Below are 144,179 nucleotides of genomic sequence, written 5' to 3' on the forward strand. Positions count from 1 at the left end.
ATGATGAACAGCATATGTTGAAGAACATGTCCTGCAGCTGCTGCCTCATATATTTGAGACTGACGCCTCGTCAGACCATGAAAATAGAGCGGATGAGAATGATGATGAGGAGACGAGAATGTGCTGCTGCTCACCGCTGCGGACTCAACATTATACCAGGAAGTTGAATGGACCGGTGTGTGGTATAGTTTTCTGAATGGTCATCGTTTTCTGTGTTCTGTTTTCCGTTTACTATCCTGTCTGTTTACTCTTACAATTTAAACACGTATACAATATTGTTAAAATGCTAACTAAATAAACAATGTAACTTATTCAGCACTGCCTCATCAATGACCTTACCTGTGCGCCTTTTAATCTTTTCTACATGGTCCTGGGCCCATTAATGCCCAGGTGGCGTTGTTGGTTAATTTAACTTTTATCACTGTAGTACCACCCGAATGCCACATTTGGAAAACAGTTATGCCAATGTCATGAGCTTGTAACAGTGGATTATATGGACACAATTGTAATTGTTCTTTATTTGTTCTTGCCTATCTCTGACGTTGGTTGAATGGCACAGGAATGGAAACAATAAAAATGTATTCAACCATCAGTTCTGACCTTCTCAAGTCAACTGGACGCTTCACTCCCCTTTGTGAATCTGACCTTTGAACTTGCTCTGCTGCTGACCATCATCATGTGACCATATAAAGCATGTGCAAAGAGAATGGAATCCTTTCCGCTTTGACTCTATCGGCTCTGAACACAAAGAAACACAATAAAGTCGAAAGAATAAAGTCGAAAGTCTAAAATGTACAAGTACAGTAGGTGGCGGTGATGTAAAACTTGGATACCGACCGATACCGAGAAGAAGAAGGAGAAGGAGAAGAAGAAGAAGGAGAAGAAGAAGGAGAAGAAGAAGAAGAAGAAGAAGTCCGCGTGTGACGGCCGTGGACCGCAGGAAAACGCCAATTCTGCGCAGTTAAGGGGGTGTGGAGCTGTGCAGACGGGACAGCGCCCTCCAGCGGCCGTGTGCGGAGCTGTGCAGACGGAACAGCGCCCTCCAGCGGCGGCGTGCGGAGCTGTGCAGACGCGTGCGGAGCTGTGCAGACGGGACAGCGCCCTCCAGCGGCCGCGTGCGGAGCTGCCGCCTCCCGCCCGCCCCGCGCCGTGTCTGCTTCCCGTCTCCGTCACTCCTCCAGCGGGGCACACGGGAGCACACACACCGTCTGCAGCTTTAGCTCGTTAGCTTCTCCCCGGCTGAAGACAGGACTGAGACTCTAACATGCCCGCGGTGTCTAAAGGGGACGGGATGCGGGGCCTGGCGGTCTTCATCTCCGACATCAGGAACTGTAAGTTTGTTTATATTACTCTTCTTCTTCTCTTACTTCTCACATCGTCTGTCTTAAGTCACGTCTTTACGACATATTATTGTGCCTCGTGTCCTGAGAGTCCCGTAAACAGACGCGGCGCGAATAACAACAGCTCCAGTCACATTTGAGGGATTACATTTGAATATGTGTTTGGCAGCCGCACAGCTGGTTAGCATAAGCGAGCTAATTAGGCTAATACCTGCTAGCCGTCTGATGCTAACGTCATGTGGAAGGGCGTGGACCCCCGTTCACTGAAGATAACACTCAACTGTCACGTCCAAAGTGGGAATAGTTTGTGTTTGAGTGATCGGTGCTTTTGTGGAAATGTATTCTGTAAAACACCGGGACGTTTGGGTGTTTATTGCTTCATTCATGAGCAAATAGACTCAGAGTAAACAACAAGTGTAGCACCTCTAGCACCTCTGCCAGGACAGCTGCAACACATTATGACAATCCCTCAAGTCTCATGCATAAACTGGGGGAAAATGACACTAAAAAAGATATTTAATCAACAATATAAATGCACACAATTAGATATATTTTTGCTCTATCATAATGGCAATATTTAGAACAATATGCATCATTAATGTGCAAAAAAGGCTTGTAAATGACTTGGTTGAGGTTCAAGTGTTGCAGAAAATGTGAAAAAATGCTCAGAAAAGTGCAGGAATTTAATTTAATATATATTATACGTGTTCTTCATTGGTGGATTACGCTAGACATTTCTGTTCAAATCATTCTGACTCATTTAAACTGTTTGAAATATAAGATACTCAATAGTTTAATGGTGCAATACTCTCAATTTGTCACAACATCACCCACTTTCATCCACACTTTATTATAAATCCTCAAACCCTCTAATGCATAAAGCACACAGTGTTGTTTGGGTTCATCTGCCGTTTTGAGAATATAAGGATAAGATAAAAGCGTAAAACCACTTTGTTCACACTGATTCCTTTGTACTCTCTGATCGTCTCGGCTCCTTCAGGCTTTTTCAAATGTTTATTCTATGTTTACACACCAGACGTTGATAATATCGTAACTAATCTCCTCTAATGACGGCTTGTGGCTAAAACCATAAACATGTTAGACAAAGAGCACTCCGTTTCCCACATCAAACTGGAACTTAATCATATCGTTCACGTGTGAGAAGAGCTCTGCAACGTACCATCTTGTCGTCTTTTACTTGTTTGTGATGTCAATATAACATTTTCGTCACATTATTATGTCATGTTGTTGTCAAAAGCATGAACTAAACCTGTATTTTTTCAGTTTTGTCCGTCTCACGATCAATCCTCATCGTTCTTTTCTCGTCCCTGTGTTGTGTTTGTGATCGTTTTTAACAGGTAAAAGTAAAGAAGCCGAGATCAAGAGGATAAACAAAGAACTCGCCAACATCCGTTCAAAGTTTAAAGGTGAGTCAGGCCGTTCTAGGTTCTGTTTACGCGGCTTTGATGCGGCGTGTTGTCTTTAAAAGTTTAAATGCATCACGCCGTCGCCTCCGCCACCTGTCGCTCTAAAATTAGTCCGCGGGCCGTCGCACCGGGCACGCCGAGCTCCCTCACGTCTCCCCTTTATTACATCTAGACCGCAATTTCCTCCTCCTCCGCGGCTCGTCCCGGTTTGCACTGTGTCCCTCGTAACGCTCAATACTCGTCCCTGCCTCTGTGGAGAGTGCAGTGGATTTATACGTCTGTGTTTGACAAAGTGCATGTGGCGTCGCTGCTGCTGAGTCAGTTCCAGGCTTCAGTTCAAGGACAACAAACGGAAACACGCTCCTCTTCCTGACCTGTGTGGAGAGAAGAGGAGTGTGTGGAGAGAAGAGGAGTGTGTGGAGAGAAGAGTAGTGTGTGGAGAGAAGAGGAGTGTGTGGAGAGAAGAGTAGTGTGTGGAGAGAAGAGGAGTGTGTGGAGAGAAGAGGAGTGTGTGGAGAGAAGAGGAGTGTGTGGAGAGAAGAGGAGTGTGTGGAGAGAAGAGGAGTGTGTGGAGAGAAGAGGAGTGTGTGGAGAGAAGAGGAGTGTGTGGAGAGAAGAGGAGTGTGTGTGGAGAGAAGAGGAGTGTGTGTGGAGAGAAGAGGAGTGTGTGGAGAGAAGAGGAGTGTGTGGAGAGAAGAGGAGTGTGTGGAGAGAAGAGGAGTGTGTGTGGAGAGAAGAGGAGTGTGTGTGGAGAGAAGAGGAGTGTGTGGAGAGAAGAGGAGTGTGTGGAGAGAAGAGGAGTGTGTGGAGAGAAGAGGAGTGTGTGGAGAGAAGAGGAGTGTGTGGAGAGAAGAGGAGTGTGTGGAGAGAAGAGGAGTGTGTGGAGAGAAGAGGAGTGTGTGGAGAGAAGAGGAGTGTGTGGAGAGAAGAGGAGTGTGTGGAGAGAAGAGGAGTGTGTGGAGAGAAGAGGAGTGTGTGTGGAGAGAAGAGGAGTGTGTGTGGAGAGAAGAGGAGTGTGTGTGGAGAGAAGAGGAGTGTGTGTGGAGAGAAGAGGAGTGTGTGTGGAGAGAAGAGGAGTGTGTGTGGAGAGAAGAGGAGTGTGTGTGGAGAGAAGAGGAGTGTGTGTGGAGAGAAGAGGAGTGTGTGTGGAGAGAAGAGGAGTGTGTGGAGAGAGGAAGAGGAAGAGCATTTGATCCGCAGTTGTCCCATTTGTGTCAAACCAGGATACAGTTCAGCATAGTGACTCTCCTGTAGTCTGTGTTTTCTTATCACCGTATTTTCCGGACTATTAAGTCGCACCTTTTTTCATAGTTTTGGCCGGAGTGCGACTTATACTTATATTTATACTTATATACTTATACTTCGGATACTTCGGTGTTTTTTTTTCTTCTCTCTTATGCATTTTTTGGCTGGTGCGACTTATACTCCGGAAAATACGGTACAAACACTGGTAAAAACAGACTTTCCTTTTAAACCCAGTGGTTTGTTTTGTCTAGTTTAGGGAAAGTTGGTTGTATATTTAAACCTTTTGTATCACACTTGAATGAGATTGTCAAACTAACACAAACTGAATGAGTTTAAAGAACTGGAACATGAATATTTAGGCAACTCTTCTTTTACTTTTGCGATTGGTTGCGTAACAGAGCTGCATATTTCACCCCTCTGACTAAAGCACATTTCCCCTGTTCTGCCCGTTTTGAATGTTTTAACCTTTATCAACCTTTTGCAAGTCAGTTCTCAGTAAACATTTAACTTGCTGACACTGAATAGCAGCCCTAACTTGTAAAAACAGTGTTCAGCTTAAAGAGAAAATGACTCTCAGTATTCTAATTTACATTTCCTGAAATATTTAACACAAAAAAGTCGTCAAATGTCTTTCTTTTAAGTCTGAACTCGGCTAAAAAAACAGACCAAAAGATGATAATTAACAATTAGAAATGACTGAAACTAAAATTCAATAAATTGCACAGCCCCATTTCTGTTTATGTAGTACACGGTTACACATTATTGCAGTAGAGATCAATGTAAATGTCATATAGCTTTGTTTTTCCATTATTTGTATTTGTGTTCACTATGAATACAAGTCGTACATTAAATACAAGTACCATTCCATTTGTTTTATTGATTTGTCTACTTCTAAAACAGGAGACAAGGCCCTGGACGGCTACAGCAAGAAGAAGTATGTGTGCAAACTGCTCTTCATCTTCCTCCTGGGCCACGACATCGACTTCGGACACATGGAGGCGGTCAACCTGCTCAGCTCCAACAAATACACGGAGAAACAAATAGTAAGCGCAAAGAAGAAGACGAAGAAAAAAAAAACCCGCGAGTGTGTTGTGTACAAACTGTGTACAATGGCGTTGTTTTCCATTGGCAGGGTTATCTCTTCATCTCGGTGCTGGTGAACTCCAACAGCGACCTCATCCGGCTCATCAACAACGCCATCAAGAACGACCTGGGCAGCCGCAACCCGACCTTCATGAACCTGGCGCTGCACTGCATCGCCAACGTGGGCAGCAGGGAAATGGCCGAGGCCTTCGCGTCGGACATTCCACGGATTTTAGTGGCGGGGTGTGTGCGCGAGAACAGCACTTATTAATCCACCGCATTTTTGCTCCTCAATAATAAGCTGTACCGTATTGTCCGCATTATAAGGCGCACTTCAAAGCCTTTAATCTTCTCAAAAATGTACAGTGCCATTGTATGGACCATAATGGACCATTATTTGACAGTGCGCCTTTATAAGAGTTTTATTTTTTTCCATTAAGAGTGTTATCTGTTCCTTTCTTCTGTATCTACTTGCTTTGCAGCACCGAAATGTCCCCATGTGTGGACAAATAAAGGCTTATCTTATCTTATTTTATAATCCAGTGCGCTTTATAATCCAATGCGACTTTATAATCCAATGCAACTTTATATATGGATTCATTCTGGTTGTATTTACTGACCTCAAAGTGATTTTGTGTGGTACATGTTTTGTTTTGCGTCTTATGTATGAAAAATTATCCAAAATAGACCATTTATTGACAGTGCGCCTTATAATCCAGTGCGCCTTATAGTGTGGAACATACGGTACAATGATATGGTTTAAGATAAGATGAGATAAGATAAAATAATCCTTTATTGTCCACACATGGGGAAATTTCATTGTTGCAACGCAGGTAGATACAGAGGTAGATACAGAGGAAAAGAACAGATCACTTATAAGGAAGTTTGAAAAACACTCAGTAGAAGATCTCCTATAAACAAAAACTCCCATAGACAAAACCTCCCATTTCCCAACATGGGATGGAGGGGAAAAATAGTAAAGATAAAATAAATAATTAAATACCATTGCATGTTTCCAGTACAGCGTGCAGATGACTGTCTAAGCTAAATACTTATGTTTTTCATCAGGGACACGATGGACAGTGTGAAGCAGAGTGCAGCGTTGTGCCTCCTCAGGCTGAACAGGACGTCCCCTGACCTCGTGCCCATGGGGGAGTGGACCGCACGCGTGGTCCACTTATTAAATGATCAACATTTGGTAAGTATATTATTATTTATATAAAAAAAAAATATTATTTTAAAAATATTATTTTTATTATGTATTTTTCTTTTTATTATTTTGTATTATTTTTTTTTTAATTTATTATGATTATTATTCTTTATTCTTTATTATTAATCTTTTATTATTTTTATTCATGTATTATGTTTTATTATGTATTTTTCTTTTTATTATTTTGTATTCATTCTTTTTATGTATTATTATGATTATTATTCTTTTATTAATCTTTATATCATTTTTACCCATTTTATTATTATTTTTATTCATGTATTATGTTTTATTTATTATTTATTTATTATTATTATTTATTTATTTTATATATTTTTCTTTTTATTATTTTGTAGTATTCATTATTTTTATTAAGATTATTATTCTTTATTCTTAATATTATTATTTTTTCATTATTTTTATTCATGTATTATGTTTTATTTATTATTATTAAAGTATGAGCACATTTTAGATGCAGATACAGTGGATTCCATCACAACTGCTTTTTATGACTTTTGAAAATCCTTTGATCAAATTAACTTGCCTAATAATTGAATTTACTCTGTGTTAAAGGACGGGTCAAATGCAGAGGACAGATTTCCCTACGCGGACAATAAAGCCATCATCAGCTTTATTGTCCCTGTAGGGAAATATGTCTTCTGCATTTGACCCGTCCTTTACCCGGTGCCAGCGGTCGCCTCACTTATACTCTACATGGCATTATACATGATTATTTAAGAAGTATGTGGAGATGTGTTCAGATGAAGTATTCACTCAGAGCTCAGGACACTTTTATTATTCTAAAGTCTGTACCATGTTGCTCCTGTCAGTGGAACAAAACAACTATTTGAAGTAAGTCAGTTTATAATGATTATAAAGCACTGGTTAAAGACTATGCACAGAGCCTTATTTTACATGCTTTTATCTCATAATGTATGTGTAAGTGTGTTTTAATGTATTTGTTCATTTCATTGACTGTTTTACTGGACATTTTAGTGGCTTTTTATTTGGATTTCCTGTTTTTTTCCTGTATTTATTTCATCTGTATGTTGTTTTTAACAGGCTCTGTGGGTTTTCCCCGTATAGATAAACGATAAATAAAAGTGAAATATAGTGGTGTAAATAGGCGTGCTCACTTTGAGTTTTACTGCGACTTTGTGAGAGGATTAACCGCAGCAAAGTGGACTTTCTGAAGCATTTGTCTTATTCTGTAGAAGACGACCAGTGTCAGTGTAACTTTTAACTCTTTTATCACCATGACACCATTATTACAGCGCTCTAAGGAAGAACCTGCAGCAGTAATGGAACTTCCACTTCCACAATCGCCTCATCGACTGACATTATTCTAGTCCAGCCGAGTCACGACGAGGAACTAGATTTGCTGCAGCACAAAGCAGATGTATTTACGAGGACCAGTTTATTGATCGCAGTCACCAAATCAAGAAGAAAGCACTCATTTATGTTGCATAGTTTCCCGGGAAACAACAAAATATCCTGTCTCACTAAAGTATAGAAGCTGCTAAACCTTTATTTTATTCTAAGTCAGGTCAGGGTGATATGGCCCAACAATATTTATCATGATGTAGAAGAAATTGCGATAATGATATAATTGACGCCGGTTAAAATACTTATACGTTGGCATCTGTGATATTTGTATTGACTTGTTTAAGCACATTAAAGTTGTAGTTTTATAAGTTAAGCTGCCACGCCTCACAGTATTTCCCAGTCATTGGAGTCCTACACCTCCAGCCGTCCTCCCTTCACTACTGCGAGCACGACCAGCTGCAGTGCACCAGGAACTTGATACCAAAACTCAGAATTTCATCATTTCATTTTTCCCTGGAAGTGAAAGATGATCAATCATGAAGGATACGACACAGTCCTTTCACAAATGAGCTCAACATCTTGTCTTAACTTCTCGTGGATCTCACGTCTCATCACTGCACACAAGAATATACTGTGAAAATGCATAAAAGAGAAGAAAAAACATATAGAAGTCACATTTTTGGGGGAAAATTTAACACTAAATCACTAAATCCATTGAATTCTTCTTCCTCTGTGTCACTTCTAAACAACTCCACAAACTCCAGAGGAAGAGGAAGTGCAGATTCTTCTTCTGCATCGCTTAGAGCCTAGAGCGCCCTCTTGTGGTTGCCAGTGTGAAAATAACATGTAATATCAAGTATAAGTCGCTCTGGAGTATTAAGTCGCACCCCGGGCAAAACTATGAAAAAAAAAAGTGCGACTTATAGTCCAGAATATACAGGTACATGCAGTACATTCTGGGCAATATCATGTTTATAATGCCTGTGTTAATGTATTGTTTTGACTAGCGTCTGTGTGATTTCAGGGCGTGGTAACCGCGGCGACCAGCCTCATCACCACGCTGGCGCAGAAGAGCCCCGACGACTTCAAGACCTCCATCTCGTTGGCCGTGGCTCGCCTCAGCAGAGTACGTTTGACCTTTGACCCGGTCTCTCTCCGTTACGACGCGTCCACAACACGTTTGTTTTCTGGTGCAGATCGTGACCTCGGCGTGCATTGACCTGCAGGACTACACCTACTACTTCGTCGCCGCCCCCTGGCTGTCCGTCAAGCTGCTGCGCCTCCTGCAGTGCTATCCCCCGCCGGGTACGATAAAGCACGGGCCACCGTTACCCGTGGTTACCCGTGGCTTGTGCTGATTGTGCCCGTCTTGTGTCTCTTCAGAGGACGCGGCGCTGAGGAGCCGCCTCGCCGAGTGCCTGGAGACTGTCCTGAACAAAGCCCAGGAGCCGCCCAAGTCTAAGAAAGTGCAGCACTCCAACGCTAAGAACGCCGTGCTGTTCGAAGCCATCGCGCTCATCATCCACCACGACAGGTCAGGACCGAGAGTCAGGACCGAGAGTCAGGGCCGAGAGTCAGGGGGCCGAGTCGGGGTGCCGCGAGTCGGGGTGCCGCGAGTCGGGGTGCCGCGAGTCGGGGTGCCGCGAGTCGGGGGGCCGCGAGTCGGGGGGGGCGCGAGTCGGGACCGCCCAGATGCCCAGTTTAATGCGCTATAGTTTAATGACGCTGGTTTTAAATGTTCGTTAAGTAAATAACAGCCGCACGTCAAACGGCCCCGAAATGATCCTCAATTTGGACCGAACTGTGAAAGTTATGACAAAATGGAAACATAATTTAAGGTGCAACACACTTTGTTAACTTTTCTCATTACTTGTATTGTTGCTACTTTCTTTTGCTCTCAGGTTGTGTCCCGGTTGTGTTTTGTGTGTCTGTAAAATGAAAAATTAAAAAATTTAAAGAAATTATATTTTTACACCAAAAAAAAAAAAGATTTACACACAAAGAAAGTATATAATTTTAAACAAGACATTTTTCTATAGTTTTACAACCAAAAAAATCAAAAATTATAGTTTTACACCAAAAGAAAAACAGAATACACAGGGCCGCGAGGCATATTGCAATGAATAGTCATATCTGGCACATTGCTTGGACTGTAAATTGTTTAGCGAACATAATTTCCTTTGCAAACAACAAAGTATCTCATGTTATGTAAACAAAAACCCTGAGGTTTATACCTCTATAAACACGTCACTGACATACATGGGAGACTGGGTTCTAACAACTGAATTGATTTAACTGCAGCTCATCTATTATTGAAATAATCGTTCATAATTATAATTTAATCATCGTTATCCAGGCTATACATAGTCCAGACCATGAGAGAACAGGTTTAATGACTCAAACGAAGCAGCAACTACATTAAAAGGTGAAGAAAAAGTATAAAATAGTCAATCTTACGTCAAACGGCGAATATGGAAGAACATCGCATTTGTGCAAAATGGCTCAGTCCCTTCTTTCTTGACATCGCAATAGCAATAATTCTCATTTGTTTGCGTCCCCCGCAGTGAGCCCACTTTGCTGGTCCGCGCCTGTAACCAGCTGGGTCAGTTCCTGCAGCACAGAGAGACCAACCTGCGGTACCTGGCCCTGGAGAGCATGTGCACCCTGGCCAGCTCCGAGTTCTCCCACGAGGCGGTCAAGACCCACATGGAGACGGTCATCAACGCCCTGAAGGTGAGCTCGGGCGCGGGGCAAAGCTTTTACCAACGCGGGCGGTATCGGTCACCTTCAAACGCTCCAGGAATGTGGCGTTTACTGCCGATGTGCTGCCCTCTTGTGGTGGTGATTAGGCAGAGCGAGCTGCTACTTCAGACTGCTACTGCTATAATACTATATTACACTTGTCTTTTGAGATGATGATGAGGCATTAACAACCAAGTCATAGATAAATTATGTTTTTAATGCATCATTTACACTTTTAAAGGCGATGAGGATGGTTTGAAACATTTATAATATTGCAATTGTTGTAGTTTAGGTCATTTTAATCATAGTCTATTCTCTAATTCTACATCTCGTGTCGTCTCCCAAACGGGTATAAAGTGACTGTCCTTTTCTGGTTTTAATGTTTAATACTTGAACCTCGACCAAGACACATACAGCAGCATTTTAGCTCATTCCAGAGGAGTATTAAAATATTGCTATCAACCGGTAGATGTTAATTTAAGATAACCTTTATTTGTCCCACAATGGGGAAATTCGAGTGTTGCAACACAGATTAGGCTCAGAAGTAAATCATAAAAAACAACTTATAAAAACACTCTTGTAGAAAAACTCTTAATTAAAAAAACCTCTTATACTCTTAATACAAATAATAATAAGTCTTATTTACAGCTGTTATATGGACAGAGAGTATTGCACCAGGATGATTCATTATGTCACATCCACATGATTATGAAAAGTAACTCTTATGAATTGTTAATTGTCTTGTTGTTGAGGTGCCACACGCAACGCTAAATACACTTTCAAAATGTCAAAATGCCGCTGAGCGCTCGCGTTGCATTCTGTAAAGTCCGCTTTCCGTTGCAGACGGAGCGCGACGTGAGCGTTCGCCAGCGCGCCGTGGACCTGCTCTACGCCATGTGCGACCGCAGCAACTCCAAGCAGATCGTGGCCGAGATGCTGAGCTACCTGGAGACGGCGGACTACTCCATCCGCGAGGAGATCGTGAGGCACTCGCCGTAAACGTGGTCGCGAGCGGGTAACGAGCGCCGGGCGTGACTTGAGTGTGCTGCTCTCCTAGGTGCTCAAGGTGGCCATCCTGGCGGAGAAGTACGCCGTGGACTACACCTGGTACGTGGACACCATGCTCAACCTCATCCGCATCGCCGGGGACCACGTGAGCGAGGAGGTGTGGTACCGCGTCATCCAGATCGTCATCAACCGGGACGAGGTGCAGGGCTACGCCGCCAAGACCGTGTTCGAGGTGAGCGCGGCGCCACCAAACCGACACGTTGCCCGGGGCGACCGCAGATTGGACCGTGGGCTTATCTGAAACCGTCTGTGGTCACGTCTGGGCAGCGGGTTCAGCTCATGTTACAGCTACAGAGGCGTAATGCATCGTGGGAAGTGGAGATGATTTAATACGTCGCTCTCTATGTTTAGCCATCGAGCTAAATCATGCACCTATGATCAAATAAAGACCTCTGCCTGTTTTAGTCCGGCCCCTTTCACGATTTATTTTCTATTTTTTAACCGTCTCTGCTGTGTATGTGTCTGCACTCGTGTCCTCTCTAAAGACTGCATGAAACGGAGGAAATAACATATTTAATTGACTATATGTTGCAGAAAAGTGCTAAAACCATAAGAATTTGTTACACCAATTATCGTGGTCCAGCCCTTCGCTGCTCGCCTCCAGGAAAAATGACTGCCCCCTGTTCTCATCACATAATTAAGAGGGAGATTACAGTATTCATCAGATAATAGTCGTCATCAATCATTAGCAGTATCTGATCGCTCGTAATGGAAACAAAATTGGCGCCATCAGCCGTCTCTTTACTGCCATTTTGATCTAAATATTATGAGTTATGTGCAGAAAAAAGACCCCAAATCCTATATTTTAGACTCATTAAAATTGGGGAGCGTCTTGAACCTGTCCAAATGCTAACTCAAGTGTAAATTTACTGAACATCACATAATTGGGAGACTCTTGGAAGTGACGTCCTGGTGTATAGATCAAACCTGATTATAGGAGCCATCAATCATCAGCAGTATCTGATAGAAAACCCTTGGTATAAGGCGTGAGTGACTTCTGATACTTATCTTTCTTTTACTTTTACTACATGACTTCTCGTTGTAAAAGCCCTGATGAAGACTTGCCAGTAATCGAAACACATTGGCGTGATCAGAAGTGAATTGATTATTGCCATTTTGATTTAAATATGGAGTACTGTACAGAAAAAAGTCCCCAAATCCTATATTTTTAGCGCATTAAATCTGGGGAGAGTCCTGAACCCAAACTGTTCAAATGTTCATGACTAAATCAAGTGTAAATTGACAGAATGAAGTACTTTTTAACACGTGAAATACATGTCACAGGCGCTTCAGGCCCCTGCGTGCCACGAGAACCTGGTCAAAGTCGGGGGCTACATCCTGGGAGAGTTCGGTAACCTGATCGCCGGCGACTCCCGCTCCAGGTACAAAATGGCTCCATGTTTTTCGTTCCTCTTTTGCGAAACCATTTCAATGACACGTTCCGCTCCCCCTCAGCCCTTTGGTGCAGTTCAACCTCCTCCACTCCAAGTTCCACCTGTGCTCCGTGCCCACCCGGGCCCTGCTGCTCTCCGCGTACATCAAGTTCATCAACCTGTTCCCCGAGGTGAAGAGCACCATCCAGGACGTGCTGCGCTCCGACAGCCAGCTCCGCAACGCCGACGTGGAGCTCCAGCAGAGGGCGGTGGAGTACCTGAGGCTCAGCAGCATCGCCAGCACCGACATACTGGTCAGTGCGGGACGGGGTGTGTTTGAGGGGCATTTGGAGGCTTTAGTCACGCTCGTAGGGAAGGTTTGTCCTCCGTTTTGAGCCGTCGGGAGGAGCAAACGGCGCATAATGAGGCTGTTGTGGGCGAATATCTGGATCAGAAACACTTTGTAGGGATAAAAGCCTGGCCCTGGCTAATCTTTGGCAAACCAATTTCCACTAAATCGACCACTCCTGTACCGGCTTTTAGATGGAAACCCGTCTTCCCGTATTTTAAAATATGTGCGGCCATTTTAATAATAAATCTTAGAAAAAAAGGGAATATTATCATTAAATCGGGCCGGGAAGCATTTGACGATAGTCCGCCATTACTGTTTACTGTTTACAAGTGAAAATGTGCATGCTGCGCGCTGATTGGTCGACGAAATGTGTGTGCTTGGCTCTGATTGGCTGCTGAGCTGTGGTTCGGAGAATGCCAAAGCTACTAGTTTTTTCGCCTAGTCGGCCCCGTAGTGTTTTCAAATCCAATCCAAAGCCTGCTCCTGTATTTAATATCCTCCGTTTGTACCTGTGATGTTCTTGTCGTGAGCCTGTATAACCTTCAACGCTTTTATCGCGCTGAATGTCTCGATACTTGGCTCTACGTCGACGCGCGTGTTGCTCAGATAAAGATGTGTTTTGTGTGTTTTCGTGCTCAGGCCACGGTGCTGGAAGAGATGCCTCCGTTCCCAGAGAGAGAGTCGTCCATCCTGGCCAAGCTGAAGAAGAAGAAGGGCTCCATGAACGTGCCCGACATCGACGACTCAAAGAAGAACATGAACGGCAACGGAAACGTGGAGCACAACAACGAGGCCGATGAAGTCACGGTAAAGGTACGTGTGGGGAGTACGTGTGGGGAGTACGTGTGGGGAGTACGTGTGGGGAGTACGTGTGGGGAGTACGTGTGTGGGGAGTACGTGTGTGGGGAGTACGTGTGTGGGGAGTACGTGTGTGGGGAGTACGTGTGTGGGGAGTACGTGTGTGGGGAGTACGTGTGTGGGGAGTACGTGTGTGGGGAGTACGTGTGTGGGGAGTACGTGTGTGTAGTACATGTCAGTAGTACATGTGGTTATAGTACGTGTGTGTAGTACATGTGGTTATAGTACGTGTGGTTATAGTACGTGTGTGCAGTACATGTCAGTACTACATGTGGTTATAGTACGTGTGTGTAGTACATGTCAGTAGTACATGTGGTTATAGTACGTGTGTGCAGTACATGTCAGTACTACATGTGGTTATAGTACGTGTGTGTAGTACATGTGTGTAGTACATGTCAGTAGTACATGTGGTTATAGTACGTGTGTGCAGTACATGTCAGTACTACATGTGGTTATAGTACGTGTGTGTAGTACATGTCAGTAGTACATGTGGTTATAGTACGTGTGTGCAGTACATGTCAGTACTACATGTGGTTATAGTACGTGTGTGTAGTACATGTGTGTAGTACATGTCAGTAGTACATGTGGTTATAGTACGTGTGTGCAGTACATGTCAGTACTACATGTGGTTATAGTACGTGTGTGTAGTACATGTCAGTAGTACATGTGGTTAGTACATGTGGGTGTGGCCTCTCTCCAGCTGCCGTCTACTTTCCCGTTTCCATTTACTCTTCCTCTTTCACGCTGCTTCCTCTTCTTCTTTCACTCTGTCCTTCTCAGTCTCCTGCCTCAGTGGTCGCTGCCCTTATTCCTACCAACAGACCACGCCCTACATCTGCTAGTCCCATCATGCTCTCTGCTGGGATTATGGTACATGTACTGCATTATGTACTTTGTGCACTAGCTTCAGCCTTTGACACAGATGTTTATGTCATTGTTCTCTTCATGAGTTGAATACAAATACACAGTAGATGACCTCCTTGTACTGCATTGATGACCCTCATGTTCTGTCCTCAGACGGCTGCCACGCCCTTCACTGACCTGTTAAATCTGAACTCTCCGCCTCCGGCTGCTGCAGCAGGAAGTCTGCTGGTCGACGTCTTTTCTGACTTCTCTAGTCCAGCTCCTGCAGATGTGGCAGAGGAACACTTTTCCAGGTGAAAACACATTTGCACGTTCTCTATCCTCCTCCTTTTTTAAGAGTTCAGTAAAAGAATGATGTGCTTTTCCTCCCGAAGGTTTGTGTGTAAGAACAACGGTGTTCTCTATGAGAACCAGCTGCTGCAGATCGGACTCAAGTCTGAGTACAGACAGAATCTGGGTGAGTTCTGCACCACAGACTGAGCCTAAAGCTGAGCACTCACCCACATTTAAAGATGTTCACAACTTCACACTTTGACTGAATCCCACTCAAGGAGTGAGCGGCGTGGCGTGCACACTGGACAGATACAATGACTTGCTCCCTCTGCGGGGACATGAGGGGCACGTTTGTCTTCCTCTATCTCATAAAGCACGTTTAAACCCCCCAAAACATCATGGGCACTGAACTCTGGCCCCTCGGAGCTGTGTTTACTGTTTACTGTTCCCTGCAGCTGTAATGGACTGTGCATCGCTTCAGCAGCGCTCACAACACCAAACACAAACTCAACCGTGCGTGTCGTGTCTTTCAGGTCGAATTTACGTGTTCTTTGGCAACAAAACGTCTGCTCAGTTCACCGGTTTTGCCTCGTCCGTGAGCAGCTCCGACTCGCTCAAAGCTCATATCCTTTCAATCACAAATGTTTGAACCTTGAACCGTGGCCGCCGCCTCTGACCTCGCCGGTGGTCGAGGTGACGCGTTGCCCTTCAGTTGACCTTGTGTAGTCCTTAACCCGCGTGCCACAGCTGACCGTCCACGCCAAGGCGACGGAGCCCGTGATCGAGGGCGGAGCTCAGATGCAGCAGATCTTCAACATGGAGTGCGTCTCTGATTTCACCGAGGCTCCTGTGCTCGACATCCAGTTCAGGTCAGTGCCATTGTCCTTTTATTCATCATTGAAGCTGTCAAAGCCACGCCCTCACTCGACCGTACGGTGAACAGATACGGCGGAGAGCTGCAGAACATCGCCGTCAAACTCCCTGTGACGCTCAACAAGTTCTTCCAGCCCACGGAGATGACGTCGCAGGACTTCTTCCAGCGCTGGAAGCAGCTGGGAGCGTGAGTCGTGGTTTGAGATTGAATCACTCGTCTTTTCTCTGACACGTTTCTGTCCTCAGGCCTCAGCAGGAAGTCCAGAAAATATTCAAGTCGCTGCAGCCGATGGACACGGAAGTGACGAAAGCCAAGGTCAGTATTATTCCATTATGACATGTTTAGTTTGACACGATCTGTAGCAGTGTCTCCCGTGGTTTGAGTGCCGTATTTTCCGGAGTTTATGTCGCACCGGCCAAAAAAATGCTTAATAGAGAAGAAAATAACACATATAAGTCGCACTGGAGTATAAGTCGCATTTATGGGGAAAATTTATTTGATAATAATAATAATAATAATAATAATAATAACTTTTATTTATATAGCGCTTTTCAGTGACCCAAAGACGCTGAACATAATAAAAAAAGGGGGGGTATTTACAGACGGGGGGACAAATCCAAGGATAAAATTCAAGACCAAGAACAGACATTTCATCTTGAAATGCAGTTTAAAATAATAACAGATGAGAGAACATGGTGAATAGGTGTACGTATGCTAATGCTAACACCTTCAGCTACATGACGTATGCTAATGCTAACACCTTCAGCTACATGACGTATGCTAATGCTAACACCTTCAGCTACATGACGTATGCTAACGCTAACACCTTCAGCTACATGAGGCACAGACAGAACTGTGGTAAGTGTCTGGTATGTTAACATATTAAGTTACCGTATTTTGCGCACGAAAAAGCGCACCGGATTATTAAGCGCACCATCAGCTATCTGTGTACCATGTGTACTGGTCCATACATAAAGCGCACCGGACAATAAAGCACACGGACGGCTTTTGAGGACGTTAAAGACTTTTACGTGCGCTTTATAGCGCGGAAAATACGGTATTCAGATAACTATAGCATAAAGAACATGTTAACAAGTTTACCAAAGCATCAGTTTTACCCCAAATCACTAAATCCACTGAATTCTTCTTCCTCTGTGTCACTTCTAAACAACTCCACAAACTCCAGAGGAAGAGCAGATTCTTCTTCTGCGTCGCTTAGAGCCTAGAGCGCCCTCTTGTGGTTGTCGGTGTGAAAATAACCAATAATATCATATATAAGTCGCTCTGGAGTATAAGTCGCACCCGGGCAAAACTATGAAAAAAGGTGCAACTTAAAGTCCGGAAAATACGGTATTTGTTTTATTTAGTTTTTCCTTTGAATTAATCATGATTCAGAACCATTTTGTCCGTGGTTCTGTTCATCCTCGCTGACCACAGCACCGTCCTCTGACCTGACTCTCATTTGGACCATATTTAGGCCTGACCTGGATTTAGATCTGGTGGTACTTGAGTTTAGATCTGGTGGTTCTTGGGTTTAGATCTGGTGGTACTTGAGTTTAGATCTGGTGGTTCTTGGGTTTAGATCTGGTGGTACTTGGGTTTAGATCTGGTGGTTCTTGGGTTTAGATCTGGTGGTACTTGAGTTTAGATCTGGTGGTTCTTGGGTTTAGATCTGGTGGTACTTGGGTTTAGATCTGGTGGTTCTTGGGTTTAGATCTGGTGGTTCTTGGGTTTAGATCTGGTGGTACTTGAGTTTAGATCTGGTGGTTCTTGGGTTTAGATCTGGTGGTACTTGAGTTTAGATCTGGTGGTTCTTGGGTTTAGATCTGGTGGTTCTTGGGTTTAGATCTGGTGGTTCTTGGGTTTAGATCTGGTGGTACTTGCGTTTAGCTCTGGTGGTTCTTGGGTTTAGATCTGGTGGTTCTTGGGTTTAGATCTGGTGGTTCTTGGGTTTAGATCTGGTGGTTCTTGGGTTTAGATCTGGTGGTTCTTGGGTTTAGATCTGGTGGTTCTTGGGTTTAGATCTGGTGGTTCTTGGGTTTAGATCTGGTGGTTCTTGGGTTTAGATCTGGTGGTTCTTGGGTTTAGATCTGGTGGTTCTTGGGTTTAGATCTGGTGGTTCTTGGGTTTAGATCTGGTGGTTCTTGGGTTTAGATCTGGTGGTTCTTGGGTTTAGATCTGGTGGTTCTTGAGTTTAGATCTGGTGGTTCTTGGGTTTAGATCTGGTGGTTCTTGGGTTTAGATCTGGTGGTTCTTGGGTTTAGATCTGGTGGTTCTTGGGTTTAGATCTGGTGGTTCTTGGGTTTAGATCTGGTGGTTCTTGGGTTTAGATCTGGTGGTTCTTGGGTTTAGATCTGATGGCCCTTGGGTTGTTCTCGGTGTGAAAGCTTTGAGAGGAACAGCTCCTGACGCTGTGGCTTCACGTTCTTCTGCAGATCATCGGTTTCGGCGTGGCTCTGTTGAACGGGGTGGATCCAAACCCTGTGAACTTTGTGGGGGCCGGAGTGATCCACACAAAGACCACTCAGGTGGGCTGCCTGCTGCGACTGGAGCCCAACATACAAGCACAGGTGAGTGTCGCTCACAGTGAGGGTTGTGGCTGGTGTGAGAGCGTTTGCATTGAGTAATGCTGCTCCTGTGGTTCTTGTGTTGCAGATGTACCGCTTGACCCTCCGGACCAGTCGAGAGTCTGTCTCTCAGAGGCTCTGTGACCTCCTCTCAGAACAGTTCTAGACGGCCAGTGTTTCAATGCCTTTACTCCCCTTCTATCACTTTAGAGCAAATCACGTGTTGTACAGTGTAAAGTCTTTTTTTTAAGTTCATTTTAGGTTAAGTGTGTGAAATTATTTGAAAAGAATTTTTTGTCCCAGCTTTACTAATATGCAACTGCTTTAAAACTGCCTTTGTACTCACACTGTGAGCACTTTAGCCGACGCCCGGTGACGTGCGCGGAGCTCTGAGGCTCCAGTCAGTTTATGCTGCTTCAACTCTTTATTATGCGGCACATGAGGAGTGCTTTATACAGACTGAACAAAGCTTTTGCAGGTCTTTGAAACCCTTTTGCCTTCTAGTATCAAACGTTGCACACACAGGGACACGTCCCTTCCACAGGGACACGTCCCTTCACTGAATTTGCACTTCACACCAATAGATCACGTTCATAGAGTAGAGTACGATTCTTGTGACATGGCCTTTTTATGCCACTCTTTTCTGTCCATCTCAGGAGCAGAGTCAGACTGTCACTGGTCAGTCTGTGTCACTGGTCAGTCTGTGTCACTGGTCAGTCTGTGTCACTGGTCAGTCTGTGTTACTGCCGCCTTCAGAACATGTAGCAGCTGGTGATCCAGATGCTGGGCCTGTCAGTCACACACAGGTGCCTTTGTGGATCAGGGTCTGTACTGTAACTGCCACAGAGAGCACTGCCAAACTGGTCAACTTTATATATTTCTATGTTTTATAAATGGTATTCTTGTCTTATCTGAGCGTCGTCTTTTTTTTGCACACAAACATCACAAAACAGTGTTTGTTACTGCACCCAGAGTTCAGGAACATGTTGAACGTGTATATACTTTTATGTGTGACAATCTTTGCAAGTGGAACACACACAAATTCACTCAGAACTACGTTTATTATCCAAGCAGCCAGTGAAGTTCAAAAATACTACAAATGCATATGTTTTATTTCAAACCCTGACACTTCTGTAAAAACAATATGTTACAAAGTGATTGTATTGTCATGTTACTTGGTTTGTATTTCACTGTACAAAAATAACTTTTCAAAAGGCACATGATTTAAGCTTTAAAATAAGTGCGTGTTCAGTCCTTGTAGCACACTTCTGCCTTCAGTTCTTTGGTCACATAGTTGAGCAGCGCTGCTGTGACCTGCTGCTGCAGAGAGGCGTTCCCCATCACCAGGGCGATGAGCTGAGCTGCGTCTGTCCAGTCCAGATTGCTCAGGACGGCGGCGACGTCCTGGTACAGCCTCTCCTTCTGTGCAGGGGGCAGCTCCATCAGGATCTGAGGCAGGGGCCGGAACTGCCCACTGGTCAGCCAGGTGCCCAACAGACCCCCCATGGCCCCACCTGGACACAACATGTATATTTAGTCCTGACCCCCCATCGCCCCACCTGGACACAACATGTGTATTTAGTCCTGACCCCACCTGGACACAACATGTGTATTTAGTCCTGACCCCACCTGGACACTACATGTGTATTTAGTCCTGACCCCCCATCGCCCCACCTGGACACATGTGTAGTTAGTCCTGACCCCACCTGGACACAACGTGTGTTAGTCCTGACCCCACCTGGACACAACATGTTAGTCCTGACCCCCCCATCACCCCACCTGGACATGTGTATTTAGTCCTGACCCCCCCATTGCCCCACCTGGACACAGCATGTGTATTTAGTCCTGACCCCCCATGGCCCCACCTGGACACATGTATTTAGTCCTGACCCCACCTGGACACAATGTGTTTAGTCCTGACCCCCCCATCGCCGCACCTGGACACATGTTTGTCCTGACCCCACCTGGACACAACGTGTGTTAGTCCTGACCCCCCCCCATGACCCCACCTGGACACAACGTGTTAGTCCTGACCCCACCTGGACACAACATGTGTTAGTCCTGACCCCCCTGGACACAACGTGTGTTAGTCCTGACCCCACCTGGACACATGTGTTAGTCCTGACCCCCCCCATGACCCCACCTGGACACAACGTGTGTTAGTCCTGACCCCCCCATGACCCCACCTGGACACATGTGTTAGTCCTGACCCCACCTGGACACAACATGTGTGTTAGTCCTGACCCCACCTGGACACAACATGTGTGTTAGTCCTGACCCCACCTGGACACAACGTGTGTTAGTCCTGACCTCACCTGGACACAACGTGTGTTAGTCCTGACCCCACCTGGACACAACGTGTGTTAGTCCTGACCCCACCTGGACACAACGTGTGTGTTAGTCCTGACCCCACCTGGACACAACGTGTGTTAGTCCTGACCCCACCTGGACACAACATGTGTGTTAGTCCTGACCCCACCTGGACACAACATGTGTGTTAGTCCTGACCCCCCTGGACACAACGTGTGTTAGTCCTGACCCCACCTGGACACAACATGTGTTAGTCCTGACCCCCCCCATGACCCCACCTGGACACAACGTGTGTTAGTCCTGACCCCCCCCATGACCCCACCTGGACACATGTGTTAGTCCTGACCCCACCTGGACACAACATGTGTGTTAGTCCTGACCCCACCTGGACACAACATGTGTGTTAGTCCTGACCCCACCTGGACACAACGTGTGTTAGTCCTGACCCCACCTGGACACAACGTGTGTGTTAGTCCTGACCCCACCTGGACACAACGTGTGTGTTAGTCCTGACCCCACCTGGACACAACGTGTGTGTTAGTCCTGACCCCACCTGGACACATGTGTGTTAGTCCTGACCCCACCTGGACACAACGTGTGTTAGTCCTGACCCCACCTGGACACAACATGTGTGTTAGTCCTGACTGCACTCACGTCACACACTTCTTTAGCCGGAGCTAAATCTCAATGTCTGACCCTATTTTACATAAACAATGTAAAACAAAGGACAATAGATGTGATGAATTCAAAGATTAGAAGAAGCGTGCATTTAATAATGATTTAAAGACAGACACTGCAGACTGTGGAAAATGTGTGATGAAGTTATAAATCTTACCAACAGCGAGTCCTGGTGGTCCGGCCAACATCCCCCCGACAAATGCACTGCCTCCGGCCAACAGCGCTCCTGTGGTGCAGTTCTTCACCGCCACTTTTATCTGTTCATGAGCCGAGAGTTCACAGCACAGTCGCATGACATCATCGATCCGAGGGGCCATATCTGTGAAGACAAGACATAAAGATGATGCAAACGATGTGACAACCAGGCCTGCAAATGATCTCAGGAATAGTCAGCGATATTAGTCAACTGATCTAAATACCTACATATTACCCAAATAAAAGGCACTGGATGTTTGTTTTTTACATTTTGATGTAATAATGCACCATCTTAATTATAAAATGTATTGTCCAAAGATAAAACTGAGTGCTCCTGAGGAAATAAGAAAATAATCTCATTTTGTTCCCACAAAATGGAATTTGTACCTATGATTTAGCCAATTTATTGCCACAAAATAAACGTAGGCACAGTAGACTATTATAATCTCTATCCGCCATTTGTCTCCTGCACGTTTCATGTTGATGTGGCAAACATCAGTTTAAGAAGTCTTTATTTTAATTTAAATGAGTTATTTCAGTAATATTTGTAAGTGAATTCATGTGTTTTTTAAATTGCCCCCAAACCTGAAGTCGTGACCTCAGACCTACGAGATAGATCCTTTCAGGAAACATTTCCTCCTCTTCCCCCTTCTCTTCTTCTTCCTCCTCCTCCTTCTCTTCTTCCTTCTTTCCTTCTCCCTTCTCCTCCTTCCTTCTCCCTTCTCCTCCTCTTCTTCTTCCTCCTTCCTCCTCTTCTTCCTTCCAATTTGAGCAAACACGTTTTACAGGATAAAGAAACCACAAGTCTTGGTTTCATTTTCAGTCTTTCCATGTCAAATATATAAACTGTGTAACGCTCTAATCACATGTTAGACCTTTGAACTCTAGGCTTTAGTTCTTTTTTCACTTTGTCCAACTTCCTTTCTCTAGAATTGAGAGTTCTAGAAGGGAGAGTAATAATACCCTGATCCACACAGAAAATCCACACATTTTAAACCAAACTGGATCAGTATTTGGAGGTCCACACATTTGCCACGTTAAATTTCTTGTCTTTTCATCTGACACTTTTTAAATTCTGGAAATTCTGGAAAACCAATTCTGGAAAACTAATTACAATGATATCAGCCATAAACTAGATCATGTGTCTTTTTCTGACCTATTCTACTATAGACTTCTGTTGTTGTTGTTGTTGTTGTTGTTGTTGTTGTTGTGTTGCGCTTAATGGCGATTAGAGGAGTAAAATAACTTTAAGCACAGTTTGATTGACTTTAAATACAGTGAGTGATTTAAGCTGCTGTGGCGACGACACTTGAGACAAAAACACATAATATACACATAATATACACATAATATACACATAATATACACATACTCACCTCGTCACATGAAGAGGTCAAAGTGTATTCTTCTTTTCAGTTTGTTAGTTTCGCATTTGTTTCACTCCCAAAACATATGTAGTTTGCAAAGGATTGTGGGAAAGTCGGCTCCGCTGCTGGCTTCCGTTCAAAGAGCAAACGAGACAAGAGAGTTAAATACCGCAAAGACGAGAGTTATTTACCACAAAGACAAGAGTTCTGTACCGCAAAGACAAGAAAGTTATTTACGGCAAAGACAAGAAAGTTATTTACCGCAAAGACAAGAGAGTAATGTACCACAAAGACGAGTGATTTACATAATACAGCCATGGTTATTTACCTCAAGACCAGAGAGTTAAGCGCGACAAAGAAAAGAGTTAACTGCCGACAAAAAAATAAAAACGACTTTATATATATTACTCTTTTCTTTAGGACTAATTCAACTTAAAAAATAATAATAATTATAAAATCATCTAATAAACAGTATACTGTATATTGTTACCACCGTGGTCTCCTTCCACTTCCTCGGCAGGACCACAAAATTAATTAATTAATTAAATAATAAAAAAAACACCACAAATGCAACAAAAAATAAGTATAATTAGCAGAGAATACAACAAGGATGGGTTTAAGTCAATTGTATTAGATCTATATAAACATTTGTCATTGACAGGCACGTGCTGCGTCAGGAAACCCTTGACGTGCGCGTGACAGACGCGCTGTGGCCCCGCCTTGAGTGGGCGGGGCGTAATGACGTCAGGAGGCAGGGAGGACTCTCTTTGAAAAACAACTTCGCGATCAAAACAATCTGAGGAGGAACAAGTCAACACAAAGCGGATACTTTCTGCCCCGCGACGACGCCCGAAAAACTACACACACGCTTCTGTTTGTTTACGGTGAGTTTTGCAATTAAATGTTTTATTTTTAAAGCCAATTTGTGTACGACGGGTAAGAGCCCCTGTCCTCCTTTGTCCTTTGTCCTCAGACTATAATCCTCTGCAGTGTTCTGTCTGCTGCACAAGCTTTTGTTTTCAATGATTCACATCTTTTCTTATTAAGTTTGAGTCATGAATAAATAATCTATTACACATTTCGGTCTGATGGTTTGCAGTCGGTCAGGAATGTGGATTAGATCGTGGTCATAAAGAACAGGCTCTCTGCAAAACACTGGTGAAAGGTCAGTGTCCCGGGTTAATGAGATGCAGGAGGTGTAGGCCAGGGGCCAGTGTATTGAGATGCAGGAGGTGTAGATGGGGGGCCAGTGTAGGTGAGGGGCCAGTGTGTTGAGATGCAGGAGGTGTAGGTGAGGGCCAGTGTGTTGAGATGCAGGAGGTGTAGGTCAGGGGCCAGTGTGTTGAGATGCAGGAGGTGTAGATGAGGGGCCAGTGTGTTGAGATGCAGGAGGTGTAGATGAGGGGCCAGTGTGTTGAGATGCAGGAGGTGTAGGTGAGGGGCCAGTGTAATGAGATGCAGGAGGTGTAGATGAGGGGCCAGTGTGTTGAGATGCAGGATGTGTAGGTGAGGGGCCAGTGTGTTGAGATGCAGGAGGTGTAGGTGAGGGGCCAGTGTGTTGAGATGCAGGAGGTGTAGGTGAGGGGCCAGTGTGTTGAGATGCAGGAGGTGTAGGTGAGGGGCCAGTGTAATGAGATGCAGGAGGTGTAGATGAGGGGCCAGTGTGTTGAGATGCAGGATGTGTAGGTGAGGGGCCAGTGTGTTGAGATGCAGGAGGTGTAGGTGAGGGGCCAGTGTGTTGAGATGCAGGAGGTGTAGGTGAGGGGCCAGTGTGTTGAGATGCAGGAGGTGTAGGTGAGGGGCCAGTGTAATGAGATGCAGGAGGTGTAGATGAGGGGCCAGTGTGTTGAGATGCAGGATGTGTAGGTGAGGGGCCAGTGTGTTGAGATGCAGGAGGTGTAGATGAGGGGCCAGTGTGTTGAGATGCAGGATGTGTAGGTGAGGGGCCAGTGTGTTGAGATGCAGGAGGTGTAGGTGAGGGGCCAGTGTGTTGAGATGCAGGAGGTGTAGATGAGGGGCCAGTGTGTTGAGATGCAGGAGGTGTAGGTGAGGGGTCAGTGTACATTTGATGAAGTGTTCTTGGGTCTGTGTTTGTCCTGGGAGGGGCCCTGTGTGTTCCAGTCAGCAGACAGGCATCTGGTGTAAACATAGCTCTATTTATGGCTCTATTTGTGTCTCCAAAAACAACACAATATAACTGGCCTTTTTCTATTATTCTTCTATTCTATTCTAGACTAAAAAACAAAAACATATATAAATGTGTCGATGAAAACATTATGAAGTGGAAAAATACAAGGACAAAAGGCTAAATTAGGCGAGTTGTCACAATCTCCCTCTAGCAATAAAATGCTTCCTGTCTGATAAATAATAATCTTACCCAACAGTTCCTGGAGCGCCGTGAACTCTGGTTATTGAGCAACACTTTTGTTCTTTCAAGCATGAAATGTTTTGAACACATTCAGAGTCACTGCGTCACTGTGATGTAACAGAATGTTCCGGTAACTGGACCAGGCCAATGAAAGCGGATGACACAGTGCGCCGGGACGCCACTAGAGGGAGCCAAAAGGACCAGGCCACTAGAGGGAGCCAAAAGCACTTTACACAGGTTACACAGTCAGTTAGTTTAGTCCGGAATACTTTCAAAAGACTGTGTCCATAATATCCCATCCACTCTACAGCACAAAGGATTAAAAAATACAATTAAAAGTCACTTGAATGGCCTGAAAACGATAACGCGCATCGTTTGGTTTTCTGAAACATTAATACATCGTCTTTAACCATATTTGTTTTTGTGTCTATTGCAGAACCAAGAATGTTGGGAAGGATCCTCTCTCACCTCATGGGCAACGCCGTGGATGAGCTGGAGGCGGCGAGGGAAACTGTGGCGGAGATGATGGAGTTTGAGGAAGGAGGATGGGTCATTGTCAATCTGCCAGGTCAGAGAGTCCCGCCGCAGACCTGGTTTAACTCTAGTTTAACTCTAGTTTAACTCTAGTTTAACTCTAGTTTAACTCTAGTTTAAATGTGTTAGAGTCCCGCTGTAGACCTGGTTTAACTCTAGTTTAACTCTAGCTGTAGACCTGGTTTGACTCTAGTTTAACTCTAGCTGTAGACCTGGTTTGACTCTAGTTTAACTCTAGCTGTAGACCTGGTTTGACTCTAGTTTAACTCTAGCTGTAGACCTGGTTTGACTCTAGTTTAACTCTAGCTGTAGACCTGGTTTGACTCTAGTTTAACTCTAGTTTAACTCTAGTTTAACTCTAGTTTAACTCTAGCTGTAGACCTGGTTTGACTCTAGTTTAACTCTAGCTGTAGACCTGGTTTGACTCTAGTTTAACTCTAGTTTAACTCTAGCTGTAGACCTGGTTTAACTCTAGCTGTAGATCTGATTTAACTCTAGTTTAACTCTAGCTGTAGACCTGGTTTAACTCTAGTTTAACTCTAGTTTAACTCTAGTTTAACTCTAGCTGTAGACCTGGTTTAACTCTAGTTTAACTCTAGCTGTAGACCTGGTTTGACTCTAGTTTAACTCTAGTTTAACTCTAGCTGTAGACCTGGTTTGACTCTAGTTTAACTCTAGTTTAACTCTAGCTGTAGACCTGGTTTAACTCTAGTTTAACTCTAGCTGTAGACCTGGTTTAACTCTAGTTTAACTCTAGTTTAACTCTAGTTTAACTCTAGTTTAACTCTAGCTGTAGACCTGGTTTAACTCTAGTTTAACTCTAGTTTAACTCTAGCTGTAGACCTGGTTTAACTCTAGTTTAACTCTAGTTTAACTCTAGCTGTAGACCTGGTTTAACTCTAGCTGTAGACCTGGTTTAACTCTAGTTTAACTCTAGTTTAACTCTAGCTGTAGACCTGGTTTAACTCTAGTTTAACTCTAGTTTAACTCTAGCTGTAGACCTGGTTTGACTCTAGTTTAACTCTAGTTTAACTCTAGCTGTAGACCTGGTTTGACTCTAGTTTAACTCTAGTTTAACTCTAGCTGTAGACCTGGTTTAACTCTAGTTTAACTCTAGCTGTAGACCTGGTTTAACTCTAGTTTAACTCTAGTTTAACTCTAGTTTAACTCTAGTTTAACTCTAGCTGTAGACCTGGTTTAACTCTAGTTTAACTCTAGTTTAACTCTAGCTGTAGACCTGGTTTAACTCTAGTTTAACTCTAGTTTAACTCTAGCTGTAGACCTGGTTTAACTCTAGTTTAACTCCAGGCTTGTGTCTCTCTCACAGAGGGTGGGCTGCTGACCGTGCCTGAGGCTGACCCTCTGGAGAACCTGCTGATCGAGCACCCCAGCATGTCCGTGTACCAGATCAGACACAGGGTCAGTGGTGCAGAGGAGGAAGAGGAGGAAGAGGAGGCCGGCTCTGAGGAGGAGGAGGACGAAGACTTTCCACGGTAAATATAACTCTATAATGGTCACTCCTGTATGAGAGCTGCTTTAAGACTCAGATTAAGCAGTAATTGCCCCTGAAAAACATGTAAAATGTGTTTGTAAAAGCTCATCTTGGTCACGAAAAAACTAAAAAAAAAAAACTATTGCTACCCATTTGCAATTCAAACGACAAATTGATTAATTGTAATAATAATTGCCGATCAACCGATTACCAAAATGATCATTGTACGTTAAATACATTTATTCCGTACCAGTTTACAATAACTCCACCTTAAAGGGCGTGTGACAGGTTTTTACGATTTTCAAATTTAGACTTTATTTGGTCTTTTTATACCTATTGTACGCATAAATTATAGTTTTACACCAGTCGAGCAGGTATTTGTGGAGAAAAGTCAAAAAATCGGTAGAAAAATGGCAGGAAGTGACATGTCACTAGGGAAACTCATTCCAATCAAAGTTTATGCATAATTTACACAAAGAAACAACTTTTTTTACCTTTTAAACATTAATTCAACAAAATAAAGTCGCTCTCATACATTTGTATTTGTCAAATTAAAGAAATAGTGACAGTAGATGAGTTTTAGCCCAGTGTTTGATGGGTAATGTCCTAGTGTGATTAGTGTTATTCTGTTATTATAATTTTTTTTAGCAAAATTCTAAATATATTTAACGAGTGATCCAACCTGTAGGGGGCGCCTTAACGTCCCTCTAATGTAACATGTGTACGACTGTATGTGACGGTCAGTGTTCTGTCGTCCCAGGCCTCCTGTCGCCGTGACGACGCACCTCTCCTGGCGTCTGGCTGCCTGGGGCGTCCCGCTGCCCTGCAACATCCAGCTCCTGCAGGGGGCCAAGGCTCAGGCCGAGCGCAAGAAAGTGAGCCGCGGCGCCCTCCGCAGGCAGAACATGGCCAAGACCAGGTTCTGTGCGTCCGAGCGGCGCTTCGGCCACTTCAAGCAGCCGTCCCAGCGCCTGTACAACTACTGAGCAGGACGCACGCTCGCTCGGCGCTCACGCATCACGCCCCGCCCAGGTTTCCTCTGTGGTATAAAGTCGGGAGAACGCAGTTTACCTCACACAAATACTGTATTCACTCATGTTCTATCAAAGTCCTGTTTCCACTAAAGGTTTAAGGTGAAAATGTGGAATCTCTGACAAGGAAAAGCTGCAAAATGTCCTCCGTTTTTGTGATTGATTTTGTTTTATTTTATATTTTCGACCAAATTTACCTTTCGAGGCGTAACGGACATGCTCCCTGATTAATGTACTCGTGAATACATATATTTGTATATTTCATCCTTTTGGAAACAGGACTTATACCGGGAGTCACATCATATCACATCACATTCTTGTGTAAAAAGCCGAGCTGCACTGAAAACTTATGTGAACACTGAGGTTTGATTTACTGTCATTATACTCCAGGAACAGTTTAGATTATTATTATGATTTAGATTTAGATTAAGTTTGTAGAATTACATGTGTGGAAGAAAAAAAAAGAAAAATGGTAAAAATGTCACTTTTTTTTGCTGATTTTAATGCTTTTAATGACGTGCCTTAGCTTTAGAAACAAAGTGTCTCTGTGCTTTTGCTCATGTTAATTATGTGAAATATTGTTAATTATGTGCAATTCTGACGAGTGAATCCTTCACTTATTTTCAATGTTTTATCAGAGGGAACTCTTTGCTTTCTTGAATTTTATACAACGACACATATTTTATGTTTTGGAAAGTTGATTTTGTGTGTACATAATGTTTGATGCTGTTTTTATATGTGACTATTTATAAAATGTACAAAAAAAAAATATAATAAATATTGTTTTGATATAAAAAAAAAGAAATGGAGTGGACGTTCTTTACCATGTCGCATCTTCATTACGGGCGTAAAAACAATAAAACATGGAAGATCTACACTCTCTACACTTCTCCACAGATCTGACGAGTAAATTGGCTTTAAAACTGTTTATTACAGTGAAATTACAGTGCCACATACACATTTAACAAGACGTGTAAAGGGTTTAAAATATGAAATTAGCACATTTTATTTCATGGCTGCATCAAATCGACCTTTCACTTATTAGATTAAAGACATTTTTATTAAATAATATTATAGTTAAAGTTTTGAGTCACAAAAGTCCACAACTGTCTAAAAACTGATTAAAATAGCTGAATATTTCCACGAAAACATCATTGTCACATGTGATTCCAATTTGTGATTAAAAATATATTGACAATTTCGTGCATTCATTATTTATTTACTTTATTAGGCCCGAGCGCCACAAGCTGGCGAGAGGCCTATTAATCTCGTAAGGCCGTGCGAAGCACGGCTGCGAAAGTGCGCACGTAGTGCGCACGAAATCGAGCGCGAAGCGCTCGCCCACTTCCAAACACTCACTAACGCACTCCTTCACTCATGCACGCCCCGTGCATACTAATTAGTAGTAGGAAAATGGAACATTACCGTTGTAAACGGGCGAAGCCCGTGCAAAAGTTCGCACTAAACGAGCACTTTACATTGGGATGACGACCGCTTCGCGGTCGTCATCCCCATATAAAGCACTCATTTGCGCTAAGTAGCTCACGAATACGTTCCCCATCTCTTGCATGTTCCGTGCATATAAGCATGTAATGCAAAAATTGAACATTATTACTGTATAGAGGGCCAAAAACACAAAGTGGGCGGAGCCCACTCAAAATTAACGAAAGTACCCGTCAGTGACCAGGGACCCACACCATGTATAGTTTATGATATTGAAAAATGGGAAACATTGTTTTCGCATCGGAATATTATTCTTTCTTCTTCTTCTTCTTCTTCTTCTTCTTCTCGGGACCAACCCCCCTATTTTTCACCCAGTGAACATTGACGAAAAGTCACAAAAATGTTCACACCTCTAAAAATCGTGCCTCTCTACATTCTGGCTATTTCCCTTTTCTAAAATAAAAAAATTGGGGGCGCGTCCGCCCAACCAAATGTCGGCCATATTGCTTCAAAAATGGCTAAACATGACTTCGGAGTTTTTCCAAACGTCGTACTTTTACGAACTCCTCCCAGGGCGTTGGCCCTAAAAAGCTGAAATTTGGTGAAAATGCTACTGAGGAGTGGGACATCAAAAGTTATCCAAATTACATTGATACCTCTCACGGTCTCTGAGCGGCGAAGCCGCAAACTGTAGCTAAAATTTCAGAAATCTCCCATATTTAACATTTCTGCCGTTTGCGCAGATAAAGTCCGAATTGCGTCAAATTAGAATCAGTTGTTAAACTCTTTGTCCTAAACCTACTTGAAGTGAAATAAATTCATTTGGCGCCACAGCGCCCCCTACAGATTTTATATGGAGGTTAAATGTTTAGTTTTGCGAAATTATATGAAATTTGACACACAACTCAATTTTGGCCCCATCAAAAAAGTCAATGAGACCCATGTCATAATTGTTATGGCGTTGCCGTAACGATGACCGAAACCTTCCATGTTATTCCAATGGGGAAATCGCCAGAACATGTTTACACTTTAGACTTTCACAAACTCCTCCCAGGGCTTTAGCCCTATTAACCTGAAATTTGGTGAGACTCATCTTCAGGGGTGGACCATCAAAAGTGATCCACATTTTTATTCAAAGAGTCACGGTGTCTGTGCGGCAAAGCCGCACATTTTGCCAAGAATTCAAAATAAAATAGCTTTTTGATGGTAAAACAAAGGGGAGAAGATGTGACAGCGTCACAGATTCAGCAGTAGGCGTAATAAAAGGACAATTGGGGCGCGTTAGCGCCCCCTCCTCTTGCGGCGTGGCGGCGGTGTGGCGGCGGCGTGGCGAGGGCCGATCATTGCCGCTTGCGGCTATATTTATTATTATTATTACTACTTTATTTGTTATAACTTTTTAAAATAATTATTAATTTATTTTCCATTATTATTATTACTTTATTATTATTAATATTACTACTTTATTTATTATTATAACTTTTTTAAATTATTATTAATTTATTTTCTATTATTACTTTTTATTATTATTACTTTTTATTACTGTTATTATTATTGTTATTATTATAAAGCTAAAAGTGAATATTCAGCCACATCATTTCCCCCTTTTTTCCTTGTCACGTTTCCAGTGGAGGTTCTGCCACACGACCGTCTCCATGGAGATGTCATCGTTTCTCCTGCAATGCTCCACAGTTTGGCATTAAACATATCTGCGTTTATTCAATTACACACGTTTTATAACAAAAAAACACATTGGGAAACACGCCTTTCCACAGATCCGACGCCTCATTTAAAACAAACGTGGAATTATTACTGTTTTTGCACCACTTTTTGACTAATTTCATTTCATAGTCGATACGATTGCGACGGGACAATACCACAATTTCGCGATACGTGCGATAATCAATATATCGCGCTTGTGACGTTCTACGATATACTGTATTTTCCGGACTATAAGTCGCACCTTTTTTCATAGTTTTGGCCGGGGTGCGACTTCTACTTATATTTATACTTATACTCCGACTTATATGTGATATTATTTGTTAGTTTCACACTTGCAACTGCATTTCATACTCCAGTGCGACTTATATATGTTTTTTTCTTCTCTATTATGCATTTTTTGGCTGGTGCGACTTATACTCCAGTGCGACTTATACTCCGGAATATACGGTATCGCTATTTTTTTTTGTTACAGATCCCAATGCATTTTGACGAGGTTTGTTCAGTGTTAAACCACGACCCGCACAATACGACCCGCTTGCCGCCGCTTCGCCCGGTCGCCGCCGCTTCGCCCGGTCGCCGCCGCTTCGTCCGGTCGCCGCCGCGGCGTTCTGGCGTGCGTCGTACTACGTGGCGCGTCGCAGTCCGTTCACCTTCGTCATGAACCTCTTCACTCGCTCCGGATCCACGGCGTTGGCCCAGTGTCCGTCCCTCTTGAAATGCGAGCCGACGACCATGGCGTTGGCCTCGATGTAATCCTCCACGTTGTCCCGGGTGACGCCGGAACCAATCAGGACGGGTATCTTCACGCACCGGGAGACCTCTGCAAACAAACGTACAAACAAACACAAATCATTTACACGCTTGACAACACGCCGTGACGATGACGTGTCGCCGTGACGATGACGTGTCGGTCGTGACGATGACGTGTCGGCCGTGACGATGACGTGTCGGTCGTGACGATGACGTGTCGGCGATGACGTGTCAGTAGTGTGGCGGCGGTGTACCGAGGTGTGTGTTTACTGTGGTTTCCGTGACGATGACGTGTCAGTAGTGTGGCGGCGGTGTACCGAGGTGTGTGTTTACTGTGGTTTCCTTGACGATGACGTGTCAGTAGTGTGGCGGCGGTGTACCGAGGTGTGTGTGTGTTTACTGTGGTTCCCGTGACGATGACGTGTCGGTGATGTCGCGGCGGTGTACCGAGGTGTGTGTTTACGGTGGTTTCCGTGACGCAGTGTTTATTTTTGCCGCGTGTGGAATTCTGTGGCGTCTGAGCTGGGGGCGGGACCTAAAAATAGAGGACTGAATGCCGCCGCCGCTGCTGCTGCTGCTAAAGTCGCTAAGGTCGCTAAGGACAGTTCAGAGGGTCGACGCAGGAAAAACAGCAGGTGGCGGTAATGTAACACTTGAAGATCAACCATAAAACACCAAAGAAGAAGAAAAGTACTGAGCGTCTGCTTCAGGGGGAGTATTTATTGTTTATTGTCAATGAGTAAAGAAATAAAAAGTTTACTGACATTTACGTGAAGTACTTTAAGCGCGTCTTTGTTATTTATGTGATTAAAACAACGTCCATGTCGTCCTCATGACGTTGGTACGACTGTTATGAAGAGAAGAAGTCATGTTTGACATCGTTCGCTTCTTAGAATGTTAGTTTTTTAAGACTGTGATAAATAAATGTGAAAAGGATTTAATAGGTGTGGGAAGAGTCCTACATTTTTAAATATTTTTTTATAAACGACAATAAAATATTAAATAAGTCACAAAATAAAATCCTGAACATATTTTTTATAACTTAACGTCAATAAAATATTAAAAAAGTTAAAATACAGTCACAAAATAAACAAAAATAAAAATATAGAGTTCAGAATTTTTAGTTTTATTAACGCCAATAAAATATAATTATTTTTTTTTAAATATAGTCACAAAAACAAACAAAAATAAAAATATGGAGTCCTGAATATTTGTACTTAAGTTACAGGACAGTTACATGAATAAAATGTACTGCCTTTGTACGCAAGAAAACAACTTTTTGTATAATAAGATAAGATATTCCTTTATTGTCCCACATGGGGAAATTTCATTGATGCAACGCAGGTAGATACAGAGGTAGATACAGAAGAAAAGAACAGATCATTTATAGGAAGTTTGAAAAACACTCTCAGTAGAAGATCTCTTATAAACCATGTCAAACTTTGCGTTTTCCTTAGGATGTCCGCCGGGATAACGTGACGATCTCCGGCTAAGACGACGATACTCCGCAGTTTCATGAGTTCTTCCTTTGTGTAAACAAAGGTATAATTTAAGATCTTTTATAGTCTTTAATACAAAACCTAATGAAATAAACAGTTTGAAGCGGGATTTAGTTTGTTTTTATTAAATTACACTCAATATAAATATAAAATATAAATATAAAATTACTCAACAAATCTACTCAATTACAACAACGTGAGTATTTGTAATTGTATTTGTAGATCACTATTCAAGTAAGTCAGTTTCCTTGTGATATGATCGTAGGATTTTGCTTTAAGGAGTCGAGGTTGAGTGACAGCTGCATAGAACAGCCTAAACACTGCACACCGCGTTTATATTAGTGCAACACTGACACCTACTGGTCAAACCATGTCGCGCAACCACAGTTTTAAAGATCATGTGGTTTTTAGCGCCGCGCACGTCGGTTACAAGCGGCGACTCATTTCTGACATGTTTTACGATGGTTTGTAGAGAAGTGTTTGCAGAACCTTTGAGCTGCTGAGGGTCCGCCTGCACTCCAGTGGCACTTCCTGTGATGATGAGACCGTCTGACAGGAAGAACTCGGCGGCTCGAGCGGTTTCTTCAACGCTCACGTCTGAAGTGAGCGCGTGCGAGCTGTAGAAAAGGTTTCGTTCACTCACAAGGAGCAAGAGAAGTAGTTGAACACTGCGATTTGTTCATGGTCGGAGCATTTCCACTGTGAGAGAAGCAATCTAAACACTGATTTATCTTACGTTTTGACAGCTCTTTGGTCTTTCCCATGGTTGTAGTTAAGAGTCAGACTGATTGTGATGTGGACAGGGGTCTTTATGCAGCTAACAAGATCAAACAAGTGCTTCTAATTTAGATGAATAAGTGGAGAGAGGTGTTTGAGAGCCAGAATTCTTGCTGATTGGCAGGTGTTCAAATACAGCAATAACAGACAAATGAACTGTTAAAAACCCTCGATAATCTCTAAGTGGGAGAACTTCACAGGGTGTTCAAATACTTCCTTTCCTCCCTGTGTGTACTTTTAAATAGTCAAAACAATCCGTCTCGATGCATGTACAGTATGTGACGACGCCGATCCTCACGGGACAATATTATTACAGCATTAATCTCACAATACGATCTGCCTGGAAAATAATGTGGCGAGGTCGTTATAGAAACTGTTTCTCTAAAATGGCCCTAACCAGCTTCTGATGTCATCAAAAAAGACAAATGAAAGTACTTTTTCATCACGCTGTGGCAATAAAACAATGAACAATGCGTTCAGATAATGCACTTTCTTTATAGATCCTTTTAAAGTGTGTTAGAAAATACATTTCACATTCCAGAATAGAAGCAAAAGTTAAGTGTAATATCACATTTACAACTGCACTTTACATTATTTGTTTATTCAGATTCTGATGAGATATGTCAATCCACAATAGTTTTATTTCATCTACAGATATATTACATATTTTTTTTATCTTATAGCTTATTTTTTATCTTATAGTCTATCTTTATTTTTATCCTAAAGCAGATTTTAACTGTTTTTCTTTTTGACTTATATATGTTGTTTTATCATTGTTCATTGTTTTATGTTGCACTGAATCACCAAAGTAACTTCCTGTTTGTGAATTCTCTTCAACGACAACGGCAATAAACCTTTTCTGATTCTGATTACGTTACGTCTCTGTGTGTTTAAACTCTAAACCGCTCGTGCTCGTGTTAATCCTCTAAGAACGGGACACGTTTCAGTGCTTTATTGTGCGTCTGCTTCACCGTTGCCGAGTTACCTGTGCTTCTTCTTGACGTCCGTGAAGATGCGCATGTGCTCCGCCCCGATCCGCCTGCGGTACCTGAGCAGATCTCCGGCGCAGGCGTTCAACAGGCCTTCGTCCGCCACGTGGGAGAAGACGAACCCCTCCGCCCTGATGAAGTCGAGGCCTAACGGCACAAACCACAGATCACTGATGAAGTCGAGGCCTAACGACACAAACCACAGATCACTGATGAAGTCGAGGCCTAACGACACAAACCACAGATCACTGATGAAGTCGAGGCCTAACGACACAAACCACAGATCACTGATGAAGTCGAGGCCTAACGACACAAACCACAGATCACTGATGAAGTCGAGGCCTAACGACACAAACCACAGATCACTGATGAAGTCGAGGCCTAACGACACAAACCACAGATCACTGATGAAGTCGAGGCCTAACGACACAAACCACAGATCACTGATGAAGTCGAGGCCTAACGACACAAACCACAGATCACTGATGAAGTCGAGGCCTAACGACACAAACCACAGATCACTGATGAAGTCGAGGCCTAACGACACAAACCACAGATCACTGATGAAGTCGAGGCCTAACGGCACAAACCACAGATCACTGATGAAGTCGAGGCCTAACGACACAAACCACAGATCACTGATGAAGTCGAGGCCTAACGACACAAACCACAGATCACTGATGAAGTCGAGGCCTAACGACACAAACCACAGATCACTGATGAAGTCGAGGCCTAACGACACAAACCACAGATCACTGATGAAGTCGAGGCCTAACGACACAAACCACAGATCACTGATGAAGTCGAGGCCTAACGACACAAACCACAGATCACTGATGAAGTCGAGGCCTAACGGCACAAACCACAGATCACTGATGAAGTCGAGGCCTAACGACACAAACCACAGATCACTGATGAAGTCGAGGCCTAACGACACAAACCACAGATCACTGATGAAGTCGAGGCCTAACGACACAAACCACAGATCACTGATGAAGTCGAGGCCTAACGACACACACCACAGATCACTGATGAAGTCGAGGCCTAACGACACAAACCACAGATCACTGATGAAGTCGAGGCCTAACGACACAAACCACAGATCACTGATGAAGTCGAGGCCTAACGACACAAACCACAGATCACTGATGAAGTCGAGGCCTAACGACACAAACCACAGATCACTGATGAAGTCGAGGCCTAACGACACAAACCACAGATCACTGATGAAGTCGAGGCCTAACGACACAAACCACAGATCACTGATGAAGTCGAGGCCTAACGACACAAACCACAGATCACTGATGAAGTCGAGGCCTAACGACACAAACCACAGATCACTGATGAAGTCGAGGCCTAACGACACAAACCACAGATCACTGATGAAGTCGAGGCCTAACGACACAAACCACAGATCACTGATGAAGTCGAGGCCTAACGACACAAACCACAGATCACTGATGAAGTCGAGGCCTAACGACACAAACCACAGATCACTGATGAAGTCGAGGCCTAACGACACAAACCACAGATCACTGATGAAGTCGAGGCCTAACGACACAAACCACAGATCACTGATGAAGTCGAGGCCTAACGACACACACCACAGATCACTGATGAAGTCGAGGCCTAACGACACAAACCACAGATCACTGATGAAGTCGAGGCCTAACGGCACAAACCACAGATCACTGATGAAGTCGAGGCCTAACGACACAAACCACAGATCACTGATGAAGTCGAGGCCTAACGACACAAACCACAGATCACTGATGAAGTCGAGGCCTAACGACACAAACCACAGATCACTGATGAAGTCGAGGCCTAACGACACAAACCACAGATCACTGATGAAGTCGAGGCCTAACGACACAAACCACAGATCACTGATGAAGTCGAGGCCTAACGACACACACCACAGATCACTGATGAAGTCGAGGCCTAACGACACAAACCACAGATCACTGATGAAGTCGAGGCCTAACGACACAAACCACAGATCACTGATGAAGTCGAGGCCTAACGACACAAACCACAGATCACTGATGAAGTCGAGGCCTAACGACACAAACCACAGATCACTGATGAAGTCGAGGCCTAACGACACAAACCACAGATCACTGATGAAGTCGAGGCCTAACGACACAAACCACAGATCACTGATGAAGTCGAGGCCTAACGGCACAAACCACAGATCACTGATGAAGTCGAGGCCTAACGACACAAACCACAGATCACTGATGAAGTCGAGGCCTAACGACACAAACCACAGATCACTGATGAAGTCGAGGCCTAACGACACAAACCACAGATCACTGATGAAGTCGAGGCCTAACGACACAAACCACAGATCACTGATGAAGTCGAGGCCTAACGGCACAAACCACAGATCACTGATGAAGTCGAGGCCTAACGACACAAACCACAGATCACTGATGAAGTCGAGGCCTAACGACACAAACCACAGATCACTGATGAAGTCGAGGCCTAACGACACAAACCACAGATCACTGATGAAGTCGAGGCCTAACGGCACAAACCACAGATCACTGATGAAGTCGAGGCCTAACGACACAAACCACAGATCACTGATGAAGTCGAGGCCTAACGGCACAAACCACAGATCACTGATGAAGTCGAGGCCTAACGACACAAACCACAGATCACTGATGAAGTCGAGGCCTAACGACACAAACCACAGATCACTGATGAAGTCGAGGCCTAACGACACAAACCACAGATCACTGATGAAGTCGAGGCCTAACGACACAAACCACAGATCACTGATGAAGTCGAGGCCTAACGACACAAACCACAGATCACTGATGAAGTCGAGGCCTAACGGCACAAACCACAGATCACTGATGAAGTCGAGGCCTAACGACACAAACCACAGATCACTGATGAAGTCGAGGCCTAACGACACAAACCACAGATCACTGATGAAGTCGAGGCCTAACGACACAAACCACAGATCACTGATGAAGTCGAGGCCTAACGACACAAACCACAGATCACTGATGAAGTCGAGGCCTAACGGCACAAACCACAGATCACTGATGAAGTCGAGGCCTAACGACACAAACCACAGATCACGCGGCGTTTCGTCTTCCATCGGTCGAGAAAACACTGCGTAACACGTCTCAGCAACCGAAAGCGTCGAAACATGCATATTAGCTCAGAAGCTGACGACCTTTGAACGACCTTTGAACAGAAAACCTGCAGCTACTCGTTCCGTTCAGCCCTTAAAGAACAAATGCAAATTATTGATGATGGTGAAATGTCACATTTAATGGACGTTTAAGCGGGAATTGAGTGTAACATTACTGTAAAATGAAGGGTTAAGCCGAGTTGTGCTGTAATCAAGACGTTTAATACCGTATTGTCCATTAATAATATGACCAAAGTACAAGTTCAAAAGTAGACCTTCTCATCCAAATGAGTAAGTCTGACTGGGTGACTGAGATACATGTAAATCGCTTAAATGTTTGTGATATCGGAGCCTGAATTCAAGTCTTTTACAATTGTATTTTACATGTACATTGTCATTGTTTAGATTATGAAAGGTTTTACTGTTCAAATACATGAAGAAACGTGGTTTGGAGTAGTTAAAATTATAGTTATATCATCTTAGCAGATCCTCACTTCTCATTCCATTCATTCTCTGTCTGAATTAGCTCGAGTCTTGCACAAATAAATCAAAAATTAAACAGATCTGACGACGCAGAGTGAGTTACAGATGGAAAATAATTTTTAATATGTCACCTGTCTCAAAGCTAAAGGCTAACTTACATTAACTTAAATATAACACAGACTTGATCAACGTAAATAGAACGCAAATAAGCACTTTTGTAAACAGGTTAGTTCAGTTTGTGGTGTTAATTTGAAACGATTGATTACATTTATCGTACGTTAGCTTTAGCTTAGCGTTAGTAAAAGCACTGACTTTTATAAACACATAGATGTCTCCAGGTGAAGTATTTACATTAGTATTTACATGAATATTTACGCCCAGGTCTTAACGTGCTGCCTGTGATTATCCACCTGGAACTCGCGCTCTGCTTTGCATTCATTAATTATTGATTTATTTTAGCGAGACTAATCTGCTGATTCCACGTAATGAATGAACGGAGCAGGAAGTGGAACGCCGCAGTTTGAAGGCCACAGGAAGTACCCGCTCGGTTTGGTGAAAAGGGCCAATTGTGTTCTAAATAACGGTGTCTTTAATGGCTTATGCATAATTGTTAATACCATAACTAACGAGGCTCGTGGTCTCTGAGTCGCACCTGAGGCCAGAGCGAGGGCCAGGGCTCGGTGGTCTCGAGTCGTACCTTGGTGGTCTCTGAGTCGTACCTCGGTGGTCTCTGAGTCGTAACTGAGGCCAGAGCGAGGGCCAGGGCTCGGTGGTCTCGAGTCGTACCTCGGTGGTCTCTGAGTCGTACCTCGGTGGTCTCTGAGTCGTACCTCGGTGGTCTCTGAGTCGTACCTCGGTGGTCTCTGAGTCGTACCTCGGTGGTCTCTGAGTCGTACCTGAGGCCAGAGCGACTGCCAGGGCTTGGTGGTTGGCAGAGGACAGGATTTGGACCCCCAGGGGCAGAGCCGGACACTGGCCCCTCACGGCAGAGCAGACGGCGGTCATACACGCGCAGACTTCTGGGCCCACGCTGAACGTGTAGGGGACGTCATGCATGTTCTCGATAATGAGGCCGTCCTGAGGATGAAGTACAAAAGTATAAGTGAGTATAAGTGAGTACACAAGTATAAGTGAGTATGAGTGAGTACACAAGTATAAGTGAGTATGAGTGAGTACACAAGTATAAGTGAGTATAAGTGAGTATAAGTGAGTATAAGTGAGTACACAAGTATAAGTGAGTATGAGTGAGTACACAAGTATAAGTGAGTATAAGTAAGTACACAAGTATAAGTGAGTATAAGTGAGTACACAAGTATAAGTGAGTATAAGTGAGTACACAAGTATAAGTGAGTATAAGTGAGTATAAGTGAGTACACAAGTATAAGTGAGTATGAGTGAGTACACAAGTATAAGTGAGTATAAGTAAGTACACAAGTATAAGTGAGTATGAGTGAGTACACAAGTATAAGTGAGTACACAAGTATAAGTGAGTATAAGTGAGTACGCAAGTATAAGTGAGTACACAGGTATAAGTGAGTACACAAGTATAAGTGAGTATAAGTGAGTACACAAGTATAAGTGAGTACACAAGTATAAGTGAGTACACAAGTATAAGTGAGTATACGTGAGTACACAAGTATGAGTGAGTACACAAGTATAAGTGAGTATAAGTGAGTACACAAGTATAAGTGAGTATAAGTGAGTACACAAGTATAAGTGAGTATAAGTGAGTACACAAGTATAAGTGAGTATAAGTGAGTACACAAGTATAAGTGAGTATGAGTGAGTACACAAGTATAAGTGAGTATGAGTGAGTACACAAGTATAAGTGAGTATGAGTGAGTACACAAGTATAAGTGAGTATGAGTGAGTACACAAGTATAAGTAAGTATGAGTGAGTACAATAGTATAAGTGAGTACACAAGTATAAGTGAGTACAAAAGTATAAGTGAGTATATGTAAGTACACAAGTATAAGTGAGTATAAGTGAGTACACAAGTATAAGTGAGTATAAGTGAGTACACAAGTATAAGTGAGTATATGTAAGTACACAAGTATAAGTGAGTATAAGTGAGTCCACAAGTATAAGTGAGTATAAGTGAGTACACAAGTATAAGTGAGTATAAGTGAGTACACAAGTATAAGTGAGTACACAAGTATAAGTGAGTATAAGTGAGTATAAGTGAGTACACAAGTATAAGTGAGTATAAGTGAGTACACAAGTATAAGTGAGTATAAGTGAGTACACAAGTATAAGTGAGTATGAGTGAGTACACAAGTATAAGTGAGTATAAGTAAGTACACAAGTATAAGTGAGTATGAGTGAGTACACAAGTATAAGTGAGTACACAAGTATAAGTGAGTATAAGTGAGTACGCAAGTATAAGTGAGTACACAGGTATAAGTGAGTACACAAGTATAAGTGAGTATAAGTGAGTACACAAGTATAAGTGAGTACACAAGTATAAGTGAGTATAAGTGAGTACACAAGTATAAGTGAGTATAAGTAAGTATATGTAAGTACACAAGTATAAGTAAGTATAAGTGAATATATGTAAGTACACAGGTATAAGTGAGTACATGTAAGTACATAAGTATAAGTGAGTATAAGTGAGTATATGTAAGTACACAAGTATAAGTGAGTATAAGTAAGTATATGTAAGTACACAAGTATAAGTAAGTATAAGTGAATATATGTAAGTACACAGGTATAAGTGAGTATATGTAAGTACACAAGTATAAGTGAGTATATGTAAGTACACAAGTGTAAGTGAGTACACAAGTATAAGTGAGTATGAGTGAGTACACAAGTACAAGTGAGTATAAGTGAGTACACAAGCATAAGTGAGCATATGTAAGTACACAGGTATAAGTGAGTATATGTAAGTACACAGATATAAGTGAGTATATGTAAGTACGCAAGTATAAGTGAGTACCGGTATATGTAAGTACACAGGTATAAGTGAGTATATGTAAGTACATAAGTATAAGTGAGTACAAGTGAGTATATGTAAGTACACAAGTATAAGTGAGTATACGTAAGTACACAAGTATAAGTGAGTATAAGTAAGTATATGTAAGTACACAAGTATAAGTGAGTATGAGTGAGTATATGTAAGTACACAGGTATAAGTGAGTATATGTAAGTACACAAGTATAAGTGAGTATAAGTGAGTATATGTAAGTACACAAGTATAAGTGAGTATACGTAAGTACACAAGTATAAGTGAGTATATGTGAGTACACAAGTATAAGTGAGTACACAAGTATAAGTGAGTATAAGTGAGTACACAAGTATAAGTGAGTATATGTAAGTACACAAGTATAAGTGAGTATAAGTGAGTACACAAGTATAAGTGAGTATAAGTGAGTACACAAGTATAAGTGAGTACACAAGTATAAGTGAGTATAAGTGAGTACACAAGTATAAGTGAGTATAAGTGAGTACACAAGTATAAGTGAGTACACAGGTATAAGTGAGTACACAAGTATAAGTGAGTATAAGTGAGTACACAAGTATAAGTGAGTATAAAAGTATAAGTGAGTATAAGTGAGTACACAAGTATAAGTGAGTACACAAGTATAAGTGAGTATAAGTGAGTACACAAGTATAAGTGAGTATAAGTGAGTACACAAGTATAAGTGAGTATGAGTGAGTACACAAGTATAAGTGAGTACACAAGTATAAGTGAGTATAAGTGAGTACACAAGTATAAGTGAGTACACAAGTATAAGTGAGTATGAGTGAGTACACAAGTATAAGTGAGTATATGTAAGTACACAGGTATAAGTGAGTATATGTAAGTACACAGATATAAGTGAGTATATGTAAGTACGCAAGTATAAGTGAGTATAAGTGAGTACCGGTATATGTAAGTACACAGGTATAAGTGAGTACATGTAAGTACATAAGTATAAGTGAGTATAAGTGAGTATATGTAAATACACAGGTATAAGTGAGTATATGTAAGTACACAAGTATAAGTGAGTATAAGTGAATATATGTAAGTACACAGGTATAAGTGAGTATATGTAAGTACACAAGTATAAGTGAGTATATGTAAGTACACAAGTGTAAGTGAGTACACAAGTATAAGTGAGTATGAGTGAGTATATGTAAGTACACAAGTATAAGTGAGTATAAGTGAGTACACAGGTATAAGTGAGTATATGTAAGTACACAAGTATAAGTGAGTATAAGTGAGTACACAAGTATAAGTGAGTACACAAGTATAAGTGAGTATAAGTGAGTACACAAGTATAAGTGAGTATACGTGAGTACACAAGTATGAGTGAGTACACAAGTATAAGAGAGTATAAGTGAGTACACAAGTATAAGTGAGTATAAGTGAGTACACAAGTATAAGTGAGTATAAGTGAGTACACAAGTATAAGTGAGTATAAGTGAGTACACAAGTATAAGTGAGTATAAGTGAGTACACAAGTATAAGTGAGTATAAGTGAGTACACAAGTATAAGTGAGTATGAGTGAGTACACAAGTATAAGTGAGTACACAAGTATAAGTGAGTATAAGTGAGTATAAGTGAGTACACAAGTACAAGTGAGTATGAGTGAGTACACAAGTATAAGTGAGTACACAAGTATAAGTGAGTATAAGTAAGTACACAAGTATAAGTGAGTACACAAGTATAAGTGAGTATACAGGTATAATTGAGTACACAAGTATAAGTGAGTATAAGTGAGTACACAAGTATAAGTGAGTACACAGGTATAAGTGAGTACACAAGTATAAGTGAGTATAAGTGAGTACACAAGTATAAGTGAGTATAAGTGAGTACACAAGTATAAGTGAGTATAAGTGAGTACACAAGTATAAGTGAGTACACAAATATAAGTGAGTATAAGTGAGTACACAAGTATAAGTGAGTATAAGTGAGTACACAAGTATAAGTGAGTATGAGTGAGTACACAAGTATAAGTGAGTACACAAGTATAAGTGAGTATAAGTGAGTACACAAGTATAAGTGAGTACACAAGTATAAGTGAGTATAAGTGAGTACACAAGTATAAGTGAGTATAAGTGAGTACACAAGTATAAGTGAGTACAAAAGTATAAGTGAGTATAAGTGAGTACACAAGTATAAGTGAGTATAAGTGAGTACACAAGTATAAGTGAGTATATGTAAGTACACAGGTATAAGTGAGTATATGTAAGTACACAGATATAAGTGAGTATATGTAAGTACGCAAGTATAAGTGAGTATAAGTGAGTATAAAAAGTACCGGTATATGTAAGTACACAGGTATAAGTATAAGTGAGTATAAGTGAGTATATGTAAGTACACAAGTATAAGTGAGTATAAGTAAGTATATGTAAGTACACAAGTATAAGTAAGTATAAGTGAATATATGTAAGTACAGAGGTATAAGTGAGTATATGTAAGTACACAAGTATAAGTGAGTATATGTAAGTACACAAGTGTAAGTGAGTACACAAGTATAAGTGAGTGTGAGTACACAAGTATAAGTGAGTATAAGTGAGTACACAAGTATAAGTGAGCATATGTAAGTACACAGGTATAAGTGAGTATATGTAAGTACACAGATATAAGTGAGTATATGTAAGTACGCAAGTATAAGTGAGTAAGTGAGTACCGGTATATGTAAGTACACAGGTATAAGTGAGTATATGTAAGTACATAAGTATAAGTGAGTACAAGTGAGTATATGTAAGTACACAAGTATAAGTGAGTATAAGTGAGTATATGTAAGTACACAAGTATAAGTGAGTATAAGTGAGTACACAAGTATAAGTGAGTACACAAGTATAAGTGAGTATAAGTGAGTACACAAGTAGAAAGTGAGTATAAGTGAGTACACAAGTATAAGTGAGTATAAGTGAGTACACAAGTATAAGTGAGTACACAAGTATAAGTGAGTACACAAGTATAAGTGAGTATAAGTGAGTACACAAGTATAAGTGAGTATGAGTGAGTACACAAGTATAAGTGAGTACACAAGTATAAGTGAGTATGAGTGAGTACACAAGTATAAGTGAGTATAAGTGAGTACACAAGTATAAGTGAGTATATGTAAGTACACAGGTATAAGTGAGTATATGCAAGTACACAGGTATAAGTGAGTATATGTAAGTACACAGATATAAGTGAGTATATGTAAGTACGCAAGTATAAGTGAGTATAATTGAGTACACAAGTATAAGTGAGTATGAGTGAGTACACAAGTATAAGTGAGTATGAGTGAGTACACAAGTATAAGTGAGTATAAGTGAGTACAAAAGTATAAGTGAGTATATGTAAGTACACAGGTATAAGTGAGTATATGTAAGTACACAGATATAAGTGAGTATATGTAAGTACGCAAGTATAAGTGAGTATAAGTGAGTACCGGTATATGTAAGTACACAGGTATAAGTGAGTACATGTAAGTACATAAGTATAAGTGAGTATAAGTGAGTATATGTAAGTACACAAGTATAAGTGAGTATAAGTGAGTATATGTAAGTACACAAGTATAAGTAAGTATAAGTGAATATATGTAAGTACACAGGTATAAGTGAGTATATGTAAGTACACAAGTATAAGTGAGTATGAGTGAGTACACAAGTATAAGTGAGTATGAGTGAGTACACAAGTATAAGTGAGTATGAGTGAGTACACAAGTATAAGTGAGTATGAGTGAGTACACAAGTATAAGTGAGTACACAAGTATAAGTGAGTACACAAGTATAAGTGAGTATATGTAAGTACATAAGTATAAGTGAGTACAAGTGAGTATATGTAAGTACACAAGTATAAGTGAGTATAAGTGAGTATATGTAAGTACACAAGTATAAGTGAGTATAAGTGAGTACACAAGTATAAGTGAGTACACAAGTATAAGTGAGTATAAGTGAGTACACAAGTAGAAAGTGAGTATAAGTGAGTACACAAGTATAAGTGAGTATAAGTGAGTACACAAGTATAAGTGAGTACACAAGTATAAGTGAGTACACAAGTATAAGTGAGTATAAGTGAGTACACAAGTATAAGTGAGTATGAGTGAGTACACAAGTATAAGTGAGTACACAAGTATAAGTGAGTATGAGTGAGTACACAAGTATAAGTGAGTATAAGTGAGTACACAAGTATAAGTGAGTATATGTAAGTACACAGGTATAAGTGAGTATATGCAAGTACACAGGTATAAGTGAGTATATGTAAGTACACAGATATAAGTGAGTATATGTAAGTACGCAAGTATAAGTGAGTATAATTGAGTACACAAGTATAAGTGAGTATGAGTGAGTACACAAGTATAAGTGAGTATGAGTGAGTACACAAGTATAAGTGAGTATAAGTGAGTACAAAAGTATAAGTGAGTATATGTAAGTACACAGGTATAAGTGAGTATATGTAAGTACACAGATATAAGTGAGTATATGTAAGTACGCAAGTATAAGTGAGTATAAGTGAGTACCGGTATATGTAAGTACACAGGTATAAGTGAGTACATGTAAGTACATAAGTATAAGTGAGTATAAGTGAGTATATGTAAGTACACAAGTATAAGTGAGTATAAGTGAGTATATGTAAGTACACAAGTATAAGTAAGTATAAGTGAATATATGTAAGTACACAGGTATAAGTGAGTATATGTAAGTACACAAGTATAAGTGAGTATGAGTGAGTACACAAGTATAAGTGAGTATGAGTGAGTACACAAGTATAAGTGAGTATGAGTGAGTACACAAGTATAAGTGAGTATGAGTGAGTACACAAGTATAAGTGAGTACACAAGTATAAGTGAGTACACAAGTATAAGTGAGTATATGTAAGTACACAAGTATAAGTGAGTATAAGTGAGTACACAAGTATAAGTGAGTATAAGTGAGTACACAAGTATAAGTGAGTATGAGTGAGTACACAAGTATAAGTGAGTACACAAGTATAAGTGAGTATAAGTGAGTATAAGTGAGTACACAAGTACAAGTGAGTATGAGTGAGTACACAAGTATAAGTGAGTACACAAGTATAAGTGAGTATAAGTAAGTACACAAGTATAAGTGAGTACACAAGTATAAGTGAGTACACAGGTATAATTGAGTACACAAGTATAAGTGAGTATAAATGAGTACACAAGTATAAGTGAGTACACAGGTATAAGTGAGTACACAAGTATAAGTGAGTATAAGTGAGTACACAAGTATAAGTGAGTATAAGTGAGTACACAAGTATAAGTGAGTATAAGTGAGTACACAAGTATAAGTGAGTACACAAGTATAAGTGAGTATAAGTGAGTACACAAGTATAAGTGAGTATAAGTGAGTACACAAGTATAAGTGAGTATAAGTGAGTACACAAGTATAAGTGAGTACACAAGTATAAGTGAGTATAAGTGAGTACACAAGTATAAGTGAGTATAAGTGAGTACCGGTATATGTAAGTACACAGGTATAAGTGAGTACATGTAAGTACATAAGTATAAGTGAGTATAAGTGAGTATATGTAAATACACAGGTATAAGTGAGTATATGTAAGTACACAAGTATAAGTGAGTATAAGTGAATATATGTAAGTACACAGGTATAAGTGAGTATATGTAAGTACACAAGTATAAGTGAGTATATGTAAGTACACAAGTGTAAGTGAGTACACAAGTATAAGTGAGTATGAGTGAGTATATGTAAGTACACAAGTATAAGTGAGTATAAGTGAGTACACAGGTATAAGTGAGTATATGTAAGTACACAAGTATAAGTGAGTATAAGTGAGTACACAAGTATAAGTGAGTACACAAGTATAAGTGAGTATAAGTGAGTACACAAGTATAAGTGAGTATACGTGAGTACACAAGTATGAGTGAGTACACAAGTATAAGAGAGTATAAGTGAGTACACAAGTATAAGTGAGTATAAGTGAGTACACAAGTATAAGTGAGTATAAGTGAGTACACAAGTATAAGTGAGTATAAGTGAGTACACAAGTATAAGTGAGTATAAGTGAGTACACAAGTATAAGTGAGTATAAGTGAGTACACAAGTATAAGTGAGTATGAGTGAGTACACAAGTATAAGTGAGTACACAAGTATAAGTGAGTATAAGTGAGTATAAGTGAGTACACAAGTACAAGTGAGTATGAGTGAGTACACAAGTATAAGTGAGTACACAAGTATAAGTGAGTATAAGTAAGTACACAAGTATAAGTGAGTACACAAGTATAAGTGAGTATACAGGTATAATTGAGTACACAAGTATAAGTGAGTATAAGTGAGTACACAAGTATAAGTGAGTACACAGGTATAAGTGAGTACACAAGTATAAGTGAGTATAAGTGAGTACACAAGTATAAGTGAGTATAAGTGAGTACACAAGTATAAGTGAGTATAAGTGAGTACACAAGTATAAGTGAGTACACAAATATAAGTGAGTATAAGTGAGTACACAAGTATAAGTGAGTATAAGTGAGTACACAAGTATAAGTGAGTATGAGTGAGTACACAAGTATAAGTGAGTACACAAGTATAAGTGAGTATAAGTGAGTACACAAGTATAAGTGAGTACACAAGTATAAGTGAGTATAAGTGAGTACACAAGTATAAGTGAGTATAAGTGAGTACACAAGTATAAGTGAGTACAAAAGTATAAGTGAGTATAAGTGAGTACACAAGTATAAGTGAGTATAAGTGAGTACACAAGTATAAGTGAGTATATGTAAGTACACAGGTATAAGTGAGTATATGTAAGTACACAGATATAAGTGAGTATATGTAAGTACACAAGTATAAGTGAGTATAAGTGAGTATATGTAAGTACACAAGTATAAGTGATTATACGTAAGTACACAAGTATAAGTGAGTATATGTGAGTACACAAGTATACGTGAGTACACAAGTATAAGTGAGTATAAGTGAGTACACAAGTATAAGTGAGTATAAGTGAGTACACAAGTATAAGTGAGTACACAAGTATAAGTGAGTATAAGTGAGTACACAAGTAGAAAGTGAGTATAAGTGAGTACACAAGTATAAGTGAGTATAAGTGAGTACACAAGTATAAGTGAGTACACAAGTATAAGTGAGTACACAAGTATAAGTGAGTATAAGTGAGTACACAAGTATAAGTGAGTATGAGTGAGTACACAAGTATAAGTGAGTACACAAGTATAAGTGAGTATGAGTGAGTACACAAGTATAAGTGAGTATAAGTGAGTACACAAGTATAAGTGAGTATATGTAAGTACACAGGTATAAGTGAGTATATGCAAGTACACAGGTATAAGTGAGTATATGTAAGTACACAGATATAAGTGAGTATATGTAAGTACGCAAGTATAAGTGAGTATAATTGAGTACACAAGTATAAGTGAGTATGAGTGAGTACACAAGTATAAGTGAGTATGAGTGAGTACACAAGTATAAGTGAGTATAAGTGAGTACAAAAGTATAAGTGAGTATATGTAAGTACACAGGTATAAGTGAGTATATGTAAGTACACAGATATAAGTGAGTATATGTAAGTACGCAAGTATAAGTGAGTATAAGTGAGTACCGGTATATGTAAGTACACAGGTATAAGTGAGTACATGTAAGTACATAAGTATAAGTGAGTATAAGTGAGTATATGTAAGTACACAAGTATAAGTGAGTATAAGTGAGTATATGTAAGTACACAAGTATAAGTAAGTATAAGTGAATATATGTAAGTACACAGGTATAAGTGAGTATATGTAAGTACACAAGTATAAGTGAGTATGAGTGAGTACACAAGTATAAGTGAGTATGAGTGAGTACACAAGTATAAGTGAGTATGAGTGAGTACACAAGTATAAGTGAGTATGAGTGAGTACACAAGTATAAGTGAGTACACAAGTATAAGTGAGTACACAAGTATAAGTGAGTATATGTAAGTACACAAGTATAAGTGAGTATAAGTGAGTACACAAGTATAAGTGAGTATAAGTGAGTACACAAGTATAAGTGAGTATGAGTGAGTACACAAGTATAAGTGAGTACACAAGTATAAGTGAGTATAAGTGAGTATAAGTGAGTACACAAGTACAAGTGAGTATGAGTGAGTACACAAGTATAAGTGAGTACACAAGTATAAGTGAGTATAAGTAAGTACACAAGTATAAGTGAGTACACAAGTATAAGTGAGTACACAGGTATAATTGAGTACACAAGTATAAGTGAGTATAAATGAGTACACAAGTATAAGTGAGTACACAGGTATAAGTGAGTACACAAGTATAAGTGAGTATAAGTGAGTACACAAGTATAAGTGAGTATAAGTGAGTACACAAGTATAAGTGAGTATAAGTGAGTACACAAGTATAAGTGAGTACACAAGTATAAGTGAGTATAAGTGAGTATATGTAAGTACACAAGTATAAGTAAGTATAAGTGAATATATGTAAGTACACAGGTATAAGTGAGTATATGTAAGTACACAAGTATAAGTGAGTATGAGTGAGTACACAAGTATAAGTGAGTATGAGTGAGTACACAAGTATAAGTGAGTATGAGTGAGTACACAAGTATAAGTGAGTATGAGTGAGTACACAAGTATAAGTGAGTACACAAGTATAAGTGAGTACACAAGTATAAGTGAGTATATGTAAGTACACAAGTATAAGTGAGTATAAGTGAGTACACAAGTATAAGTGAGTATAAGTGAGTACACAAGTATAAGTGAGTATGAGTGAGTACACAAGTATAAGTGAGTACACAAGTATAAGTGAGTATAAGTGAGTATAAGTGAGTACACAAGTACAAGTGAGTATGAGTGAGTACACAAGTATAAGTGAGTACACAAGTATAAGTGAGTATAAGTAAGTACACAAGTATAAGTGAGTACACAAGTATAAGTGAGTACACAGGTATAATTGAGTACACAAGTATAAGTGAGTATAAATGAGTACACAAGTATAAGTGAGTACACAGGTATAAGTGAGTACACAAGTATAAGTGAGTATAAGTGAGTACACAAGTATAAGTGAGTATAAGTGAGTACACAAGTATAAGTGAGTATAAGTGAGTACACAAGTATAAGTGAGTACACAAGTATAAGTGAGTATAAGTGAGTACACAAGTATAAGTGAGTATAAGTGAGTACACAAGTATAAGTGAGTATAAGTGAGTACACAAGTATAAGTGAGTACACAAGTATAAGTGAGTATAAGTGAGTACACAAGTATAAGTGAGTATAAGTGAGTACCGGTATATGTAAGTACACAGGTATAAGTGAGTACATGTAAGTACATAAGTATAAGTGAGTATAAGTGAGTATATGTAAATACACAGGTATAAGTGAGTATATGTAAGTACACAAGTATAAGTGAGTATAAGTGAATATATGTAAGTACACAGGTATAAGTGAGTATATGTAAGTACACAAGTATAAGTGAGTATATGTAAGTACACAAGTGTAAGTGAGTACACAAGTATAAGTGAGTATGAGTGAGTATATGTAAGTACACAAGTATAAGTGAGTATAAGTGAGTACACAGGTATAAGTGAGTATATGTAAGTACACAAGTATAAGTGAGTATAAGTGAGTACACAAGTATAAGTGAGTACACAAGTATAAGTGAGTATAAGTGAGTACACAAGTATAAGTGAGTATACGTGAGTACACAAGTATGAGTGAGTACACAAGTATAAGAGAGTATAAGTGAGTACACAAGTATAAGTGAGTATAAGTGAGTACACAAGTATAAGTGAGTATAAGTGAGTACACAAGTATAAGTGAGTATAAGTGAGTACACAAGTATAAGTGAGTATAAGTGAGTACACAAGTATAAGTGAGTATAAGTGAGTACACAAGTATAAGTGAGTATGAGTGAGTACACAAGTATAAGTGAGTACACAAGTATAAGTGAGTATAAGTGAGTATAAGTGAGTACACAAGTACAAGTGAGTATGAGTGAGTACACAAGTATAAGTGAGTACACAAGTATAAGTGAGTATAAGTAAGTACACAAGTATAAGTGAGTACACAAGTATAAGTGAGTATACAGGTATAATTGAGTACACAAGTATAAGTGAGTATAAGTGAGTACACAAGTATAAGTGAGTACACAGGTATAAGTGAGTACACAAGTATAAGTGAGTATAAGTGAGTACACAAGTATAAGTGAGTATAAGTGAGTACACAAGTATAAGTGAGTATAAGTGAGTACACAAGTATAAGTGAGTACACAAATATAAGTGAGTATAAGTGAGTACACAAGTATAAGTGAGTATAAGTGAGTACACAAGTATAAGTGAGTATGAGTGAGTACACAAGTATAAGTGAGTACACAAGTATAAGTGAGTATAAGTGAGTACACAAGTATAAGTGAGTACACAAGTATAAGTGAGTATAAGTGAGTACACAAGTATAAGTGAGTATAAGTGAGTACACAAGTATAAGTGAGTACAAAAGTATAAGTGAGTATAAGTGAGTACACAAGTATAAGTGAGTATAAGTGAGTACACAAGTATAAGTGAGTATATGTAAGTACACAGGTATAAGTGAGTATATGTAAGTACACAGATATAAGTGAGTATATGTAAGTACACAAGTATAAGTGAGTATAAGTGAGTATATGTAAGTACACAAGTATAAGTGATTATACGTAAGTACACAAGTATAAGTGAGTATATGTGAGTACACAAGTATACGTGAGTACACAAGTATAAGTGAGTATAAGTGAGTACACAAGTATAAGTGAGTATAAGTGAGTACACAAGTATAAGTGAGTACACAAGTATAAGTGAGTATAAGTGAGTACACAAGTAGAAAGTGAGTATAAGTGAGTACACAAGTATAAGTGAGTATAAGTGAGTACACAAGTATAAGTGAGTACACAAGTATAAGTGAGTACACAAGTATAAGTGAGTATAAGTGAGTACACAAGTATAAGTGAGTATGAGTGAGTACACAAGTATAAGTGAGTACACAAGTATAAGTGAGTATGAGTGAGTACACAAGTATAAGTGAGTATAAGTGAGTACACAAGTATAAGTGAGTATATGTAAGTACACAGGTATAAGTGAGTATATGCAAGTACACAGGTATAAGTGAGTATATGTAAGTACACAGATATAAGTGAGTATATGTAAGTACGCAAGTATAAGTGAGTATAATTGAGTACACAAGTATAAGTGAGTATGAGTGAGTACACAAGTATAAGTGAGTATGAGTGAGTACACAAGTATAAGTGAGTATAAGTGAGTACAAAAGTATAAGTGAGTATATGTAAGTACACAGGTATAAGTGAGTATATGTAAGTACACAGATATAAGTGAGTATATGTAAGTACGCAAGTATAAGTGAGTATAAGTGAGTACCGGTATATGTAAGTACACAGGTATAAGTGAGTACATGTAAGTACATAAGTATAAGTGAGTATAAGTGAGTATATGTAAGTACACAAGTATAAGTGAGTATAAGTGAGTATATGTAAGTACACAAGTATAAGTAAGTATAAGTGAATATATGTAAGTACACAGGTATAAGTGAGTATATGTAAGTACACAAGTATAAGTGAGTATGAGTGAGTACACAAGTATAAGTGAGTATGAGTGAGTACACAAGTATAAGTGAGTATGAGTGAGTACACAAGTATAAGTGAGTATGAGTGAGTACACAAGTATAAGTGAGTACACAAGTATAAGTGAGTACACAAGTATAAGTGAGTATATGTAAGTACACAAGTATAAGTGAGTATAAGTGAGTACACAAGTATAAGTGAGTATAAGTGAGTACACAAGTATAAGTGAGTATGAGTGAGTACACAAGTATAAGTGAGTACACAAGTATAAGTGAGTATAAGTGAGTATAAGTGAGTACACAAGTACAAGTGAGTATGAGTGAGTACACAAGTATAAGTGAGTACACAAGTATAAGTGAGTATAAGTAAGTACACAAGTATAAGTGAGTACACAAGTATAAGTGAGTACACAGGTATAATTGAGTACACAAGTATAAGTGAGTATAAATGAGTACACAAGTATAAGTGAGTACACAGGTATAAGTGAGTACACAAGTATAAGTGAGTATAAGTGAGTACACAAGTATAAGTGAGTATAAGTGAGTACACAAGTATAAGTGAGTATAAGTGAGTACACAAGTATAAGTGAGTACACAAGTATAAGTGAGTATAAGTGAGTATATGTAAGTACACAAGTATAAGTAAGTATAAGTGAATATATGTAAGTACACAGGTATAAGTGAGTATATGTAAGTACACAAGTATAAGTGAGTATGAGTGAGTACACAAGTATAAGTGAGTATGAGTGAGTACACAAGTATAAGTGAGTATGAGTGAGTACACAAGTATAAGTGAGTATGAGTGAGTACACAAGTATAAGTGAGTACACAAGTATAAGTGAGTACACAAGTATAAGTGAGTATATGTAAGTACACAAGTATAAGTGAGTATAAGTGAGTACACAAGTATAAGTGAGTATAAGTGAGTACACAAGTATAAGTGAGTATGAGTGAGTACACAAGTATAAGTGAGTACACAAGTATAAGTGAGTATAAGTGAGTATAAGTGAGTACACAAGTACAAGTGAGTATGAGTGAGTACACAAGTATAAGTGAGTACACAAGTATAAGTGAGTATAAGTAAGTACACAAGTATAAGTGAGTACACAAGTATAAGTGAGTACACAGGTATAATTGAGTACACAAGTATAAGTGAGTATAAATGAGTACACAAGTATAAGTGAGTACACAGGTATAAGTGAGTACACAAGTATAAGTGAGTATAAGTGAGTACACAAGTATAAGTGAGTATAAGTGAGTACACAAGTATAAGTGAGTATAAGTGAGTACACAAGTATAAGTGAGTACACAAGTATAAGTGAGTATAAGTGAGTACACAAGTATAAGTGAGTATAAGTGAGTACACAAGTATAAGTGAGTATAAGTGAGTACACAAGTATAAGTGAGTACACAAGTATAAGTGAGTATAAGTGAGTACACAAGTATAAGTGAGTATAAGTGAGTACCGGTATATGTAAGTACACAGGTATAAGTGAGTACATGTAAGTACATAAGTATAAGTGAGTATAAGTGAGTATATGTAAATACACAGGTATAAGTGAGTATATGTAAGTACACAAGTATAAGTGAGTATAAGTGAATATATGTAAGTACACAGGTATAAGTGAGTATATGTAAGTACACAAGTATAAGTGAGTATATGTAAGTACACAAGTGTAAGTGAGTACACAAGTATAAGTGAGTATGAGTGAGTATATGTAAGTACACAAGTATAAGTGAGTATAAGTGAGTACACAGGTATAAGTGAGTATATGTAAGTACACAAGTATAAGTGAGTATAAGTGAGTACACAAGTATAAGTGAGTACACAAGTATAAGTGAGTATAAGTGAGTACACAAGTATAAGTGAGTATACGTGAGTACACAAGTATGAGTGAGTACACAAGTATAAGAGAGTATAAGTGAGTACACAAGTATAAGTGAGTATAAGTGAGTACACAAGTATAAGTGAGTATAAGTGAGTACACAAGTATAAGTGAGTATAAGTGAGTACACAAGTATAAGTGAGTATAAGTGAGTACACAAGTATAAGTGAGTATAAGTGAGTACACAAGTATAAGTGAGTATGAGTGAGTACACAAGTATAAGTGAGTACACAAGTATAAGTGAGTATAAGTGAGTATAAGTGAGTACACAAGTACAAGTGAGTATGAGTGAGTACACAAGTATAAGTGAGTACACAAGTATAAGTGAGTATAAGTAAGTACACAAGTATAAGTGAGTACACAAGTATAAGTGAGTATACAGGTATAATTGAGTACACAAGTATAAGTGAGTATAAGTGAGTACACAAGTATAAGTGAGTACACAGGTATAAGTGAGTACACAAGTATAAGTGAGTATAAGTGAGTACACAAGTATAAGTGAGTATAAGTGAGTACACAAGTATAAGTGAGTATAAGTGAGTACACAAGTATAAGTGAGTACACAAATATAAGTGAGTATAAGTGAGTACACAAGTATAAGTGAGTATAAGTGAGTACACAAGTATAAGTGAGTATGAGTGAGTACACAAGTATAAGTGAGTACACAAGTATAAGTGAGTATAAGTGAGTACACAAGTATAAGTGAGTACACAAGTATAAGTGAGTATAAGTGAGTACACAAGTATAAGTGAGTATAAGTGAGTACACAAGTATAAGTGAGTACAAAAGTATAAGTGAGTATAAGTGAGTACACAAGTATAAGTGAGTATAAGTGAGTACACAAGTATAAGTGAGTATATGTAAGTACACAGGTATAAGTGAGTATATGTAAGTACACAGATATAAGTGAGTATATGTAAGTACACAAGTATAAGTGAGTATAAGTGAGTATATGTAAGTACACAAGTATAAGTGATTATACGTAAGTACACAAGTATAAGTGAGTATATGTGAGTACACAAGTATACGTGAGTACACAAGTATAAGTGAGTATAAGTGAGTACACAAGTATAAGTGAGTATAAGTGAGTACACAAGTATAAGTGAGTACACAAGTATATGTGAGTATAAGTGAGTACACAAGTAGAAAGTGAGTATAAGTGAGTACACAAGTATAAGTGAGTATAAGTGAGTACACAAGTATAAGTGAGTACACAAGTATAAGTGAGTACACAAGTATAAGTGAGTATAAGTGAGTACACAAGTATAAGTGAGTATGAGTGAGTACACAAGTATAAGTGAGTACACAAGTATAAGTGAGTATGAGTGAGTACACAAGTATAAGTGAGTATAAGTGAGTACACAAGTATAAGTGAGTATATGTAAGTACACAGGTATAAGTGAGTATATGCAAGTACACAGGTATAAGTGAGTATATGTAAGTACACAGATATAAGTGAGTATATGTAAGTACGCAAGTATAAGTGAGTATAATTGAGTACACAAGTATAAGTGAGTATGAGTGAGTACACAAGTATAAGTGAGTATGAGTGAGTACACAAGTATAAGTGAGTATAAGTGAGTACAAAAGTATAAGTGAGTATATGTAAGTACACAGGTATAAGTGAGTATATGTAAGTACACAGATATAAGTGAGTATATGTAAGTACGCAAGTATAAGTGAGTATAAGTGAGTACCGGTATATGTAAGTACACAGGTATAAGTGAGTACATGTAAGTACATAAGTATAAGTGAGTATAAGTGAGTATATGTAAGTACACAAGTATAAGTGAGTATAAGTGAGTATATGTAAGTACACAAGTATAAGTAAGTATAAGTGAATATATGTAAGTACACAGGTATAAGTGAGTATATGTAAGTACACAAGTATAAGTGAGTATGAGTGAGTACACAAGTATAAGTGAGTATGAGTGAGTACACAAGTATAAGTGAGTATGAGTGAGTACACAAGTATAAGTGAGTATGAGTGAGTACACAAGTATAAGTGAGTACACAAGTATAAGTGAGTACACAAGTATAAGTGAGTATATGTAAGTACACAAGTATAAGTGAGTATAAGTGAGTACACAAGTATAAGTGAGTATAAGTGAGTACACAAGTATAAGTGAGTATGAGTGAGTACACAAGTATAAGTGAGTACACAAGTATAAGTGAGTATAAGTGAGTATAAGTGAGTACACAAGTACAAGTGAGTATGAGTGAGTACACAAGTATAAGTGAGTACACAAGTATAAGTGAGTATAAGTAAGTACACAAGTATAAGTGAGTACACAAGTATAAGTGAGTACACAGGTATAATTGAGTACACAAGTATAAGTGAGTATAAATGAGTACACAAGTATAAGTGAGTACACAGGTATAAGTGAGTACACAAGTATAAGTGAGTATATGTAAGTACACAAGTATAAGTGAGTATAAGTGAGTACACAAGTATAAGTGAGTATAAGTGAGTACACAAGTATAAGTGAGTATGAGTGAGTACACAAGTATAAGTGAGTACACAAGTATAAGTGAGTATAAGTGAGTATAAGTGAGTACACAAGTACAAGTGAGTATGAGTGAGTACACAAGTATAAGTGAGTACACAAGTATAAGTGAGTATAAGTAAGTACACAAGTATAAGTGAGTACACAAGTATAAGTGAGTACACAGGTATAATTGAGTACACAAGTATAAGTGAGTATAAATGAGTACACAAGTATAAGTGAGTACACAGGTATAAGTGAGTACACAAGTATAAGTGAGTATAAGTGAGTACACAAGTATAAGTGAGTATAAGTGAGTACACAAGTATAAGTGAGTATAAGTGAGTACACAAGTATAAGTGAGTACACAAGTATAAGTGAGTATAAGTGAGTACACAAGTATAAGTGAGTATAAGTGAGTACACAAGTATAAGTGAGTATAAGTGAGTACACAAGTATAAGTGAGTACACAAGTATAAGTGAGTATAAGTGAGTACACAAGTATAAGTGAGTATAAGTGAGTACCGGTATATGTAAGTACACAGGTATAAGTGAGTACATGTAAGTACATAAGTATAAGTGAGTATAAGTGAGTATATGTAAATACACAGGTATAAGTGAGTATATGTAAGTACACAAGTATAAGTGAGTATAAGTGAATATATGTAAGTACACAGGTATAAGTGAGTATATGTAAGTACACAAGTATAAGTGAGTATATGTAAGTACACAAGTGTAAGTGAGTACACAAGTATAAGTGAGTATGAGTGAGTATATGTAAGTACACAAGTATAAGTGAGTATAAGTGAGTACACAGGTATAAGTGAGTATATGTAAGTACACAAGTATAAGTGAGTATAAGTGAGTACACAAGTATAAGTGAGTACACAAGTATAAGTGAGTATAAGTGAGTACACAAGTATAAGTGAGTATACGTGAGTACACAAGTATGAGTGAGTACACAAGTATAAGAGAGTATAAGTGAGTACACAAGTATAAGTGAGTATAAGTGAGTACACAAGTATAAGTGAGTATAAGTGAGTACACAAGTATAAGTGAGTATAAGTGAGTACACAAGTATAAGTGAGTATAAGTGAGTACACAAGTATAAGTGAGTATAAGTGAGTACACAAGTATAAGTGAGTATGAGTGAGTACACAAGTATAAGTGAGTACACAAGTATAAGTGAGTATAAGTGAGTATAAGTGAGTACACAAGTACAAGTGAGTATGAGTGAGTACACAAGTATAAGTGAGTACACAAGTATAAGTGAGTATAAGTAAGTACACAAGTATAAGTGAGTACACAAGTATAAGTGAGTATACAGGTATAATTGAGTACACAAGTATAAGTGAGTATAAGTGAGTACACAAGTATAAGTGAGTACACAGGTATAAGTGAGTACACAAGTATAAGTGAGTATAAGTGAGTACACAAGTATAAGTGAGTATAAGTGAGTACACAAGTATAAGTGAGTATAAGTGAGTACACAAGTATAAGTGAGTACACAAATATAAGTGAGTATAAGTGAGTACACAAGTATAAGTGAGTATAAGTGAGTACACAAGTATAAGTGAGTATGAGTGAGTACACAAGTATAAGTGAGTACACAAGTATAAGTGAGTATAAGTGAGTACACAAGTATAAGTGAGTACACAAGTATAAGTGAGTATAAGTGAGTACACAAGTATAAGTGAGTATAAGTGAGTACACAAGTATAAGTGAGTACAAAAGTATAAGTGAGTATAAGTGAGTACACAAGTATAAGTGAGTATAAGTGAGTACACAAGTATAAGTGAGTATATGTAAGTACACAGGTATAAGTGAGTATATGTAAGTACACAGATATAAGTGAGTATATGTAAGTACACAAGTATAAGTGAGTATAAGTGAGTATATGTAAGTACACAAGTATAAGTGATTATACGTAAGTACACAAGTATAAGTGAGTATATGTGAGTACACAAGTATACGTGAGTACACAAGTATAAGTGAGTATAAGTGAGTACACAAGTATAAGTGAGTATAAGTGAGTACACAAGTATAAGTGAGTACACAAGTATAAGTGAGTATAAGTGAGTACACAAGTAGAAAGTGAGTATAAGTGAGTACACAAGTATAAGTGAGTATAAGTGAGTACACAAGTATAAGTGAGTACACAAGTATAAGTGAGTACACAAGTATAAGTGAGTATAAGTGAGTACACAAGTATAAGTGAGTATGAGTGAGTACACAAGTATAAGTGAGTACACAAGTATAAGTGAGTATGAGTGAGTACACAAGTATAAGTGAGTATAAGTGAGTACACAAGTATAAGTGAGTATATGTAAGTACACAGGTATAAGTGAGTATATGCAAGTACACAGGTATAAGTGAGTATATGTAAGTACACAGATATAAGTGAGTATATGTAAGTACGCAAGTATAAGTGAGTATAATTGAGTACACAAGTATAAGTGAGTATGAGTGAGTACACAAGTATAAGTGAGTATGAGTGAGTACACAAGTATAAGTGAGTATAAGTGAGTACAAAAGTATAAGTGAGTATATGTAAGTACACAGGTATAAGTGAGTATATGTAAGTACACAGATATAAGTGAGTATATGTAAGTACGCAAGTATAAGTGAGTATAAGTGAGTACCGGTATATGTAAGTACACAGGTATAAGTGAGTACATGTAAGTACATAAGTATAAGTGAGTATAAGTGAGTATATGTAAGTACACAAGTATAAGTGAGTATAAGTGAGTATATGTAAGTACACAAGTATAAGTAAGTATAAGTGAATATATGTAAGTACACAGGTATAAGTGAGTATATGTAAGTACACAAGTATAAGTGAGTATGAGTGAGTACACAAGTATAAGTGAGTATGAGTGAGTACACAAGTATAAGTGAGTATGAGTGAGTACACAAGTATAAGTGAGTATGAGTGAGTACACAAGTATAAGTGAGTACACAAGTATAAGTGAGTACACAAGTATAAGTGAGTATATGTAAGTACACAAGTATAAGTGAGTATAAGTGAGTACACAAGTATAAGTGAGTATAAGTGAGTACACAAGTATAAGTGAGTATGAGTGAGTACACAAGTATAAGTGAGTACACAAGTATAAGTGAGTATAAGTGAGTATAAGTGAGTACACAAGTACAAGTGAGTATGAGTGAGTACACAAGTATAAGTGAGTACACAAGTATAAGTGAGTATAAGTAAGTACACAAGTATAAGTGAGTACACAAGTATAAGTGAGTACACAGGTATAATTGAGTACACAAGTATAAGTGAGTATAAATGAGTACACAAGTATAAGTGAGTACACAGGTATAAGTGAGTACACAAGTATAAGTGAGTATAAGTGAGTACACAAGTATAAGTGAGTATAAGTGAGTACACAAGTATAAGTGAGTATAAGTGAGTACACAAGTATAAGTGAGTACACAAGTATAAGTGAGTATAAGTGAGTACACAAGTATAAGTGAGTATAAGTGAGTACACAAGTATAAGTGAGTATAAGTGAGTACACAAGTATAAGTGAGTACACAAGTATAAGTGAGTATAAGTGAGTACACAAGTATAAGTGAGTATAAGTGAGTACACAAGTATAAGTGAGTATAAGTGAGTACACAAGTATAAGTGAGTATGAGTGAGTACACAAGTATAAGTGAGTACACAAGTATAAGTGAGTATAAGTGAGTACACAAGTATAAGTGAGTACACAAGTATAAGTGAGTATAAGTGAGTACACAAGTATAAGTGAGTATAAGTGAGTACACAAGTATAAGTGAGTACACAAGTATAAGTGAGTATAAGTGAGTACACAAGTATAAGTGAGTATAAGTGAGTACACAAGTATAAGTGAGTATAAGTGAGTACACAAGTATAAGTGAGTATATGTAAGTACACAGGTATAAGTGAGTATATGTAAGTACACAGATATAAGTGAGTATATGTAAGTACGCAAGTATAAGTGAGTATAAGTGAGTATAAAAAGTACCGGTATATGTAAGTACACAGGTAAAAGTGAGTACATGTAAGTACACAAGTATAAGTGAGTATATGTAAGTACACAAGTATAAGTGAGTATACGTAAGTACACAAGTATAAGTGAGTATAAGTGAGTATATGTAAGTACACAAGTATAAGTGAGTATGAGTGAGTATATGTAAGTACACAGGTATAAGTGAGTATATGTAAGTACACAAGTATAAGTGAGTATAAGTGAGTATATGTAAGTACACAAGTATAAGTGAGTATACGTAAGTACACAAGTATAAGTGAGTATATGTGAGTACACAAGTATACGTGAGTACACAAGTATAAGTGAGTATAAGTGAGTACACAAGTATAAGTGAGTACACAAGTATAAGTGAGTATAAGTGAGTACACAAGTATAAGTGAGTACACAAGTATAAGTGAGTATAAGTGAGTACACAAGTAGAAAGTGAGTATAAGTGAGTACACAAGTATAAGTGAGTATAAGTGAGTACACAAGTATAAGTGAGTACACAAGTATAAGTGAGTATAAGTGAGTACACAAGTATAAGTGAGTATAAGTGAGTACACAAGTATAAGTGAGTATATGTAAGTACACAGGTATAAGTGAGTATATGTAAGTACACAGGTATAAGTGAGTATATGTAAGTACACAGATATAAGTGAGTATATGTAAGTACGCAAGTATAAGTGAGTATAATTGAGTACACAAGTATAAGTGAGTATGAGTGAGTACACAAGTATAAGTGAGTATGAGTGAGTACACAAGTATAAGTGAGTATAAGTGAGTACACAAGTATAAGTGAGTATATGTAAGTACACAGGTATAAGTGAGTATATGTAAGTACACAGATATAAGTGAGTATATGTAAGTACGCAAGTATAAGTGAGTATAAGTGAGTACCGGTATATATAAGTACACAGGTATAAGTGAGTACATGTAAGTACATAAGTATAAGTGAGTATAAGTGAGTATATGTAAGTACACAAGTATAAGTGAGTATAAGTGAGTATATGTAAGTACACAAGTATAAGTAAGTATACGTGAATATATGTAAGTACACAGGTATAAGTGAGTATATGTAAGTACACAAGTATAAGTGAGTATATGTAAGTACACAAGTATAAGTGAGTACACAAGTATAAGTGAGTATGAGTGAGTACACAAGTATAAGTGAGTATATGTAAGTACACAGGTATAAGTGAGTATATGTAAGTACACAGATATAAGTGAGTATATGTAAGTACGCAAGTATAAGTGAGTATAAGTGAGTACCGGTATATGTAAGTACACAGGTATAAGTGAGTACATGTAAGTACATAAGTATAAGTGAGTATAAGTGAGTATATGTAAGTACACAAGTATAAGTAAGTATAAGTGAATATATGTAAGTACACAGGTATAAGTGAGTATATGTAAGTACACAAGTGTAAGTGAGTACACAAGTATAAGTGAGTATGAGTGAGTATATGTAAGTACACAAGTATAAGTGAGTATAAGTGAGTACACAAGTATAAGTGAGTACACAAGTATAAGTGAGTATAAGTGAGTACACAAGTATAAGTGAGTATACGTGAGTACACAAGTATGAGTGAGTAGACAAGTATAAGAGAGTATAAGTGAGTACACAAGTATAAGTGAGTATAAGTGAGTACACAAGTATAAGTGAGTATAAGTGAGTACACAAGTATAAGTGAATATAAGTGAGTACACAAGTATAAGTGAGTATAAGTGAGTACACAAGTATAAGTGAGTATAAGTGAGTACACAAGTATAAGTGAGTATGAGTGAGTACACAAGTATAAGTGAGTACACAAGTATAAGTGAGTATAAGTGAGTACACAAGTACAAGTGAGTATGAGTGAGTACACAAGTATAAGTGAGTACACAAGTATAAGTGAGTATAAGTAAGTACACAAGTATAAGTGAGTACACAAGTATAAGTGAGTACACAGGTATAATTGAGTACACAAGTATAAGTGAGTATAAGTGAGTACACAAGTATAAGTGAGTACACAGGTATAAGTGAGTACACAAGTATAAGTGAGTATAAGTGAGTACACAAGTATAAGTGAGTACACAAGTATAAGTGAGTATAAGTGAGTACACAAGTATAAGTGAGTATAAGTGAGTACACAAGTATAAGTGAGTATGAGTGAGTACACAAGTATAAGTGAGTACACAAGTATAAGTGAGTATAAGTGAGTACACAAGTATAAGTGAGTACACAAGTATAAGTGAGTATAAGTGAGTACACAAGTATAAGTGAGTATAAGTGAGTACACAAGTATAAGTGAGTACACGAGTATAAGTGAGTACACAAGTATAAGTGAGTATAAGTGAGTACACAAGTATAAGTGAGTATAAGTGAGTACACAAGTATAAGTGAGTATATGTAAGTACACAGGTATAAGTGAGTATAAGTGAGTACACAAGTATAAGTGAGTATAAGTGAGTACACAGGTATAAGTGAGTATATGTAAGTACACAGATATAAGTGAGTATATGTAAGTACGCAAGTATAAGTGAGTATAAGTGAGTATAAAAAGTACCGGTATATGTAAGTACACAGGTATAAGTGAGTACATGTAAGTACATAAGTATAAGTGAGTATAAGTGAGTATATGTAAGTACACAAGTATAAGTGAGTATAAGTAAGTATATGTAAGTACACAAGTATAAGTAAGTATAAGTGAATATATGTAAGTACACAGGTATAAGTGAGTATATGTAAGTACACAAGTATAAGTGAGTATATGTAAGTACACAAGTGTAAGTGAGTACACAAGTATAAGTGAGTATGAGTGAGTACACAAGTATAAGTGAGTATAAGTGAGTACACAAGTATAAGTGAGCATATGTAAGTACACAGGTATAAGTGAGTATATGTAAGTACACAGATATAAGTGAGTATATGTAAGTACGCAAGTATAAGTGAGTAAGTGAGTACCGGTATATGTAAGTACACAGGTATAAGTGAGTATATGTAAGTACATAAGTATAAGTGAGTACAAGTGAGTATATGTAAGTACACAAGTATAAGTGAGTATAAGTGAGTATATGTAAGTACACAAGTATAAGTGAGTATATGTGAGTACATAAGTATAAGTGAGTACACAAGTATAAGTGAGTATAAGTGAGTACACAAGTATAAGTGAGTATATGTAAGTACACAAGTATAAGTGAGTATGAGTGAGTATATGTAAGTACACAGGTATAAGTGAGTATATGTAAGTACACAAGTATAAGTGAGTATAAGTGAGTATATGTAAGTACACAAGTATAAGTGAGTATACGTAAGTACACAAGTATAAGTGAGTATATGTGAGTACACAAGTATAAGTGAGTACACAAGTATAAGTGAGTATAAGTGAGTACACAAGTATACGTGAGTACACAAGTATAAGTGAGTATAAGTGAGTACACAAGTATAAGTGAGTACACAAGTATAAGTGAGTATAAGTGAGTACACAAGTAGAAAGTGAGTATAAGTGAGTACACATGTATAAGTGAGTATAAGTGAGTACACAAGTATAAGTGAGTACACAAGTATAAGTGAGTATAAGTGAGTACACAAGTATAAGTGAGTATAAGTGAGTACACAAGTATAAGTGAGTATGAGTGAGTACACAAGTATAAGTGAGTACACAAGTATAAGTGAGTACACAAGTATAAGTGAGTATAAGTGAGTACACAAGTATAAGTGAGTATATGTAAGTACACAGGTATAAGTGAGTATATGTAAGTACACAGGTATAAGTGAGTATATGTAAGTACACAGATATAAGTGAGTATATGTAAGTACGCAAGTATAAGTGAGTATAAGTGAGTACACAAGTATAAGTGAGTATGAGTGAGTACACAAGTATAAGTGAGTATGAGTGAGTACACAAGTATAAGTGAGTATAAGTGAGTACACAAGTATAAGTGAGTATATGTAAGTACACAGGTATAAGTGAGTATATGTAAGTACACAGATATAAGTGAGTATATGTAAGTACGCAAGTATAAGTGAGTATAAGTGAGTACCGGTATATGTAAGTACACAGGTATAAGTGAGTACATGTAAGTACATAAGTATAAGTGAGTATAAGTGAGTATATGTAAGTACACAAGTATAAGTGAGTATAAGTGAGTATATGTAAGTACACAAGTATAAGTAAGTATAAGTGAATATATGTAAGTACACAGGTATAAGTGAGTATATGTAAGTACACAAGTATAAGTGAGTATATGTAAGTACACAAGTGTTAGTGAGTACACAAGTATAAGTGAGTATGAGTGAGTCCACAAGTATAAGTGAGTATGAGTGAGTATATGTAGGTACACAAGTATAAGTGAGTACACAAGTATAAGTGAGTATATGTAAGTACACAGGTATAAGTGAGTATATGTAAGTACGCAAGTATAAGTGAGTATAAGTGAGTAAGTGAGTACCGGTATATGTAAGTACACAGGTATAAGTGAGTATATGTAAGTACATAAGTATAAGTGAGTATAAGTGAGTATATGTAAGTACACAAGTATAAGTGAGTATAAGTGAGTATATGTAAGTACACAAGTATAAGTGAGTATGAGTGAGTATATGTAAGTACACAAGTATAAGTGAGTATGAGTGAGTATATGTAAGTACACAGGTATAAGTGAGTATATGTAAGTACACAAGTATAAGTGAGTATAAGTGAGTATATGAAAGTACACAAGTATAAGTGAGTATACGTAAGTACACATGTATAAGTGAGTATAAGTGAGTACACAAGTATAAGTGAGTACACAGGTATAAGTGAGTACACAAGTTTAAGTTAGTATAAGTGAGTACACAAGTATAAGTGAGTACACAAGTATAAGTGAGTATAAGTGAGTATATGTAAGTACACAAGTATAAGTGAGTATGAGTGAGTATATGTAAGTACACAGGTATAAGTGAGTATATGTAAGTACACAAGTGTAAGTGAGTATAAGTGAGTATATGTAAGTACACAAGTATAAGTGAGTATACGTAAGTACACAAGTATAAGTGAGTATATGTGAGTACACAAGTATACGTGAGTACACAAGTATAAGTGAGTATAAGTGAGTACACAAGTATAAGTGAGTACACAAGTATAAGTGAGTATAAGTGAGTACACAAGTATAAGTGAGTACACAAGTATAAGTGAGTATAAGTGAGTACACAAGTAGAAAGTGAGTATAAGTGAGTACACAAGTATAAGTGAGTATAAGTGAGTACACAAGTATAAGTGAGTACACAAGTATAAGTGAGTATAAGTGAGTACACAAGTATAAGTGAGTATAAGTGAGTACACAAGTATAAGTGAGTATATGTAAGTACACAGGTATAAGTGAGTATATGTAAGTACACAGGTATAAGTGAGTATATGTAAGTACACAGATATAAGTGAGTATATGTAAGTACGCAAGTATAAGTGAGTATAATTGAGTACACAAGTATAAGTGAGTATGAGTGAGTACACAAGTATAAGTGAGTATGAGTGAGTACACAAGTATAAGTGAGTATAAGTGAGTACACAAGTATAAGTGAGTATATGTAAGTACACAGGTATAAGTGAGTATATGTAAGTACACAGATATAAGTGAGTATATGTAAGTACGCAAGTATAAGTGAGTATAAGTGAGTACCGGTATATATAAGTACACAGGTATAAGTGAGTACATGTAAGTACATAAGTATAAGTGAGTATAAGTGAGTATATGTAAGTACACAAGTATAAGTGAGTATATGTAAGTACACAAGTATAAGTAAGTATAAGTGAATATATGTAAGTACACAGGTATAAGTGAGTATATGTAAGTACACAAGTATAAGTGAGTATATGTAAGTACACAAGTATAAGTGAGTACACAAGTATAAGTGAGTATGAGTGAGTACACAAGTATAAGTGAGTATATGTAAGTACACAGGTATAAGTGAGTATATGTAAGTACACAGATATAAGTGAGTATATGTAAGTACGCAAGTATAAGTGAGTATAAGTGAGTACCGGTATATGTAAGTACACAGGTATAAGTGAGTACATGTAAGTACATAGGTATAAGTGAGTATAAGTGAGTATATGTAAGTACACAAGTATAAGTAAGTATAAGTGAATATATGTAAGTACACAGGTATAAGTGAGTATATGTAAGTACACAAGTATAAGTGAGTATATGTAAGTACACAAGTGTAAGTGAGTACACAAGTATAAGTGAGTATGAGTGAGTATATGTAAGTACACAAGTATAAGTGAGTATATGTAAGTACACAAGTATAAGTGAGTATATGTAAGTACACAAGTATAAGTGAGTACACAAGTATAAGTGAGTATGAGTGAGTACACAAGTATAAGTGAGTATATGTAAGTACACAGGTATAAGTGAGTATATGTAAGTACACAGATATAAGTGAGTATATGTAAGTACGCAAGTATAAGTGAGTATAAGTGAGTACCGGTATATGTAAGTACACAGGTATAAGTGAGTACATGTAAGTACATAGGTATAAGTGAGTATAAGTGAGTATATGTAAGTACACAAGTATAAGTAAGTATAAGTGAATATATGTAAGTACACAGGTATAAGTGAGTATATGTAAGTACACAAGTATAAGTGAGTATATGTAAGTACACAAGTGTAAGTGAGTACACAAGTATAAGTGAGTATGAGTGAGTATATGTAAGTACACAAGTATAAGTGAGTATGAGTGAGTATATGTAAGTACACAGGTATAAGTGAGTATATGTAAGTACACAAGTATAAGTGAGTATAAGTGAGTATATGAAAGTACACAAGTATAAGTGAGTATACGTAAGTACACAAGTATAAGTGAGTATAAGTGAGTACACAAGTATAAGTGAGTACACAGGTATAAGTGAGTACACAAGTTTAAGTGAGTATAAGTGAGTACACAAGTATAAGTGAGTACACAAGTATAAGTGAGTATAAGTGAGTATATGTAAGTACACAAGTATAAGTGAGTATGAGTGAGTATATGTAAGTACACAGGTATAAGTGAGTATATGTAAGTACACAAGTATAAGTGAGTATAAGTGAGTATATGTAAGTACACAAGTATAAGTGAGTATACGTAAGTACACAAGTATAAGTGAGTATATGTGAGTACACAAGTATACGTGAGTACACAAGTATAAGTGAGTATAAGTGAGTACACAAGTATAAGTGAGTACACAAGTATAAGTGAGTATAAGTGAGTACACAAGTATAAGTGAGTACACAAGTATAAGTGAGTATAAGTGAGTACACAAGTAGAAAGTGAGTATAAGTGAGTACACAAGTATAAGTGAGTATAAGTGAGTACACAAGTATAAGTGAGTACACAAGTATAAGTGAGTATAAGTGAGTACACAAGTATAAGTGAGTATAAGTGAGTACACAAGTATAAGTGAGTATATGTAAGTACACAGGTATAAGTGAGTATAAGTAAGTACACAGGTATAAGTGAGTATATGTAAGTACACAGATATAAGTGAGTATATGTAAGTACGCAAGTATAAGTGAGTATAATTGAGTACACAAGTATAAGTGAGTATGAGTGAGTACACAAGTATAAGTGAGTATGAGTGAGTACACAAGTATAAGTGAGTATAAGTGAGTACACAAGTATAAGTGAGTATATGTAAGTACACAGGTATAAGTGAGTATATGTAAGTACACAGATATAAGTGAGTATATGTAAGTACGCAAGTATAAGTGAGTATAAGTGAGTACCGGTATATATAAGTACACAGGTATAAGTGAGTACATGTAAGTACATAAGTATAAGTGAGTATAAGTGAGTATATGTAAGTACACAAGTATAAGTGAGTATAAGTGAGTATATGTAAGTACACAAGTATAAGTAAGTATAAGTGAATATATGTAAGTACACAGGTATAAGTGAGTATATGTAAGTACACAAGTATAAGTGAGTATATGTAAGTACACAGATATAAGTGAGTATATGTAAGTACGCAAGTATAAGTGAGTATAAGTGAGTACCGGTATATATAAGTACACAGGTATAAGTGAGTACATGTAAGTACATAAGTATAAGTGAGTATAAGTGAGTATATGTAAGTACACAAGTATAAGTGAGTATAAGTGAGTATATGTAAGTACACAAGTATAAGTAAGTATAAGTGAATATATGTAAGTACACAGGTATAAGTGAGTATATGTAAGTACACAAGTATAAGTGAGTATATGTAAGTACACAAGTATAAGTGAGTACACAAGTATAAGTGAGTATGAGTGAGTACACAAGTATAAGTGAGTATATGTAAGTACACAGGTATAAGTGAGTATATGTAAGTACACAGATATAAGTGAGTATATGTAAGTACGCAAGTATAAGTGAGTATAAGTGAGTACCGGTATATGTAAGTACACAGGTATAAGTGAGTACATGTAAGTACATAGGTATAAGTGAGTATAAGTGAGTATATGTAAGTACACAAGTATAAGTAAGTATAAGTGAATATATGTAAGTACACAGGTATAAGTGAGTATATGTAAGTACACAAGTATAAGTGAGTATATGTAAGTACACAAGTGTAAGTGAGTACACAAGTATAAGTGAGTATGAGTGAGTATATGTAAGTACACAAGTATAAGTGAGTATAAGTGAGTACACAAGTATAAGTGAGTATAAGTGAGTACACAAGTATAAGTGAGTACACAAGTATAAGTGAGTATAAGTGAGTACACAAGTATAAGTGAGTATAAGTGAGTACACAAGTATAAGTGAGTATATGTAAGTACACAGGTATAAGTGAGTATATGTAAGTACACAGGTATAAGTGAGTATATGTAAGTACACAGATATAAGTGAGTATATGTAAGTACGCAAGTATAAGTGAGTATAATTGAGTACACAAGTATAAGTGAGTATAAGTGAGTACACAAGTATAAGTGAGTATATGTAAGTACACAGGTATAAGTGAGTATATGTAAGTACACAGATATAAGTGAGTATATGTAAGTACGCAAGTATAAGTGAGTATAAGTGAGTACCGGTATATATAAGTACACAGGTATAAGTGAGTACATGTAAGTACATAAGTATAAGTGAGTATAAGTGAGTATATGTAAGTACACAAGTATAAGTGAGTATATGTAAGTACACAAGTATAAGTAAGTATAAGTGAATATATGTAAGTACACAGGTATAAGTGAGTATATGTAAGTACACAAGTATAAGTGAGTATATGTAAGTACACAAGTATAAGTGAGTACACAAGTATAAGTGAGTATGAGTGAGTACACAAGTATAAGTGAGTATATGTAAGTACACAGGTATAAGTGAGTATATGTAAGTACACAGATATAAGTGAGTATATGTAAGTACGCAAGTATAAGTGAGTATAAGTGAGTACCGGTATATGTAAGTACACAGGTATAAGTGAGTACATGTAAGTACATAGGTATAAGTGAGTATAAGTGAGTATATGTAAGTACACAAGTATAAGTAAGTATAAGTGAATATATGTAAGTACACAGGTATAAGTGAGTATATGTAAGTACACAAGTATAAGTGAGTATATGTAAGTACACAAGTGTAAGTGAGTACACAAGTATAAGTGAGTATGAGTGAGTATATGTAAGTACACAAGTATAAGTGAGTATATGTAAGTACACAAGTATAAGTGAGTATATGTAAGTACACAAGTATAAGTGAGTACACAAGTATAAGTGAGTATGAGTGAGTACACAAGTATAAGTGAGTATATGTAAGTACACAGGTATAAGTGAGTATATGTAAGTACACAGATATAAGTGAGTATATGTAAGTACGCAAGTATAAGTGAGTATAAGTGAGTACCGGTATATGTAAGTACACAGGTATAAGTGAGTACATGTAAGTACATAGGTATAAGTGAGTATAAGTGAGTATATGTAAGTACACAAGTATAAGTAAGTATAAGTGAATATATGTAAGTACACAGGTATAAGTGAGTATATGTAAGTACACAAGTATAAGTGAGTATATGTAAGTACACAAGTGTAAGTGAGTACACAAGTATAAGTGAGTATGAGTGAGTATATGTAAGTACACAAGTATAAGTGAGTATGAGTGAGTATATGTAAGTACACAGGTATAAGTGAGTATATGTAAGTACACAAGTATAAGTGAGTATAAGTGAGTATATGAAAGTACACAAGTATAAGTGAGTATACGTAAGTACACAAGTATAAGTGAGTATAAGTGAGTACACAAGTATAAGTGAGTACACAGGTATAAGTGAGTACACAAGTTTAAGTGAGTATAAGTGAGTACACAAGTATAAGTGAGTACACAAGTATAAGTGAGTATAAGTGAGTATATGTAAGTACACAAGTATAAGTGAGTATGAGTGAGTATATGTAAGTACACAGGTATAAGTGAGTATATGTAAGTACACAAGTATAAGTGAGTATAAGTGAGTATATGTAAGTACACAAGTATAAGTGAGTATACGTAAGTACACAAGTATAAGTGAGTATATGTGAGTACACAAGTATACGTGAGTACACAAGTATAAGTGAGTATAAGTGAGTACACAAGTATAAGTGAGTACACAAGTATAAGTGAGTATAAGTGAGTACACAAGTATAAGTGAGTACACAAGTATAAGTGAGTATAAGTGAGTACACAAGTAGAAAGTGAGTATAAGTGAGTACACAAGTATAAGTGAGTATAAGTGAGTACACAAGTATAAGTGAGTACACAAGTATAAGTGAGTATAAGTGAGTACACAAGTATAAGTGAGTATAAGTGAGTACACAAGTATAAGTGAGTATATGTAAGTACACAGGTATAAGTGAGTATAAGTAAGTACACAGGTATAAGTGAGTATATGTAAGTACACAGATATAAGTGAGTATATGTAAGTACGCAAGTATAAGTGAGTATAATTGAGTACACAAGTATAAGTGAGTATGAGTGAGTACACAAGTATAAGTGAGTATGAGTGAGTACACAAGTATAAGTGAGTATAAGTGAGTACACAAGTATAAGTGAGTATATGTAAGTACACAGGTATAAGTGAGTATATGTAAGTACACAGATATAAGTGAGTATATGTAAGTACGCAAGTATAAGTGAGTATAAGTGAGTACCGGTATATATAAGTACACAGGTATAAGTGAGTACATGTAAGTACATAAGTATAAGTGAGTATAAGTGAGTATATGTAAGTACACAAGTATAAGTGAGTATAAGTGAGTATATGTAAGTACACAAGTATAAGTAAGTATAAGTGAATATATGTAAGTACACAGGTATAAGTGAGTATATGTAAGTACACAAGTATAAGTGAGTATATGTAAGTACACAGATATAAGTGAGTATATGTAAGTACGCAAGTATAAGTGAGTATAAGTGAGTACCGGTATATATAAGTACACAGGTATAAGTGAGTACATGTAAGTACATAAGTATAAGTGAGTATAAGTGAGTATATGTAAGTACACAAGTATAAGTGAGTATAAGTGAGTATATGTAAGTACACAAGTATAAGTAAGTATAAGTGAATATATGTAAGTACACAGGTATAAGTGAGTATATGTAAGTACACAAGTATAAGTGAGTATATGTAAGTACACAAGTATAAGTGAGTACACAAGTATAAGTGAGTATGAGTGAGTACACAAGTATAAGTGAGTATATGTAAGTACACAGGTATAAGTGAGTATATGTAAGTACACAGATATAAGTGAGTATATGTAAGTACGCAAGTATAAGTGAGTATAAGTGAGTACCGGTATATGTAAGTACACAGGTATAAGTGAGTACATGTAAGTACATAGGTATAAGTGAGTATAAGTGAGTATATGTAAGTACACAAGTATAAGTAAGTATAAGTGAATATATGTAAGTACACAGGTATAAGTGAGTATATGTAAGTACACAAGTATAAGTGAGTATATGTAAGTACACAAGTGTAAGTGAGTACACAAGTATAAGTGAGTATGAGTGAGTATATGTAAGTACACAAGTATAAGTGAGTATAAGTGAGTACACAAGTATAAGTGAGTATAAGTGAGTACACAAGTATAAGTGAGTACACAAGTATAAGTGAGTATAAGTGAGTACACAAGTATAAGTGAGTATAAGTGAGTACACAAGTATAAGTGAGTATATGTAAGTACACAGGTATAAGTGAGTATATGTAAGTACACAGGTATAAGTGAGTATATGTAAGTACACAGATATAAGTGAGTATATGTAAGTACGCAAGTATAAGTGAGTATAATTGAGTACACAAGTATAAGTGAGTATGAGTGAGTACACAAGTATAAGTGAGTATGAGTGAGTACACAAGTATAAGTGAGTATAAGTGAGTACACAAGTATAAGTGAGTATATGTAAGTACACAGGTATAAGTGAGTATATGTAAGTACACAGATATAAGTGAGTATATGTAAGTACGCAAGTATAAGTGAGTATAAGTGAGTACCGGTATATATAAGTACACAGGTATAAGTGAGTACATGTAAGTACATAAGTATAAGTGAGTATAAGTGAGTATATGTAAGTACACAAGTATAAGTGAGTATATGTAAGTACACAAGTATAAGTAAGTATAAGTGAATATATGTAAGTACACAGGTATAAGTGAGTATATGTAAGTACACAAGTATAAGTGAGTATATGTAAGTACACAAGTATAAGTGAGTACACAAGTATAAGTGAGTATGAGTGAGTACACAAGTATAAGTGAGTATATGTAAGTACACAGGTATAAGTGAGTATATGTAAGTACACAGATATAAGTGAGTATATGTAAGTACGCAAGTATAAGTGAGTATAAGTGAGTACCGGTATATGTAAGTACACAGGTATAAGTGAGTACATGTAAGTACATAGGTATAAGTGAGTATAAGTGAGTATATGTAAGTACACAAGTATAAGTAAGTATAAGTGAATATATGTAAGTACACAGGTATAAGTGAGTATATGTAAGTACACAAGTATAAGTGAGTATATGTAAGTACACAAGTGTAAGTGAGTACACAAGTATAAGTGAGTATGAGTGAGTATATGTAAGTACACAAGTATAAGTGAGTATATGTAAGTACACAAGTATAAGTGAGTATATGTAAGTACACAAGTATAAGTGAGTACACAAGTATAAGTGAGTATGAGTGAGTACACAAGTATAAGTGAGTATATGTAAGTACACAGGTATAAGTGAGTATATGTAAGTACACAGATATAAGTGAGTATATGTAAGTACGCAAGTATAAGTGAGTATAAGTGAGTACCGGTATATGTAAGTACACAGGTATAAGTGAGTACATGTAAGTACATAGGTATAAGTGAGTATAAGTGAGTATATGTAAGTACACAAGTATAAGTAAGTATAAGTGAATATATGTAAGTACACAGGTATAAGTGAGTATATGTAAGTACACAAGTATAAGTGAGTATATGTAAGTACACAAGTGTAAGTGAGTACACAAGTATAAGTGAGTATGAGTGAGTATATGTAAGTACACAAGTATAAGTGAGTATGAGTGAGTATATGTAAGTACACAGGTATAAGTGAGTATATGTAAGTACACAAGTATAAGTGAGTATAAGTGAGTATATGAAAGTACACAAGTATAAGTGAGTATACGTAAGTACACAAGTATAAGTGAGTATAAGTGAGTACACAAGTATAAGTGAGTACACAGGTATAAGTGAGTACACAAGTTTAAGTGAGTATAAGTGAGTACACAAGTATAAGTGAGTACACAAGTATAAGTGAGTATAAGTGAGTATATGTAAGTACACAAGTATAAGTGAGTATGAGTGAGTATATGTAAGTACACAGGTATAAGTGAGTATATGTAAGTACACAAGTATAAGTGAGTATAAGTGAGTATATGTAAGTACACAAGTATAAGTGAGTATACGTAAGTACACAAGTATAAGTGAGTATATGTGAGTACACAAGTATACGTGAGTACACAAGTATAAGTGAGTATAAGTGAGTACACAAGTATAAGTGAGTACACAAGTATAAGTGAGTATAAGTGAGTACACAAGTATAAGTGAGTACACAAGTATAAGTGAGTATAAGTGAGTACACAAGTAGAAAGTGAGTATAAGTGAGTACACAAGTATAAGTGAGTATAAGTGAGTACACAAGTATAAGTGAGTACACAAGTATAAGTGAGTATAAGTGAGTACACAAGTATAAGTGAGTATAAGTGAGTACACAAGTATAAGTGAGTATATGTAAGTACACAGGTATAAGTGAGTATAAGTAAGTACACAGGTATAAGTGAGTATATGTAAGTACACAGATATAAGTGAGTATATGTAAGTACGCAAGTATAAGTGAGTATAATTGAGTACACAAGTATAAGTGAGTATGAGTGAGTACACAAGTATAAGTGAGTATGAGTGAGTACACAAGTATAAGTGAGTATAAGTGAGTACACAAGTATAAGTGAGTATATGTAAGTACACAGGTATAAGTGAGTATATGTAAGTACACAGATATAAGTGAGTATATGTAAGTACGCAAGTATAAGTGAGTATAAGTGAGTACCGGTATATATAAGTACACAGGTATAAGTGAGTACATGTAAGTACATAAGTATAAGTGAGTATAAGTGAGTATATGTAAGTACACAAGTATAAGTGAGTATAAGTGAGTATATGTAAGTACACAAGTATAAGTAAGTATAAGTGAATATATGTAAGTACACAGGTATAAGTGAGTATATGTAAGTACACAAGTATAAGTGAGTATATGTAAGTACACAAGTATAAGTGAGTACACAAGTATAAGTGAGTATGAGTGAGTACACAAGTATAAGTGAGTATATGTAAGTACACAGGTATAAGTGAGTATATGTAAGTACACAGATATAAGTGAGTATATGTAAGTACGCAAGTATAAGTGAGTATAAGTGAGTACCGGTATATGTAAGTACACAGGTATAAGTGAGTACATGTAAGTACATAGGTATAAGTGAGTATAAGTGAGTATATGTAAGTACACAAGTATAAGTAAGTATAAGTGAATATATGTAAGTACACAGGTATAAGTGAGTATATGTAAGTACACAAGTATAAGTGAGTATATGTAAGTACACAAGTGTAAGTGAGTACACAAGTATAAGTGAGTATGAGTGAGTATATGTAAGTACACAAGTATAAGTGAGTATAAGTGAGTACACAAGTATAAGTGAGTACACAAGTATAAGTGAGTATAAGTGAGTACACAAGTATAAGTGAGTATACGTGAGTACACAAGTATGAGTGAGTAGACAAGTATAAGAGAGTATAAGTGAGTACACAAGTATAAGTGAGTATAAGTGAGTACACAAGTATAAGTGAGTATAAGTGAGTACACAAGTATAAGTGAATATAAGTGAGTACACAAGTATAAGTGAGTATAAGTGAGTACACAAGTATAAGTGAGTATAAGTGAGTACACAAGTATAAGTGAGTATGAGTGAGTACACAAGTATAAGTGAGTACACAAGTATAAGTGAGTATAAGTGAGTACACAAGTTCAAGTGAGTATGAGTGAGTACACAAGTATAAGTGAGTACACAAGTATAAGTGAGTATAAGTAAGTACACAAGTATAAGTGAGTACACAAGTATAAGTGAGTACACAGGTATAATTGAGTACACAAGTATAAGTGAGTATAAGTGAGTACACAAGTATAAGTGAGTACACAGGTATAAGTGAGTACACAAGTATAAGTGAGTATAAGTGAGTACACAAGTATAAGTGAGTACACAAGTATAAGTGAGTATAAGTGAGTACACAAGTATAAGTGAGTATAAGTGAGTACACAAGTATAAGTGAGTATAAGTGAGTACACAAGTATAAGTGAGTATGAGTGAGTACACAAGTATAAGTGAGTACACAAGTATAAGTGAGTATAAGTGAGTACACAAGTATAAGTGAGTACACAAGTATAAGTGAGTATAAGTGAGTACACAAGTATAAGTGAGTATAAGTGAGTACACAAGTATAAGTGAGTACACGAGTATAAGTGAGTACACAAGTATAAGTGAGTATAAGTGAGTACACAAGTATAAGTGAGTATAAGTGAGTACACAAGTATAAGTGAGTATATGTAAGTACACAGGTATAAGTGAGTATATGTAAGTACACAGATATAAGTGAGTATATGTAAGTACGCAAGTATAAGTGAGTATAAGTGAGTATAAAAAGTACCGGTATATGTAAGTACACAGGTATAAGTGAGTACATGTAAGTACATAAGTATAAGTGAGTATAAGTGAGTATATGTAAGTACACAAGTATAAGTGAGTATAAGTAAGTATATGTAAGTACACAAGTATAAGTAAGTATAAGTGAATATATGTAAGTACACAGGTATAAGTGAGTATATGTAAGTACACAAGTATAAGTGAGTATATGTAAGTACACAAGTGTAAGTGAGTACACAAGTATAAGTGAGTATGAGTGAGTACACAAGTATAAGTGAGTATAAGTGAGTACACAAGTATAAGTGAGCATATGTAAGTACACAGGTATAAGTGAGTATATGTAAGTACACAGATATAAGTGAGTATATGTAAGTACGCAAGTATAAGTGAGTAAGTGAGTACCGGTATATGTAAGTACACAGGTATAAGTGAGTATATGTAAGTACATAAGTATAAGTGAGTACAAGTGAGTATATGTAAGTACACAAGTATAAGTGAGTATAAGTGAGTATATGTAAGTACACAAGTATAAGTGAGTATATGTGAGTACACAAGTATAAGTGAGTACACAAGTATAAGTGAGTATAAGTGAGTACACAAGTATAAGTGAGTATATGTAAGTACACAAGTATAAGTGAGTATGAGTGAGTATATGTAAGTACACAAGTATAAGTGAGTATATGTGAGTACACAAGTATAAGTGAGTACACAAGTATAAGTGAGTATAAGTGAGTACACAAGTATAAGTGAGTATATGTAAGTACACAAGTATAAGTGAGTATGAGTGAGTATATGTAAGTACACAGGTATAAGTGAGTATATGTAAGTACACAAGTATAAGTGAGTATAAGTGAGTATATGTAAGTACACAAGTATAAGTGAGTATACGTAAGTACACAAGTATAAGTGAGTATATGTGAGTACACAAGTATAAGTGAGTACACAAGTATAAGTGAGTATAAGTGAGTATAAGTGAGTACACAAGTATAAGTGAGTACACAAGTATAAGTGAGTATAAGTGAGTACACAAGTATAAGTGAGTATAAGTGAGTACACAAGTAGAAAGTGAGTATAAGTGAGTACACATGTATAAGTGAGTATAAGTGAGTACACAAGTATAAGTGAGTACACAAGTATAAGTGAGTATAAGTGAGTACACAAGTATAAGTGAGTATATGTAAGTACACAGGTATAAGTGAGTATATGTAAGTACACAGGTATAAGTGAGTATATGTAAGTACACAGATATAAGTGAGTATATGTAAGTACGCAAGTATAAGTGAGTATAAGTGAGTACACAAGTATAAGTGAGTATGAGTGAGTACACAAGTATAAGTGAGTATGAGTGAGTACACAAGTATAAGTGAGTATAAGTGAGTACACAAGTATAAGTGAGTATATGTAAGTACACAGGTATAAGTGAGTATATGTAAGTACACAGATATAAGTGAGTATATGTAAGTACGCAAGTATAAGTGAGTATAAGTGAGTACCGGTATATGTAAGTACACAGGTATAAGTGAGTACATGTAAGTACATAAGTATAAGTGAGTATAAGTGAGTATATGTAAGTACACAAGTATAAGTGAGTATAAGTGAGTATATGTAAGTACACAAGTATAAGTAAGTATAAGTGAATATATGTAAGTACACAGGTATAAGTGAGTATATGTAAGTACACAAGTATAAGTGAGTATATGTAAGTACACAAGTGTAAGTGAGTACACAAGTATAAGTGAGTATGAGTGAGTCCACAAGTATAAGTGAGTATGAGTGAGTATATGTAAGTACACAAGTATAAGTGAGTACACAAGTATAAGTGAGTATATGTAAGTACACAGGTATAAGTGAGTATATGTAAGTACGCAAGTATAAGTGAGTATAAGTGAGTAAGTGAGTACCGGTATATGTAAGTACACAGGTATAAGTGAGTATATGTAAGTACATAAGTATAAGTGAGTATAAGTGAGTATATGTAAGTACACAAGTATAAGTGAGTATAAGTGAGTATATGTAAGTACACAAGTATAAGTGAGTATGAGTGAGTATATGTAAGTACACAAGTATAAGTGAGTATGAGTGAGTATATGTAAGTACACAGGTATAAGTGAGTATATGTAAGTACACAAGTATAAGTGAGTACACAAGTATAAGTGAGTACACAGGTATAAGTGAGTACACAAGTTTAAGTGAGTATAAGTGAGTACACAAGTATAAGTGAGTACACAAGTATAAGTGAGTATAAGTGAGTACACAAGTATAAGTGAGTATACGTGAGTACACAAGTATAAGTGAGTACACAAGTATAAGTGAGTACACAAGTATAAGTGAGTATAAGTGAGTACACAAGTATAAGTGAGTATAAGTGAGTACACAAGTATAAGTGAGTACACAAGTATAAGTGAGTATAAGTGAGTACACAAGTATAAGTGAGTATAAGTGAGTGCACAAGTATAAGTGAGTATAAGTGAGTACACAAGTATAAGTGAGTATGAGTGAGTACACAAGTATAAGTGAGTATAAGTGAGTACACAAGTATAAGTGAGTACACAAGTATAAGTGAGTACACAAGTATAAGTGAGTATAAGTGAGTACACAAGTATAAGTGAGTATATGTAAGTACACAGGTATAAGTGAGTATATGTAAGTACACAGGTATAAGTGAGTATATGTAAGTACACAGATATAAGTGAGTATATGTAAGTACGCAAGTATAAGTGAGTATAAGTGAGTATAAGTGAGTACCGGTATATGTAAGTACACAGGTATAAGTGAGTATATGTAAGTACATAAGTATAAGTGAGTATAAGTGAGTATATGTAAGTACACAAGTGTAAGTGAGTACACAAGTATAAGTGAGGATGAGTGAGTACACAAGTATAAGTGAGTATGAGTGAGTATATGTAAGTACACAAGTATAAGTGAGTATATGTAAGTACACAAGTATAAGTTAGTATATGTAAGTACACAAGTATAAGTGAGTATATGTGAGTACACAAGTATAAGTGAGTACACAATTATAAGTGAGTATAAGTGAGTACACAAGTATAAGTGAGTATATGTAAGTACACAAGTATAAGTGAGTATAAGTGAGTACAGGTATATGTAAGTACACAGGTATAAGTGAGTATATGTAAGTACATAAGTATAAGTGAGTATATGTAAGTACACAAGTATAAGTGAGTATATGTAAGTACACAAGTATAAGTGAGTATAAGTGAATATATGTAAGTACACAAGTATAAGTGAGTATATGTAAGTACACAAGTATAAGTGAGTATATGTGAGTACACAAGTATAAGTGAGTACACAAGTATAAGTGAGTATAAGTGAGTACACAAGTATAAGTGAGTATATGTAAGTACACAAGTATAAGTGAGTATAAGTGAGTATAAGTGAGTATATGTAAGTACACAAGTATAAGTGAGTATAAGTGAGTATAAGTGAGTATATGTAAGTACACAAGTATAAGTGAGTATATGTAAGTACACAAGTATAAGTGAGTATATGTAAGTACACAAGTATAAGTGAGTATAAGTGAGTATAAGTGAGTATATGTAAGTACACAAGTATAAGTGAGTATAAGTGAGTATAAGTGAGTATATGTAAGTACACAAGTATAAGTGAGTATATGTAAGTACACAAGTATAAGTGAGTATATGTAAATACACAAGTATAAGTGAGTATAAGTGAGTATAAGTGAGTATATGCAAGTACACAGGTATAAGTGAGTATATGTAAGTACACAAGTATAAGTGAGTATATGTAAGTACACAAGTATAAGTGAGTGCCATTGAAGGTTTGCAGTACACTCTGTACACAGCAGTGTTTTCAAAGGCCAAATACATAAATTATGATTCCATCTCTCCTCGATAAAACCACATGTTTATAATATTTGTAGAAGACGGTGACAAACATGTAACTTCTTTTTGACAATGTTTTTGTAATTGAACAAGTGGAAACTCTCTTCATGAGATAATAGAGTTAAACCTTACAACTCCTGCATCACTGTAGACTTCAGCCTCTCGACAAGCGTCCTCTATGATCTGGGACATGTTCATGGATGAAAGTGGAGTCCCTGTGAAGACAAACAGTTATTATTCAATATTATTAAGTTTATGTAGATATGTTTATGCAGATAATGTTACCTGGTAAGGCTTTAACATGAATCATCCCAATCACCACAGACTTGAGGCGCCCAAACAGATTTAGAAATGCCATGACTTCTGCGGTCGAGAGCAGAAGACAAAGACAAATCCACATTTGAGTTTACTTTACCAAACGTGGACGTCACGTGACTGATCAAGGGTCAATTTACTCATTTTAAAAACAAATATTAAACCAAGTCAAATAACGACAAGCGGGAATACACATATTATCTATGTTGATTGCGTAGTATAAGTGACAATAATCGGTGTAAATTGTCTGATGGGTTAATCTCGTGATGTCAGAGACGAGATTAGGCGCAAACATGGCAACCCCCGCTAAAAAAAGAGCGCCTCGGCGAACACGGGCGCAAGCTAACGTGTTTTTAAGTGAAAATATCGGTGCGGTTTCGATGACAGCCACTTAACGCACTCTCGGAACGTCCAAGCGCACGTGGGCATCGCCAAAGCGGACGAACATGCTCGAATAGACGTATATTTCGTGGTTAAACTGCGCGACTTTCCCTTTGTTTACATCTGACACACTAGCCACGCGGTTGCTCGGCCACTTCCTCTTCCGAAGCTCCGCCCCCACAGCTGTCACTGCCGGGGCCACGCCTCCCAGACGCCGGCAAACCGTAAAAACTCCACTTTACACCACTTTTCACGACTTTCTCCCGCATGTGTCGCATTTGTACACGTCCCGCCGACTCGATACACCCAAGAACCGTCCCGCGAGCGCTCGAACCGGCCCGACATCCCGCCGCCGACCTCCGCGATTTAGCGCCAAGTCAAAATCCACCTCCTCTCTGACGTTGATGGTTCAAGTCATCTGTTTCCTCCGCGGCGCCCGCTCAGAGGAACCAGCTCCCCCGGTCAGATCGGACGCACACACCGCGCCCGCACGACCCCCAGAACCCCGCCAGAAAGCACTCCCAACACGGTCAACTTTTCAAGCCATCGTGGGGGACAAGAGTGACCGTCAGGAGCTCGAGGTAAGCGCCGCTTTTCTTGCACTTTTCCCCCCGGTGGCGGGTGCTAGCGTCGCGGCTACACAAGTGTCGTGAATGGAAAGACCGCGGGAGAGAGAGACACACAGACACACGGAACAAAGCTGCGGGATCGGCGTGTTTCTGACGCGTGTCGTGTTGTTCAAAGTTGTCGGTGGCGTCGCAGCTGCGCCGGGGCCCGTTGTGATCCGGCGGGGCAGAAGCAGCAGCTGTCCCGCGAGCCTCAACCGAGGAAACGCCACCGGAGTTGCGCGCGCGCGAACACGACAACAGTTGGCGACAAAGACCCCCGCGATATTCGACCCTCGTGGCGTCCGTGTGGGGGGCCCCTCGCGCGTGCACCCGGGAGGACTTTGTCGTGCAGAAAACATCTTGTACCGCTTCCATTTCCCCGCGCGCCCGGGCTCCGGGGTTTGCGCTTTTGTCAGAAGGAGGGAGCCGGGAGTGGGGGTTGGGACCTTTCGGAGAGACGCACAAGAACCGCTCTAAACCACGCGTTTTTGCCTCCACAGGTTGACCCCCGGACGGACGGACGGGCTCGCGGACGATGCTGGGGAACCGGTGAGTCGGGACGTTTTGTCGGTTAGTCGCTTCGTCAAGACGGAAAGTTTCGCCTCGCCGCTGCTAAAGTTAGCTTTGGATGCTACGCGCGTTTGTTTCTAACCCCCCAAGAAAAAGTTGCGACGCAGATTGACATGTTTGGTTCGTTTGGTGCTTTGTATTTAAACGTGTTGTGTTCTTTGTTTGTGTTGCAGGGAAGAGACAGAGTCCACGTCTGGGGCTCCTGAGGCTCCTGAGGCGTGCAGAGAAGCGGCTCGACCCAGAAAGAGGAAGGCAGATGTTGCCATTGTGAGTGAGAAAAGGCGTCGCGTTTGGCCCCAGCCTCATTAATACCTCGTTTTCTGTGTGTTTGCTGCAGTTTTCTCCTGCTTCTGCCACAGGTCGTGCAGGAGGCAGAGCTCTGACCGTTGACATGTGTGTTTAAAGGGGTTTTGAGTCTGTGCATGGCAAAGATGTGATGGTGGTGGTCTCCTTTTGTCCTTGACCGCTGTTGACCAGCTCCTTCTGTTTTGTCTGACTCTTGCAGTTTTTGCACGATATCGACGAAGAGGTGGCGGAGATGACCAAGAAGAAGCATCGTGATCGCGAGGTGGGTTTTCGTGAAGGTTGGAGTGAAGTTTTGGGGTTTTTTGAGTCGATCTGAAGTCGGATCGATGGAGATTTTGACATATTGTACTTGCCATTCGTCAATTATTATGAAGTTTTATCGATTTTTGGACTTCTACGACAGGCCGAGCGCTGAGAAAAGAGGGTTTAGGCGCCGGACGAGTCAGAATGACATCAAAATGACGCAGGAAACATGTACATTTAGTGTGTTTTAGTGGGAAACATTAGCGGCACATCTAGTTTAAACATTCGAGTACAAATATTCATGGGCGTTTCACATTCTAAACGACTGACTGACTGATCTATTGACAAATCCAGAGATTAATCGATTGGTAAAATGATTCTTAATTGCAGCCAAGGTTGTCAAAAGTATCCAGTCGCATACTTGTACGTACTCAAACCAGTATTGAAACTGAATACTCGTTTGAGTATCAAGTATCGATGCTAAAAAATCCCCTTTTTTACAGGATAAAATTTGACGTTTCCTGAGCAGATTTACAACGAGCTGGAGACGAAACATCGCAATTTTAACGATTATTCCCGATTATTGGAACGTGGCGAAATAAAATCTTTACATTTCTGTCATTTTCACACATCACTGCACCGTTCATACTCTGCCAGCTTCAGGAAATCAAACTTTCAAGTGCAAAAGTAAAGTTATCGTGACATAAACTGACACGTAAAACTCATTTTTTGGGTCCGGATTGAATAGAAATGACATAATTTCGCTTCTAAAATAGTCACAATCATTAGTATTTAGTCCGTACGCTTCATATTGTGACCTGAATCATCACGATTATCGATTTTAACTGATTAATCTGGACATCCTTTGCCTAAAACCTTGACCTTACAACAAAATGGTCGCGGTTTAAACACAATACTAGTCGCAGCCTTTGTTCTTTAGTGTATTTTCCAGTAGTGACACAGCAGCTCTTTCGTTTACGTCTCTCTAGACAGAAACGTAACACTTTAACGTCCCGACATCCGTCATATTTGTGCTAAACGCCTCGTCTTGTGTCGCGCCGCAGAGCTGGAGCCCGGACGCCGCCTACGCCAGTCCCCGGCGCCGGATGCCGGAGCGCGAGCAGCCGGCCGGCCCGACGAGCGCGGGTTTCCCCCACTACGGCTTCCACAACCTGCTGACGACCCCGGTGCACTGCGCCCCGCTCCCGGCCCTGTGGTGAGTGTCGCCCGGAGCGTTTCCGAACGAGCCTCTTTTTTCCTTGTACTCCGTTTTTGACCCGCGGCGTTCTCCTGGTCGCAGTTGGGCGAGTAAAGATGTGGTCTGGGGCAACATGCTGGCCAAGGACAAGACGTACACGAGAGACGTCAACGTGATGGACAAACACCCGCACCTACAGCCCAAGATGAGGGCCATTCTACTGGACTGGCTCATGGAGGTTTGTAGCACCTGAAGGGATGAAATAAACATAATAAAGCTTAAATGGACTTTAGAGTTAGGCAGTACAGCTGAGGTACCTTACTCTCAAGTGCATTTCCTATTTCCTTCTATGTAGTATCTTTTATTAAACAGCACTTTTGTGGCCAAACCGGGCCATTGTGCACATTTATTTCTATTCTTTCTCCGACCCAGAAGTAAGAACGGTAACACGGCTCCGGCTTCACTTTGCCGTCTGTAAAAAGCCGTTTTAAAGCCGTTCACGCTCTCTTAAAGCGCTAACAAGCGAACGCGCACTGACGCACCTCTGAGCGACGCGATCCATTTATTTCAATGTAGAAAAGCTGCTCCGTCTGTTCAACAACTGCGAGAGCCAAACACAGACGTGCAGAAGAGTAATGCGGTCAAACGGCCCAGATTTGTATAAACATCGGCGTAAATGCTAGCGCTGTCTTTAAACACTCACAGAACGATGCGTTTAGTTTCTGAGGTGACGTCAGCTCCGTTCAGTTCCATTAAGACTCGATCGCGACTTGATTTGAATTTGTTACGCTTGAAATGGACACGATTCACCAGGAACTGCTTGTGTTTTCTATCGATTCGACAGAACGCTCACCACTGACCGCATCGATGCATATATTACTGACGTGCTACAGGGTTTAAGAGAGCCAGGAGCCAGTTTGATTTAAACACATTTGTCAAATCGAATCCCCGCCAGTTTTAAACGTTGACCCGTTTCACCAAATATAATCCGGACTCATGTTCCTGCTGCAGGTGAGCGAAGTGTACAAGCTCCACCGCGAGACGTATCACCTGGCTCAGGATTACTTCGATCGCTTCATGGCCACGCAGAGGAACGTCTTCAAGTCCACGCTGCAGCTCATCGGCATAACCTGCCTCTTTATCGCCGCCAAAGTCGAGGTGAGTTCCCTGGCATGTCGCAGGCACTGCGCCTGGCACTGCCCGCGTCTTGATGCCACGACGTCGCAGCGTCACAATGTCACGACGGCTTCATGCATTTTCACGTCTGTCTTACAGGAAATGTATCCTCCCAAACTGCACCAGTTTGCTTACGTCACAGATGAAGCCTGCACGGAGGACGAGATCCTCAGCATGGAAATAATCATTATGAAGGTCAGTTTCCCAAGCAGGGGTACTAGGACAAGCTTGCAATCAGTGCTATTAATACTTGGAACATGGTGCCATTAGAAGTTATTTTTAAAATTATTTCTCATTTTAAGTACATTTGTTTGACGAAGGAATCTCTGTCCTGGTGTCTGTCCTGATCTCTGTCCTGGTGTCTGTCCTGATCTCTGTCCTGATCTCTGTCCTGATCTCTGTCCTGGTGTCTGTCCTGATGTCTGTCCTGATGTCTGTCCTGGTGTCTGTCCTGGTGTCTGTCCTGATCTCTGTCCTGATCTCTGTCCTGATCTCTGTCCTGGTGTCTGTCCTGATGTCTGTCCTGGTGTCTGTCCTGGTGTCTGTCCTGGTGTCTGTCCTGATGTCTGTCCTGATGTCTGTCCTGGTGTCTGTCCTGATGTCTGTCCTGATGTCTGTCCTGGTGTCTGTCCTGGTGTCTGTCCTGGTGTCTGTCCTGGTGTCTGTCCTGGTGTCTGTCCTGGTGTCTGTCCTGCTGTCTGTCCTGCTGTCTGTCCTGCTGTCTGTCCTGCTGTCTGTCCTGCTGTCTGTCCTGCTGTCTGTCCTGATGTCTGTCCTGATGTCTGTCCTGGTGTCTGTCCTGATGTCTGTCCTGATGTCTGTCCTGATGTCTGTCCTGCTGTCTGTCCTGGTGTCTGTCCTGATGTCTGTCCTGGTGTCTGTCCTGCTGTGTGTCTTCTGCCTGTCCTGACGTGTGTCTTGTGCCTGGACAGGAGCTGAACTGGAGCCTCAGCCCTCAGACGCCCGTCTCCTGGCTCAATGTTTACATGCAGGTGGCCTTCCTGAAGGAAACGGACGAGCTGCTCATCCCCAAATACCCGCAGGATACCTTCACGCAGATCGCCGAGGTGAGTTCCTCTGGCGCCCACGCAAATCCACTCCCGTCTTTTGATCCTAGAAGAATTTGACGTGTTGTATGAGATGCTAAACGTCATATGTACCCGTCATGTTTTACTTACAGCTGCTGGATCTGTGCTTGCTGGACGTCCGGAGTCTGGAGTTTTCCAACGGGGTCCTGGCCGCCTCAGCTCTGTTTCACTTCTCCTCTTTAGAACTTGTGGAAAATGTCTCAGGTAAAGGGGAATGTCCTATTTCTAATCATTTATATGAGATGTTTTGTCACGATGAGCCGACTGTGACGACTTTGTTTCCCGTGTGTGTGGTCCAGCTCTGAAAGGGTGCGAGGTGGAGGAGTGTGTGAGGTGGATGGTGCCGTACGCCATGGCGCTCCGGGAAGACGGCGGGCGACAGATGAAAACGTTCACGGGCATTTCGGCGGACGACATGCACAACATCCAGACGCACACCGCATACCTGACATGGATGGTACGACCTGTAGACACGCTCCAACTGCACGTTAGAAACATACAAGGCGGTCAATATTGTACACGTGTCATCAGTCACAAAGTTTAGAGGCTTCTTTCATCTCGACTCTGAAGACATGACGGTCTGTATAGACACTTATGGACTGATCACCATGGAATGGATTCATATTTATATATTTTTATTAATTTTATATTTAAATGTATTTTTTATTTTAATTGTTTTATTTATTTATTTTTATATTTATTTATTTATTTAAAGCCAGATGATTTGGATAAGATATAATGCAGAGACGGGCAAAAAGCAGCTCTAAACACAAAGTATTAATTTCTCACCAAACCACGGTATTTCCAGCGATAACTTTATTTCACCCTGGAGAGACAAAGAGACCACGAGAATGGACTGTTTAGCAAGCTTTATTCGCAAGTTATTTGGCGCTCAGACCCCGGCGGAAGACGTTGCAATCATGGGCACTCCATGATCTATTTGTATTAGATGTCTCCCCCCGGAGCCTGGAGACTGGTGGTGGTAGATGTGAAGAGGAGGTAGAGGATGAGGGGAATGCAGAGGAGGAGCAGGGGAGGTGGTGGGTCGCAGTACGGTTTGAGCGGCCGAGCCATCAGCCTGAGGGCTTAAATGCGACCGCCTGGGCGCTGATTGGGAGCGGGGAGGAGTTACTGAGAGCGTTGATTGGGGATGAGGAGCAGGTGCGAGGGCCATGGTGCAGACCGCCCCCTGACCTTTCACCCTCCTTCTTTGGCCAGGAAAAACTGCATGACCTCTTTGGGATAAGTGCATAAACCTGGGAGAGTCCATGGTGAAGGAGGGATCTGACTCTCACAGACGGACAGGCGGGCGCCCGCTTGAGTGCAATGATGGCGCTGGGGAGAGGGGTCCTTCCATGGTGGACTTGATGTAGATGGATGGAGTTAGGTCTTCCAGGCTGAATTTACGCAGGCTTCATTTGTTGGCGCAGCAGCAAAACCAAGATGGCACACATTATGTTCCCGATAATGGGGCCCGTGCATTGACTAAACAGCATAACACCTCTAACATGATCCAAACATTACATAAAGAGACGTTAAAATGTGACGCAGACAAATGACATAAAAAACGCATTTCACGCCACAAACTTGGAATGACTGAACCTTTTTTGGTGACTGGCTGACACTGGCCTCATAATTAAAGTACACTGTGAGACCTCCAGCACCTTTTTAAGTCAGTGACGTCATCAGCTCTTGTGGCAAATGTGTCGTTTTAATGACATTAGGAAGAGTCATTCACACTGTAAAGTTAGTCTTGTCACAGCCGCGGAGGTGTCGTTGCCTCTGCATTGTCGTGTTAACGGCCCCTGGTTCCCCTCAGCCCCCTCCATGGCCACAAAGGAGGGGGGGGGTCCCAGTACATTTCCAAGCATTCTTCGAAGATTTCAACTGAGAATTTGGGAATTTTCAAATATAAGTAATGATCAAAAGGTTTTTACCACTTCATATTGTAGATGTTTGGAACAATTTGACTGATTTGAACAATTGAACACGGCAAACACACCGTTCTTCTCCTCTTCAGGGTTTGTTTAACTTAAATCTATGAAAGAAAAAACGTCCAACACTTGTAATAGAAGTTTGAGAACGATCAATACGTTTCCAATAATAAGTGCGAGTGTTTGTGTCTTCTCAGGACAAAGCCTCCTCGTATCAGGACGCAGAGCTGGAGCGTCATGGCGGCTGCTCTGTTCCTTCCGGGGTGTTGACTCCGCCTCTGAGCAGTGAGAAGAGCGAGGCCCTGGAGCCCACCGTGCCCAAAGTCATACCCAGGATGCACAGCGGGTCTCCACAGAGCCGACTCGTCTAACGACTGTCCGTGCCTTCACACGACTGGACCAAGAGGTTTCTTTCCCCAGAGCCGGTGGATTGTCCCGCTTGAGGCGCCGCGTGCTCCTGGAGAACGCGGCGGTTCAAGAGGAATGGTTTGCTTCAGCGCGGAGGACAAATGGTTTACTTTCCCCATTTTGTTTAGTTTTCCAGCAATGCACAAAATGCGTTCCAACAAAGCGCATCAGCGTGAAGTGGTGTCTGCTTTTATTTCCCTGCAGAAGCCAAATGGAAAGGACATTTTATGGACTCTTTTATGGACATGGATGTTTGTGATAAATGAATGTGTCTTGAACTATCCTTAGCTGAAACGGCCCATCAACTATTCTAGAGCCGTACTCGGCTCTATTTGCTGCTATAAAAGTGGGCTTAGCTAATGGAGAGTGGCTGAATGTGAGTGAATATGAAATGTTTTTTTTAGGAAATTTTTTTGTCAATTTTTTGACAGAAACATGGCCATGCTTTGCTTTGGGACCAGTAGCTTGGCTACTTGACTAAACAAGTGAGCCAGCCAGGCTTAAGAAGCTGAAATGATTGTATTTAACTTTATTTTTATCACAACCCACAGTTTTACACTTCACCACCAAAATGTAAATTTTTATTTGACATAAAATAAAATGCTGCTACATATTTTCAATAAAATTGCTTGCAGACTTTACTATTTGTCACATGACACGCTACATTCAATCTTATTGGAGTAGAGTTGGCAGATTTCACAGTGTAATAAAAGTGTTTTAGATCAAGGAAGACTCAGCCATTCACACATGTGGCTGGAGCTATGGTGAGAACATGCACACACATGTGACTGAAGCATGAGCTGTGAGAACATGCACACACGTGACTGAAGCAGGAGCTGTGAGAACATGCACACACATTTGACTGAAGCAGGAGCTGTGAGAACATGCACACACATTTGACTGAAGCAGGAGCTGTGAGAACATGCACACACATGTGACTGAAGCAGGAGCTGTAGTGAGAACATGCACACACATGTGACTGAAGCAGGAGCTGTAGTGAGAACATGCACACACATGTGACTGAAGCAGGAGCTGTGAGAACATGCACACACATGTGACTGAAGCAGGAGCTGTGGTGAGAACATGCACACACATGTGACTGAAGCAGGAGCTGTGAGAACATGCACACACATGTGACTGAAGCAGGAGCTGTGGTGAGAACATGCACACACATGTGACTGAAGCAGGAGCTTTGGTGAGAACATGCACACACATGTGACTGAAGCAGGAGCTGTGAGTGAGAACATGCACACACATGTGACTGAAGCAGGAGCTGTGGTGAGAACATTCACACACATGTGACTGAAGCAGGAGCTGTGAGTGAGAACATGCACACACATGTGACTGAAGCAGGAGCTGTAGTGAGAACATGCACACACATGTGACTGAAGCAGGAGCTGTAGTGAGAACATGCACACACATGTGACTGAAGCAGGAGCTGTGGTGAGAACATGCACACACATGTGACTGAAGCAGGAGCTGTGAGTGAGAACATGCACACACGTGACTGAAGCAGGAGCTGTGGTGAGAACATGCACACACATGTGACTGAAGCAGGAGCTGTGAGAACATGCACAAACATGTGTCTGAAGCAGGAGCTGTGAGTGAGAACATGCACACACATGTGACTGAAGCAGGAGCTGTGGTGAGAACATTCACACACATGTGACTGAAGCAGGAGCTGTGAGTGAGAACATGCACACACATGTGTCTGAAGCAGGAGCTGTGAGAACATGCACACACATGTGTCTGAAGCAGGAGCTGTGGTGAGAACATGCACAAACATATGACTGAAGCAGGAGCTGTGAGAACATGCACACACATGTGACTGAAGCAGGAGCTGTGAGTGAGAACATGCACACACATGTGACTGAAGCAGGAGCTGTGAGAACATGCACACACATGTGACTGAAGCAGGAGCTGTGAGAACATGCACAAACATGTGACTGAATCAGGAGCTGTGAGAACATGCACACACATGTGACTGAAGCAGGAGCTGTGAGTGAGAACATGCACATACATGTGACTGAAGCAGGAGCTGTGGTGAGAACATGCACACACGTGACTGAAGCAGGAGCTGTGAGAACATGCACACACATGTGACTGGAGCTGGAGCTGTGGTGAGAACATGCACACACATGTGACTGAAGCAGGAGCTGTGGTGAGAACATGCACACACATGTGACTGAAGCAGGAGCTGTGAGTGAGAACATGCACACACATGTGACTCAAGCAGGATCTGTAGTGAGAACATGCACACACATGTGACTGAAGCAGGAGCTGTGAGAACATGCACACACATGTGTCTGAAGCAGGAGCTGTGAGAACATGCACACACATGTGACTGAAGCAGGAGCTGTGAGAACATGCACACACATGTGACTGAAGCAGGAGCTGTGAGTGAGAACATGCACACACATGTGACTGAAGCAGGATCTGTAGTGAGAACATGCACACACATGTGACTCAAGCAGGAGCTGTGAGTGAGAACATGCACACACATGTGACTGAAGCAGGAGCTGTGAGTGAGAACATGCACACACATGTGACTGAAGCAGGAGCTGTGGTGAGAACATGCACACACATGTGACTGAAGCAGGAGCTGTGAGAACATGCACACACATGTGACTGAAGCAGGAGCTGTAGTGAGAACATGCACACACATGTGGCTGAAGCAGGAGCTGTGAGAACATGCACACACATGTGACTGAAGCAGGAGCTGTGAGTGAGAACATGCACACACATGTGACTGAAGCAGGAGCTGTGGTGAGAACATGCATACACATGTGACTGAAGCAGGAGCTGTGGTGAGAACATGCACACACATGTGACTGAAGCAGGAGCTGTGAGAACATGCACACACATGTGACTGAAGCAGGAGCTGTGAGTGAGAACATGCACACACATGTGACTGAAGCAGGAGCTGTGGTGAGAACATGCATACACATGTGACTGAAGCAGGAGCTGTGAGAACATGCACACACATGTGACTTAAGCAGGAGCTGTGGTGAGAACATGCACACACATGTGACTGAAGCAGGAGCTGTGAGAACATGCACACACATGTGACTGAAGCAGGAGCTGTAGTGAGAACATGCACACACATGTGACTGAAGCAGGAGCTGTGAGTGAGAACATGCACACACATGTGACTGAAGCAGGAGCTGTGAGTGAGAACATGCACACACATGTGTCTGAAGCAGGAGCTGTGAGAACATGCACACACATGTGACTGAAGCAGGAGCTGTGAGTGAGAACATGCACACACATGTGACTGAAGCAGGAGCTGTGGTGAGAACATGCACACACATGTGACTGAAGCAGGAGCTGTGAGAACATGCACACACATGTGACTGAAGCAGGAGCTTTGGTGAGAACATGCACACACATGTGTCTGAAGCAGGAGCTGTGATGAGAACATGCACACACATGTGACTGAAGCAGGAGCTGTGGTGAGAACATGCACACACATGTGACTGAAGCAGGAGCTGTGAGAACATGCACACACATGTGACTGAAGCAGGAGCTGTGAGAACATGCACACACATGTGACTCAAGCAGGAGCTGTGAGTGAGAACATGCACACACATGTGTCTGAAGCAGGAGCTGTGAGAACATGCACACACATGTGACTGAAGCAGGAGCTGTGAGTGAGAACATGCACACACATGTGACTGAAGCAGGAGCTGTGAGTGAGAACATGCACACACATGTGACTGAAGCAGGAGCTGTGAGTGAGAACATGCACACACATGTGACTGAAGCAGGAGCTGTGGTGAGAACATGCACACACATGTGACTGAAGCAGGAGCTGTGGTGAGAACATGCACACACATGTGACTGAAGCAGGAGCTGTGGTGAGAACATGCACACACATGTGACTGAAGCAGGAGCTGTGAGAATATGCACACACATGTGACTGAAGCAGGAGCTGTGAGAACATGCACACACATGTGACTGAAGCAGGAGCTGTGAGTGAGAACATGCACACACATGTGACTGAAGCAGGAGCTGTGGTGAGAACATGCACACACATGTGACTGAAGCAGGAGCTGTGGTGAGAACATGCACACACATGTGACTGAAGCAGGAGCTGTGGTGAGAACATGCACACACATGTGACTGAAGCAGGAGCTGTGAGAACATGCACACACATGTGTGATTAAATGTGAATATATGATTATATTTCTGTATTTTATCTGCATAACAGTGATATTTTATCTGCATCATTAGTCTAAGAGAAAAACGGGTGTGTGACAAACTGTATTTGATTTGTGAAGGGGTCGTAAAGATGGGCCAAAGAATGTTGCCCCAGGAGGGGGTGTGACAGCCCAGAGGAGTTTGGGTAATGTTTACCCAAGGCTTGATCTCTACGGAAAAATACCAAGTGCCTTGATGTGAGGCTGACCAATGAGAAATGTGACCCGCCTATTCCAGAATATCTAATAAAACCAACCAGCATGGGAAAAAACAGGGTGAGACGCAGGAGGATCACGCAGGCTGCTTACCACAGCTTGCGTGATCAGTCCCCGTGTTTTCTCCCAAGCTTGCCATACAAATGTCTGATGTTTCTGTGTCGTTTCATATTCTAAGTTGAATTGTGTTCTCTATGTGTTAAGGAATAGCATCTGGTGTATGTCTCCATCCCAGGACATTTTCTGGTCCTATCGAGCCGGACGACAAGCAGCCCCTTCGCAGAGATTGACGGGTGAATCGGTGAAAGTCTGTGTGCACAGCAGAAGGAAGTCCACTTTTCCCGTGGCCGCCCATCGCACCTCATTCTCCGCGAGGAGAGCGCGTCGTTTCGAAGCAGCAGGAGAACACAGGCGACAAAGAAGGTCAGACAAACCTTTGTGTGTGAAAGAGTTAGCCATGAAACGTTTTATGCATAGGCTTTATGCAGGAGTTTAGTTACTCGCATAAAGAGGAGTTTAATATTTCTCAGTCAAAAATACAGGAGTTTAATATTTCTCAGTCAAAAAATACAGGAGTTTAATATTTCTCACTGACAAAAAATACAGGAGTTTAATATTTCTCACTGACAAAAAATACAGGAGTTTAATATTTCTCACTGACAAAAAAATACAGGAGTTTAATAATTACTCATTAAATAAAATACAGGAGTTTAATATTTACTCATTAAATAAAATACAGGAGTTTAATATTTACTCATTAAAAAAAAATACAGGAGTTTAATATTTACTCATTAAAAAAGAAAAATATTGGTTGGCTTTGTGTAGATAAGTTCTCACATAAAGGAGTTAAATTGCTCACCACGAGTTAAGTTTCTCACCGAAAGAAAGTTATGAAGCCTTATGCCGAGTTGTTACTGACATAAAGATGAGTGAATGTAAGCGCCGTGCACGAGCGAAGTAAGTAAGAGAGAAGTGTGAATGTGTGAATGAGGATTAATAAGTGATTAACTAACAAGTGTGAATCACAATTAATCACACAAGGGTCACAAGGCGTTATTCTGAGAGATCTGCAGTCACGGGTGAATCTTAAACACCACGTTTATGTCCGGAGAAATCTAATAAGGAATTTTCTCTAGAAGCTTGACATTGACCGTGACTGTAAAGCAAGTAGCATTTCTCTCAGACGACCGAGACCACATAATGCCAGAATTATCACCCCGAACTGTAAAAAGACAAAGGAAAAGTCATAAGAGGATTTTGGAGGGAGACTTCCAGCATGCTCAGATGACGTGGCAGAGAGGGGGAGATAAGGGGGGTCAACAAGGCAGGAGAATGGGGAGAAAGCAGCTCAGAGGACGCTCTGAACGGGAATGAATAAGTAAAACTAAACTTAGCTGGTTTTAAATTTTAGTCTGTAGAACAAATTTAGGGTTTTTGTTTGATTGACAACAATCAATTATAAAGATTGTATTAAACTTGATAAGAGATAAAGATGAATTCAGATTTTTATTAGATGGTCAATATTTTTGGGGAATGTGATCACAGACAAGACACTTCCTGCCCCCGACATAGAAGACAAAAGTTGTGTTTTGTTTTTTGAGTGCACAGAACAAAGCTACGTTTTGTTTTGTTTTATTTTTGGACTTGACGAAAATTATCTTTTTGGACTTAATGCATGACTAGATGAAAGTACAGGACGAAAAGACAGAAGTGTTTTTAAATTTAGGATCAAATGCAGGCACAGGCCTGGAAGTGATAATGTGGGTAAATTAGTGACTACTGATGTTTTTGGACATAGGAGTAGAACGGGCAGTAAGTAAAGTGATAGTAAAAGTATATCAGTAACTTATTTATTTGTATTATCATGAGGAAACCTCGTATTGCAATGTAGACGTAAGTGAGGGAATAAGTTAAATAGTGACGTCTAATGCCGTCCAAGACATGAATGGGTCATTAACTAAAGCAATTGACGCAGAAGTGGGGGGACATGGGAGGACACCAAGTCATAAAAGATAGTCAGAGATAAGGGGCTATTGACTGGCAAAGAATCTGGAGGACTCAGGATGGAGCAGATGTTGTTATCTTTACGGATCACAGGGACACCAAGAGGTTACACCTCAGGGGGGGTTGACTGATGAGTAATAGGAAAAGTTAACATTAACAGAGAAAGAAATAAGACAATATCATCTAAAATTAGACGCTATAGAAGTTATGAAAACCAGTGATAACAGGACTTAAACATTATAGGACTCAGGACGGAGGCAAGAGATGGTTAGACTACAAGAAAGAGAGAAAGTAAAAGCAGGTTACAAGTGAGGGTAAGAGTAAGTGGCAAGAGAGAAAGAAAAAGCAGGTTTAGAAATTTGGAAATGGGTGTTTCCTCCGTTACGAGAGAGATCCAGAGAGAAACAGAGAAGGCGACAGAGAGGAAGACAGAGAGGAAGACAGAGGGAAACAGAGGGGAAGACAGAGAGGAAGATGAGAGACAAAGAAAAGACAAAGAAAGTAGGCAGCAAGGGGAAAAACAGGTTGATAAAAGAGATGTGCCTTATGGACAAGGGGAAGGTTTAGAATCATTTTGATTTTAATACACATATAGACTTGTTAGAACAAACTAATACACAATGTTTGTAAAGCACCACATGAGCAGGTGTGAGAGATTGAGTTTGAAACTCACCTGAAGCACATATTACATTAGATGGGTGACCTTATGCAGGCCACACCCACAGAGGAGATGTGAAATTTGATGTTAATACTCTAAGTTGTGAACTGACCCTTAAGGCCAGCTCAACGGGGGAATTAGTGAGATAATTATTATTGTTTGATGTATTTGAATCACACACACACACACACACACACACACACACACACGTGACTGAAGCAGGAGCTGTGATGAGAACATGCACACACATGTGACTCGTCTGTCCCCTGCCCACAAATGCTGAGAGAAATACACTTAAGATCAAAAATGTTATTTAGTACATGTAAATAATCGAGCCTTATACTTTATACTTTATACTTGTCACTGCATCGTGAATAAGTGACACTATCAAAATTATATTCAATATTCAATATTAATATGAAATGTTAAATATAAACTGCACAGACATTATGTAAACATGACAGACACACTGTACAGGAAGAGCCAGAGCCTCTACCTCCTGAGGAGGCTCAGGTCTTTTGGAGTGACAGGGCCACTCCTGACAGGGCCACTCCTGAAGACCTTCTCTGACTCTGTGGTGCATCAGCTCCTGTAGGTGTGGCCTGCTGGAGCAGCAGCATCACAGAGAGGGAGAGGAGGAGGCTGGACAAAGCTCCGTCCTGGGCTGTGCTCTGGACTCGGTGCAGGAGGTGGAGGACAGAAGGGTCCTGGCTAAACTCACATCTATGCTGGACCATGAGTGTCGCCCCCTGCAGGACACTCTGTCCACTCTGGAGAGCTGCTTCAGTAACTGATCCACCCTTGCTGTGTGAAGGAGACGTTTCACAGTCTGTCCTTCTGCTGCTGTCAGACTGTAAAACAAACACTGTTATAACCATGTGCAATACTGACTTAATCATGTGCAATACTGACATAACCATGTGCAATACTGACTTAATCATGTGCAATACTGACATAACCATGTGCAATACTGACTTAATCATGTGCAATACTGACATAACCATGTGCAATACTGACTTAACCACACGCAATAATGTCATATTCATGTGCTCCTGAAACTGCTGCGCTATTTGACCGCGCCAGGTTAGGGTCAGGGTTAAGGTTAGGGTTAAGGTCAGGGTCAGGGTTAGGGTTAGGGTTAGGGTTAAGGTTAGGGTCAGGGTTAGGGTTAAGGTTAGGGTCAGGGTTAGGGTTAGGGTTAAGGTTAAGGTTAGGGTCAGGGTTAGGGTTAAGGTTAGGGTCAGGGTTAGGGTCAGGGTTAGGGTTAGGGTTAGGGTTAGGGTTAAGGTTAGGGTCAGGGTTAGGGTTAAGGTTAGGGTCAGCGTTAGGGTCAGGGTTAGGGTCAGGGTTAGCCATGAGGATATTTGACCGCGCCGCGGCTCTGCAGCCACGGCCATTATTATTATTTTGTCCTTTGTTATCTTATTTTTTATTTTTTATCTTATTTTATCTTTTCATTTTTTTTTCTCTATTCCTTATTATGAATATGAGAGGTTCTGTCCATAGAGTTTTGTTTATAAGAGTTTTTTCTATTAAGGGTGTTTTTTAAAACTTCCTTTAAGTTATCTGTTCCTTTCTTCTGTATCTACTCGTGTTGCAACAACGAAATTTCCCCATTGTGTGGACAAATAAAGGCTTATTTTATCTTATGTTTCCACTTTTACAAAGTGCTTACATAATTGTGTCCACTAGATGTCAGTGTAACACCACCATTAAAACTAACCAACTCCTCAAAGACTCACAATCCAGTTCTTTTGGAGTTTCTTTCCTAAGACACTTCATGAGCTTCTATAATATAAAGTACAGCAGTTAATGGGACAAATATATAATATAATATAAAAAACATAACGACTAAACAGACCAAAATACTTCTAATTTACAAGTCAATCACAAAATGTCCCTTTGCGTTTCAACTACATTAAATGACCAGTGTTATCACCGCGGTAACACTGGTCCTGCTCAACACACTTGCACCGCTCTTGTGACTTATTTGGGGGAAAGTGTTGTTTCACTGCAGTTTTAAACCAGGCCATGGCGCTCCCCCCGGGCCCTGGGGCCCCCGGGCTCTGCCACCGTCCCATGTAAACAAGTGTTTATTAGCAGCCACATTAGTTTCCCTTCTCTTACTCTTCAATATTTCATCCATTTAGGCTCAATATAAACAGCAGTTGGATTTTCAATCTGTAGAAATATGCAGCGACGGAATTAAACTGAACGTTAAAATCATATAAATTTAAAGGTTTTGTCTTCATGTTATGAAATGTGCATAACTTTTATCACAGAATAGATAATATTGTGAGAGTAAACTGCCAAATGAGGGTATAAAGTAGCGCTGGGAGTATTGGTATTGAAGTATCGATACAGCTGATATTCTGAGTAAAACCCGGGTATCGATGATACTGTCACACAAATATGAATAATGCATTAATATGTGTGAATAATCGGGCTTTATAGGAGCCATTTCTTCATTGTTTCCTTCACCAGCGGCTCATGTTTGCTCTGTTTGACCTTTACTGCACTGGTCCTCAAACTTTACACACCAAGTACTACCTAAAGAAATATTTGGCCTTGCGAGTACATCAGAGTACATTAGAGTACATCAGAGTACATCAGAGTACACCAGAGTACATCAGAGTACACCAGAGTACATCAGAGTACACCAGAGTACACCAGAGTACATCAGAGTACATTAGAGTACATCAGAGTACATCAGAGTACACCAGAGTACATCAGAGTACATTAGAGTACATCAGAGTACATCAGAGTACACCAGAGTACATCAGAGTACACCAGAGTACGTCAGAGTACATCAGAGTACACCAGAGTACACCAGAGTACACCAGAGTACATTAGAGTACATCAGAGTACATCAGAGTACATCAGAGTACATTAGAGTACATCAGAGTACACCAGAGTACATCAGAGTACATCAGAGTACATCAGAGTACATCAGAGTACATCAGAGTACATTAGAGTACACCAGAGTACATCAGAGTACATCAGAGTACACCAGAGTACGTCAGAGTACATCAGAGTACACCAGAGTACACCAGAGTACACCAGAGTACATTAGAGTACACCAGAGTACATCAGAGTACATCAGAGTACATCAGAGTACATTAGAGTACACCAGAGTACATCAGAGTACACCAGAGTACATTAGAGTACATCAGAGTACACCAGAGTACACCAGAGTACATTAGAGTACATTAGAGTACACCAGAGTACATCAGAGTACACCAGAGTACATTAGAGTACATTAGAGTACATCAGAGTACATCAGAGTACATCAGAGTACATTAGAGTACACCAGAGTACATCAGAGTACATCAGAGTACATCAGAGTACATTAGAGTACACCAGAGTACATCAGAGTACACCAGAGTACATTAGAGTACATTAGAGTACACCAGAGTACATCAGAGTACATCAGAGTACATCAGAGTACATCAGAGTACATTAGAGTACATCAGAGTACACCAGAGTACACCAGAGTACATTAGAGTACATCAGAGTACATCAGAGTACATCAGAGTACATTAGAGTACATCAGAGTACACCAGAGTACATCAGAGTACATCAGAGTACATCAGAGTACACCAGAGTACATTAGAGTACATCAGAGTACATCAGAGTACATCAGAGTACATTAGAGTACATCAGAGTACACCAGAGTACACCAGAGTACATTAGAGTACATCAGAGTACATCAGAGTACATCAGAGTACACCAGAGTACACCAGAGTACATCAGAGTACACCAGAGTACACCAGAGTACATTAGAGTACATCAGAGTACATCAGAGTACATCAGAGTACATTAGAGTACATCAGAGTACACCAGAGTACACCAGAGTACATTAGAGTACACCAGAGTACATTAGAGTACATCAGAGTACATCAGAGTACATCAGAGTACACCAGAGTACATCAGAGTACATCAGAGTACACCAGAGTACACCAGAGTACATTAGAGTACATCAGAGTACACCAGAGTACACCATAGTACATTAGAGTACATCAGAGTACATCAGAGTACATCAGAGTACATCAGAGTACATTAGAGTACATCAGAGTACACCAGAGTACACCAGAGTACATTAGAGTACATCAGAGTACATCAGAGTACATCAGAGTACATCAGAGTACACCAGAGTACACCAGAGTACATTAGAGTACATCAGAGTACACCAGAGTACACCAGAGTACATTAGAGTACATCAGAGTACATCAGAGTACACCAGAGTACACCAGAGTACATTAGAGTACATCAGAGTACACCAGAGTACACCAGAGTACATTAGAGTACATCAGAGTACATCAGAGTACATCAGAGTACATCAGAGTACATTAGAGTACATCAGAGTACACCAGAGTACACCAGAGTACATTAGAGTACATCAGAGTACACCAGAGTATACCAGAGTACATTAGAGTACATCAGAGTACATCAGAGTACATCAGAGTACATTAGAGTACATCAGAGTACACCAGAGTACACCAGAGTACATTAGAGTACATCAGAGTACACCAGAGTACACCAGAGTACATTAGAGTACATCAGAGTACATCAGAGTACATCAGAGTACATCAGAGTACATCAGAGCCGCTCTATAACTACTATAACTACACTTTCTATTGCTTACAGTATTAATATAAGCACTGGTATGAGATAATATTGTTCTTATGCTTTACTAGGTCTAAACGAGGACTAAAATGTGAATTAAACTAACTCTAAAGTAAATAATTGAAGTCCTTCTCTCTGTGTACCACCTGAAGGAGCTCAGATTGAGAAACACTGCTTTAGAGCCAATTTAAACCTCTTTTTCTTTTCTTTTTTACACATATTTGTCTTGAAACACCTTCACCCATAAAGTTAGATCTGTATCGAGTATTGAAAGTGTGCTATCGTCCAGCTCTAAGAGACATTTCTGCACTTTTTAGGGTAATTTAAGTATTGTCATTTCTGATTTGACTGATTTAAGACAAATTTTTACTGATTTGACTGATTGTAAGACAAATTTTTACTGATTTGACTGATTGTAAGACAAATTTTTACTAATTTGACTGATTGTAAGACAAATTTTTACTAATTTGACTGTTTTAAAGACAAATTTTTACTGATTTGACTGATTGTAAGAGAAATTTTTACTAATTTGACTGATTTAAAGACACATTTTTACTGATTTGACTGTTTTTAAGACACATTTTTACTGATTTGACTGTTTTAAAGACACATTTTTACTGATTTGACTGATTTAAAGACACATTTTTACTGATTTAAATACAAGTTTTTGCACATTTGCGTTGGATTGACATAATGTGGTCTGGATATCATTGTCAGGATGCTACAACATATATATTTATAGTAGTTGAACAGTTCATATCTCCTGTAGGTGTATAAAATACACACTACTACATGAACTGAACGGTCATTGGGGGGAAAAACAACAGTAAATGTAATACTGTTGTTATCAGATGCAAAGCGCTTCATTCCTCGCTCGCACAACAACACGATGGCAGAAACATGGCGGCGTCCAGACAGTGTGATTGCACGTTGATTAATATGAGCCGCAGAATGGACAGTTATTGTTCGGGGCCTCGCTGGATCACTAAAGGGCCCTTATATTGCCAGAAGCATGTCAGAAAGCTTAGGGGCTCATAACGCACATGCTGGTCTTTCAGTCATGCAGCGTTAAACGCAGCTCTGCCTCCCCCTTGTGGCTACTTTAATTTAATACAGGAGCACTTGATGCACCCGCCGCAGTCTCTCCCCTGACTCTTTCCAGCACAATGAGGAATACATATCTGTGGATGCAGAGGAGATGTTCAGTGCTGTTGTCCCGGTTCTGAGCGTGGAGCTTCCCGGACCCTCGCGTGTTATTATCCTGGGTGATTTTAATAAGGGGGGAAATCTCAGCCATGAACGACCAAAGTGTAGACGGTTTATTAACCAGAGATGGAACAGGTTTAGGGCGAGATATTTACATCTGACTAGCAACGTCTGAGCTCTCACAAACCCTCAGGGCCTCGACTAGTCACATATTCACATGTTTTCACAAGTGTTATCGTCTTAAAGTGCCATAAGGTTACGCACAAAGCTCTTTATTACAAGTTTGTGTTTATAACAGGTCATGATGACAGTGCAGCGTCTGACTGTTGAAGTGCTGCTGCTGCTAATGCTAATGCTAATGCTAATGCTGCTGCTGCTGCTGCTGCTGCTGCTGCTGCTGCTGCTGCTGAAGCTGCTGCTGCTGCTGCTGCTGCTGCTGGTGCTGGTGCCGCTGCTGGTGCTGCTGCTGCTGCTGCTGCTTCTGAAGCTGCTGCTGCTGCTGGTGCTGCTGTTGCTGCTGGTGCTGCTGCTGCTGCTGCTGCTTCTGAAGCTGCTGCTGCTGCTGCTGCTGCTGCTGCTGAAGCTGCTGCTGCTGCTGCTGCTGCTGCTGCTGCTGCTTCTGAAGCTGCTGCTGCTGCTGGTGCTGCTGCTGCTGTTGTTGCTGCTGCTGCTGCTGCTGCTGCTGCTGCTTCTGAAGCTGCTGCTGCTGCTGTTGCTGCTGGTGCTGCTGCTGCTGCTGCTGCTTCTGAAGCTGCTGCTGCTGCTGCTGCTGCTGCTTCTGAAGCTGCAGCTGCTGCTGCTGCTGCTGCTGCTGCTGCTGCTGCTGCTGGTGCTGCTGCTGGTGCTACTGGTGCTACTGCTGCTGCTGCAGAAAACAAGTCTTTTAAAGCAGCTTTAAAGTGCATTTGACCGATTGAAATGAAAAATGACTTGGGTCTTATTGGATTTTTGTGAATTGATGAAGTAAATGAGAAGGAGAGAATCTTTTTTAGAACTTCTGCCACTGGACTCTGTAAAACTACCAAAGTAATAACTTTAGAAACAAGAAAAGCTGATATATGCATTTCAATGAATAAAAAATCAATACAAAATGTAATAGAAAATAATAATAATAATAATAAATGATCAATAAATAAAATAAATAAATAAATGAATAAAAAATCAAATCAAATCAAATCTGCATGTGGATCCTGTTGGAGGAGCTCTAAGAGTCTGGTTCATGAGGTTAGTGTTTAGTGAAGTGGGTTGTTATGGTGATGGCCAAACACTACACTCTTCCTCACCAACTCCTCCTATTGGTCATCCTCGGTCATACTCCGCGGTTTATTTAACTTTACAATGAAGTGAGAACTTTCTGACTTTATTTACCACACAAGAACTGTGGTCAAAAAATATGTTCCCCAGCACCTATGTTCCCTGTCGGTACCTATGTTCTCCGGTACCTATGTTCCCCGGTACCTATGTTCTCCGGTACCTATGTTCCCCAGCACCTATGTTCCCTGTCGGTACCTATGTTCTCCGGTACCTATGTTCCCCGGCACCTATGTTCCCCGTCGGTACCTATGTTCTCCGGTACCTATGTTCTCCGGTACCTATGTTCTCCGGTACCTATGTTCCCCGGCACCTATGTTCCCCGTCGGTACCTATGTTCTCCGGTACCTATGTTCCCCAGTACCTATGTTCCCCGGTACCTATGTTCCCCAGTACCTATGTTCCCCAGTACCTATTTTCTCCGGTACCTATGTTCTCCGGTACCTATGTTCCCCAGTACCTATGTTCCCTGGCACCTATGTTCCCGGTCGGCACCTATGTTGTCCGGCACCTATGTTCCCCGTCGGTACCTATGTTGTCCGGCACCTATGTTCCCCGTCGGTACCTATGTTGTCCGGCACCTATGTTCCCCGTCGGTACCTATGTTGTCCGGCACCTATGTTCCCCGTCGGTACCTATGTTGTCCGGCACCTATGTTCCCCGTCGGTACCTATGTTGTCCGGCACCTATGTTCCCCGTCGGTACCTATGTTGTCCTGTACCTATGTTCCCCGGTACCTATGTATGTACCTACACACGTAGAAACCTTTCATTTGTCAAAAGTGCAGCAAACAACTCACAAAAGTCCACTCGTGTTCACCCGACTGCACCACAAGCTCTTATATCAAACACCACGAGCTCGTATATCAAACATTTCCATTATTTTTGTTGCTCTTACTAATTCCTCTCATCTCCATATCACAGCGTTTTTAAAAAAAAGCATTCAGCGACTTCTAAAAATCCCCCGGCAAGTGGCTCGCTCCCATATTCCGAAAGATCAAATAAAAACACTCTTATTGCCGCTCTCCCGAGACGCCGCGGCAGGATCTAATATTTACTTGTCATTAATTTTGTTGTCCGTGCTTAATCAAACAAATACCTTATGAAATTGTATTTAGGGATTTGTTATTTGTTCAAGAGATATTTGCCTTTGTTCTTGCGCGGTTTTGTCATGCTCCCAGACATTACTGAAGTGTCTATGTCGCGCTGGAGGAAAAAAAAGGCGGGGGCCCATATTTGGTGTAAATCTTAGAGGCGGATAGGACAATAGAGCATGTGCGGATTAGGCCTATTTAATAATACCAGCACAAAGGCACTCTGTTCTTTTTAAATCTTTACGGGATTTCATAACGCGTGTGAATGGGCGTGCGCGCGGGGGCCGTACGCGCACCGCTCCGTCAATACCACTCCACACATCCCTGCTTCCTTTCCCATTGTAATTCCTTTAATTAAAGTGATTTTATTCACAGGCACACAGCTGGCACCGGCTACTTTTCCATTAGCCATCTGAGTGGACGGCTCGTTCGCTGGCGGGCGCTCTGGGGCGACTTCCTATGGCGCGCACAATACTATTTTCATCTCCCAGCTGAGTTTGTTGTGTGTTTTGAATTTATTAATCATTGATTTTAATGCGCCGCCTCTTGACAGTGGCGGCTACGCGCGCATTAATTAATTCCCCGCTTCCCAGTGCCTTACAAAATGGCATTTAAGAAACAATGAGAGGTCGGCCGGCGTTTCCTCTGACCTATAAATGGAACGCGTCAAAAAAAAAAAAGAAAAGAGAGAGAGAAGCAAAATGTCAAAATTTGCTTTTATTTGTTCTTCTCTCGTGGATGTTATTGCCGCCGTCTTTTCTGATTTCTTCGCCGAGGTTATTTTAGGTCTATTGAAAGAACGCGTAAATACACTCGTGTCACCTTTAATATCCCGCCGCGCGTCAGTTCGGGGGAAAGGCTTGCTTGAAATGCAATAATGTGTCTTTTGTCGAGCGGCGTTTCCCCCTCCGCTCGGGCTGCTTTGCATAGCGCATCTGCCGCCGAGCACTCGCAAAGCAACTGCGGGTCTTAAGTTGGGGATAAAGGTGCGTCGCCGCCGACAATAGGTACTCCTGTGTTTATCCTTTGAGGTCTCAAACAACTATGTGTACAAAGATTTGCCTGGCGCGAATTGGAAATAGAAAGAGACGGCAGATTAGATCTCAAATTAAGCATATGGTGCCGGGGATTTGAACGGGAGTTGGGATTTGAATGCGTTTGTGGAACTATACTCTCTCTCTTTAAAAAAATAAAATATTTATCGAGCAAGACCCTGCATTGTTCATCCATTTAAATGAGTGACTGGTCGCTTGTGTTTGAAGAGATAAAAGCGCGCTCCTGTAATCCTTATTGACACTTTCGGGATGCTTAAAGACAGCTATGGCTAAGTCGCTCGCGGTTTGCCCCCCGCCAAACGCCTCCTCATCCCCCATTCACGCCGCGTCGTTTAAAGCTAAAGATTTCCTGACAGATTGCTTTCAACGGATTGATCGGCACGTGTAGCAAGCAACTTGCCCGACTGCGTTTTTAAAAAAAATGTATTTACTTTTTCCGCGCTTGTGCTAAAGTGTGCTAAAGTGCGCCGCCCCTCGAACCGTACGCGGGGCGCTTATCGTAGCCTTCAAAACGACTTAAAAAAACACAGCAAACAGTCATAACCTGGTGGGAAAAAAGGAGGAAAAAAAGCCCCCGTTGAGCTCTGGCAACAAAACGGCAAACAGTGCTGACAGCTGCAGAAGATAATGCACTCTCTCGCTGGCGTCGCGGCTCACCTCTATCGTTCCCCCGAAAGCCGTTGTGGCGGGAGAAAAGTGAAGAGATACTCGGCAGACGCACACTCGCTTTAAATTTGACAGGAAGAGCGTACGACTTTTACAGACGCAGAGGGGAAAGGTGGAGCTTTTTTGAGGTGTATTTGGAGAAACCGGATGAAGTTACAAGTGTCACGATACCGCGGTTTCAAACACTCGATGTTCGACGCCAGTTTCGATACCGAGAGATGATGAAAATGCCACGTTCAGCGCAAAATAATCACAGTTTCCTTGATGTTATTGTGCTTCTGGCAGCCTAAATCGAGACTTTGGTAAAACAACTCGGGGAAAAAGCCAAACATTTTCCGATCTATGTCCTTTTTTTTAATGGGTTTAGCTTCAATGCTAGTTTTTGTCAGTTCATTTAAAGCGCCCCCTAGTGGTCGGACGACTCATTGAACTAAAATGCACTGAAGATAAATTTTGTTTGAATTTTAGTTTACCCCAGAATAGCACAATTTTTTAGGTTTATCATTTCACTTCCTGTTTGAAATTGATGACATCACACTAGGAAATTACCAAGCAAACACTGGGCAAAAACTCACTTTTTTAAAATGAAAATATATGAGAGCGACATTATTTTGTTGAATTAACGATTAGAGCGTCAAAAAAGTAGTTTATTTTGTGTAAATTATGTATAAACTTTGACTGGACTGAGTGTCCCTTGTGTGATGTCACTTCCTGTCATTTTTCTACAGATTTTTTGACTTTTCTCCACAAATACTTTCTCGATTGGTGTAAAACTAAAATTTATATGTACAAGTATAAATACACCAAGTAAAGTCAAAATTAGAAAATGGTCAAAATCTGTCATAGGCACTTTAACATTTATTTTCCTACTTTTATTTTTTGAACAACCCCAAAGATGCACACTGCCGTACCTGCCGTACCTGCCGGACCGATGACCCAAAATAATATCAAATTGCCATTGTAAATACGTAACCTTAAAAGAACTCACTGTATAAAGGAGAAAACATTCATACTTCCGTAACAGCTGGAGGCTCAGAGCAAATCCCTGCTCCCCGAAAGTCCATCCTGTGAGTGGAACATCTGGCACAAACGGCACACAAAGATTAGATGTAGTTTATAGCATAAGACACACATTATATTGTGTAATGACCAGTTAAAGCCAGTTGGTCACAAACGCCTCGGCCATAAATTCATGTGAGGAATTCAAACCGCAAAACCAGTGGTGTGTGGTGCGGTGTCTAATGACCGATTGTATGTTTATGTTTTAGAACTTTCTGTCACATGTAAGGTACTATGTGATGAATATGTATATAATATATGTATAACTCTCTGATGTGAAAATGTTTGGTCGATTTCAAAGTAGACAACGATGACCTCATTATATAGAATGCAATTGGCAAAAGTGAAGTCATTTATCAAGTCGAACCTGGTCATATTGTCATGTTCTTCTTCTTCTCTGGTGTTTTATGGAAGTTGGTATCAAAGTGTTACATTACCGCCACCTACTGTCGTTGTACGTCTTCTGTAGTTGTACGTCTTCTTTAGTTGTTCGTCTTCTGTAGTCGTACGTCTTCTGTAGTCCTACGTCTTCTTTAGTTGTATGTCTTCTGTAGTTGTACGTCTTCTGTAGCTGTACGTCTTCTGTAGTTTTTCGTCTTCTGTAGTCGTACGTCTTCTGTAGTCCTACGTCTTCTGTAGTTGTACGTCTTCTGTAGTCGTACGTCTTCTGTAGTCGTACGTCTTCTGTAGTTGCTCGTCTTCTGTAGTTGTTCGTCTTCTGTAGTTGTACGTCTTCTGTAGTTGTACGTCTTCTTTAGTTGTACGTCTTCTGTAGTTGTACGTCTTCTTTAGTTATAGGTCTTCTGTAGCTGTACGTCTTCTGTAGCTGTACGTCTTCTGTAGTTGTACGTCTTCTTTAGTTGTATGTCTTCTGTAGTTGTACGTCTTCTGTAGCTGTACGTCTTCTGTAGTTGTACGTCTTCTGTAGTTGTACGTCTTCTGTAGTTGTACGTCTTCTGTAGCTGTACGTCTTCTGTAGTTGTACGTCTTCTGTAGCTGTACGTCTTCTGTAGTTGTACGTATTCTGTAGTAGTACGTCTTCTGTAGTCGTACGTCTTCTGTAGTTGTACGTCTTCTGTAGCTGTACGTCTTCTGTAGCTGTACCTCTTCTGTAGTCGTACGTCTTCTGTAGTTGTACTTCTTCTGTAGCTGTACGTCTTCTGTAGCTGTACGTCTTCTGTAGTTGTACGTCTTCTGTAGCTGTACGTCTTCTGTAGTTGTACGTCTTCTGTAGTTGTACGTCTTCTGTAGCTGTACCTCTTCTGTAGTCGTACGTCTTCTGTAGTTGTACTTCTTCTGTAGCTGTACGTCTTCTGTAGTTGTATGTCTTCTGTAGTCGTACGTCTTCTGTAGTTGTACGTCTTCTGTAGCTGTACGTCTTCTGTAGTTGTACGTCTTCTGTAGTTGTACGTCTTCTGTAGTTGTACGTATTCTGTAGTTGTACGTCTTCTGTAGTTGTACGTCTTCTGTAGTTGTACGTATTCTGTAGTTGTACGTCTTCTGTAGTTGTACGTCTTCTGTCGTTGTACGTCTTCTGTAGTTGTACGTCTTCTGTAGTTGTACGTCTTCTGTAGCTGTACGTCTTCTGTAGCTGTACGTCTTCTGTAGTTGCACGTCTTCTGTAGTTGTACGTCTTCTGTAGTTGTACGTCTACTGTAGTTGCACGTCTTCTGTAGTTGTACGTATTCTGTAGTTGTACGTCTTCTGTAGTTGTACGTCTTCTGTCGTTGTACGTCTTCTGTAGCTGTACGTCTTCTGTAGCTGTACGTCTTCTGTAGTTGCACGTCTTCTGTAGTTGTACGTCTTCTGTAGTTGTACGTCTTCTGTAGTTGTACGTCTACTGTAGTTGCACGTCTTCTGTAGTTGTACCTCTTCTGTAGTTGCACGTCTTCTGTAGTTGCACGTCTTCTGTAGTTGTACGTCATCTGTATCTGTACGTCTTCAAAGCACGTGCTCCACGCCACACCGTCAAAAAATGAATGAAAAGAAAGAAAGAAAAGAAAGAAAAAGAGAGAGGGATAGAGAAGGAGAGCGAGCATATTGTCATCATCTGTGATCGTTTGTGTTGATTTTAGCGTTGAAGGGACAAACCGGTGCAAGATGCTACTTGGGGCCCTTAGTTTTACCACAATTCTCACCAGACTTCAAAATGACCTACATCAGAGATTCCCAAACTCATATGAACAAGAAATGTTTGATCTTCACCTGTCGACATGAAGGCAGAAGAAGTTGTTTTAATTTACATAGCGGGGTAATATGTATAACAAAGTGCTCAGCAACAGACATTCGGGGGCCTCCTGGTGGCTAGTGGGCCCTGTGCATTTGAGCATTTGAATACGAGGACGCGTGCAGGCGAAGCAATAACATCTAAAGAAAAGCAGACCTCCACCGGGAAAGTCGCACGGTGGAGCTATCTTCTTACAGTGTCTCTAGTTTAAATAAAACACTCCCATCCAGTCTGACACGTTCAGGCAGACGTGTCATGAGAAAGAGCAGTCTAGTCCCGCCCTTTAGAGTAGTCTAGTCCCGCCCTTTAGAGCAGTCTAGTCCCGCCCTTTAGAGTAGTCTAGTCCCGTCCTTTAGAGCAGTCTAGTCCCGCCCTTTAGAGCAGTCTAGTCCCGCCCTTTAGAGTAGTCTAGTCCCGTCCTTTAGAGCAGTCTAGTCCCGCCCTTTAGAGCAGTCTAGTCCCGCCCTTTAGAGTAGTCTAGTCCCGCCCTTTAGAGTAGTCTAGTCCCGCCCTTTAGAGCAGTCTAGTCCCGTCCTTTAGAGCAGTCTAGTCCCGCCCTTTAGAGCAGTCTAGTCCCGCCCTTTAGAGTAGTCTAGTCCCGTCCTTTAGAGCAGTCTAGTCCCGCCCTTTAGAGCAGTCTAGTCCCGCCCTTTAGAGTAGTCTAGTCCCGCCCTTTAGAGCAGTCTAGTCCCGCCCTTTAGAGTAGTCTAGTCCCGCCCTTTAGAGCAGTCTAGTCCCTCCCTTTAGAGCAGTCTAGTCCCGTCCTTTAGAGCAGTCTAGTCCCGCCCTTTAGAGCAGTCTAGTCCCGCCCTTTAGAGCAGTCTAGTCCTGCCCTTTAGAGCAGTCTAGTCCCGCCCTTTAGAGCAGTCTAGTCCCTCCCTTTAGAGCAGTCTAGTCCCGCCCTTTAAAGCAGTCTTGTCCCGCCCTTTAGAGCAGTCTAGTCCCTCCATTTAGAGTAGTCTAGTCCCGCCCTTTAGAGCAGTCTAGTCCCGCCCTTTCGAGCAGTCTAGTCCCGCCCTTTAGAGCAGTCTAGTCCCTCTCTTTAGAGCAATCTAGTCCCTCCCTTTAGAGCAGTCTAGTCCCTCCCTTTAGAGCAATCTAGTCCCTCCCTTTAGAGTAGTCTAGTCCCTCCCTTTAAAGCAGTCTCTCCCTTTAGAGCAGTCTAGTCCCTCCCTTTAAAGCAGTCTCTCCCTTTTGATCAGTCTAGTCCCTCCCTTCAGAGCAGTCTAGTTCCTCCCTTTAGAGCAGTCTAGTCTAGTCCCTCCCCTTAGAGCAGTCTAGTCCCTCCCTTTAGGCTTTAACTTAGCGCACCTTTGAACCCTTGGGGGCTGTCCACCCTTTCCCCCTCCCTCCCTCGTCCTCCTGCTCTACCGTGCGCTCACAAACCGAGGGAGATCCATCGATCCATCCCGGGCGATCGTTCAGCCGCGCGCAGGCCCCGCCCCCTGCCTCACATTGTTTTTTATCTCATCTCTCAACCCTGTTGCCATGGCACTGGAGATGGCACTTCAACCCTTGTGCTTAATGATCTCTTGGATGATAGCCTACTTGTCAAGCATTCATGCAACGCTCTGTTCAAGACACAGAGGGATGAGCGGAGGAGGGAGGGCCCCGCTTATTTGATTGTGTCGCTCAGCTTAAAGGGACATTGTGTGATGAATTCCCCTTAAATCAGGAGAGTTTACAGTCAGAGTTCACTATCGCTCTCTAAAAAAAAGGACTTTATATCAAGAAACACATGGCTATACTTGGCATTTTACATCAGGACGACCCACACGATGGTCGGAAAAATAACTCTAACAATGAATTTTTAATAAAGGTTTGTTTATGACGAGATGGGATGTGTTTGTGAGTGATTAGCAGCATCGGATAGCGACATGAGGCTTTGTTTGTGTATTATTAGCCCTGTCTAGATGTGTGTCCTTGAGCAAGACACTTCCTGCCCACCTCTGTGAATGTTTGAGCTCAGTTGAAGCTCTATTATCTTTAGTTACTGTGTGTTAAAGGTGCATTATGTAACTTTTCTGGTAACTGTCTTTCAGTGTATGGTATAAACTTATGTATCGTCCATTAATTCAAATAAACAGGCGCTTTTGATGCAATAAAATGAATAAAAACCATATTCTAGGCAAAATAACATCTCCAAAAACACTACATGCTCCTTTAATTATATGTTCAAACTCGAGAGGGAGGATTTAGTTCTTGCATCCTCGTCATAAGAATAACTAAAGACAAAAAAGAAAGAAAGAAAGAAAATTGCAGCTTTAATTTTTGCATTAGAAAAAAAAAACCTTGGAAATGTTGCAGATTAATGACCATATTAAGTGTTTTAAAACTGTAAAAAAGAACCTCCTGGTCACCGTTCTAACACCACACGCACAACCTTCAAGCCAATTTGTTTCCATTCATTTTTGTTTCTGGAGCATTTAAGCTCCATCCCCCTCTTCTGGCAGTCAAGCAAAGGGCTCAGAGATTACCACTCTCATATAAATAACTGCCATTGATCTGACTAAGAGAATACTCTGTGTCATTACCAAGGCAGAAAATCCTAATTTGGAAATCGGAACACAAAGCAAACTCGGAGCGCGGCGTCGCAATTCATATCCATAATCCGCCATATTGCATGAAATCGGGGGTGTCATGTTACAATGGCTGATTTTAGTCATCGCTGTGATAGAGACAAAGGTAGCGCCCGGAGCCATCGTGTGGCAGTGCTTCTCCGTGAAGGAATGTGTCATTTTATTATGTTTTATCTGGCAACCTCCCCCTGTGCTCGGCTGCCACGGAACGCCTGGGAATCTCAAACGGAGGAAGAAGCCGATATTAAAAAGAAAAAGTACAAATTAGCAGCGAAAGAAATAGGGCGTTCAAATGTACATCCGCCGTTTGTTTAATACAGCCTCGTCTTGCGCTTGAGCTTTTTCCTTTTTTTTTTGTTCTCTTGCGGGTGAAGAAGTCGTGCCTAATCACACATGACTGGAGGGAGATGATGTGTGCAACAATAACCCAACCCCCCCCTCGCGTTATTTAAATATGGATTCAGGCGCCTCACTCAGTCAAAGACATTAGTGACTGCTTATTGATTGAAATTCCTGGAAAAAGAAGAGATATGCCGGCTCGCCATGGCTGGAGATGGAGCGGTTCGATCACATTTGACCTATTATGTGCAGAATGTGCGGAGAAGGAGAAGGACTTGAATTGGCAGGGCAGGTTTTTTTGTATTTTTCCCTCCATGTAACCCGTTATGCCCCGGCGACGGGTGTTTGGATTTCAAGAGGTGTATCAGAGACGGTGTATAGCATTTTGCAATTAGAACGTCAGAAATCAGCTTTGTGAAGTGACGAGGGCGAGTGGAAGTATTAACAAGTAGCGTATTTTCCGGAGTATAAATCGCACCAGCCAAAAAATCCATAATAGAGAAGAAAATAACATATATAAGTCGCACTGGAGTATAAGTTACATTTTTTGGGGAGATTTATTTGATAAAATCCAAGACCAAGAACAAACATTTCCTCTTGAAATGCAGTTTAAAATAATAACAGATGAGAGAACATGGTGAATAGGTGTACGTATGCTAACGCTAACACCTTCAGCTACATGAGGCACAGACAGAACTGTGGTAAGTGTCTGGTATGTTAACGTAACATATGAACAGTTATTCAGATAACTATAGCATAAAGAACATGCTAACAAGTTTACCAAAGCATCAGTTTTACCCCAAATCACTAAATCCACTGAATTCTTCTTCCTCTGTGTCACTTCTAAACAACTCCACAAACTCCAGAGGAAGAGGAAGTGCAGGTTCTTCTTCTGCGTCGCTTAGAGCCTAGAGCGCCCTCTTGTGGTTGCCAGTGTGAAAATAACTAATAATATCACATATAAGTCGCTCTGGAGTATAAGTCAAACCCCGGGCAAAACTATGAAAAAAGGTGCAACTTATAGCACGGAAAATACAGTATTAACCCAGCTTCATTTGCCGTAAGTCACAATGAAAACGCTGCTGTCATCCAGGTCGGTTTCATCGTAAATTGAATTCTGTCAAGTGAACAAAGGTTTTTTTAAATGAGTGAATGCGTATCGCGTCTCATCCAAGTAGTTTCTTCACTTAAGTTAATAAGTTTCTGCGTAGTCACTGCTTTAACTGATTCTCCTTACAGGAAACGACTAGTCTGCATGAGTTTCGGTGCAGTTAGCGCCTCTTTTCAGGCAGATATTCCGGGCAGTGACTCATGGAAGAAGCTACTTGGATGAGCGCTGAAACATATTGACAGTCGACGGAATTCAATCTTCTTTTCCGGAACAGTTAGCCGATAGGTAACTACCTCTACATTGTCTGCTGGAAAGGGAAAGTCACATGGCTGAGGAAAACTGTCCGGGCCCGTGTCACCGGTCCGGCGCCCGGGATCCATCTTCATCTGGGCTCGGCCGGGACAACCACGGAGGATTTCGCTTATCGCGCATGTTTTTTGGCTGTTGGGGAAACTCGCTCTGCCTGAAGGAAACCCAGACAGCTTCTAACTGGGTGCGGAAGTCCCAGATTGTGGGATCTTCTCGCTCATAACAGACGGAATATCCAAATAGCCATGCAGAATATCCAAATCCACTTTTATTTAAATAGCGATTTTTACAAACTGCGCAGAAAGAGCCCGTCCGACTGGATTACCCATAACCCCCTCGCCGTGAGACATGAGTCTTAAACTACTGCATGAATCAAGTTATTAAGGAGTTTTAGTGACTTTGTGAAATCCATAAAGAGGTTTTATCTCTGCCTGTGGCCCGCTGGTTCTCTTTTTCTGCTGGAAAACAAAGCTGCCGGGCCTCGATACCCTTCAACGTTTAGAACCAGAGTCTTTGTCAGGAGGACCAAAAGTGTGCCCGCTTTAGATGTGAGGACGCTCCACACTCCGAAGTTCAAACATAAATGTCTTTTGTGATCTATCTGTGCTGTACGAACTGTGTTTTTAACAGCTTTAAAGGGGAAATGGCTGTTAACTTTGATATATCAGTGTTCCCTCATCATCTTTGTTGTATTTCATTTGATTTGTGCATGTACTGCTCCGCCCACTGCTCTGAACACCTGATTATATATATATTTTTAAATCTGACTCCGGGTTATACATGCAGGGTTAAAGAAATGTTACATAGCCATTTTTCAACAATAGGTAAATGTAAGTGTGCAGCGTGGGTTTGTACAGGATGTGAATGGGATTGTGAAGCTGATTTAGTTTAATATTGCAGTTTACAAATAGCGTAATGTAAAGTCTTGATCTATGTCATAACTTACTACTACCGTATTTTCCGGACTATAAGTTGCACCTTTTTTCATAGTTTGCCCGGGAACTTGCGACTTATACTCCGGAGCAACTTATTAACACATTATTATTTTATTTTGTTGATTATTTTCACACTGACAACCACAAGAGGGCGCTCTAGGCTCTAAGCGTCGCAGAAGAAGAATCTGCACTTCCTCTTCCTCTGGAGTTTGTGGAGTTGTTTAGAAGTGACACAGAGGAAGAAGAATTCAATGGATTTAGTGATTTGGGGTAAAACTGATGCTTTGGTAAACTTGTTAGCATGTTCTTTATGCTATAGTTATCTGAATAACTGTTCATATGTTACGTTAACATACCAGACACTTACCACAGTTCTGTCTGTGCCTCATGTAGCTGAAGGTGTTAGCGTTAGCATACGTACACCTATTCACCATGTTCTCTCATCTGTTATTATTTTAAACTGCATTTCAAGATTAAATGTCTTGGATTTGATCAAATACATTTCCCAAAAAAATGCGACTTATACTCCAGTGCGACTTATATATGTTTTTTTTCTTCTCTATTATGCATTTTTTGGCTGGTGCGACTTATATTCTGGCAAATACAGTAAATACCTGAAAAAAGCATATTATATCCTCTTCGATAATACATAATACTGCTGTAAATGCACCGCTCGCTGTAAACCGCTGCGCGCTACATAACTGCAGCCGTTTTAGACTCTGCCCCGGTCTGACCCGAACAGTAATGCTCCAGAGGAAATGCGGCTAAAGTTAAGTTAAATGTGTTATTTTGATTTCTGGCTCCGAAACCCACATAATGCACCGCCTCTTATGGAATAAAAAGCACATCTATTTTATCCGCTTTCACCTCACTTTGTGCTGAAAGAAGTGTCTCCATACCTCTCCACACTTCCCGTAATGCGATTGTCAGAACGCTTCCTGTGTCATAAATAAGATATTGAAAGACCCAACTGAATTAAACTAAAAGACATAGACAGCGGAGGCAAGGAGGGGTAGTTTCTCTCCCGTTCTTTTAGATCTGTTGTAAACTGAGACTGGAATGGTTTGTCTGGCCAAAGCTTCCGGGCCTTAAACTACTTATTTCACTATAGTTAACAGAATTACAGCATATTCAAGGTTTTGACATTTTTTTCTCCAGCTCTGGTTATAATTTTACCCAGCAACCATACTGGGGAAAAAGGCTAAAATCTGCCTAAATTACGCAATAAAACAAAATAAAATACACAACGGCAAGGCAGGTTTATTTGTAGAGGATGTTCCTATATCAGATTTAAATTGTTTTTCTTTCTGACTTATACAAGTTGTTTTATCATTGTTCATTGTTTTATGTTCGAATCACCAAAGAAAGTTCCTATGTTTGTGAATTCTGTTCATTAATAATGGCAATAAACCTTTTCTGATTGTGGCAATTTGTACACAACAAATGCAGACAGACGTGTTAGATGACATGACAGAAATCACAAAACAATTTAAGACATAAAAGAGAAATAAATCCCAGTCACATGGACAGATAAACAAAACTGTTTTTAGTCTTTATTTGAACATTGTCAGAGTAGAACCTATTTCACATCTTCAGGACTGTTCCAGATTTTAGCTGCATAAAACTGAAACACAGATTCCCCATGTTCAGTCCTGACTCTGGGTGCACGGTGGCAAAGGCGGTTATCGCTCTTGCCTCCCAAGAAGGAGATCATGGGTTTGATTCCCGGACCAGACCAACATCACATGATTTCTCTGGGTGGAGTCTGCATGTTCTCCCCGTGTTACCGTGGGTTCTCTCCAGGTTCTCTGGCTCCTCCCACCGTCCACAGACATGTATGTGTTAGGTAAAAATTGGTGACACTTCATGTATAGGTTGAACAGAAGTGGTCCCAGGACTGACCCTTGGGGCATTCCAGCACAACTACACCTTTATTTTTTTAAATTAAAGTTTAAACAGAAAAATGTGCTCATTGCCTGTAAACTGTCTCTGCAATGTGGATAGAATTTTGTGTTTTGATGATGACATAATTATGTCAATTTGAGTGTCACAGGTTCGTTTTAGCTTCCGTGAAAAAATAATGGCGCATTCGAAAAACTTGTGATTTTTATGTACATCCAGTCCCCAAAGCAGTGGTAGAATATTAACAGTGACCAAACGACAACAATCAAACAAAGTGCGTACAGCAGGGGTGTCCAAACTGTGGCCCGGGGGCCAAATGCGGCCCTCGGACAAATTTTTGTGTCTTGCTAAATTGGCCCAAACAACGAAAAGTAGTTCTCTTTACTGTAAAATTGGAAAAAATCAGACATGTTTATGCTCTTCGAACCTAATATTAATGTTCCAAGTCGTATTAAAGTTGTGGAAGCATCAACACTATGCCCCTCCCCTAGCCCCGCCCCTGCACAATTACACACAGATTATATGTCGTCCATCGCTCCGTGTTTCATGTGATTTCCAACTTGTATTTTCAACGTTTCCTTTCAAACACTCGACAGAAGTATTAACCACAGCCACGATTCCACAAAACAAAGTAATAATGTACTCAACTTGTCACATGCAGTTGCCGTGGCGCCTCAGCAGTGGTCAGAAGGCTCCACCCCCCCCCCCCCTGTGCAGCAGAATGTCATGCATATTAACTGGCCCTGGGCAAATAGAGAATAAATGGGACAGAAATGGAGTAAATGAGATATCTGTCTCTAAGCGAGCGTTTCCCCTCATCAGTGACCAGTCGACTGAGGCCTGATGTCTTTATGACGTGGGCACACACAATTAGCTGACCGAGGCCTCATTGCCCTTTTTTTCCACACACACTGATGTTACCACTCTTTTCTGTTCCAATGCGATGTAATATTATAAGGATTAGAACTGTGATGGCTGCAAAACCACCATCGCCACATCAGATGGGCCCATGCTTCAGGCTTATTTTGTATTTTGTTTGTACTGAACGCAGAATGGTTTATGAAAGTTGAAATCAAAATCTTACATGCTGTTATTTTAAATTAGTGTTCATCTTGCCATTTTACTTGCTTTAAATAACTCTGAGCCGTGTGTTTTAATGCACAGTGGGTAGCACCACTCTACTGCGGCTCATGTGTTCTAGTGTTTATCATTTATTCATGTCTTTTTCACACACTCTGGGTAAAGTTAGGTTTAGGAAGTGTTGATTTGGTCGGATTTAGGGCTTTGGTAAAACACATTCTAGACTCAAACTGTTAAAACCGTGTAATGAACCGTGTAGTGAAATATATGATAACCTTTTATTCTCCAATTAGGCTTAAAAATACTGAATTCATAATGTCAATAAGTTTAAAATTCAGGCTTGGTAACTATTAACTCCTAACTCCCAAATTACCGTAATTTCCGGACGATAAGTTGCACCTTTTTTCAGAGTTTTGACTTATACTTATATTTATACTTATATACTTATACTCCGGAGCGACTTATATGTGATATTGCTTGTTATTTTCACACTTACAACCGCATTTCATACTCCAGTGCGACATATATATATGTTTTTTCCTTCTCTTTAATGCATTTTTTGGCTGGTGCGACTTATAGTCCAGAAAATACGGTACGTCACAAATCATTCTTAATAAACTATTTGTTCAAAAGTATTGTCTCCATGTTTTATTACGGAAAATGATGAGATGTAGTTGCTATCTTGCTAACTAACGATCAATGCAAAAAGACATCTCTTATGTGTGTGTATTTGGGCCTCAGAACTCCTGCCGCGGACACAATAAACGGATAGATTTGGAAAACCGTCCATCATAAACCTCAGACGATCAACGACCCGACTCACATTAGACACTGGACCAAATGGGACTTTTATTTTGATTTAAATGTGGCAAGATTGTGTTTCTTTTGATGTTTAGTTCATGTCTGTTTGAATTGTTTAAATGTTCGCTCTCTGGTCGTGTTCTGTTCAGTGTTTTATGTTCATTCTTTCAAAAAATGGGAAAAAAATCTTTTAAATAAAATTGAAAAAATAGATAAAATACATTACATTAATACATTAAAATAAAATAATAAAATGCTGATCTCATAATTTAGTAAAAATGTCTCTCCAAAATCCCAAATGCTTTCAGGTCTATTGATCTTTTGTTGTTTCGATTAATCGGTTGATAGAGTGCAAAATGTGTATTAGCCGAGAAATCCTTTTATCTAGAAATGTATTTATTTAAAGAGAAGACGTGGAGAGAGTTAACTGAAGACTTTCTATTTTATTTTTGGGTATTTGTATGTAAAAAGGCAGATTAAATGATTCAAAAATTCACTGTGTTTTTTGACCTATAAATACAGTTTCCTCATGTTTATTTCTGCATTTTTCTTTTTTAATGAACCCTGTACAGATGTAGTCTTTTGAAGACAGTTTGAGTCAGATATTTTTTGTATTTAATTTATTTTTTATTTTGGTCAGGACATTGCATTTAATGAATTCATGCATTCATAGAGATCCATAATTTGCCTTTTTAGTCGACTAATCAATCGAATGAAAGTGTTTAGTCGACTACAACCACACTTTTAAATCAGCGGACCTATACATAGAAATATAAATGTAAAACAAACAAAAACCTCATTTAGACACTTGCATTCGTCTCCAAATGAATGCCGTCACTTTCCGCCATCAAACCTGCGAAAGGAGAGCGTAACTTTAACTCCTAAATAAGAACACAATACATTATGTAACGGCATTTTTGATTCATTTGACAGTAAATGTTTATCCCGCTCCCTCCCCGTCTTTTAAAGCGAGTCCACAGAGCGTTCGCGCATTTTGATCCCGCGGAAATGTAGGTTAGATGTTTCGCGGAACTTGCATCACTTGCTTAGTCGACTGTCGCCCCCTCGCCCCCTTGCACTGCATTGTGGGGATCGTCTTCCTTCGAGTGGCAACTGTCAGGGAATATTTTGGGGGCGCGCGTGGAGGGAAGAAAAAAAAAAAACAGAAACGCCGTCTTGAATACACAAGCTATAAATAATTAACACTGTGCTTTATTCCCCTTTGAATGTTATTATGCGGCATTAATATTTCATGCGGGTACAAGCGGGCCTTACATGACAACCCGGCGAAGACAAAGGATAGTAATAGCGCAAAGTCTTGACAAGTCTTTCCGGGTTTGCCCTAAAATCGTCGGCCTTCATCTTGTATTCAACACGCCGCCGTTTGAATCTCTATTTTTGCCTGCTTCTGCCTGCATGAAGTCTGTTTTTCACAGCCATATGCGCGAAAAATATAAGGACGCGAACCGGAGGACGCGCCGCGGTGGGCTTCCTGCGTGGAGACGCTAACTGTCACAGGCCCCGACTCGAGCCCTGTGATCAGTTCTCGAGTCCTTTCGCTCTTTGCCCCGGGGGCCAGAGCGCGAGGTGTCAGGGGACGGCGGCGTGGCGGAGCCGTGACGGGGGGCTCCACCTCTACCAGTGGAAGGAGGGGGTTTGTTCTTGCAGGTGGGAAGCGTCTGCCGCGTCGGTTGCGCTTTAGCGGTGAACGACGGGCCGATGTAACGAGCAGAACTGAGTGGATCATTCTACTTTCTTCTAGAAGCGTTCATAAGTGCGCTTTGATGGCGGCGACGTTTATCCTATTGTCGAGACGTAGAGAAAGAGCTTATTTTTTAGTTTGTGGGTGTTATTTGTTACACTATTGATTGCATTTATTGTGCGTTTGCATTAGCTTCGGGGCAAAAGCGCATACTTTTATAAACATATAGATGTCCCCGGGTGAAGTATTTACATGGTACGCGGAGGTCTTAACACGCTGCCCATGGTTATCCATCTGTAACTCGCGCTCTGCTTTGTATTAATTGATAATTGATTTATTTTAGCGAGACTCTGCTAATTCCCCGTAAGGAATGACTGGAGCAGGAAGTGGAGCTCCGCATTTTCAAGGCAACAGGAACTACCCGGTCGTGAAAAGGGTCAATTCAATGGGTCTGACGTCACACGCTGCCATCTTGAGGGCGAAAGCGGCATGTTGCGCTGTGGGCTGGGCCAACGAAAAGACTCAAAACAAACTGACCTTGAGATTGCCCATAAAACCCCGGCAGAATAGCCGTGCGCCCCCTTCACTGTGCCTCTGTTCACCCCCTCTCATACAGTGCTCTTTCTTTCCTTGCGTGACTCTCTTGTCTCATGATATACCACCAGAGAGACACAATTATCCACTTCATTTGAGTCGTGCCACTAATGGTCCGGCCTGGCCTCTGGGGGGGCGCCGGGGTGCGCGGGGTGATGGCGATAGGTAGCAGTAATTGTAAACGGTGTAATGAGTGTGGAATGGCCGCACTATTACAGGTGACCCCCCCCACACCCCCCCCCACACACGGCGACAACAAGTGAGCCCCCGCCTCTCCTTCAGGGTTCACAGAAGACAGGGGAAATATTAGCCTCACACACCATTACTCCCAAGTGGTTTGGCTGTCAGGGCTCGCCTCATAACACAAGTGCCCCCTCCACCGCCTGCGCCGTCTGTGCCGCCAATCTGACATCCTCAAGGAGTTTTATTCCTCTGTCACATTTCACACTTAAGCTTTTCAAACGTATATTTGCATGTTTGCATACAGCGCGCGGACGCTGAGAGCAGAAAGACTCGATGTGGTCACTAGATTGAAAGTGTTAGATGTGTTAAATCGATCTGTACTTATACTTAAAGACCAGTGGTTTCCAAGTAGGCCCGGATTATAACAGGACTTTATCAGGGCTAAATCAGGACTATATCAGGATTAAATAAGGACTAAATCAGGACTAAATCAGGACTAAATCAGGGCTATAGCAGGACTAAATCAGGACTATATCAGGACTAAATCAGGACTATATCAGGACTATAGCAGGACTATATCGGGACTATATCGGGACTATATCGGGACTAAATCGGGACTAAATCGGAACTATATCGGAACTATATCGGGACTATAGCGGGACTATAGCGGGACTAAATCGGGACTAAATCGGAACTATATCGGAACTATATCGGGACTAAATCGGGACTAAATCAGGGCTAAAATGAGATTGAACTATGGCTAAGATAGGCATACTTCTAAATATTAAAAGGAGGACAAAAACAGTCATATATTTTCCTTTAAATAAAACAACTACTCAAACTGCGGAGGGCCCTAGTGACACATACCACAGTTTGAGAAGCACTGTCCTGGGCCTACTACAGAAGAGTTTTGCCTCTGTATCTGTACTTTTTCTTTAGAAAGATTGAGCGCTTCTTCGACTTCTGGCCTAATGGAATATATTTCCTTATAAGGGAACAAAACAAGAGTCAAAATAGCCTATAATAGCATATTTAACAAGACAGAATGCAGCATGTCCACAGTGCAATAGCGGGTAAGTAGCCTACAGCTAATTAGCTCGGTTGAATGTGGCTGACATGCTGACTCGCTAGCACACAACTCACTAACACTCCACTTTGTAACAATTAGCTCCTCTATATCAGATTACACAGCTGTCTGCTAGCAGGCTATCGAACCGCATTCTGCTCAGGCTAAAGAACAGGCCGCTAACAGGAACATGACTGACTTGTAACAGGATGTCAACATTAGTTTTTTTAATGTTTTTAAAATGCCAGCTAAGATGCTAATAAGCCAAGCTCCTGTGTGGATTAGCTACTCTGCTGTGTGTGAACATCTCATTGAATTAAACATCTATGAACTGGATACACTATTTTACTATTATTGCTATTTTATTGCTAATAGCATGTTTTTATTTTTATTTTTACATGTTTGCACTTTGCAGTAATGATGTCCTCCATGAAACTGGGCCTTTTCCTACGAAGACTAGACAATGACTGAAGTCGAGGATGATTGTGAGTTCAACTGAAACTTGTCACAACAAAAAAGCGGTTTTCTACAACTTATTTCCTGTTAAACATTCACATAACATTGACATTTCTTTACCATTAGACATATTGTCAACATTAGAGTTAATTCAGCCGAAACTCTCTGTTCACATCCTTTCTACCTCAACATTCACCTTCTGCTTCTCTTATTAAAGATCAAATCCATTGAATTCTTCTTCCTCTGTGTCACTTCTAAACAACTCCACAAACTCCAGAGGAAGAGGAAGTGCAGATTCTTCTTCTGCGTCGCTTAGAGCCTAGAGCGCCCTCTTGTGGTTGCCAGTGTCAAAATAACGAATACTATCACATCAAAGTCGCGCCGGAGTATAAGTCGCACCCAGGACAAAACTGTGAAAAAAGGTGCGACTTATAGTCCAGAAAATACAGTAATGAGAGTGTTTGACAATAATGTTTTTGGTTTTACGTCACTCCTTCACCTTCTCTTGGAACATTTTGCCTTTGGGCAGATCCATGGCCAGCGGCTCCTCAGCTGAAACTCTGAACTTGTAACATATACTGTAACTTGTACGTGTACTTGTACTTGTACTTGTACTTGTACTTGTAGAATGGGAATAAACAACTTAATCCCTTTTCTCTGTACTTACAGTTTTAACATCCTTTCTACCTCAACATTCACTTTGTGCGTTTCTTATTAAAGATCATTAATGACTTTGCGCGCCTCCAAACGACTGTGGGCAGCTGCTGGGGAGGTGCGGCCGGGCTCGGAGGAGTCAGAGACGGATGCGGCGCTGCCCCCGTCTGCGTCGCCGTGGCACCTGCCGTGGAGACAGGTGAGTGAGCGCCACGTCGTTCTCCAATTATCACAAGCGACGCGGTGTCAGCGAATTAGCTCCCGCTCGGCGACTTCCCGAGCCCGGCGAGTCAGCGGGAGGCGACGGCGGCCCTTACTCCTCCTACTCCTACTCCCCCCCGCCGTCTCTGACCCTTTCACTCTTAACTCCTCCTACTCCCCCCCGCCGTCTCTGACCCTTTCACTCTTAACTCCTCCTACTCCCCCCGCCGTCTCTGACCCTTTCACTCTTAACTCCTCCTACTCCCCCCCGCCGTCTCTGACCCTTTCACTCTTAACTCCTCCTACTCCCCCCGCTTTCTCTGACTCTTTCACTCTTAACTCCTCCTACTCCCCCCGCTTTCTCTGACCCTTTCACTCTTAACTCCTCCTACTCCCCCCCGCCGTCTCTGACCCTTTCACTCTTAACTCCTCCTACTCCCCCCGCTTTCTCTGACCCTTTCACTCTTAACTCCTCCTACTCCCCCCGCTTTCTCTGACCCTTTCACTCTTAACTCCTCCTACTCCCCCCGCTTTCTCTGACCCTTTCACTCTTAACTCCTCCTACTCCCCCCGCTTTCTCTGACCCTTTCACTCTTAACTCCTCCTACACCCCCCCGCCGTCTCTGACCCTTTCACTCTTAACTCCTCCTACTCCCCCCGCTTTCTCTGACCCTTTCACTCTTAACTCCTCCTACTCCCCCCGCTTTCTCTGACCCTTTCACTCTTAACTCCTCCTACTCCCCCCGCTTTCTCTGACCCTTTCACTCTTAACTCCTCCTACTCCCCCCGCTTTCTCTGACCCTTTCACTCTTAACTCCTCCTACTCCCCCCGCTTTCTCTGACCCTTTCACTCTTAACTCCTCCTACTCCCCCCCGCCGTCTCTGACCCTTTCACTCTTAACTCCTCCTACTCCCCCCGCTTTCTCTGACCCTTTCACTCTTAACTCCTCCTACTCCCCCCCGCCGTCTCTGACCCTTTCACTCTTAACTCCTCCTACTCCCCCCACTTTCTCTGACCCTTTCACTCTTAACTCCTCCTACTCCCCCCCGCCGTCTCTGACCCTTTCACTCTTAACTCCTCCTACTCCCCCCACTTTCTCTGACCCTTTCACTCTTAACTCCTCCTACTCCCCCCGCTTTCTCTGACCCTTTCACTCTTAACTCCTCCTACTCCCCCCGCCGTCTCTGATCCTTTCACTCTTAACTCCTCCTACTCCTACTCCCCTTAAACTATTACAATGCTTTATCAATACTTTTAATGTACCAACAAGTTTAGCAAAGCATCAGTTTTACCCCAAATCACTAAATCCACTGAATTCTTCTTCCTCTGTGTCACTTCTAAACAACTCCACAAACTCCAGAGGAAGAGGAAGTGCAGATTCTTCTTCTGCGTCGCTTAGAGCCTAGAGCGCCCTCTTGTGGTTGTCAAATGAAAATAACTAATAAAAGTCGCTCTGGAGTATAAGTCGCACCCAAACTATGAAAAAAGGTGCGACTTATAGTCCAGTAAATACGATAATGCGAGAGTTAGATCATGTTTTTGGAGCGGCTTACGTCACCTCTTCACCTTCTCTCGGAACGTTTTGCCTTCGGGCAGATCCATGGCCGGCGGCTCCTCTGAACCGTGCGTCTCATCTGCTCGCAGACGCCGGCGCAGAGGGACACGCCCCCTTCCCCGGCGAAGTGGGTGCGACGCGCTGCTTATCGAGGATTCCTGCTGTTTCCGAGTACACGGTGAGCGATATGTACTCACTTTAAAATTCCTCTCTTAATTAACCGGCGCTTCCCTCGCACCCACCGATCCAGCCCCGGCTTTTGTCAGGACAGTCACGTCTGCGCTCTGAAGTCGGAGAAAGCGCCTTTTCATTTGGAAATGAGCGAGATGAGTGGGTTTGCGCCGATACACGAGGCGGACTTTGCCACAACATGACACTTAATCTGTAATTAGTGCAGAGGTTTTTGGTTTAATGCCTGATTGGACTGTTGAAGAAATAGGCAAGCAATTATTAATAGTGAGTCGGGTCTTTTTACTTCACTTAAACGACATCATGCACTTTATTACACGCATACAGTTTGATGTGAGGCATACGAACACACAAAGGAAAGGTTAAAACGGCATAATTGAAGTATCTAAAGGTCGTGAGGTCAAGGCCAGCAAGTTATTGATGCAAAGTATAGGAAAGTGCATATTTGTCATCATTATACACACAAGTAACTCACACAAATCCTCATAAATGAATCCTTTCGAACTGGTACAAGTCGGCGCCGTCTCTATGGGTCGACCGAGGAGGGGGGGAAACCGGAGTACCCAGAAGACACCTGTGTGGACGCGAGGAGAACGTGCAAACCCCTGACAGACAAAAAGATCGGGTTTTGACGACTCTTGGATCAGACCGAAGACCTTTTCGCTGTGAGACAACAAAGCGACAACCACTGATGTTCTCTCTTTACTTCACCCAGTTTGCCCAGTATTTGTCGTACCGTAACTGGTTTGGGTGTGGACAGCGAGGACTCGTGAGTGTTCTCTGTAGGAGCCATTGCAGCACTCGTGAGTGTTCTCTGTAGGAGCCATTGCAGCACTTGTGAGCGTTCTCTGTAGGAGCCATAGCAGCACTCGTGAGCGTTCTCTGTAGGAGCCATAGCAGCACTCGTGAGCGTTCTCTGTAGGAGCCATTGCAGCACTCGTGAGCGTTCTCTGTTGGAGCCATCGCAGCACTCATGAGCGTTCTCTGTAGGAGCCATCGCAGCACTCGTGAGCATTCTCTGTAGGAGCCATCGCAGCACTCGTGAGCATTCTCTGTAGGAGCCATCGCAGCACTCGTGAGCGTTCTCTGTTGGAGCCATCGCAGCACTCATGAGCGTTCTCTGTAGGAGCCATCGCAGCACTCGTGAGCGTTCTCTGTTGGAGCCATCGCAGCACTCATGAGCGTTCTCTGTAGGAGCCATCGCAGCACTCGTGAGCGTTCTCTGTAGGAGCCATCGCAGCACTCATGAGCGTTCTCTGTAGGAGCCATCGCAGCACTCGTGAGCGTTCTCTGTAGGAACCATCGTCGGCCTCTTGCTGTGAGACGAGTCCAAAGAGAGCGGTGCTGTGCAGGCCTCTCGCGCTGAGGGCCCGAGGGAGGAACCATCTACCACACTAGGCTCCTGCTTCTCCTCATTACCCTCCACAGGCCTACAGCTCCCAGAAGCCTTTGCTCCCACTCACTGCCGGGAAGCGATAAGATAAGAGAAGATATGCCTTTATTTGTCCACACAATGGGGAAATTTCGGGGTTGCAACACAAATAGATACAGAAGAAAAGAACAGATAAACTCATATTCATAAGGAATAGAGAAAAGAAAAAAAAGAAAAATAAAATAAACACTCTTATTTACAGCAGTTATATGCACATGATTATGACATTATTGCGTATGAGTATGACAGTATTGCACATGATTAAGTCAGTATTGCACTTGATTAAGTCAGTATTGCACTTGATTAAGTCAGTATTGCACATGATTAAGTCAGTATTGCACATGGTTAAGTCAGTATTGCACATGATTAAGTTAATATTGCACATGGTTAAGTCAGTATTTCAATGGTTAAGTCAGTATCACACATGGTTAAGTCAGTATTGCACATGATTAAGTCAGTATTGCACATGGGTAAGTCAGTATTGCACATGGGTAAGTCAGTATTGCACATGATTAAGTCAATATTGCACATGATTAACTCAGTATTGCACATGGTTAAGTCAGTATTGCACATGGGTAAGTCAGTATTGCACATGGGTAAGTCAGTATTGCACATGATTAAGTCAATATTGCACATGATTAACTCAGTATGCACATGATTAAGTCAGTATTGCACATGGTTAAGTCAGTATTGCACATGGTTAAGTCAGTATTGCACATGGGTATGATAGACAGGGATGTACTATGTAACTATGGACAAATACTCGCGTGCACGTTTCACAATCAGACTAAATGTCACAGGATGATACAGAATTGCACATGTGGAAACTGTGATGTATTTGTCTCATGAATGTTCTTTGAAAGTCATCACTGCGACACAATTGTGCTTTATATGTATTGTGAGTGTGGAGGACTCTGAGCTGTCGTCTGGTACAAAGCATCTATTCAATCTGCTCTTCCTTTCATTCTTCACTTCTGATTTGTGTTTCTCAGGCCATCATCACATACACTTAAGTTAACAGTTATATATACGCCACATTTTCAAATATCCAATGGCCCAGTGGCTGCTTCATACAGCAGTTAATTAAATATGCAGCAATGTTTGTTTTTGCAACAGTACAATTGATTATTTTGACCCAAATTAAATCTACGCTGACCTTGGCCTACTATTCATGGAATAAAGTCTCCAATAAAGAACCGACAAATCAATTTTAATGCTGCATGCGCCAAAGTCTTATGAGTTGATATTTCATGTTAAGAGGAAAAGATCTGAAAACAGGCCATGAGAATAATAACATAAATGAATAATAATATAAATAAATAATAATATAAATAAATAATAATAATATAAATAATAATAATATGAATAATAATAATATGAATAATAATAATAATATAATTTGTGTCCATTTTCATAGATCCAAAAATAAAGTAAATGTTTTAGATTTCTGTACTTCACACGCTTGTGCTACACTCAGATAGTATGTGGGTTTATAACACTTTATTTTTTTATTATTTATTTCTTAAACATAAAAGAAAAAACAAGAATAAACCAAACAAACAAACAAACAAACACAAAAGTACTGGTTTGTCTTGTGGACTCTACTCAGACCTGAAGATAGCACAAATGCTATGTCTTTTATTTTACATTGGATACTTTTTACCTTTACTTCACTACGTTTGAAGTATCTGTTTACTTTCTACTCCAAATGTTTTTTTTTCTTCTTCTTTTAAACTGAAAAATAGAAAGTAGTTTTCATATAGTTTTTTGCTCATTTGTGTTCACATTCTGCCTGAAAGTTTTGAGTTTTGAGTCTTCCCCTGCTTTGTTCAAACTGAAACATATGCACACAACTTTTTACGTGGAAATTGAATGAATTAAATCAATATGTTCTACTGCTACTGTTGACCAAAAATCTGCACAATTCTTTCTCAAAATATCTCAACAAAATCTCTTCTAACTGTTGAATGTTGGCTTGTGGCTGCCTCCTGCCCAGAACACTCTTCAAACATTCATTTCAACCTCAACCTGGTTCTTCTGTTTAAAATCAAGGTTAAATCAAATTAAAAAACTAAAAACATTCCCACATTCTTTCCTCCTCCATGAGCAGTTCCAGATCTCTCCAGTAGGGTGCGGTATTAGCACTCGTTTCCCGGCCGCGGCCTTTGGGACAGACCCAAAAATGCCGGCGCTGTCTTCAGAGGCCACAGAGGAGCCCCGCAGGTCCCCATGGTGACGGTGGGCGTGCCGGGGGTCAGGGGGGAGGAGCCCTGAGGTATCACACACTCGTCCTGACACGAGCATCAGCAGCAGCAGCAGCAGCAGCAGCAGCAGCAGTGATTGTTATTCAAACTTCTGTGTGGAGGTCGTTAACCAGTCGATGACAAGGATTTCTCCATCCCTCACCGACGCAGACATCCATCTCAATTCCCCCAACATATGTGTGTGAGCGGGAAATAAATCACGCTTCATCATCGCCAGCTCCAAACACTGTCACTCACTCCGCGCCGCCGCTCCTCAAACCTGAAATTGCAATCGCTTTTTGTGATTAAGACGAGAATTGCTAAAGCACATGATATTATAAGAGGAATCATTTGTGTTGTGGGGGAAAGGAACATATAGGCTTTCACAGGCTTTTTTGGTACAGGCTTTAACGTCAAAGGGTTTTATTGGATGTGAAGGCGCGACACAATAAGGCCCATGACATGAGAGGATTGAACTGGAAGATTTTAGAGTGTATTTTTGTTATTATTTGTCTTTTTTTCCAACATTAAAGGAGAGAAATTGCATCTAGTTTAAGCAAAATATCGCAGCATGCTTGTTCTGCACATAGTTTTGGAATAAAAGAGCTATTTTAAGCTGTTTTTGTCGATTTAACAGCTTAATACTAAACTTAAAATGACATGTATATTATTGGAAGATTTGATTGAGGCACAATAGATAAATATATGTCTCATACTATTCAAAATCTTGCGCTAATTATGGATCAAATGCTGTCTGGACTCGTTTAAAACAAAATCCTATTGTTGGCAGACGGTAAATATGTCTAATATCACTTTATAACTGTACATTTTGACAAATTCTCGAATGTAAAATAAACAGCTCGAGCAACAAGTGCAGTTCAATTCATTTTAAAGACACAAACAAATCGTGTTTTGACCTGTATTATCTGCTTTACATTTTAACGCAGCGTTTCCTGGACACGAGAGACGACGTGTGAGACGAGCGGTCAACGTTCCGCTTGTAACTCCTTTAAAAACCTCTCTGGATTCCTCCCCCGGATGAACCATGTGAGAATGTTTTTTTAAACGTTCCTCACACGAGTCAAAACCCGGCATTTTCCCCTTTCGCCGGCGCTCGTTCTACAGCTTTATCTGGTCAAGTGAGCGAGCCCCTCCTGCCGCCATCGATCCACGCTCACAGTAAAACACTCTTCTCCTTTTTATGATTTCACTTCTTCCCCCCCCCCCTCCTTCATATTCCAGTGGATTTAAAGTCGGTCAGGCGCATTATCGGACTGGGCCCGGCCGAGCGGAAACATTCCATAACCCCAACCTTGGCGCTGACCCCTCCCTCGCCTTTAACAACTGCCGACACAGTTTGGCTCTGTTATGTGATCATGCTCGGATGAAATCTGTCAAACAGCTCCCTGAGTTATTAGGCTGTCTGCGCCTGACCTTTCCGCAATCAAAGATATATGACTTAAGGGCTCGGATTTGCCATGGCAACGGCTCCAATTTGCCGCCGTGAGAAAAGGTCTAATTGTTGCAGAAATTTAATGATCTAGCCCCGACATCAGGGGCTGTGAGATTTTATGAACTGTTTACGCTATAATTTTCTTTTGTTAATGCATTCCGCCTTAACCCCTTCTTCCCCGCCGGCCGCCTGCGGGGAGACGGGGCGCGTGCGTGCTAGCGTGTTAGCGTGTTAGCGTGTGTGTGTGTGTGGATGTACAGGGTGAGGGAGGGCCAAAAAGAGGAGGGAGAAAGAGAGAGAGAGCGAGAGGGAAAATAAGGGGAAAGAATTGTGCCCTCAACAGTTCAGTCGGATCCGTCATATTTGCGTTTGGCCAATGCATTTCTAAACACTTCAGAGCGGATAATAAAGAAAGGTGAAGCGCTCTGATGAGGCTAATGTTAATTCATGTTAAAGGGGGAGAAAAGGATGAGATTATTTGTCAATTTATGAGCGTTAATGTTGGTGTAATGTATCAGTTTTTATTTATGTACAGGCAAAATGAAGGCACTCTGACGTCGTAAATGGCCCAAATATGCCCAAAATGAGAGTAAATTGGTCTCACTTTTGCATATAAATATTTCTATACATGATTATGGGGGATTTTTCATACATGAACAATAAAAGGAATTGTTATTATTTGGGTTAAAGGCATAAAAAGGCTTATGTAAATGGGATTTGCTGGACTCGGAGCTCTTCGCGGGTTCTAAATTCCAGTGACATGCAGCATTTTGGGAAACTACTTTGTTTTGAATTGGTAATCGCTACGGCAACAGTCCTAACGCTTCACCACTCTGACAGCCACGGTCTAAGTCGGGGTCTGAGGGGAATTGAACCCCGAACTTTATAGTTTCATGGCGAGGTTGGAGGACTCCTGCGAAAGAGAAGACACAGGATATTAGTGTATGACCATAATTTAATGACTCTGCACTACATATGTAAATTCAACTGTAAATTTGTGCCTATTTTTGTTTTTTATCTTATGACCTTTTTTTCTTACAGCCTATTATGTATTTATCTTATAGCCTTTTTTATTTTATCTTATGGCTTTTTTTTATCGTATAGCCTATTTTTTATTTTATTGCAGATTTAAATAGTTTTTCTTTTTGACTTATAAAGATTGTTTTATCATTGTTTTATGTTGAATCACCAAAACAAGTTCTTGTTTGTGAATTCTGTTCAACGGCAATAAACTTTTTCTGATTCTGACATAAAACAATAAAATAAAATGCTGCGCGTGAGTAAATAATCACATTTAAGAGATTAACCAAACGACATAAATTACCTTCACAGTTTTCCCTCTTTATCTGTGGCTCGATCGCTCTGAGACGCCGTGAGACACTCCTGAACATAAAGACACTCGTCCTCCACCTGTTTGCGCTGTTATCTCCCCCCCACCCAAAAAACACCAGTTAATGCCCATTTAAAACCCGCCGCCCGCCGCCGCCCGCCGCCTGCCGCCGCCCGCCGCATTATCTGCTCTCAGCGATGTAGACGTCAGTAATATATTCTACAAGGTCAAAGACAAGTGAGATTAAAACGCCTAATCAGTTAATTTGTTTTATTGAGAAGGACTGTCGTGTGATTGGACGCACGGAGAGATAGAAGAAGAAAGCTGTGAGGGATGGAGGTGGAGAGGGAGGGGTCAGGAGGGAGGGAGGGGTGGAGGTGGAGAGGGAGGGGTCAGGAGGGAGGGAGGGGTGGAGGTGGAGAGGGAGGGGTCAGGAGGGAGGGAGGGATAGAGATGGAGGGGTCAGGAGGGAGGGAGGGGTGGAGGTGGAGAGGGAGGGGTCAGGAGGGAGGGAGGGATGGAGATGGAGGGGTCAGGAGGGAGGGGTGGAGGTGGAGAGGGAGGGGTCGAGAGGGATGGAGGTGGAGAGGGAGGGGTGGAGAGGGAGGGGTGGAGGTGGAGAGGGAGGGGTCGAGAGGGAGGGAGGGGTGGAGGTGGAGAGGGAGGGGTGGAGGTGGAGAGGGAGCGGTCAGGAGGGAGGGAGGGATAGAAATGGAGGGGTCAGGAGGGAGGGGTGGAGGTGGAGAGGGAGGGGTCGAGAGGGAGGGAGGGGTGGAGGTGGAGAGGGAGGGGTGGAGGTGGAGAGGGAGCGGTCAGGAGGGAGGGAGGGATAGAAATGGAGGGGTCAGGAGGGAGGGGTGGAGGTGGAGAGGGAGGGGTCGAGAGGGAGGGAGGGATGGAGATGGAGGGGTCAGGAGGGAGGGGTGGAGGTGGAGAGGGAGGGGTCGAGAGGGAGGGAGGGGTGGAGGTGGAGAGGGAGGGGTCAGGAGGGAGGGAGGGATGGAGATGGAGGGGTCAGGAGGGAGGGGTGGAGGTGGAGAGGGAGGGGTCGAGAGGGAGGGAGGGGTGGAGGTGGAGAGGGAGGGGTCAGGAGGGAGGGAGGGATAGAGATGGAGGGGTCAGGAGGGAGGGAGGGGTGGAGGTGGAGAGGGAGGGGTCAGGAGGGAGGGAGGGGTGGAGATGGAGAGGGAGGGGTCGAGAGGGATGGAGGTGGAGAGGGAGGGGTGGAGAGGGAGGGGTGGAGGTGGAGAGGGAGGGGTCGAGAGGGAGGGAGGGATAGAGATGGAGGGGTCAGGAGGGAGGGGTGGAGGTGGAGAGGGAGGGGTCGAGAGGGAGGGAGGGGTGGAGGTGGAGAGGGAGGGGTCAGGAGGGAGGGAGGGATAGAGATGGAGGGGTCAGGAGGGAGGGAGGGGTGGAGGTGGAGAGGGAGGGGTCAGGAGGGAGGGAGGGGTGGAGATGGAGAGGGAGGGGTCGAGAGGGATGGAGGTGGAGAGGGAGGGGTGGAGGTGGAGAGGGAGGGGTCGAGAGGGATGGAGGTGGAGAGGGAGGGGTCGAGAGGGATGGAGGTGGAGAGGGAGGGGTGGAGGTGGAGAGGGAGGGGTGGAGGTGGAGAGGGAGGGGTGGAGGTGGAGAGGGGTGGGGAGGGAGTGAGCAGCAGTACGACTGCCCGGTTATGAAGCCCCCCTAACAAGCCTTTGTTTAGCTCCTCCCCCCCCCCCCCACACTCACTTTCACTTTCAATCTGAGCCACATTCACACGAGGCTGATTTTATTAGGCGGCCGAGATGGACTTACACTTTATATCTCATTAAATATTCAAAATAAATGCAGAATATTGGCGGCGTTCATACATATTCCGCCCGGGTAACGAGGATCAGAGCGTTTGTGATTGAGTCGGTATCATTCCCCTCAGACGACTCCGGCGGAATCACAATTCATCTCCTTGTTTTCTCTTTCGCTCACAATTAAATGGAATATATTTCAGTTTTCGGGCGTTTTTTCGGGGAAAGCAGAAATCGGGCTCGACAGAAGGAGGAGGCCGCGTGCCACTTTGCGCTTACGAGTATCTACTAATGACCTCGCCGCCCCCTAACGACCTATATCAGCATGTAGGTTACAAGTGTCTCTAATTAATTTGAGTAAGAACTTCTAATTGCTAATGTTGCTGTTGCACACTGAGCGCCGCACTGTTCCAGCCTTTTAATATATACACTTTATTAAAACGCACAGTTGGATGTTTTATTCTCAAGTGTCGCGCAAATGGATTATTCATTAAAGTAGTTATTATTATTTTTTAAAAAATACTATCAAATCATCAAAACTGTGAAAATGTGGTTAAGAATTTAAGCTTTTATGGCCTCCTGCTGGTGCCAGAGTCATGACTAAACATGGACCAGCCTCCTGCTGGTGCCAGAGTCAGGACTAAACATGGACCGGCCTCCTGCTGGTGCCAGAGTCAGGACTAAACATGGACCGGCCTCCTGCTGGTGCCAGAGTCAGGACTAAACATGGACCGGCCTCCTGCTGGTGCCAGAGTCATGACTAAACATGGACCAGCCTCCTGCTGGTGCCAGAGTCAGGACTAAACATGGACCGGCCTCCTGCTGGTGCCAGAGTCATGACTAAACATGGACCAGCCTCCTGCTGGTGCCAGAGTCAGGACTAAACATGGACCGGCCTCCTGCTGGTGCCAGAGTCAGGACTAAACATGGACCGGCCTCCTGCTGGTGCCAGAGTCAGGACTAAACATGGACCGGCCTCCTGCTGGTGCCAGAGTCATGACTAAACATGGACCGGCCTCCTGCTGGTGCCAGAGTCAGGACTAAACATGGACCGGCCTCCTGCTGGTGCCAGAGTCAGGACCAAACATGGACCGGCCTCCTGCTGGTGCCCAGAGTCAGGACTAAACATGGACCGGCCTCCTGCTGGTGCCCAGAGTCATGACTAAACATGGACCGGCCTCCTGCTGGTGCCAGAGTCAGGACTAAACATGGACCGGCCTCCTGCTGGTGCCCAGAGTCAGGACTAAACATGGACCGGCCTCCTGCTGGTGCCCAGAGTCATGACTAAACATGGACCGGCCTCCTGCTGGTGCCAGAGTCAGGACTAAACATGGACCGGCCTCCTGCTGGTGCCAGAGTCATGACTAAACATGGACCGGCCTCCTGCTGGTGCCAGAGTCAGGACTAAACATGGACCGGCCTCCTGCTGGTGCCAGAGTCAGGACTAAACATGGACCGGCCTCCTGCTGGTGCCCAGAGTCAGGACTAAACATGGACCGGCCTCCTGCTGGTGCCCAGAGTCATGACTAAACATGGACCGGCCTCCTGCTGGTGCCAGAGTCATGACTAAACATGGACCGGCCTCCTGCTGGTGCCAGAGTCATGACTAAACATGGACCGGCCTCCTGCTGGTGCCAGAGTCAGGACTAAACATGGACCGGCCTCCTGCTGGTGCCAGAGTCAGGACTAAACATGGACCGGCCTCCTGCTGGTGCCAGGACTACTTCTATCACAGTAAAATATGACTGATCCATAAAGTTAATCTGAATAACTCACTTTAATCCAGGCAATTTATGATAACTTTAAATTAAAACGTGAAATACTTCCCCTGCATCGATACACGCAGAGTCTGCGATACCTTGCGTGAAAGCGATTTAATGTTTCGACTCTATTGTACATCATATTTTGTCCATATTTTGTGGCTTTTATAGAATTGCACGGATCTGTCAAAAGCCAAAATGTACAAACACAACAACAGGAGCTAATTTCACCACATTTTCCTTGTTTAGATGTAGCTTTATTTACATTTGGTCGTTATCCTAAAGAGTTGAATTAGCGCAAAGGTGTTAACTTTCTATTGTGCTCTTTGATACAAACATGTCTTTATGCTTTAGATGCAGAGACATTAAGCTGACGGTGTTGGCGACGTGAGCGACTGTGAGCTCCATCAGTAACAGCTGAGGGGTCCATCCAGGGAAGAGCCGCCATGGCGACGTGAGCGACTGTGAGCTCCATCAGGAACAGCTGAGGGGTCCATCCAGGGAAGAGCCGCCATGGCGACGTGAGCGACTGTGACCTCCATCAGTAACAGCTGAGGGGTCCATCCAGGGAAGAGCCGCCATGGCGACGTGAGCGACTGTGACCTCCATCAGGAACAGCTGAGGGGTCCGTCCAGGGAAGAGCCGCCATGGCGACGTGAGCGACTGTGAGCTCCATCAGGAACAGCTGAGGGGTCCATCCAGGGAAGAGCCGCCATGGCGACGTGAGCGACTGTGACCTCCATCAGGAACAGCTGAGGGGTCCGTCCAGGGAAGAGCCGCCATGGCGACGTGAACGACTGTGAGCTCCATCAGGAACAGCTGAGGGGTCCATCCAGGGAAGAGCCGCCATGGCGACGTGAGCGACTGTGACCTCCATCAGGAACAGCTGAGGGGTCCGTCCAGGGAAGAGCCGCCATGGCGACGTGAGCGACTGTGACCTCCATCAGGAACAGCTGAGGGGTCCATCCAGGGAAGAGCCGCCATGGCGACGTGAGCGACTGTGACCTCCATCAGGAACAGCTGAGGGGTCCGTCCAGGGAAGAGCCGCCATGGCGACGTGAGCGACTGTGAGCTCCATCAGGAACAGCTGAGGGGTCCATCCAGGGAAGAGCCGCCATGGCGACGTGAGCGACTGTGACCTCCATCAGGAACAGCTGAGGGGTCCGTCCAGGGAAGAGCCGCCATGGCGACGTGAGCGACTGTGAGCTCCATCAGGAACAGCTGAGGGGTCCATCCAGGGAAGAGCCGCCATGGCGACGTGAGCGACTGTGACCTCCATCAGGAACAGCTGAGGGGTCCATCCAGGGAAGAGCAGCCATGGCGACGTGAGCGACTGTGAGCTCCATCAGGAACAGCTGAGGGGTCCGTCCAGGGAAGAGCCGCCATGGCGACGTGAGCGACTGTGAGCTCCATCAGGAACAGCTGAGGGGTCCGTCCAGGGAAGAGCCGCCATGGCGACGTGAGCGACTGTGACCTCCATCAGGAACAGCTGAGGGGTCCGTCCAGGGAAGAGCCGCCATGGCGACGTGAGCGACTTTGACCTCCATCAGGAACAGCTGGGGGTCCGTCCAGGGAAGAGCCGCCATGGCGACGTGAGCGGCTGTGACCTCCATCAGGAACAGCTGAGGGGTCCATCCAGGGAAGAGCAGCCATGGCGACGTGAGCGACTGTGAGCTCCACCAGGAACAGCTGAGGGGTCCATCCAGGGAAGAGCCGCCATGGCGACGTGAGCGGCTGTGACCTCCATCAGGAACAGCTGAGGGGTCCATCCAGGGAAGAGCCGCCATGGCGACGTGAGCGACTGTGACCTCCACCAGGAACAGCTGAGGGACACATCCAGGGAAGAGCCGCCATGGCGACGTGAGCGACTGTGACCTCCATCAGGAACAGCTGAGGGGTCCATCCAGGGAAGAGCCGCCATGGCGACGTGAGCGACTGTGACCTCCACCAGGAACAGCTGAGGGGTCCATCCAGGGAAGAGCCGCCATGGCGACGTGAGCGACTGTGACCTCCATCAGGAACAGCTGAGGGGTCCATCCAGGGAAGAGCCGCCATGGCGATGTGAGCGACTGTGACCTCCATCAGGAACAGCTGAGGGGTCCATCCAGGGAAGAGCCGCCATGGCGACGTGAGCGACTGTGACCTCCATCAGGAACAGCTGAGGGACACATCCAGGGAAGAGCCGCCATGGCGACGTGAGCGACTGTGACCTCCATCAGGAACAGCTGAGGGACACATCCAGGGAAGAGCCGCCATGGCGACGTGAGCGACTGTGACCTCCATCAGGAACAGCTGAGGGGTCCATCCAGGGAAGAGCCGCCATGGCGACGTGAGCGACTGTGACCTCCATCAGGAACAGCTGAGGGGTCCGTCCAGGGAAGAGCCGCCATGGCGACGTGAGCGACTTTGACCTCCATCAGGAACAGCTGGGGGTCCGTCCAGGGAAGAGCCGCCATGGCGACGTGAGCGGCTGTGACCTCCATCAGGAACAGCTGAGGGGTCCATCCAGGGAAGAGCAGCCATGGCGACGTGAGCGACTGTGAGCTCCACCAGGAACAGCTGAGGGGTCCATCCAGGGAAGAGCCGCCATGGCGACGTGAGCGGCTGTGACCTCCATCAGGAACAGCTGAGGGGTCCATCCAGGGAAGAGCCGCCATGGCGACGTGAGCGACTGTGACCTCCACCAGGAACAGCTGAGGGACACATCCAGGGAAGAGCCGCCATGGCGACGTGAGCGACTGTGACCTCCATCAGGAACAGCTGAGGGGTCCATCCAGGGAAGAGCCGCCATGGCGACGTGAGCGACTGTGACCTCCACCAGGAACAGCTGAGGGACACATCCAGGGAAGAGCCGCCATGGCGACGTGAGCGACTGTGACCTCCATCAGGAACAGCTGAGGGGTCCATCCAGGGAAGAGCCGCCATGGCGACGTGAGCGACTGTGACCTCCACCAGGAACAGCTGAGGGGTCCATCCAGGGAAGAGCCGCCATGGCGACGTGAGCGACTGTGACCTCCATCAGGAACAGCTGAGGGGTCCATCCAGGGAAGAGCCGCCATGGCGACGTGAGCGACTGTGACCTCCACCAGGAACAGCTGAGGGACACATCCAGGGAAGAGCCGCCATGGCGACGTGAGCGACTGTGACCTCCATCAGGAACAGCTGAGGGGTCCATCCAGGGAAGAGCCGCCATGGCGACGTGAGCGACTGTGACCTCCACCAGGAACAGCTGAGGGGTCCATCCAGGGAAGAGCCGCCATGGCGACGTGAGCGACTGTGACCTCCATCAGGAACAGCTGAGGGGTCCATCCAGGGAAGAGCCGCCATGGCGATGTGAGCGACTGTGACCTCCATCAGGAACAGCTGAGGGGTCCATCCAGGGAAGAGCCGCCATGGCGACGTGAGCGACTGTGACCTCCATCAGGAACAGCTGAGGGGTCCATCCAGGGAAGAGCTGCCATGGCGACGTGAGCGACTGTGACCTCCATCAGGAACAGCTGAGGGACACATCCAGGGAAGAGCCGCCATGGCGACGTGAGCGACTGTGACCTCCATCAGGAACAGCTGAGGGACACATCCAGGGAAGAGCCGCCATGGCGACGTGAGCGACTGTGACCTCCATCAGGAACAGCTGAGGGGTCCATCCAGGGAAGAGCCGCCATGGCGACGTGAGCGACTGTGACCTCCACCAGGAACAGCTGAGGGGTCCATCCAGGGAAGAGCCGCCATGGCGACGTGAGCGACTGTGACCTCCATCAGGAACAGCTGAGGGGTCCATCCAGGGAAGATCCGCCATGGCGACGTGAGCGACTGTGACCTCCATCAGGAACAGCTGAGGGGTCCATCCAGGGAAGAGCCGCCATGGCGACGTGAGCGACTGTGACCTCCATCAGGAACAGCTGAGGGGTCCATCCAGGGAAGATCCGCCATGGCGATGTGAGCGACTGTGACCTCCATCAGGAACAGCTGAGGGGTCCATCCAGGGAAGAGCCGCCATGGCGACGTGAGCGACTGTTACCTCCATCAGGAACAGCTGAGGGGTCCATCCAGGGAAGAGCTGCCATGGCGACGTGAGCGACTGTGACCTCCATCAGGAACAGCTGAGGGACACATCCAGGGAAGAGCCGCCATGGCGACGTGAGCGACTGTGACCTCCATCAGGAACAGCTGAGGGACACATCCAGGGAAGAGCCGCCATGGCGACGTGAGCGACTGTGACCTCCATCAGGAACAGCTGAGGGGTCCATCCAGGGAAGAGCAGCCATGGCGACGGCCCCTTGATTTATTAGAACCAGGAGCCAAGTGATCATGATGAAGTGCCTTTTCCTTTGAAAAGACTAAACACAGCCTCGTCCTGGACAGAGGAGACGAGGACAGATGAGACGAGGAGATACAGGCGGACAGAGGAGATGAGGACAGAGGAGACGAGGAGAGAGGAGACGAGGAGATACAGGCGGACAGAGGAGACGAGGAGATACAGGCGGACAGAGGAGAGGAGGACAGAGGAGACGAGGAGATACAGGCGGACAGAGGAGACGAGGAGATACAGGCGGACAGAGGAGATGAGGACAGAGGAGACGAGGAGAGAGGAGACGAGGAGATACAGGCGGACAGAGGAGACGAGGAGATACAGGCGGACAGAGGAGAGGAGGACAGAGGAGACGAGGAGATACAGGCGGACAGAGGAGACGAGGAGATACAGGCGGACAGAGGAGACGAGGACAGAGGAGACAAGGAGATAAGGGAGGACAGAGGAGACGAGGAGATACAGGCGGACAGAGGAGACGAGGAGATACAGGCGGACAGAGGAGACGAGGAGATACAGGCGGACAGAGGAGACGAGGACAGAGGAGACGAGGACAGAGGAGATACAGACAAGGAGAAACTGGTATGGTCCACTGTGATGGTGTTACAGGTGTAAAGTCGTCTGATACTTGAGATTTTGACCGTGACAAAGGTCAAACACATAAGTCGCTCTGGAGTATAAGTAGAAGTATAAATATAAGTATAAGTCGCACCCCGGCCAAAACTATGAAAAAAGGTGCGACTTATAATCTGGAAAATATGGTAATCTATTGATAAAATCATATAACATGATTTTATTATCTTAATATTTTTCAAATGCACCACACTGTAAGAACTTTATCTTTCTCATTTGACAAATTAAAATATGGAGGATTATTTAAGAGTAGAATTGGGAGACAGTGTATTGTTTATACTGATCCTAATTATAATCAAATTATTTTAAATATTTATTGAGCAAAAATCTCATCTTAAACAATCAAATATAATATGTTTTTATACCAGTTTATTGCTTGTTTTTAGATTGTGCAGTAGAAAAGACCTTGTGCTTTTATTATACTAAAGCACATATTTGACAGAAACATTATAAAACAATAGTTAAACATTAAAAAACACAAAACAAACAATGCTTTTATTAGTTATGGTGAGTCTAAACGAACCTCAGTGTGTTTTTCTATTTATTTTTAATTTTCTTAACGGTCCCTTCATCAAAGAGCACATTTATATATTTTATTTTATAACTTTATTTCTTCATAAATCACTTCCTGTAGCTCCATGACACGTCATCCACGACATTGTCATCTGAATCCTCAATAATAAAGCCGTTATTTTGTTTTTCAGCGCAGACTATTTACACGATGCCATTAAGAGATTGTCTTTCCTATTTCAAAAAGGTTAAATTGTTAATTAACAAATGCATTTTACTTAAGTGAGGCCTCCAGCATATGACGGTATTAAGACGATAAACAAATATCAACAACGTGGCTCCAGCGCTAACAGAGACAAATATATAAATATATATATATATATGTATATACACTTGAAAGTAAATGTTTATGAATGCAATATAGTGGGAAAAAAATCAATTTACAATGCACAGTTTGCCTTAAGATTTAACCACGCGCTTGTTTTGCCTTGAACACTTTTAAGACGCGCATTAAGTACACTCCTCGGGGAAATAAAAGCCTGGAAATTATATTTAATTTTCTTAGCGCCGACATAAAAGCAAATCTGGGTTAATTGTAACGCGAGAGAGTGAATGATTCTGCGATGAAGAGAAATATGTTTACCGAGGGGACGCTGATATTAGATGTTTAATCCTCGGCGAAGTTGTTAACACAGACTAATGCCACGTACATGAGACGGGAAACAGTTTGGGAGACGGCCCGATGCCAGAGCGTGGAATCACTGCAAAAGGGTTGTGTAATGAAAGTAGGGCTTTGGCGAGTGCGGCGCTGGCACGGCGACTTAAACCCACGAGGATGTTACTTCTTTAAGTGGGCAAAACCACCACAGAATCCTCTATTTACTGCACAAAGAACATAAAACATGAACTACAACGTGGAGGGGGGAGGAGAGGACAGAGGAGGACGGAGGAGATACAGGAGGACGGAGGAGACGAGGACAGAGGAGACGAGGAGATACATGAGGACGGAGGAGACGAGGACAGAAGAGATGAGGAGACACAGGCGGACAGAGGAGACGAGGAGATACAGGAGGACAGAGGAGACGAGGACAGAGGAGACGAGGAGATACAGGAGGACGGAGGAGACGAGGAGATAGAGGAGGACGGAGGAGACGAGGAGATATAGGAGGACGGAGGAGACGAGGACAGAGGAGACGAGGAGATACAGGAGGACGGAGGAGACGAGGACAGAGGAAACGAGGAGATACAGGAGGACGGAGGAGACGAGGACAGAGGAGACGAGGAGATACATGAGGACGGAGGAGACGAGGACAGAAGAGATGAGGAGACACAGGCGGACAGAGGAGACGAGGAGATACAGGAGGACAGAGGAGACGAGGACAGAGGAGACGAGGAGATACAGGAGGACGGAGGAGACGAGGAGATAGAGGAGGACGGAGGAGACGAGGAGATATAGGAGGACGGAGGAGACGAGGACAGAGGAGACGAGGAGATACAGGAGGACGGAGGAGACGAGGACAGAGGAAACGAGGAGATACAGGAGGACGGAGGAGACGAGGACAGAGGAGACGAGGAGATACATGAGGACGGAGGAGACGAGGACAGAAGAGATGAGGAGACACAGGCGGACAGAGGAGACGAGGAGATACAGGAGGACAGAGGAGACGAGGACAGAGGAGACGAGGAGATACAGGAGGACGGAGGAGACGAGGAGATAGAGGAGGACGGAGGAGACGAGGAGATATAGGAGGACGGAGGAGACGAGGACAGAGGAGACGAGGAGATACAGGAGGACGGAGGAGACGAGGACAGAGGAAACGAGGAGATACAGGAGGACGGAGGAGACGAGGAGATACAGGCGGACGGAGGAGACGAGGAGATACAGGAGGACGGAGGAGACGAGGAGATAGAGGAGGACGGAGGAGACGAGGAGATATAGGAGGACGGAGGAGACGAGGACAGAGGAGACGAGGAGATACAGGAGGACGGAGGAGACGAGGACAGAGGAAACGAGGAGATACAGGAGGACGGAGGAGACGAGGAGATACAGGCGGACGGAGGAGACGAGGACAGAGGAAACGAGGAGATACAGGAGGACGGAGGAGACGAGGACAGAGGAGACGAGGAGATACAGGAGGACGGAGGAGACGAGGACAGAGGAAACGAGGAGATACAGGAGGACGGAGGAGACGAGGACAGAGGAGACGAGGAGATACAGGCGGACGGAGGAGACGAGGAGATACAGC

The 144,179-nt window shown here is 41.4% G+C and overlaps 5 protein-coding genes across 6 annotated transcripts; 3 read left to right on the forward strand and 2 right to left on the reverse strand.

Annotated features, from left to right (window-relative positions):
• The first annotated feature begins 1,168 nt into the window (after positions 1-1,168).
• LOC140381062 (AP-2 complex subunit alpha-2-like) lies at positions 1,169-19,482 on the forward strand. Of its 2 annotated transcripts, XM_072465083.1 has the most exons (23): positions 1,169-1,331; positions 2,699-2,767; positions 4,913-5,055; positions 5,145-5,338; positions 6,164-6,293; positions 8,653-8,754; positions 8,825-8,933; positions 9,012-9,162; positions 10,193-10,361; positions 11,214-11,351; positions 11,428-11,610; positions 12,723-12,820; positions 12,894-13,125; positions 13,803-13,976; positions 14,802-14,891; positions 15,039-15,178; positions 15,260-15,342; positions 15,692-15,781; positions 15,904-16,027; positions 16,102-16,218; positions 16,278-16,347; positions 18,468-18,602; positions 18,688-19,482. In XM_072465083.1, exons 1-23 carry the CDS (start codon positions 1,265-1,267, stop codon positions 18,763-18,765), a joined length of 2,886 nt encoding a protein of 961 aa, XP_072321184.1. In that variant the 5' UTR covers positions 1,169-1,264; the 3' UTR covers positions 18,766-19,482. The 2 variants fall into 2 exon arrangements, with proteins under 2 accessions (XP_072321184.1, XP_072321185.1); XM_072465084.1 differs by lacking the exon at positions 14,802-14,891.
• Positions 19,483-19,747: 265 nt separating this feature from the next.
• LOC140381056 (protein C19orf12 homolog) lies at positions 19,748-23,256 on the reverse strand. The gene is made up of 3 exons (XM_072465078.1): positions 23,159-23,256; positions 21,745-21,906; positions 19,748-20,113 (listed from the first exon to the last, which is right to left on the reverse strand). Exons 2-3 carry the CDS (start codon positions 21,902-21,904, stop codon positions 19,848-19,850), a joined length of 426 nt encoding a protein of 141 aa, XP_072321179.1. The 5' UTR covers positions 21,905-21,906; positions 23,159-23,256; the 3' UTR covers positions 19,748-19,847.
• Positions 23,257-23,930: 674 nt separating this feature from the next.
• Positions 23,931-29,375, forward strand: LOC140381606 (tumor protein p53-inducible nuclear protein 1). The gene is made up of 4 exons (XM_072465673.1): positions 23,931-24,033; positions 25,954-26,085; positions 27,379-27,544; positions 28,304-29,375. The coding sequence occupies exons 2-4, from the start codon at positions 25,962-25,964 to the stop codon at positions 28,527-28,529; spliced, it is 516 nt and encodes a 171-aa protein (XP_072321774.1). The 5' UTR covers positions 23,931-24,033; positions 25,954-25,961; the 3' UTR covers positions 28,530-29,375.
• Positions 29,376-31,569: 2,194 nt separating this feature from the next.
• Positions 31,570-83,108, reverse strand: LOC140381201 (uncharacterized protein F13E9.13, mitochondrial). Its single transcript, XM_072465227.1, has 6 exons — positions 82,567-83,108; positions 82,414-82,496; positions 40,285-40,465; positions 35,751-35,901; positions 34,478-34,605; positions 31,570-32,559 (listed from the first exon to the last, which is right to left on the reverse strand). The coding sequence occupies exons 1-6, from the start codon at positions 82,679-82,681 to the stop codon at positions 32,363-32,365; spliced, it is 855 nt and encodes a 284-aa protein (XP_072321328.1). The 5' UTR covers positions 82,682-83,108; the 3' UTR covers positions 31,570-32,362.
• Positions 83,109-83,381: 273 nt separating this feature from the next.
• On the forward strand, positions 83,382-91,143 carry ccne1 (cyclin E1). The gene is made up of 13 exons (XM_072465631.1): positions 83,382-83,558; positions 83,722-83,756; positions 84,086-84,202; positions 84,329-84,422; positions 84,661-84,723; positions 85,769-85,920; positions 86,005-86,140; positions 86,914-87,060; positions 87,178-87,273; positions 88,011-88,145; positions 88,259-88,370; positions 88,466-88,623; positions 90,298-91,143. The coding sequence occupies exons 1-13, from the start codon at positions 83,382-83,384 to the stop codon at positions 90,469-90,471; spliced, it is 1,596 nt and encodes a 531-aa protein (XP_072321732.1). The 3' UTR covers positions 90,472-91,143.
• The last annotated feature ends 53,036 nt before the right edge of the window (positions 91,144-144,179 follow it).

This window comes from Eucyclogobius newberryi, unplaced genomic scaffold (assembly GCF_026437365.1).
Source record: "Eucyclogobius newberryi isolate DKJ021-1_F unplaced genomic scaffold, fEucNew1.0.hap1 SCAF_5, whole genome shotgun sequence".
Lineage (NCBI taxonomy): Eukaryota > Metazoa > Chordata > Actinopteri > Gobiiformes > Gobiidae > Eucyclogobius > Eucyclogobius newberryi.

What these genes read in the sequence shown, in the direction of transcription:
- LOC140381062 (XM_072465083.1), top strand. Translation starts at nt 1,265, where the DNA reads ATGCCCGCGGTGTCTAAAGGGGACGGGATGCGGGGCCTGGCGGTCTTC. An exon ending in ACTCCATCCGCGAGGAGATC is followed by an intron (nt 11,352 to 11,427) that starts GTGAGGCACTCG and finishes CTGCTCTCCTAG; the next exon opens with GTGCTCAAGGTGGCCATCCT. An exon ending in CCGATGAAGTCACGGTAAAG is followed by an intron (nt 13,977 to 14,801) that starts GTACGTGTGGGG and finishes TGTCCTTCTCAG; the next exon opens with TCTCCTGCCTCAGTGGTCGC.
- LOC140381201 (XM_072465227.1), bottom strand. Translation starts at nt 82,681, where the DNA reads ATGTGGATTTGTCTTTGTCTTCTGCTCTCGACCGCAGAAGTCATGGCA. An exon ending in TCTACAGTGATGCAGGAGTT is followed by an intron (nt 40,466 to 82,413) that starts GTAAGGTTTAAC and finishes CTTCATCCTCAG; the next exon opens with GACGGCCTCATTATCGAGAA. An exon ending in GGACCCTCAGCAGCTCAAAG is followed by an intron (nt 32,560 to 34,477) that starts GTTCTGCAAACA and finishes GTTTGTTTGCAG; the next exon opens with AGGTCTCCCGGTGCGTGAAG.
- LOC140381606 (XM_072465673.1), top strand. Translation starts at nt 25,962, where the DNA reads ATGTTGGGAAGGATCCTCTCTCACCTCATGGGCAACGCCGTGGATGAG. An exon ending in GGTCATTGTCAATCTGCCAG is followed by an intron (nt 26,086 to 27,378) that starts GTCAGAGAGTCC and finishes TCTCTCTCACAG; the next exon opens with AGGGTGGGCTGCTGACCGTG. An exon ending in GAGGACGAAGACTTTCCACG is followed by an intron (nt 27,545 to 28,303) that starts GTAAATATAACT and finishes CTGTCGTCCCAG; the next exon opens with GCCTCCTGTCGCCGTGACGA.
- ccne1 (XM_072465631.1), top strand. Translation starts at nt 83,382, where the DNA reads ATGGTTCAAGTCATCTGTTTCCTCCGCGGCGCCCGCTCAGAGGAACCA. An exon ending in GTGACCGTCAGGAGCTCGAG is followed by an intron (nt 83,559 to 83,721) that starts GTAAGCGCCGCT and finishes TGTTGTTCAAAG; the next exon opens with TTGTCGGTGGCGTCGCAGCT. An exon ending in GGAAGGCAGATGTTGCCATT is followed by an intron (nt 84,423 to 84,660) that starts GTGAGTGAGAAA and finishes TGACTCTTGCAG; the next exon opens with TTTTTGCACGATATCGACGA.
- LOC140381056 (XM_072465078.1), bottom strand. Translation starts at nt 21,904, where the DNA reads ATGGCCCCTCGGATCGATGATGTCATGCGACTGTGCTGTGAACTCTCG. An exon ending in ACCACCAGGACTCGCTGTTG is followed by an intron (nt 20,114 to 21,744) that starts GTAAGATTTATA and finishes TGTTGTGTCCAG; the next exon opens with GTGGGGCCATGGGGGGTCTG.